The 128247-nt window shown below is 45.0% G+C and overlaps 3 protein-coding genes and 1 pseudogene across 4 annotated transcripts; 2 read left to right on the top strand and 2 right to left on the bottom strand.

Annotated features, from left to right (window-relative positions):
• Positions 1–31833: 31833 nt before the first annotated feature.
• On the bottom strand, positions 31834–40280 carry LOC311138701 (RNA-binding protein 38-like). The gene is made up of 4 exons (XM_084173490.1): positions 39806–40280; positions 37472–37610; positions 37058–37112; positions 31834–33533 (listed from the first exon to the last, which is right to left on the bottom strand). Exons 1-4 carry the CDS (start codon positions 40016–40018, stop codon positions 33215–33217), a joined length of 726 nt encoding a protein of 241 aa, XP_084029616.1. The 5' UTR covers positions 40019–40280; the 3' UTR covers positions 31834–33214.
• An 8204-nt stretch (positions 40281–48484) lies between these two features.
• LOC311138358 (mRNA export factor-like) lies at positions 48485–52268 on the bottom strand (annotated as a pseudogene). Its single transcript has 8 exons — positions 52198–52268; positions 51038–51122; positions 49781–49840; positions 49492–49578; positions 49303–49389; positions 49083–49151; positions 48686–48880; positions 48485–48562 (listed from the first exon to the last, which is right to left on the bottom strand). The product of its transcript is annotated as an mRNA export factor-like (transcript).
• Positions 52269–67874: 15606 nt separating this feature from the next.
• Positions 67875–83974, top strand: LOC311138005 (bone morphogenetic protein 7-like; the record flags this gene model as incomplete). Its single annotated transcript, XM_084172651.1, has 7 exons — positions 67875–68274; positions 79698–79887; positions 81801–81949; positions 82108–82314; positions 82501–82577; positions 82778–82888; positions 83152–83974. 7 exons carry the CDS (start codon positions 67875–67877, stop codon positions 83299–83301), a joined length of 1284 nt encoding a protein of 427 aa, XP_084028777.1. The 3' UTR covers positions 83302–83974.
• A 9807-nt stretch (positions 83975–93781) lies between these two features.
• On the top strand, positions 93782–127980 carry LOC311138932 (dysbindin). The gene is made up of 4 exons (XM_084173746.1): positions 93782–94114; positions 124562–124714; positions 126470–126619; positions 126789–127980. Exons 1-4 carry the CDS (start codon positions 94072–94074, stop codon positions 127046–127048), a joined length of 606 nt encoding a protein of 201 aa, XP_084029872.1. The 5' UTR covers positions 93782–94071; the 3' UTR covers positions 127049–127980.
• Positions 127981–128247: the final 267 nt, after the last annotated feature.

The following is a 128247-nucleotide window of genomic DNA, read 5'->3' as shown; positions in this document are numbered from 1 at the left end:
TTGAGCACTGGCCCAGTTCTAAATAGACTAGCTATAGGATATATGTGACATTCACAGAGCAACACAGCAGGAGGATACTTTAGCGAAGGGACTAACCAAAAATCATTAATGACAAAACATAACCTTGTCATTGACCAGACAAACACAAAAATAGACTACCTCTTTCTCATACCAACACTTCCGTATTCGTGATTTTGCTGTTCGTTTACAAGACACCCAAGATTCTAAAGACCCCAGAATCGCTGCACCGACTGCACTGACTGTGACGCCACAATGATCAAAGTGATTGCACGACTGCGCGAATACATTTCCCAAATCGCGCGCACGTTCTATGCGTATGGGGGGGAACTATTTGTCAGATAGCGATTTTTAGGGTATAGGTATACTTCACTCACCTCATCGGATGTGGTGCGTTCTCCAGTTTGCAGGGTCGCACCTGCACAATGTTCACATTGCCATTTCTCCCTGCTGCCTGTTTAGTGTCTCCATACCAACCGCGAATAGGACCAAGACATTTGAAGGGTTTTGACTAGAAGGGATACATCTTATGTCAGAAATTACCAGAATTTACTTTTAGTTGCAGGTTTGGAGAATTTAGGCAGCAGGCTAGGATAAGTAACGTACCAGGTTATGGTAATTAGATTAAGGTTAGGAAAAGGGTTAGGGTTAGCTAAAATGCACAAAAAAATGCAACTGTAGACGTCAATTTGACATAAACTGTATCCTTTCTAGCCATGATCCACGGGAAGGCACTGAGTTAATTAATCTATGGAAATCTAGAAAGTAAGAACTGATATTTGTGATGCGTAGCATTCTGCTCTTGAAAGGTTGTTGGATTGTCTATAGTGAACGAAAAAAACGCTCTCTTGTTACAATGTTGCAATATTTTAGGCTGTAAAAAAACGTGTCATATTTTGATGTATGTTTATGACCACCAGGTGGCGGTCAATGCCCGTATATGGAGAAAAGCGCAAAGGACTATAATCTGATTAAAAGAAACAAGCACTTCAACCATGTTATATTTCTGGCTTTTGTACGACGATGGATTGATATCTATCCATATCTCAATCATGTTTAACGGACATTTAAAGAGAAAATCAGGGGAATCCCACTCCACTCTCATGGCCAATTGCTCCCTGTGGGATATGTCATGACTGTGCAAGGTCATGGTTCTCTTCCTATGGCCATGACCCTCTGGGGCCAGGATCCAGGCCAGTCATTCATGCACCCCTTACCAGGGACATGTCAGGGCCTAACTCCCGTCATGCAGCTGGTGAAGTAATGAAAATGTCGTTTTTTGTTTTTTTGTTTTTTACCATAACATGAGATACTGCATAATACAAGCTATTTAAACTACAGAATTGGCAGTAGGCTTACTGTATCTACTGGTATATGAGGCTACCCTCATGGTAGCCTACCTGGAGACCAGTAGGGTAGAGAAACCTCAAATCTAGCTTTATGGCCTCTATTACCTAACCACCATCATGTAAAGCTTATAAAGGTGCTATCTGGGTAGTCCTGTGTCCTCTAAGCAAATTCATAATATGAACGAGGCTGAATAGATATTGGAGGCCCTAAGCACAGAGTTTCTAAACCCAGAGGCACGACACTTCCGGGAATGCTTGCGAAACAGACCAGGCCGGGGTTTGGGGTTTGAGAAGTCAATGAGAATTCTTCATTAGTTGTCCATTTTCTCTAAATCTAAAGGCACAAACTAGATTCGAGCCAATGTAATAAGTAGTTGAATCTGTTATTACTCCAACCTCATGAAAGTAACAAACTGACATGTTTTCATTTTTGTCAAAAACAACTTTATATCGAAGGAGTGCCTTTGATTTGACGGCCTGCACATTCGGCACGAGAGACGACCATTAGACCCGATTATGTGTTTCTATATATGAGCTTAGCTAGCCAACGTCACCATGACATCACCTACAGGGATTTCTATTAGAGAAGCAGTTTTAGCCTATGTTCATATGGTACTGTCTTTGCCCTAAGCCTGGGTGGATTGTACCATAGAAATAGAATGAATAGAAAGGGGATCGCCATTCAATTCAATGATGAATGGAGACTGGCAGCCATTTTGAGTGTAAAAACTGGTTGAATCAACATTATTTCCACGTCATTTCAACAACAAAAAAATCTATGTGATGACATAGATTTCACATTGATTTCACATCAGTTGACAACTCAACCACATTTTAATCAAAACTAGACGTTGAACTGATGTCTGTGCCCAGTGGGCTTCAATAATAATATAATAATATGCCATTTAGCAGACGCTTTTATCCATCTGTGCTGTTTTGTTGAGTCAACCAAAATACACTCTTAGAAAAAAGGGTTCCAAAATGGTTATTCGGCTGTCCCCATAGGATAACCCTTTTTGGTTCCAGGTAGAGCCCTTTTTGGTTTCATGTAGAACCTTCTGTGGAAAGGGTTTTACATGGAACCCAAAAGGGTTCTATCTGGAACCAAAAAGGGTTCTTCAAAGGGTTCTCCTATGGGGACAGCCGAAGAACACTTTTAGGTTCTAGTTAGCACCTTTTTTTCGAAGAGTGTACCATGGAAATTATTGCATCACATTACCAGGCAGCCATTGCGAGTGTACCTATGAGTTTACCAGTCAAATTTCCAGGGTTAGAGCTTCCAAGCCCGTTCTATTCATTCTATTTCCATGGATTGTACTATGTGCTTTTGTTCCCTTTGTTCTCATTAAACATGAACTGAAGGGCAGGTGGGCTTTGTGTTGATTCAGAGCTCAACTCATACACATTTAATGATGCTCATCCATTGTTTGCACAATCACTTATTGAGTTGCTGTAAATGCCAGTCAAACTCATTTTACTGCACAGGTGTTCTACCATGTTATGAATCTTCATGGCCATAACTTCACCCTCCCTCACACCAGAGCTCTACTCAGTCATAGATATCCCTTCTCCTTCTCAATGTGTTTGTGAAATTCAGATTAGTAGTGAGTGTATCCCCTCCTCTCTGTTATGACCAGTAAACCTTTATGGGTGTTTGAAGAGGATGGCACTCCATTTGGAGGGTAGGGTAAACACAGATCAGCTCCAGAGGTTTATATGGTAAGAAAGGGAAGGAGGTTTATATGGCAAGGAAGGGAAGGAAGCAAACAGTGGGTACAGTGTGTGAGGGTAGTGGGGGTGTCGAAGAGAGGATGAATATATTGTGTACAGTGTGTGTGTGTGTGTCAACATGTGTATGCATGTGTTTGTGTGCATGCCTGCATGTGTCTCTACAGAGAGAGGGGCTCTCTGTCCATTGGGCCTTTGTCTTTCATTCTGTGCAAGCCATCTCTTTCTCTCGGTCTCTCCTCCTTCTCCACCTCCATCCTTGCGTTCCAGCGTTTGAGGCAAACAGAGAGAGGGAGTGGGGCGAAGGCAGGGAGACACACAACGGTTCAGACAGCTGCTGTGGTCCTTCCAGTGTGAGGAGCCTCTGTCCAGCTATGCCACGCCCCCGCTCCTGTGCCTCACAGAGCTCCATTGTCCACACCATGACTGCCGCTACTATTGTGATGTCATAGTTTATCATTTCCATAGCTGTGCGGCTGCTGCTAGGGTAAACTGCAATTCACATTTTATTCTGGAGGGAATAATCACTATTACACATGTTGACACGACACGACACGACACGACACGACACACACACACACACACACACACACACACACACACACACACACACACACACACACACACACACACACACACACACACACACACACACACACACACACACACACACACACACACTTGTTTGTTTTCTTGTCTTTTTCTGTAACCAAGAGGAAGAGATCCAGGTTCTCATATTAACTAGTACTCTCTGGTTCAGAATCTTCTCATGTGGATGAAACTGTGTGTCATGTCTCCTCCCATTGTTCCCCTCCGGTGCTCTGATTCGCCGGTGTACTGAGCCACCGGTCTGAGCGCACCACCTCGGCAACACTGGAATGGAAACCCAACGCACCCTAATCACCTCCAGCGCACCTGCATCTCATCATCTCATCGCCACCCCTATTTAGCCCTGGACTGTTCTGAAATATGTTGTGTGTGATTGTTTTTGCATCGTGTCATGTACTCTCTCTTTGTTTATTCTCTTTGTCATTGTTTGAGTTGACCTTGTTAATTCCTGCGTCTGCGTCCTGCCTCTTCATATCCTCAGTACTCGTCACACTGTGACTCATATGACATGGCAGACATAAACATACTGTCTTTAACCCTCACCCTTTGACCCGCACTTTATCATCCCTCATTTGAATCCATTTGCATGGCAGTTGGAGCTTGCTATGTACCAATGCTGAGTTTGACAGCAGATGCAAATCAAACTTTTTCTTTCTCATCCAGCTCAGATGACTCATTAAAAAAATTAGTGGTCACGGTAGGGTGGGGATCTCCCCCACTTCCCCTCAGGGGCATTTCTAGGATTTGAAGACATTGGGGGCTCAAAGTCATTAGGGGGGTCTGGGGGCGTTCTCCCCGGCAAAAAAAAGAAGTAATTTCAACAGCTAAATGCATGAATTTGGTACACTTTGAGATGAACATTGAGAGATTAGAACATTGAGAGATTATATCTTTTTCAGGTAACTTACACCTTCCCACCTGCCACAGCAGACACTGCCAGTACTCAATTACAGTTGCTACTGTGGGTCTCTCTACTCTGGAACACTCTCTACTCTGGAACACATACATCTACAGTGTATTGCCAAAAACTCCCCAACAACTTCAAACAGACTCTGACCTGTCCAATGAGCCAAACTGATTAAAGAATCCCACAGTACCCAAACACCCTCTCTCTCTCTCTCTCTCTCTCTCTCTCTCTCTCTCTCTCTCTCTCTCTCTCTCTCTCTCTCTGTTTGTCTGTCTGTCTGTCTGTCTCTCGCTCACAAACACACACACACACACACTGTGCAGTAATTCGAATCCATAGAGCAGCTTTAAGTGATACAATTTTTTTTTGGGGGGGGGGGGGGGGTGCACTGAGCAAATGTCAGGTCTGCTGAGCGCAAACTTGGACATTGTGAAAATTCTGTGCAACTTCTGGTGCAATTTTACTTTGGACACTGAGGCTGTACCCGCTTTAAGATAGACTTTTAACAGTGGCCAAGTAGGCTACTGTGGCTAATTGATCATAATGTAGGCCTACCAGATTGGCCTACCATCAAAGCTGTTCTATCATTCAGCCTACAGTAGCAGCCAATATGTGGTGTTCAATGTAGGCTTACATTCCATGAGACTTTTGAAAAAAATATGCAGGAGTTGACATTAACCTGTGTATCCACTTGTCCTTCAGACAAGGAGGTGACTGAAAATGTTGTTGTTTGATGCAAGAAAACACTTTACAAAATAAAATGCATTATCATTCCCATACCATTATTACAGACAATCAGACTAATTATGCTACCATCTGTCTATTGGCTACTTAGCTTATTCAAGACTGTCTCAAAATACAACACTGCCCCTTTAAGACATAAAAAAGCTCTTTACCTGACTCGCTTTTCAAAGATAGCTAGAAATGCACACATTTTGTGCTCTTGTAGGAAGCAACCACTCCCCCATTGTTGACTAGAAATTAGCTATAACTGGGATAATAACTCACTAACTAGCAAAGAATATGAACAAATGTGCACAGGTGGCTACATGCAGCTCTCACTCTGATCTGAAAACAAGCCCACAACCGCTCATGCTGTAAACAAAGTCCAGTTCAAAGTGAATGGCACAGATCCAAATTTGGCAATTGCTATTTGCATATAGGCCTACTGCAGCTCTGATTGGTTACGGCGCACTGGTCTGTGTAGAGTAAGTTTCTGTCAATGCAATAGAATCCTAAACCAATGCGCTCTGCCTACAAGAAAATCTCTTGCACAGTTAGTTTTGTTTCGGTATGTTACATTGAAAGTGGCTAATATTGCGTTGATTCGATCACAATTCCCACAGAGCGAAACGTTGATAATGTTAACTAAAGGGGAAAACTCTAGAAAGTTAATTGATTATATTTATTCTGTGCAGCAGCTTAGAGGGAACATTGCTTACCCCTCCTCTGCCTCTCTCCATCGCTTTTTCTTTGTCATCTGTTGCTGACTCTTAGTATTCTATGTTGCTGTCAATTGTTTAAATAGTAATTTTACAGGATTTTTCACCTGACCTGCATAAACCATGTTTTACTTTTTGAGTGTCTGTATTTCACCTCTTATAATTTGTGCAAATAAATAAAACGAATTAGAATCTATAGAGCAGCTTGAAGTGATACAGTCTACTGTGTTCTCAACCCGGCTCTGTTCTCTCTCCATCTGCCCTCTTCAATCACTTTCTCTGTGTCTTGTCTGTTGCTGTTTCAGGTTCTTGTTTGTTACTGTCTCCTTTGTCTATCCTCTTCTGTTAAGGGCTGTCCTGTTCTTCAAGTGTCTCTCTCCATCATATCCTACTCTTGTGTGGTGTGTCTCTAGTTATGCATTCTAAAACTATCAAGGGGATATTGGGCTAGCCTACACCATGAGTCAGTAGATAAATAATAGGCTACACTTGATTTAGGCTACATTATAGCATGCTAAATGTTTCTGATCAGTGAAGGAATAAATTAGCTAGCACTTCCACTTGTCCAGCCAGAGATCAATTAACCAAATATACAGACAGAGATTCAGTGAAACAAAATCACATTGATTGATTATCAGACAAGTCACAGGCTTTTGGTCGGGAGTAGGCCAGGCTACTACGTGAGTGAAGAGCAAAATCCACTTATATAACATGCTAGCATGTCTGGGTCATCTAAATCATCCTCTTCCCTACCATTTGCCCCTGGCTGCTGCTGTTCTAAGTGCTCCACTGGCCTGCTGTTCTCATCTGTCCTTCTCCTTGGCTCATCTGAAAGGTAGCAAGGTAGAGGTGCAACATGTCATTAGTTCAGCTTTTCCCAAACTAGGGGTCGTGACCCCATGTGGGGTCGCTTGAATTGAACATGGGGTCACGAGAGAAACAAACAAAAAGTTAAATAATAATCACGCTTGGTTCATAGAACTGGGGTTACGTCAGTTCAGTGACGACCCGTCATTCAGAGCCCCACCTGTTTTAAGCCCCACATTTTTTTAGCTTGCCAGTTTTGCATGTTATTTTGGCATTAATACGTGTCACATGTCAGTTTGCAAACAATGTAAAAAAATAAATATATAATTGAGTTAATAAAGCTGCATACAAACATGGTCTCTCTTTTTTATTTTGAGTAAGGCAGCTCCAAAATGCAGGTGTTTCAAAATACGGAGCATTGCACCGTGATTGGCTCAGTGTTCTGTCACTCATTAGAAGTGCCCATCCAAGAAGGCTCAAGGTCATTGGCCACAGATAAAATTACGTCAAATCACGTTATATCTACAGTAGCTTTGATTGGACTGATCATGTCAACATCATATTTTTTCAATTTAAGCTAGCAGTCATCATCATGAATCAAGTCAACAATCTACTGGCAAATCCTTTTTAATCCTTGTTATATGAAGAGAAATAATGAAGAGAAATTATAGATAAAATGTATTGGTGCTCATCGGCCATTGGACATAAACATTACACAAGTTGGAAATCGCAAATTCAACAATGAGTGGTTTGGAAGGAATCAGTGGCTAACTGCAAGCATTGCAAAGCAATCACTAGCCTGCTATTCAGTGGAGTGGCTGTGTGGTCCCAAGTCTAGGATTAAGGGTCTCTTTTCCTAGCTTAAAATTATAAACATTCAACATTGGCCATGCTGTCAAGGAAGCATGATTTGTGCCGCGCTCAAAACAACTGTTAACTTGGAACAGCAAAATCAGACTTTAGTGAGTTCAAGTCCACTGGGAACTGGGGGAAAAACGAGCTCTGACTGGGAAAATACGTTTTGAAAGGTCATCCAACTGGGAATTGTAAATCCGGAACTCAGGCCTCTTTCTAGAGCTACGACCTGACGATCACTGACGTCATCATGATTCGACCTTGTTGTTTTCCAAGTTCCCAGTTGTCTTGAAAGCACCATAAATCCAGAGAATGACAGACTTTGATGACAAAGTTTGATGACAAAATTTGCCCACGAAGGACCGCCGCGCCACCTTCCTGTTCAAGTGAGCACAGCACAACATTTCAAAAGTTTCAAAAGCTCTGAACAAATAGTTATATTGACTATGGCCGTCCTAACTCACTCATTAATGTCTTAATCGAAATTACGGATTGGCTCTTATACGCTTGTTGTCCCCTTATGCCATAGTTTGTACATCTCAATTGTCAGTAGAAACCACTTTTGTTTAAGCAAGTCAGTCATATTAGCTATGTTTTTTAAGGCAGTAAATGAGGCTGAATGAACTGTTTCTGTCACGAGTGCTGTAGGTGGGTGTAGTGGTGGAATCAAACGCAGGACACCGAAGTATAGTCCAACAGACTTTAGTCAATCTCCAACAAGGAAAATACGACACGACTTGCCCGAAGGCAAACAAACAAAAGCGCACTAAACAGGTGCGTAAACACTCCAACGCAGTGGAGGGAAGCTCAACCGAGCGAAATAGCGAAATAAGCCCAACACACGACAGACCAAAATCAATAACACACAACACTAGACAAACACAACGAGAAACTTATAGGACACTAATTACGCTAAACGAGAACAGGTGTCACAACAAACAGACAAAAGCAAACGAACATGAAACATACAACGGTGGCAGCTAGTATTCCGGAGACAACGAACGCCGAAGCCTGCCCGAACAAGGAAGAGAGGCAGCCTCGGCCGAAACCGTGACAGTACCCCCCCCTTGACGCGCGGCTCCAGACGTGCGCCGACTCCGGACTCGGGGACGACCCGGAGGACGCGGAGCAGGGTGCGTCGGGTGCCCACGATGGAATTCCGTCAGGAGAGACGGGTCCAAAATGTCTCTCCTCGGCACCCAGCACCGCTCCTCCGGACCGTACCCCTCCCACTCCACTAGATATTGGAGACCCCCCATCCGACGTCTCGAATCCAAGATGGACCTCACGGAGTACGCCGGTGCCCCCTCGATGTCCAATGGGGGCGGAGGAGTCTCCCTGATCTCACTTTCTTGGAGTGGGCCAGCTACCACCGGCCTGAGAAGGGACACATGGAACGAGGGGTTAATACTTTTATATTCAACAGGTAGTTGTAATTTGTAACACACCTCGTTCAACCTTCCCAGGACTTTAAATGGCCCTACAAACCGCCGACCCAGTTTCCGACAGGGCAGGCGGAGGGGCAGGTTTCTGGTAGAGAGCCAGACTCGATCACCAGGTGCGTACACCGGTCCCTCACTGCGGTGGAGATCGGCGCTCGCCTTATGACGTCAGGGGGCCCGCTGCAGGTGGACGTGTGCAGCGTTCAATGTCTCCTCCGAGCGCCGCGCCCACTCATCCACCGCAGGAGCCTCGATCTGGCTCTGCTGCCAAGGTGCCAGAACCGGCTGGTAACCTAACACACATTGGAAAGGGGTTAGGTTAGTGGAGGAATGGCGTAGGGAATTCTGGGCCATTTCGGCCCAGGGAACGTACCTTGCCCACTCCTCCGGCCGGTCCTGGCAGTATGTTCTAAGAAACCTACCCACATCCTGGTTCACACGTTCCACCTGCCCATTACTCTCCGGGTGGTAACCCGAGGTGAGGCTCACCGAGACCCCCAACCGCTCCATAAAAGCTCTCCAGACTCTGGAGGTAAATTGGGGACCTCGATCAGACACAATATCCTCGGGTACCCCGTAGTGCCGGAACACATGGGTGAATAGGGCTTCGGCAGTTTGCAGGGCGGTAGGAAGGCCCGGCATGGGGAGCAAACGACAGGCCTTAGAAAACCGGTCCACAACGACCAGTATAGTGGTATTCCCCTGTGAAGGAGGAAGGTCAGTAAGGAAATCCACCGAGAGGTGGGACCATGGTCGTTGTGGAACGGGCAGGGGTAGTAACTTACCCCTAGGCAGATGTCTAGGCGCCTTACACTGGGCGCACACCGAGCAGGAGGAAACATAAACCCTCACATCCCTTGCCAACGTGGGCCACCAGTACTTGGCACTAAGACAGTGCACTGTCCGGCCGATACCCGGGTGTCCAGAGGAGGGTGACGTGTGAGCCCAATAGATCAATCGATCCCGAACCTCGAGCGGTACGTACTTCCGACCCTCCGGGCATTGCGGTGGACTAGGGTCGGTGCGTAACGCCCGCTCGAGCTCAGCATCGACCTCCCACACTACCGGTGCCACCAGACACGACTCCGGCAGTATGGGAGTGGGCTCCACGGACCTCTCCTCCGTGTCATACCGCCGAGACAGCGCATCTGCCTTACCGTTCTGTGACCCAGGGATGTACGTGATCTTAAATGTAAACCGGGTCAAAAACATATTCCATCTTGCCTGCCGAGGGTTTAGCCTCCTCGCTGCCCGGATGTACTCCAGGTTACGGTGGTCCGTCAAAATGAGGAAAGGGTGTTGAGCCCCCTCGAGCCAGTGCCTCCACACCTTTAGGGCCTGTACCACGGCTAACAGCTCCCTGTCCCCTACGTCATAGTTTCGCTCCGCCGGACTGAGCTTCTTGGAATAAAAGGCACAGGGGCGGAGTTTAGGTGGCGCGCCTGACCGTTGTGAAAGCACGGCTCCTATACCGGCCTCAGACGCGTCCACCTCTACCTGAAATGGTAAAGAGGGATCCGGATGCGCCAGCACTGGAGCCGAGGTAAACAGGTCCTTCAGCCTCCCAAACGCCCTGTCCGCCTCGGCAGACCACTGCAGACGCACCGGACCCCCCTTCAAAAGAGACGTGATGGGAGCTGCCACCTGTCCAAAACCCCGGATAAACCTCCGGTAGTAATTCGCAAACCCCAAAAACTGCTGCACCTCCTTCACAGTGGTTGGTGTTTGCCAATTACGCACGGCTGACACCCGGTCTACCTCCATCTTCACCCCTGACGCAGACAACTGATACCCCAAAAAGGAGACCGACTCCTAGAAAAACAGACACTTCTCTGCCTTAACATACAGGTCGTGCTCCACCAGCCTCCGCAACACTCTGCGCACCAGGGCCACATGCTCGACACGGGTAGGCGAGTACACGAGAATGTCATCTATGTACACAACGACCCCCTGCCCCTGCATGTCCCTGAAGATCTCATCCACGAATGATTGGAAAACTGACGGAGCGTTCATCAACCCGTATGGCATGACAAGATACTCGTAATGGCCCGAGGTGGTACTAAAGGCTGTCTTCCATTCATCGCCCTCCCTGATGCGCACCAAGTTGTACGCGCTCCTGAGATCTAATTTAGTGAAGAAACGCGCCCCATGCAAGGACTCAGTCATGGTCGCAATCAGCGGGAGTGGATAACTGTACTTCACCGTGATCTGATTGAGACCACGGTAATCGATGCACGGGCGTAAACCACCATCCTTCTTCTTCACAAAAAAGAAACTCGAGGACGCAGGGGAAGTGGAAGGCCGTATGTATCCTTGTCTCAGAGATTCGTCTATGTAAGTCTCCATAGCTTTCTTCTCCTCCTGAGACAGAGGATACACATGGCTCCGTGGGAGCGCAGCTCCTGCCTGGAAGTCTATCGCACAATCTCCCTGCCTATGGGGTGGCAACCGCGTCGCCCTCGACTTACTAAACGCGATAGCCAAATCCCCATACTCAGGGGGAACGTGCAATGCGGGCACCTGGTTTGGACTCTCCACCGAGGTAGCCCCTACGGAAACGCCCAAACATCGACCCACACACTGGGCAGACCACTCCATCAGAGCCCTCTCCTGCCACGAAATAGATGGGTTATGGGTACTCAACCAGGGCATGCCCAGCACCACCGGATACGCAGGCGAGTCAATCAGAAATAGCTGAATCATCTCCTGATGACCCCCCTGCGCACACATCCTAAGTGGCGCAGTGACTTCCCTGATCAAGCCCGCACCCAACGGACGGCTATCTAGGGCATGAACGGGGAAAGGGACATCAACAGGAAGAAGGGGAATCCCTAAGGCTAAACAAAACTTCTTATCAACAAAATTCCCAGCCGCGCCTGAATCTACCAGCGCCTTATGCTGGGAATGAGGTGCTACCTGTGGAAAACTCACAGGTATACAGAAATGTGCAACAGAGAGCTCTGGGTGAGTGGGGCGCCTACTCACCTGGCAGGAATCCCCAGTGCGGGACCTGTCGTCCTCTCCCCTAGGAGGCCATCCCCAGCACCTAGCCGCGGTGTGTCCTCCCCGACCACAGTTGGTGCAGGAGATGGACCCCCTAGTAAGCCGACCCCTCCTCTTTCTAGCGCCAGCGCCCCCGAGCTCCATGGGGCACGGCTCGGAGGCGCTGGAGGGTGAAATGGACGGACCCCCCTCGGGACGTCCTCGGGTAGCTAGCAGGTTATCCAGCCTGATGGACATGTCGACCAACTGGTCGAACGAGAGGCTGGTGTCCCTACAGGCCAGCTCCCGACGGACGTCCTCTCGTAGACTACATCTGTAGTGATCGACGAGAGCCCGATCATTCCACCCTGCATCTGCCGCTAGAGTACGGAATTCGAGGGCGAACTCCTGGGCACTCCTCCTCCCCTGCCGGAGGAAGACCAGACGCTCCCCCGCCGCTTTCCCCTCCGGGGGATGGTCAAACACCGCCCTGAAGCGGCGGGAGAACTCGTCGTAAGTGATGGTGTCCGCGTCGATCTTCCTCCACTCCGCGTTGGCCCATTCCAACGCCTTCCCGGAAAGGCAGGAGATCAGGGCGGACACGCTCTCATGTCCCGAGGGCGCCGGGTGCACGGTGGCCAGGTACAGCTCCACCTGGAGAAGGAACTCTGACACCCGGCCACGGTCCCATCGTAGGCCCTCGGGAGCGAGAGTCGGACTCCTCGGGGTTCCGGTGCGGGAATGGGCTGACTGGCCGATGGTGCTGGCAGGGAGGGTGGCGGTGGAGGTGTCCCCCAGCCTCGGATGGTGGTGATCACCTCCTGCAGTGCGGTCCCCATCTGCAGGATCTGGTCCCTTTGTTCCCGGACCTTGTCCTCCAGCGTCGCCTGGGCTGCTGCGGCTCCTGCTGATTCCATTCTTTAAGGTGTGTTATTCTGTCACGAGTGCTGTAGGTGGGTGTAGTGGTGGAATCAAACGCAGGACACCAAAGTATAGTCCAACAGACTTTAGTCAATCTCCAACAAGGAAAATACGACACGACTTGCCCGAAGGCGAAATTACGCACGAAGGCGAACAAACAAAAGCGCACTAAACAGGTGCGTAAACACTCCAACGCAGTGGAGGGAAGCTCAACCGAGCGAAATAGCGAAATAAGCCCAACACACGACAGACCAAAATCAATAACACACAACACTAGACAAACACAACGAGAAACTTATAGGACACTAATTACGCTAAACGAGAACAGGTGTCACAACAAACAGACAAAAGCAAACGAACATGAAACATACAACGGTGGCAGCTAGTATTCCGGAGACAACGAACGCCGAAGCCTGCCCGAACAAGGAAGAGAGGCAGCCTCGGCCGAAACCGTGACAGTTTCGCTGCCAGACAAGGCTCCGCTGATAGCCAGGTGTAGCAGTGGTAAGGTGTTGGGACTGCTGTTGGGATTCTGCTGTTGGGACAGCTTTATGTAGGCCCTAACAGTTTGTGGGCACTGTTTGTCACTGTTATAGTGCAATTCATGTATTGTTTAGTGTTGTGTTGTGTAGTGGCTTTGCTGGCATGCATCCCACATTTTTTGTTGTTGTTTGCCCCACCAATATTTACAGTTGAAGTCGGAAGTTTACATACACTTAGGTTGGAGTCATTAAAACTTGTTTTTCAACCACTCCACAAATTTCTTGTTAACAAACTATAGTTTTGGCATGTCGGTTAGGACATCTATTTTATGCACGACACAAGTAATTTTTCCAACAATTGTTTACAGACAGATTATTTCACTTATAATTCACCGTATCACAATTCCAGTGGGTCAGAAGTTTACATACACTTAGTTGACGGTGCCTTTAAAGAGCTTGGAAAATTCCAGAAAATGATGTCATGGCTTTAGAAGCTTCTGATAGGCTCATTGACATCATTTGAGTCAATTGGAGGTGTACCTGTGGATATATTTCAAGGCCTACCTTCAAACTCAGTGCATCTTTGCTTGACATCATGGGAAAATCAAAAGAAATGTCCAAACGCCTGAAGGTACCACGTTCATCTGTACAAACAATAGTACGCAAGTATAAACACCATGGGACCACGCAGCCGTCATACCGCTCAGGAAGGAGACGCGTTCTGTCTCCTAGAGATACTTGGTGCAAGAAGTGCAAATCAATCCCAGAAAAACAGAAAAGGACCTTGTGAAGATGCTGGAGGAAACAGGTACAAAAGTATCTATATCCACAGTAAAACGAGTCCTATATCGACATAACCTGAAAGGCCGCTCAGCAAGGAAGAAGCCACTGCTCCAAAACCGCCATAAAAAAGCCAGACTACGGTTTGCAACTGCACATGGGGACAAAGATCGTACTTTTTGGAGAAATGTCCTCTGGTCTGATGAAACAAAAATAGAACTGTTTGCCCATAATGACCATCGTTATGTTTGGAGGAAAAAGGGGGTGGCTTGCAAGCCGAAGAACACCATCAGAAACCGTGAAGCACGGGGGTGGCAGCATCATGCTGTTTGGGTGCTTTGCTGCAGGAGCGACTGGTGCACTTCACAAAATTATGTGGATATATTGAAACAACATCTCAAGACATCAGTCAGGAAGTTAAAGCTTGGTCGCAAATGGGTCTTCCAAATGGACAATGACCCCAAGCATACTTCCAAAGTTGTGCCAAAATGGCTTAAGGACAACAAAGTCAAGGTATTGGAGTGGCCATCACAAAGCCCTGACCTCAATCTTATAGAAAATGTGTGGGCAGAACTGAAAAAGTATGTGCGAGCAAGGAGGCCTACAAACCTGACTCAGTTGCACCAGCTCTGTCAGGAGGAATGGGCCAAAATTCACCCAACGTATTGAGGGAAGCTTGTGGAAGGCTACCCGAAACGTTTGACCCAAGTTAAACAATTTAAAGGCAATGCTACCAAATACTAATTGAGTGTATGTAAACTTCTGACCCACTGGGAATGTGATGAAATAAATAAAAGCTGGAATAAATCATTCTCTGTACTATTATTCTGATATTTCACATTCTTAAAATAAAGTGGTGATCCGAACTGACCTCTCAGGAACACGTATGTGTCTTCCGTTTCCCTCTACAATGTCCATAAGACGCATTAGAACAGAGTGGACAAAACCAGGCACTAAATCAGACTGGGGGATAAAGAACATCAATTAGATTCAGATGGATGGTGTGCGATCTGACTTTGGATAACCTATTTCTGGGGCTAGTTAGGGACTGTCAATAAATTACACAATGTAAATGAGACAATATTATCATGTTGCACACCTTTTAGTTTTCTCATTAAATGCTTTCAATGTTTGTACATGAATTTCTACAATTTATAGTTGGTTTGAGGTTTTATTAAGTAATTGAAATTTGGAGCTATTGGAATTGTACATTGTGTAATTTACCGATGGTCCCTAACTAGCCCTATAGGATTATCCAAAGTCAACCCAAATTTACCACAGGCGTTACGATCGGGTCGCATGCAGCTGCACTCCGAATTGATGATAACTTGTGTGTTACCAACTATGGGCATGTGGTTAGGATTGAAACAAACCCAACCTTAACATACGGTCAAGGCAACAAAGGAGTGGCTCAAGAAGAAGCACATTAAGGTCCTGGATTTGCCTAGCCATTCTCCAGACCTTAATCCCATAGAAAATCTGTGGATGGAGCTAAAGGTTCGAGTTGCCAAACGTCAGCATCGAAACCTTAATGACTTGGAGAAGATCTGCAAAGAGGAGTGGGACAAAATCCCTCCTGAGATGTGTGCAAACCTGGTGGCCAACTACAAGAAACGTCTGACCTCTGTGATTGCCAACAAGGGTTTTGCCACCAAGTACTAAGTCATTTTTTTGCATAGGGATCAAATTATTTCCCTCATTAAAATGCAAATCAATTGATAACATTTTTGAAATGCATTTTTCTGGATTTTTTGTTTGTTATTCTGTCTCTCACTGTTCAAATAAACCTACCATTAAAATTATAGACTAATCATGTCTTTGTCAGTGGGCAAACGTACAAAATCAGCAGGGGATCAAATACTTTTTTCCCTCACTGTGCCGTGAAAAAGTATTTGTCCCCTTTCTGATTTTCTCTATTTTTGCATATTTTTGAAACTGAATGTTATCAGATCTTCAACCAAAACCTAATATTAGATAAAGGGAACCTGAGTTTACAAATAACAAAACAAATATTGATACTTATTTTATTTATTTAATTAACAAAGTTATGCAACACCCAATTCCCCAGTGTGAAAAAGTAATTTGCCTCTTACACACAATAACTGGTTGTGCCACCTTTAGCTGCAATGACTGCAACCAAATGCTTCCTGTAGTTGTTAATCAGTCTCTCACATCGCTGTAGAGGAATTTTGTCCCACTCTTGCATGCAGAACTGCTTTAACTCAGCAACATTTGTGGGTTTTCGAGCATGAACTGCTCGTTTCAAGTCCTGCCACAACATCTCAATTGGGATTAGGTTTGGACTTTGACTAGGCCATTCCAAAACTTCAGATTTTTTGCTTTTAAACCATTTTCATGTAGACTTGATTGTGTGTTTTGGATCATTGTCTTGCTGTATGACCCAGCTGCGCTTCAGCTTCAGCTCACAGACAGATGGCCTGACGTTGTCCTGTAGAATTCTCTGAAACAGAGCAGAATTCATGGTTCCTTCTATTATGGCAAGTCATCCAGGTCCTGAGGCAGCAAAGCATCCCCAAGCCATCACACTACCACCACCATGCTTGACTGTTGGTATGAGGTTCTTACTGTGGAATATAGTGTTTGGCAGACATAATGGGACCCATCTCATCCAAAATGTTGACTCAAGTTTGCCAAAAAGCACCTGGAAGCACCTGGATGATCATCAAGACTCTTGGAAGAATGTTCTATGTCCAGATGATTCAAAAGTATAACTTTTTGGACGACTGTAGGATAAGAACCTGCATGCACTTAGCATCAATTAGCCTAGCTAGCTAACGTTAGCTAGCTTAACTAGCTTCTCCTGGTATGATGCAGTCAAGACAGGTACTATGTAATAATATTTGATGATAAATAACCTACACTACATGACCAAATGTATGTCGACACCTGCTCGTCGAACATCTGATTCCAAAATCATGGGCATTAATACGGAGTTGGTCCCCCCTTTGCTGCTATAATAGCCTCCACTCTTCTGGGAAGGTTTTCTACTAGATGTTGGAACATTGCTGCGGGGACTTGCTTCCATTCAGCCACAAGAGCATTAGTGAGGTCGGGCACTGATGTTGGGCAATTAGGCCTGGCTCGCAGTCAGCGTTCCAATTCATCCAATTAATCTGAAAGGTGTTCGATGGGGTTGAGGTCAGGGCTCTGTGCAGGCCAGTCAAGTTCTTCCACACCGATCTCGACAAACCATTTCTGTAAGGACCTCGCTTTGTGCACGGGAGCATTGTCATGCTGAAACAGCAAAGGGCCTTCCCCAAACTGTTGCCACAAAGTTGGAAGCACAGAATTATCTAGAATGTCATTGTATGCTGTAGCGTTAAGATTTCCCTTCACTGGAACTAAGGGGCCTGAACCATGAAAAACAGCCCCAGACCATTATTCCTCCTCCACCAAACTTTACAGTTGGCACTATGCATTGGGGCAGGTAGCGTTGTCATGGCATCCGCCAACCCAGATTCTTCAGTAAGAGCCATTCTACTGCCAATGTTTGTCTATGGAGATTGCATGGCTGTGTGCTTGATTTGATGTACTCCCGAGTGGCGCAGTGGTCTAAGGCACTGCATCGCAGTGCTAGCTGTGCCACTAGAGATCCTGGTTCGAATCCAGGCTCTGTTGTAGCCGGCCACGACCGGGAGACCCATGGGGCGGCGCACAATTGGCCCAGCGTCGTCCAGGGTAGGGGAGGGAATGGCCGGCAGGGGATGTAGCTCAGTTGGTAGAGCATGGCGTTTGCAACGCCAGGGTTGTGGGTTCGATAAAATAATGTATGCGCTAACTGTAAGTCGCTCTGGATAAGAGCGTCTGCTAAATGACTAAAATGTAAATGTAATACACCTGTCAGCAACGGGTGTGGCTGAAATAACCGAATCCACTCACTGCGCCACTTGGGATCCGCAGTGGTCTAAGGCACTGCATCTCAGTGCTTGAGGCGTCACTACAGACCCCCTGGTTCAATTCCAGGCTGTATCACAACCGGCCGTGATTGGGAGTCCCATAGGGCGGTGCACAATTGGCCCAGCATCGTCCGGGTTTGGCCGGTGTAGGCCGTCATTGTAAATAAGAATTTGTTCTTAACTGACTTGCCTAGTTAAATAAAATAACAATTGAAGGGGTGTCCACATACTTTTGTATAAAAAATATATATAGTGTAGCTATGGCAGCTACTAGTCTACTGTACCGCGAGTCAGCTTGGTTGGTTGCTGTCTCTCGTCTCTCCCTCCCTCCTCTTTGCTCCCCGTGTCACTCGGTGACAATACGGCCCTTCCCCCTGCCTGCTAAAGTGACACCTCCATCCTCTGAAGCTTTATCAGCTCCGGTTAATAAAGTAACTTTAAAAAATGACTTTTCTGCTGCTTCCCTCACTCGGATCGGACCGGGTCTGAACCCGACCAGATCTATACAAAACTGGTCTAGTTGTCCTTGGGTCATTTCAGAACGGGTCCACATTTTTGGTCCCGTGAAGACCTCTACCACCAACCCTGCACAAACCTGTGGCTAACTCTGCTGCTGTTGCACTTTGGCTTTCTGGCTGTTCTGCCCTCTCCACCTCATTCACTGATGCCTCAACCTGCTCAACCTTCTCACTTTTTTTGCCACTCTTTCAGAAGAAGTTCCAAATATCCATATTTGCTATGTGATATGCTGCAGACTCTGACTGAGTGACAGGTGTTTTGCTGAATGATGACATTGACATCTAACCGGTGCTGTTGTGGTGGGGTCAAGGGACGTGAGCGGTCCACTGCGTTGTGAAATCTCGACCAATCACAGCAGGCACCGCGTCACTCCAGGGGCTTCTTGCAGTGCCTGCTACTGCCTAGCGCAGTATATTGTATTTCTTATTTTTTTCATTAAAATGTGTCAGTACTTAAGTACTGCATAGCGCAAGTGATGTGTGGTTATGGAAACCCATATCAGACTGACCATCAAAAGGTTTGGGGCTGGATCAAAAACACCCAGGCCTAACGACACCACTGCATCCCCCTCATTTCCCCTCAGGGCCAGGTAGCACCAGAGGCTATTCACTCTTACAGGATCAGTAGAGGAAACAAGAGTTGAGATGTGAACAAGACAACACACTCCTGTTTACTTTGTAGGCTGTTGTTGGTGCTTTTATCAACAGCAACTAAGACTGGTTATTGAACTGTCTGCTTTAGATATGGATATAATCAACATTGGCTGGAACTTTTGCTGCACTATGCGTTCAATAGGGTTCTTACATCATTCCACACTTCATGGTGACACATTTGATGTTGGACACACCTTGAGAATACATGGAGGTTGCTCTGGCAACAGATACAAGAGATAGAATAATTTTGATCCAGAGATAATGACCAAACGCTGAATTATCAGTTCATATTTACTTTCTGTATCTTTTCATTGTTGTTCTTCATAAGTCTCACCCACTGTTTAAAATCTCCTATTCCACTAAATGTCCTTATCAGCACATGATCATCATTAACTCCCTCCCCCTTCTGCTCTGGACCTATGAGAGAGCCCCCTTAGCTGACAGGGTGTCCCTCGTTGGTTGGCTACCGTTTCCACCACACAAGAGTAGCAGTTCATTAGAATCACTATGGGAGTAAGAGCGATAGGTATCCTGAGGGTGCCACATTAGAGTGCGGTTTGTCTTTCACTGTATTTGGACAGCAGAGGTCAAAGGTCTTGAGAGAAGTCTTGAGTGACGATGGAGATAAGGCCTGATACGAGACGTACGTGGAGAGCAACTTTAAGTTTAGTGCACTCAGAAAAGCAGGCTAGGAAATTAATATACACACACACAGATGTGCGCACACACAAACAAAAACACACAACACAACAAGCACATTTTTGCATATAACTGAAACAAGTATAGTCACCCGAGGGTGCCTAAACAATCCAGGAGGTGGAACAGAGTGGAGATACCTGTCAAGGGGGCAGTAGAAGGACCCATGAGGGGCTGATAATACGTGCCCTTTACTGACTTTCTCCATCCCACCAGGCCACTGGCAGACACAGAACACTGATGGGGATTTTGATGACAACCATTGAAGAGCTCCAAATATCCCAGCTAACAACAAATATTCCCAAAACTTTAGTGAACGTTCCCTTAAGAGTCTCATTAGGTTATTAACTAACGTTTTCATAGGAATGTTCCTGTGATGTGCAAGGAATGAACAGTTGATGTTGAGATGTGTCTGTTACTTGAACTCTGTGAAGCATTTATTTGGGCTGCAATTTCTGGCAACTCTAATGAAATTATCCTCTACAGCAGAGGTACAGTTGAAGTCGGAAGTTTACATACACCTTAGCCAAATACATTTAAACTCAGTTTTTCACAATTCCGGACATTTAATCCTAGTAAAAATTCCATGTCTTAGGTCAGTTAGGATCACCACTTTATTTTAAGAATGTGAAATGTCAAAATAATAGTAGAGAGAATGATTTATTTCAGCTTGTATTTCTTTCATCACATTCCCAGTGGGTCAGAAGTGTACATACACTCAATTAGTATTTGGTAGCATTGCCTTTAAATTGTTTAACTTGGGTCAAACGTTTTGGATAGCCTTCCACAAGCTTCCCACAATAAGTTGGGTGAATTTTGGCCCATTCCTTTTGACAGAGCTGGTGTAACTGAGTCAGGTTTGAAGGCCTCCTTGCTCGCACACGCTTTTTCAGTTCTGCCCACCAATGTTCTATAGGATTGAGGTCAGGGCTTTGTGATGGCCACTCCATACCTTGACTTTGTTGTCCTTAAGCCATTTTGGCACAACTTTGGAAGTGTGCTTGGGGTCATTGTCCATTTGGAAGACCAATTTGCAACCAAGCTTTAACTTCCTGACTGATGTCTTGAGATGTTGCTTCAATATATCCACATAATTTTCCTTCCTCATGATGCCATCTATTTTGTGAAGTGCACCAGTCCCTCCTGCAGCAAAGTACCCCCACAGCATGATGCTGCCACCCCTGTGCTTCACGGTTTGGCTTGCAAGCCACCCCCTTTTTCCTCCAAACATAAAGATGGTCATTATGGCCAAACAGTTCTATTTTTGTTTCATCAGACCAGAGGACATTTCTCAAAAAAGTATGATCTTTGTCCCCATGTGCAGTTGCAAACCGTAGTCTGGCTTTTTTATGGCGGTTTTGGAGCAGAGGCTTCTTCCTTGCTGAGCGGCCATTCAGGTTATGTCGATATAGGACTTGTTTTACTGTGGATATACATACTTCTGTACCTGTTTCCTCCAGCATCTTCACAAGGTCCTTTGCTGTTGTTCTGGGATTGATTTGCACTTTTCGCACCAAAGTACGTTCATCTCTAGGAGACAGAACGCGTCTCCTTCCTCAGTGGTATGACGGCTGTGTGGTCCCATGGTGTTTATACTGGCGTACTATTGTTTGTACAGATGAACGTGGTACCTTCAGGCGTTTGGAAATTGCTCCCAAGGATGAACCAGACTTGTGGAGGTTTATCATTTATTTTCTGAGGTCTTGGCTGATATCTTTTGATTTTCCCATGATGTCAAGCAAAGAGGCACTGAGTTTGAAGGTAGGCCTTGAAATACATCCACAGGTACACCTCCAATTGACTCAAATGATGTCAATGAGCCTATCAGAAGCTTCTAAAGCCATGACATCATTTTCTGGAATTTTCCAAGCTGTTTAAAGGCACAGTCAACTTAGTGTATGTAAACCTCTGACCCACTGGAATTGTGATACAGTGAATTATAAGTGAAATAATCTGTCTGTAAACAATTGTTGGAAAAATTACTTGTGTCATGCACAAAGTAGATGTCCTAACCGACTTGCCAAAACTATAGTTTGTTAACAAGAAATTTGTGGAGTGGTTGAAAAACGAGTTTTAATGACTCCAACCTAAGTGTATGTAAACTTCCGACTTCAACTGTAACTCTAGGTCTTCCATTCCTGTGGCGGTGATTGTGAGAGCCAGTTTCATCATAGCGCTTGACGGTTTTTGCGACTGCACTTGAAGAAACTTAAAAAGTTATTGAAATGTTCCGTATTGACTGACCTTCATGTCTTAAAGTAATGATGGACTGTCGTTTCTCTTTGCTTATTTGAGCTGTTCCTGCCATAATATGGACTTGGTCTTTTACCAAATAGGGCTATCTTCTGTATACCACCCCTACCTTGTCACAACACAACTGATTGGCTCAAACGCATTAAGAAGGAAAGAAATTCCACAAATTAACTTTTGACAAGGCACACCTGTTAATTTAAATGCATTCCAGGTGACTACCTCATGAAGCTGGTTGAGAGAATGGCAAGAGTGTGCAAAGCTGTCATCAAGGCAAAGGGTGGCTACTCCAAAGAATATCAAATATAAAATATATTTTGATTTGTTTAACACTTTTTTGGTTACAACATGATTCCATATGTGTTATTTCATTGTTTTGATGTCTTCATTATTATTCTACAATGTGGAAAATTGTTTTTTTTACAGAAAAACCCTGGAATGAGTAGGTGTGTCCAAACTTTTGACTGGTACTGTAGATATAATGTTCCCCTAACTAACGGAGAACTGGACACTCAAACATTAGGGGAAAATTACGGGTAACATTACAAAAACGTTCTCTCTCCCTAGAAATGTTAGCTGGGGTGTGAGGCACAATGACACCCACCATGAGCCTCTCTCTCCTCCTCTTTCTCTCTCACACTGTCTGCCTTCTCTGTTATTATCAAGAACATTATTATTCTCCCTCTCCCCTCTGTTCTCTGGGAGAGAAAGACCTGCCTGCCCGCCCACATGGCTTTGGTGGGATTCCTGACAGCAGCAGAGGGGAAAAAGAGACAAGAGGCTCAATAACGTCTGTCTAAATATAGAGGCTGCAGGCCTTTTTTTCCATCTCTCCTTATAAAGAGCTGTGGTGAATCTATGTGGAGTATCCTCCTCACTCCGGAGAGAGCAGAGCAGAGCAGAGCAGAGTGCTCAACCTCGGACTGGGAACACTCCCACACTGCCGATGCACTGGGTATTTTCATGTTTTCTGTCAAAATAATATCTTAACAGAGTTTTTATCTTTACCCGAGAGAGGGCAAATAACTGCACTAAAATAGGAGAGGTTCAAGGGAGAAAAAGAATTAAGAAAAATCAGGGCGATAGGGAGTGTGAGGAGTTAGGCCTCACAGAGGAAGATACTGTGGCAGATTAGGAGGTGGCCTTCAGATGAACTTCTACCATGAATACTGCCCAAGTATCTTTGATTCTATAGTCATGTTCGATCATTTCTTATCTAATTTTTATGACCAAAAGACCTTTGTCACCTTTTCTCCTTATCGGTTTCTCCCTCCCTCCCTCAGTTGAGGTCACTTTGACTTTCCCCTAGTAGATTCTCTTGATATTGAATCTAAATGGACAAATCTCACTTAAAACACACCGAGTTATAGAGATAGTTGCACAAGACAGGTGAGGGTCTATGACCCCCCTTGCATCTCCAGACTGTTCCTGTCTATCTCTCAGTCACTTTTATCAGTAATTGAATGCCCTGTTTTCCTCAGCCAGCTGTAGCATGGTGCCACTTTCAGTGTTATCTCCATCATCATTAACAACACAAGCTCCTACCTCCTCGCATATCAGCAGGCTGAAATAAACACACACCCAAAGACACACCCACACACACCCAAAGACACACCCACACACACCCAAAGACACACCCACACACACCCAAAGACACACACTCACACACACCCAAAGACACACACAAACACACACACCCAAAGACACACCCACACACACCCAAAGAGACACCCACACACACCCAAAGACACACACACACCCAAAGACACACACACACACACCCAAAGACACACCCACACACACCCAAAGACACACACACACACACCCAAAGACACACACACACACCCAAAGACACACACACACACCCAAAGACACACCCACACACACCCAAAGACACACCCACACACACCCAAAGACACACCCACACACACCCAAAGACACACACACACACACCCAAAGACACACACACACACCCAAAGACACACACACATACCCAAAGACACACACACACACACCCAAAGACACACCCACACACACCCAAAGACACACACACACACACACACACACACACACACAAAGACACACCCACACACACCCAAAGACACACACACACACCCAAAGACACACACACACACACACCCAAAGACACAACCACACACACCCAAAGACACACACACACACACCAAAAGACACACACACACCCAAAGACACACACACACACACACCCAAAGACACACACACACACACCCAAAGACACACACACACACACAAAGACACACACACACACACCCAAAGACACACACACACACCCAAAGACACACCCACACACACCCAAAGACACACCCACACACACCCAAAGACACACACACACACACCCAAAGACACACACACACACCCAAAGACACACACACACACCCAAAGACACACACACACACACCCAAAGACACACCCACACACACCCAAAGACACACACACACACACACACACACACACACACACAAAGACACACCCACACACACCCAAAGACACACACACACACCCAAAGACACACACACACACACACCCAAAGACACAACCACACACACCCAAAGACACACACACACACACCAAAAGACACACACACACCAAAAGACACACACACACACACACCCAAAGACACACACACACACACACCCAAAGACACACACACACACACAAAGACACACCCACACACACCCAAAGACACACACACACACACCCAAAGACACACACACACACACCCAAAGCCACACACACACACACCCAAAGACACACACACACACACCCAAAGACACACACACACACACCCAAAGACACACACACACACACACACATAAAGACACACACACACACACACCCAAAGACACACCCACACACACCCAAAGACACACCCACACACACCCAAAGACACACACACACACATATTGACACTTACATAGTGAAACAGATATTCATACATGCCTTTACCCAATAACACAGACACAATATCGCTGATAGGTACCAAACTAACTCACAAACTACAACTCTTCATGCTGTTTCCAAGGGTGTTAGTTAACAACAGGCCATCTCTACAGCTGTCTCCATATGACAACAATGACAGCAAAGGGCCAAGGTTCAGAAGTCACTGACAGACAGAGGGAGAGAAAATGCGTCATTGTGTGTTTAACATCCCCCTTACACCTGTTGCCTGCTCTCTCCTGTGGTGTGTGGCCACACACTAAGGCCCTTATGAGAACACATACTGTAGAGCCTTCAAACATGGAGGGGAAGTCTGACTGTGAAGCCTCTCACACACACCCCACTGTGCAAAAACTGGTTGAATCATCTGTTTCCACGTCAATTCAACAAAAAAACTCAATGTGAATCAACTTGGAAAACTGATCGGATTTGAAAAAAGTCATCAATGTAAGGGTATTTAGTCTTTTTTTCACCCAACTTTTAACCTAAATCCAATGACATGGTGTTGATTTCACTTTGAATTTACGTCAGTTGACAAACCCAACCAAATGTAAATCAAAACTAGACGTTGAACTGACATCTGTGCCCAGTGGAACACGTCCGCACCCGCGAACACGCACACGCGTACACACACGCATGTACATGCACACACACACCCACCCACACACACACACATACACACACCTCATGCTGATATTGTACTGGCCGTCTGAAACGAGATCAGTTGAATGCTTCAAAGGCGGCCCTGGGAGGCTGAATAACATCCATGCAGAGCAGATAACAGAGACACACCGTTATATAATCAGCCATTCCATTCCACACTAACAACTCCACAGCACAGCCAGTCAGAGTCAATGTCAAAGTGTGTGTGAGACAGAGCAAGTGTGTATATGTCTGAGTGTATGTGCATTTTCTCTTTGTGTGTTTGTAGATGTGTTGGGGTGTCTGCCTGTATGAGTACTTTTATGCTTGTGAGTGTGTGTGTCGAGTGTGTGCGTGTGGGCACACATCCCTGTTTGCGGCTGTGAATGACACACTGAATGAGGAAGCTCAGCTGTCAGAAGGCATCAGGCTTTCAGGCTTCTCTGTCTCTGTAAGTCCTGCCACTCAGCCTCTCCTCTCTTCTCTCTTCTCCTCTCCCCCAAACAGTAAACTCTCTCTGGGGCGCTGCTGCGGGTTAGGGCAGGGGCCCAGCCCTGGGTAGTATGCATGCTGACTAGAGATAAGGAAATCTAGTTTAAAATCAAGGAAACCCCCCTGTGGAGAGAACACGTGAGTTCCCTCTCACATTGTGAGTGTGGGGCATGGTATGGTTTGATCCTTAGCAGTAGAGTGTCATGTTTGGGGTGGGAAACACGGATTAGGAGGAAGCAGAAAGACACGTGTTCCAGTTTGTTAAAAGCGAAACTAACAGTATCAGTGAATACCCCCTCACTCTAACCCTCCCCCTCCCCCCTCCCCCATCACTCTCTACTCTCACCCCTACTCACCCTAACCTTCCTCCCTCCCCCTCACTCTCTACTCTTACCCCTACTCACCCTAACCTTCCTCCCTCACCCTCACTCTCTACTCTTACCCCTACTCACCCTAACCTTCCTCCCTCCCCCTCACTCTCTACTCTTACCCCTACTCACCCTAACCTTCCTCCCTCCCCCTCACTCTCTACTCACCCTAACCCTTCCTCTTCCCCTCACTCTCTACTCTTACTCACCCTAACCTTCCTCCCTCCCTCCCCCCACTCTCTACTCTCACCCCTACTCACCCTAACTCTTCCTCCCTCCCCCTCACTCTATACTCACCCTAACCCTTCCTCCCCCCCCCCACTCTCTACTCTCACCCCTACTCACCCTAACTCTTCCTCCCTCCCCCTCACTCTCTACTCACCCTAACCCTTCCTCCTCCCCCTCACTCTCTACTCTTACCCCTACTCACCCTAACTCTTCCTCCCTCCCCCTCCTTACTCAAACCTATTACCCCCTCCTCATAAACTTCACACAACCACACACCCCACCTCACCTCACCCTTCTCTTCTGATCCCTCATCACGCTAACCTTTCCCCTCTTCTCACCTCGTCCCTATGTGACCTCACCCAGAGGAGTGTTAGCCATGCTACATTAGCCACTCATAATGCTCAATGACACACAGCCCTTGTGACTGCACAGAGAAAACCAAGGTCCATGTCCTGTATGTTAGCAGGCTGGCCCCAACCACACATCGCTGGGGAAAGTATGTGTGCTCAGTCCATTCTACTGAGGAGAGTCGTTGTGTGCATTGCTGAAGAGTGAGAGCGTGTATAGCAGAGAAGTGAGTGACTGAGTGTGCACCATGTAGGGCGTGTGAACAGTGCATATAGTCTGGTGTGTGGTAAACAGAGTAGTGGACAGGGGGAAGGATACGGAGATAGAAGGGGTCTGTCTTCTTCGCCTGGCCTGGTCTGTCTGTCTGTCTGTCTGTCTGTCTGTCTTCTGGAGACAATGATTACACACTGATCCTGCCTGCCCTCCCCAAGCTCTAACTGAGTGAGACAAACTCAGATCAAATTACAGGCCTGAAGACATGGAGGACGTGAAGGGAGAGAGAGTAAAACACACATCACAAGGGTGATGGAGAGCACCCACACACACACTATCTCTCTCTCTCTCTCTCTCTCTCTCTCTCTCTCTCTCTCTCACACACACACACACTCACACTATCTCTCTCTCACTCTCTCTCTCTCTCTCTCTATCACACACACACAGAAATATATTTCATTTCTCTCGCTCACGCTTCCTGTAAATTCGTACATATTCACACTCCCGGGGGCACAATCCGTGCAAGCAACAGTCTGTTATTAGCACCAAGAGACTGAATATGTCCCAGTACATCATGGCTCTAGAATAAAACAGGCATGACCTAGCAAACACCCTGCAAACACACACATTCCAATTAACCAACCTCCACTGCCATTTCGTTTTTTCAGCCTTTAATGCACATGACTGACAGTATCAGCCTGCTATAGATACTCTGAAGAGGGGCTGTCTTCATTATCACCACCCACCCATGCCTTTTAATGGCTCTGAGTGTGAGAATCACCCAGAGGTCCGTTAGACCAGCTGATAGGGAGCAAGCCTGTTTTTTGGGAACACACAATAACCCGCCACCTTCCCACTCAACGCTCTGCAGCCCCCTGTCCATAGCAACCTATCCTCTCCTTTCTAGATGATGTCCATAAAAGCAGGCTGTTCACAGGGACATCAAACCTCTCTGCCTTCACAACAACCCCTGCCTGGCTACCCCCTCCCTCTATGCCCCCCATCCCTATCCCGTTCCCAATACCGTATCACATATCAGCCCTCTACCCCGTCCGTATATTTGTATATTTTTATTTAACCTTTATTTAACCAGGTAAGCCAGTTGAGAACAAGTTCTCATTTACAACTGCGACCTGGCCAAGATAAAGCAAAGCAGTGCGATAAAAACAACAACACAGAGTTACATATGGGGTAAACAAAACATAAAGTCAAAAATACAACAGAAAATATATATACAGTGTGTACGAATGTAGTAAGTTATGGAGGTAAGGCAATAAATAAATAGGCCATAGTGCAAAAATAGTTACAATTTCGTAATTAACACTGGAATGATAGATGTGCAAAAGATGATGTGCAAATAGAGATACTGGGGTGCAAATTAGCAAAATAAATAACAATATGGGGATGAGGTAGTTATATGTTTCACATACCTATCCCCAACACTCTACCCCACTCCAGACATGTCCATGTAATCTCTCTGGGCCGGCGCGGGAAGATGACATGGGTCAGGGCTGGGCACTCAGCTCCCTCTGAGAGGGTGGGTAAATATAGAGTTGACCCTATCTGAAATTGCTTCTGATATTACCCAGGCCCCAGCGGGACCACTTCAGACTGTCACACAGGACCACAGATACAGCCAGGTGGAGAGATGGACAGAGAAGCTGAATTTTGGTTTGGGGGGGGGGGGGGGGGTGTTTACAGAGGAAACAGAATACAGAGTTGGAGTAGATGGGTCATTGTAATATTGCAACATTGCACAACATTCCAGTAATGGTACGCAATAGGATATACCAGAATGTCCACATTTTCCTGTTGGTGTTTTGCAAAGGAGTTTCCTTCAATCCATACTGTTCCATCAATGTATTTAACATAGAATACTGTACACTGAGTGTATAAAACATTATGAACACTTGCTCTTTCCATAACAGGTGAAAGCTATGATCCCTTATTGATGTCACCTGTTAAATCCGCTTCAATCAGTGTAGATGAAGGGAAGGAGACAAGTTAAAGAAGGATTTTTAAGCCTTGAGACAGTTGAGACATGGATTGTGTATGTGTTCCATTCAGAGGGTGAATTGGCAAGACAAAAGATGGAAGTGCCTTTGAATGGGGTATGGTAGTAGGTGCCAGGCGCACCGGTTTGTGTCAAGAACTGCAATGCTGCTGGGTTTTTCATGCTCAACAATTTCTTGTGTGTACCAACAATGGCCCACCACCCAAAGGACATCCAGCCAACTTGACACAACTGTGGGAAGCACTGGAGTCAACAAGGGCCAGCATCCCTGTGGAACGCTTTCGACACCTTGTAGAGTCCATTCCCCGACGAATTGAGGCGGTTCTGAGGGCAAAAGACTAATAAGAAAGAGAGTTCCAAACCTCTCTGGCGATAGCAGCTAGTTTTCAGTTTTCCCCTCCCCACTCAGGCCACTCCCAGACAGTCCTAGCAAAATTCTTGCTTGAGAAATTGATCTTTGCTAAGAAGCTATTTTTGTTTATTTTTGACAATTTTAATTGAAAACAATCATAGTAAGTTACTTAACAGCGAAGGAAAGTACATTACTGATATACAGTAGGCTCACCAAAGTAATTTAGATCTCTATATGGCTTTTAGAGCACCACTACATAACGTGACCATGACAGGCATTACCACATACAATTTTCCATAAACACATGAATATTATTGACAACAAAAATGTTTTGTCAATATTATAAAAATTGAAAGTGGCATCACAGAGAGTTATAAAAGGTGTCTGAGGGATGGTGTGGAAATCCACCTCAAAATGAAAGATCAACACATAGTGAAACCAAGAGGGATGGAGTGAGGGGGTAACTGAGCCAAGTGGAAAAAGTAATTTCATTCTGAGTCGTGATTAAAGTGTAGCTGGGGGCTGATAAGAAAGGACTGGGTACATGACAGTTCTGAGGAATCCCTTGACGTCAGAGGGGAGCACGACTCTGAGCAGAGCATGTGGAGAGTTAGATTTGAGTGTGCAGAGCAGCCTGCACTGTAGAATGTGTGTGTGTGTCTGTGTGTGAGGCCTGATGGTGACTCAGCAAAACATGGTCTGCTGGGCCTGTATGACCTCGTTCATCAAGCTGACACTCGGCTCTGTTCTCCCCTCTCATGATTCAGTGAGAGACAGTGAGAAGGTGAAAGAGAAAGGGGAAGAATGAGAGGGTAAGATAAGAACAACAGAGTGAGGAGGAGAAACAGAGGCACTAGCAAGGAGAGAGAGAGGGGAGGAAGAGAGAGAAAAGAGTGAGAATGAAAATGAGAAACTGTGAGGAGAGAGTGAGGGAGCCAGACAGGGAGAGTGGTGAAAACAATGAAATAGACATTGACAGCACTAACTCCGTACTCTCCAACTAGAACACAGTAACGTCACCTCATTGACCACACACTGGCCATAAACACCTAGGACATGATTCAACAATGTAATTGTAACCCCGGAGACAGCTATTCCATTACCGCACATTGCTTATTTAAACATTCTGTATGAACCAGTACTGTCAAAATGTCCAGCATACTGCAACAAAGCCATCTGGTGTCCCTCTGCACGCTTTAAATATACACATGGTCCTTCTTCCTCAGATAGAGCTTCATAATGAGCCATGTCAGTGCTGCTTCACAACCTTGTACTTTACATGGTCTGTGGGTAAAATAAAACACCTCTCAAAGTGTTAATATAAGGAGGCCTCATGATGTGTAGATACGAAAACCAAACAAGTAAACATTTCATTTGACAGCTGACTAGGGATGACAGTGCATTTCACCACATACCAACAACCTCCTCCCCTTCTGGTTCTACAGTTCCAAGTTTCTCATCTCCCCAGCAACAGCATGTGTGTTGGGTCAGGGAACACCCCGTGCCCCTGGCAGGTGGTAGTGTTGTGGGCTGATAAAGTGTGGGCGCCTGCTGCTGACCCCCACCAGAGCAGACGGCACAGACACAGAACTGTGATAACGACCATGTCTCACACACTAGCTACTGAACCCTCTCAACCCAACAGGAGCTAGTTTGAAGATCTAGTACACATTAGAAATGACTAATGGAGTCCACACTAGAGATGGTAAGAACCCCAATACTTTATAAATCTTTGGAGAGAATATGGCAAAGTGTAAATGTTACCTGCTCTTCATGAAGTTATGGAAGTATCACATTTGAAAATGTTGCAATTAAATCTCAGTAGATCAGGAAATGAGTCAAGCCCCCCCTTTTTTTTATTATACAAAATTCTTTATTTTTCAAGATTTTTTTGGTATGGCTTCTTTGAAGGGACTGGAAAATACATTTTGCTGAAATGGTCTACAGAGTCTGATCCCAGCCAGCAGCCTGTGAAACTAAAGCATCTAGAGTTGTGCATACAGGAAAATCCATTGGTTCCCAGGAAAAATGGAAAAGAAAAATATGTCCATCATCAAATTAATAAAAGACACATTTGTGGATCTGTACATACACTTACCAAGTTATAGGACTTCAGTGCTGCAACTATTTAGACCAAGTTACAAAAACCTTAACTTAGAATTTCCTATAAATACCTAAACATAAATATTGTAAATGTACTTGATAATTGAAACATTTAAAAATACTGTACATGAATGTCCTTTTTGAGAGATCAACATTTGACAATCTTAGATTAACAGTTACGAGACAAAACAAACAGGTACTGGTTATTGGTGTCAGCTACCTTGCACGTCAACGCCCAATGCTCTTTGACCCCTCCTCCCACTTACTGCATATGATTATCTACATCTGTCTCCAATAATCAAGACAAAGTGAGTCAATAGACTACAAGAGTGTCTGGTATAAATATGAAGAGCCCAGGCCATGTGAGTTAAGGAAGGGGGTAAAAGGAAGTGTTTGTAAAAACAGGAGTTTTATTAAGGCCTCTTTAATAAAAAATATTTTAAAATGTAGTCCTGACTTCTAACGATTTCACATCGTCTCAGAGAAGGGGATCCCAGAATCTCTTTGCTCTCCATTTAGTCCTTGATGACCTCTGAAAGGCCCAGAGGGAATCATGACCACCCATGGTGTTGGAGCAGTAACACTGGGGGTGTATAAGAGGGCAGAGTCCTCACCTCTGGTGTGGATGGAAACAGTTGGCACCGTGCCTCCCACCAAATGCCCAACCACTATGTATCCAAGCAGCAGTGCCTTCACTTAACCCATGCCCTGGCAAAGAGGAGGGGGATGAGGGGTCAATGTCCAGGTAAGAACACCCTTCGCTCTCTTCAAATACAAGTATGTAGCGTGGTTTTTTTGTTGATTGAAACAAAAATATATAATAATTACACTGATAATAAAAGGATACTAACATTGATACAATAAAAGATAGACAGTAATAATAAAAATGAAGTGTCTGCATCTGGAAGCCCTCAGTGACTACGTGTTTTATTCTAGCCTCCCACCCCACCATGACATCAAAACCCTCCCACTTCCTCTCCAGACCCACGAGGAGGGGGTTCATCCTGATGCTACAGTGCAATAGTCCCTCTCTCAGCCCATTCCCTGAAAGCCCTGGCTGTGGCATGGGCAGCCCAGGGTGACACCCCAGGCCTATAGGACTCCCTGCATCCTGCCTCTCCTCACTGCATGCGGTCTGGCTGGACGTGCTGCTGGGGGGCGTACTGCAGGAAGGCGGGCGCTGGGCCTGCCCCTGTGGGGAGGGTCTGGTGAACACTGGCGGAGGCCTGGGAGGGGGCGGCGGCAGGACTGGGGGCGTAGCCGTAGCCCAGGAACCCTGGGGAGGCGGCATAGGGGTACTGCTCGAAGGCGGCCTGCGCGTACTGGGCGTAAGCGGCACTGTAGTCCAGGTAGGGGGAGCTGACGGAGGAGGACACCTGAGAGGGGAGCACCAGGCTGGGCTGAAGGTAGGCCTGGGGGTACACATACTGCTGGGCCAACCTGGAGAACACAGACAACAGGACACAAGTTACATACTGGAAAATACAATGATGAACAGGAGCAAAGAAAACCAAGGCCTGGATTCTGTCATTTACGTTCTCCAGTAGGGTTAGCAGGTCTTGAATATACACTAGAGTTGTGCTGTGTATGTGTTGTGTATCCACAGTAGTGGTGGGCAAGAAACTAGCCAGATGCCACGCCACCCACTAAATGTGACAAAGAGCGAGGTAAGGAGAAGAGATCAACATCTCTCGTCAGTTGAAAACCTACAGAACCTGTTAGGTAGGGCCCCCCAGAGAGAAAGGGAGGGGGTGTGTGGTGGTGGGCGAGAGACAGCCGTTACTGGCAGGTTTTCAAGCCCAGACACCACAGTGTTTTAACAGCTGCTACTCTTCACTCACCGAGTACACACGGGAAGTGTGATGGCAGTAGCCGAGTTGTGGTTCCTGTTTTGTGCGCAAGTTACATTGGATATCAGCGCTTGAGAGGTGGGGAGTCAGGGCTTATCAAGGCAGGCTGTTAGCCAGTTGGGTCTGATGTGCTGTGCTCAAAGCTCTCTCGTACTAGTGATTAGTGTTATGGAGTCTGGGACAGCTCATTCTCCCCAGTCTGATGATGGCAGAGGAAGAGCTAGGGACCCCCCTGCAAAACTGGTGCCGTTTTTGAGACCCCCCCCCCATCCTTAATACTGCAGCTGGAGGGAAACAGAAAACCTCCACTCACTGCAAACAGCACACATGAACCAAAAACTGAGTGAGAGAGGAGGAACCTTTCTTCAACCCTCTCACACGGAGTGTCTGGTAGGAAAAGGCAGTATGTTCACGGTGAATGAACGTCAAGACCGTGAAGCCACAGCACACAACTCAACACTTCTCAGCTCGGTCTCAATACGCTGATGGCTTCCTTTCCTTGTCTCCAACTTCACGGCCACTGATGGGGCAAAGGACCAGATAGGTTACCACCATATTGTGTTTACCAGTTTCCATTCAGATCAATGGCCATGACAGAAGACAAGGAAATGAAGCGATGGAAGACTATTGGAGAGCTGTCAACTCAAACACTGCAAAAAGGGAGCGTGCAGGGGTAAGGGGTGACAAGTCCGACGCACAAAATCCAATTGCAACCTGCCTAACACACCACACCCCCAAACCCTTCAGCCCCACACTGGAACAGCAACAGAAGTCCCCACTGCAAACCCCAAACCATGCCATAATAGGAAAGAGAGGCACTCTAATCAGCATAACCTGGCACGCCAATCCATCGCTGCACTTTCAAGCCATTGCTGGCACCTTAGAGAGGGGCGGGAGCAGTCACAGCTGCCTGCTACCCTCCTCCTGGGAGCCTCCAAACAAGGCAGCACGAAGCCTGCACCTCGGGTATCTTCTCTCCCCCCTCCGGCATACTGTTCAGCTGGGAGCACAGAGCAACCATGATGGGGTTGGGGAGGATAGTGGGGGTTAACAATAACATGCATTCATCATCAGATTCCTCATTAATACTATTGTAGCGACGCAGCACGAGATGGCTCCGTCATATGGTGAAAGTGAAGCTAGTGGCTAAGCTTTTTCGCAACGTCAAAGACATTATGTTGATATGATACAGCAGTCTACACCACTGTTGCCTGGGTTCACTCACATAGCAAGTATTTATCTGTGTAGGTAGGCATTGAATAGTTAGGACACTGTAGCCTGCTGAGTGCTATACACTAACAATAAGAAAGTACATGATCGCTATAGAAGGAGGTAATCGGAATCAGGAGCCCGTGGCAGAGGGAGCACATTGTCCACCCCTCTAACGGTCAGCTCCTCACAAAGAACCATTCAGACACCCCCACAGACAGGCACTGACAGATGACCATGCAAGACAGTCAGGCATATGCACATTCACACACAGATGAGCCTCTCCTTTCTGTGGCCTTGTAATAGTGTGGCCACAGGCCTCTAGCTCTGACCTCTGGATGAACTTTCTGAGGCACATTATTAGGAAGTACAACAAAATATGGGTCAATGCTGCAATCTTGATAGAAAAGTTAACAAAAACGACTAAAAGAGGATGAGAAGTGCGTGCAGATAGAAAAGAGCGGAGGAGAGGAAACAGGGAAGCAGAACAGAGCAGTGAGCTCTAACCGAACCGTCTGACGTCACAGGGCCTGTGGGGGTCTGGGTGACAAGAGGGATCAGAGGTCAGCTGTCTTTTTTTTTTTGCTGACGGCCAGCGGGTGTGACACATGCCACTCGACGGATGACAGGGAGGTGGGGCTGGCAGAGCAGAAGGACTGACGAACCAAGCAGACAGACTGACTTCCTCTAGCCATTACGTTTAAGTCATGGTGAACAAATCAAAGGGCTTCATCAAGTCAAGCTAAAGGGATCTATAAGAGGGAACATTGCCCCGCCCCCCCACAAACATTAAACCCCTCACTCCAATCTACACACCCTATTCCCTCCCACAGTCTCACAGTTGTGTAAATTCAGTGTCGTTCCGACACCCAGCAGAAACGGTGTTCAGACAAGACAGAGCCCAGTTTCCTTTTCCTCCACAGGCAAGAGTGAGAGGGGAGGACAAGAGGGAAGTAGACTATGGGAAAGTGAAGGAGAGAAGTAGTCCCTGGCCTCGCTAAGGGCTCAGACACCAACAGCGTTTGCTGTACTTAGTACCTCTGAACGTAATTTGCAAACCGAGTGTGCACCAATTTTACATGTAGCAGTCAGGCATCTACAGCGGGTGGTCCCTAAAACACTGCGCGCTGAACGATCGACAGACGAACATTCACATTCAGTGTGATGTGTGCGAGCCCCAACCCTGCCAGCTCCCCAGTCAATCTGCTGACTAGGAGAGGAAGAGGAGCACTATGCTACAGTCCAGTCTGGTCTACACAAATGCTCAATCCCTCCCAACCATCCCACCACATGCTGTTTAAGGGTCTGAGCGGAAGAAAGGCTGAAAGAACACTTGTGTGCTCTCCATCTTAGAGCAGCCTGTGTCTGTCACCGGCCCATAGAGATCTGTGCTCTCGCCCTCTTGCTGGGGCTGCAGTCAGTCACAGGGGATTAGGGGTGTAAACGACTGTAATAAGAGCCAACACCTGTTAGACATGCCCACAGAGCACGCTCCCCTGGGGGGCTCCACCCTGCCCGTTACTAAGCAACAAGCACATGGACGGGGACGGGGACTCTAAGGACCCAAAGTCCATGGACATGATATTATATTATTACATGCATGTAAGGGCTTGGACCTCTGGCTTACAGTAATTAAATCAAAGCTAGGACTTTGGAGGAGGGAGGGGTGGCAACACACGGGGGGGGGGGGGGGGGGGGGGGGGGGGCAGTTGTGTCTATCCCATTTCAGTGACATGGCCATTAAATGCCCAGCGGAGTGAGCGTCCTGGACACCCGTCACAGACTGGCCTGGGTTCAACAAGATACCTTTATTTGGCAGAGCAGTAGTAGATGTGTAATTCAGAAGATGCAGTACTGTGCTATATAGAGGTCACAAAGAAGGAGTGCTAACTCCCATTCACTTACCCATACTGCCTCTGCATGAGCGCTGGGTGAATAGGCTGCACTCCAATGGATATGCCTGGAAGATCGAGAAAATGACCCGTCAGACATTTGCAATGCATAGAAGAGGCAGAGAGACTGAGCAAAGTTCACTGAAACATGTAGAGTAACTCAAGCAACATACTAATAATATTGAACACATGCAGATGGCAAATTACGTCGGTGTTAGTTTTTTCCCCTCACAATTACCCAGTCCCCTAATATATAAAGAGTAAGAAAGTTAATCCAGATGTATTTAAATGTTTGTACATTTCTGTCCGATGTGGCATGAGTAGCATATGTGATTTCTGAATGACCATTTACCAACAAATATGTCTAAAACATGCTGATATGGTGTGTGACAAGTGTAGTGTTGGTGCGTCCGGCGGTTGTACTCACCCCTGGTCGGCTCACCTATCTGCATACTGCGGGGCTTGGCGCCTATGTAAGCCAGGTTTACGTTGGCCTTGCGTCCGTCGATGATAGGGTTGGGGTCTTTACAGGCCCTCTCTGCTGCTCCCTGATCTAGCATCGTCACCTGACACGTAATCACACAGACGTTGACAATATTAGCAATACTAAAAAAAGACCAGTTCCCCCATTTTCACTAGTAATAAAATAGAAAGTAGAAGTCTACTCATCACCATATATGGCAGCCAAGCTATGAAAAAGTATTTCAAGGTTAGGGCCACCCCAACCCTCCAAGCAGAACAAAAGAAAACAAACCCTACTGGTCTGTCATCACAAATCTCCCTGTCCAGCTTCCACCGTTTAAATTCCCCTTTCTGAACAGAGGAGGAAACTGCACACAAAGCACAGTGATTATCACCAGAACACTTGGTCAACTGCCCAGCAGCTTGTCAGCAGCTCAGTCAGAGAGGTCTGCTGAAATATGGATCAGTAATGAATAACAAGGGCTTATCCAATTAGGCAATAGAGAATAAGGAGATTGTTAGAATCTACCCCTCCCTCCCCCTCCTTCCAAGGCATTAGACAGCATCACAGTCTGCTTTGATTGTTTTGTTCTTCTGCCAATTCAAGATCTCACATGACTACATATTTGGGTTTATCTGAGTTGTAGATCTATTCTAGCCTGTTGAGGGAAGCGTACCTCTTTAGACTAGAGGAGATGTTCTAAGCCCACTACAGGGCATGTGTTGTGAACACAAATGAGCATCGAGGCTGTGTTGACACTGGAACTCTATTGAAGGGGGTCTACTAATCCACCTTTGGAGTGTGTTTAAAGGTAAGCCTGGCTTTGGAGACATTTTTCTCCTCCTACTACTGAAGCGGTGAGCAACAGGATTATCGAGTTGGCCCTGTCAGTTAGTTACTGGGAAAACGCTGCTGGGCGTTTTTTGCCATCCGCTGCACGCAAGGTGGCGAACACCTCTTTCCCAGCCTGGAGCACCCTCATATGCCTGAGCCAGTCAGACCTGAAACACTAGACACACTCAGCAGCAGTAACCGTTTATGACTGAGCTCTACTGTTTTTTTTTTGTCAACGCTGATGTGTAAACACAGAGTGCCATTGTCTTACAGTTTTAAACTGGATGAGGAGTAAACACACAGCCTCTATTCGAGGCACCCGTTTTCCATTCCATCTTTGGCCTCTTAAAATGCTGATGCGCCTCTCCAAGTTTGTAGTAAATATTTGCATTTCTTCTGCTGTTCCTGCTCTTTGTAACTATGAGAAGGTGGGTTTATGTTTATCTGCATCATACATACTTTGTTAATATTTCCTGCTTGCAAAGGCTGATTACCAGAGGGTCATTAAGAACTCTGGCAGACAATCTGAATGAGCTGTATACAATGAGGAGCTGAAGATTTATAAAAAAGTTACTAGAACCATCTATGGTGATAAAACCCCTCTGTGGTGATTGGGAAAGCTGACACACAGGAGGGGGAAGTGCACCAAACTTCAATCTCTGACAAGGGGAGGTGTTTTGTGGGGTGGGGTGGTTCTGAGTCAGTCATGGTTCGCAATCTGTACTCTCATGTAGTGAGCAGCAGTCCATCTTGGGATACAAAATAATGACTCCCACTTTCACAGCAGTTATGATTCTATAAACACCACTTGTAAGGCCTGAGTGCTTCGGCTCTTTACAATGGGAGGAGGGTCTTGGAGCGTCCCTCGGCGCCAAAATTACCATATAAAGCAAAAGAGGACAGCAGCTCGCACTTCCGTGCGTGCCTTTGCCGCGCTCATAAGCGATGAAGGCACATTAGACATGTGGAGCTATAATCTTATCCGTCAACTCATGTGATCCCTCATCCTGATTAAAGCTGTGATACAGTTAATCAGCAAGGCAAAAAAATGATACTCTGCATTTGTGCGTTTAAGAAGCACATTATAGACAAGGATTAACTTTGGCATGCGTTTGAATGACCGCAATACGCAAGGTGCAACTTTGGCGAAAGCATTTTATTCTGCATGTAATATTTGTAATTAAACAGACATTTGGCGCAGCATCACGTATACTTGTTTACCTCTATGCAAGTAAATCAGTTACATGGAACAATAACTTGGTGGTGGAAGGAAACGTGGCGTGCATGTGCCCAGAGACAACAGCATTGAAAACAAAAGTAGGCTATACCAACCATTAACATTTTATAGGCAACTCAATTTCCAGGGCTGCCTATTGAGAATTCTTCTCAAATGTATTTATTGGTAAGGCGCACTGCAAGCTGTAGGCTAATTGCATGACCGACAAGTGTCAGAATGTTACTTACAAAGCCATATCCTCTGGATTTCCCCGTCTGTCTGTCCGTTATCACCACCGCCTCGTCGATATCTCCGAAGGCCTCAAAATACTTTCTCAAGGAAGCATCGTTAGTGTGGTAGGGCAAACCACCAACGAAAATTTTTGTAAAAGTAGTGTCTTTTTGAATTGCTGTAGAATGCATCACTTCCAGGCCTCCGTTCATGAACTGATGCAAAAGCATGGCGAGCCGGTAAGGATAATAGGCTAAAGACTAGTGAACAGTTAAAGGTAGTTGGTTAACCAACTATTGATATTTGTCCAGCATCAAATGACTACGCAGCTGCTCGGTTCAAGCGATGTCTTCAAATAGGCGACAGGGGTCTGTTCTCGCTTGCTTTTCAGTTTTTCCTTCCGTGATTCAGTCTTTGAACTTCTTGTTACATGTGTATTTCAGTACACCCCTGTTCTTCAACGCATTCAAACTGTTTGCTTTACTTGCCGCTATTGAAAATGTTCCGGGAGAGCCTTTATACTCGCCAAGCCTGATCACGCCCATTTTAGATGTCTGGCCTATAGGCAATGATTCAGGATGACATTTTTTTTCTCATGCAGTCAAGCGCTCCCATTCGCCCGACCCCACGCGTTCTTCTTGCACCTGCTTTTGTCCTTTACTACACAAAGACAAATCACTACTGTACAGGCAGAAAGCGCGCCTCGCGCACATGTTACATTGTATCACTCTCGTAGTAATAAAGAAACAACTAGGCCTTTAACTCGGTTGTAAGTTACATTCAATTTAAAACAAGGGTGACATTTTCTATAATTATGCGGCGCATGTGATAATGATTTTAAATGCTCAACAATAGGCTTGCTAAAACACACGTATTACATACACACAAGTATAACAGTTCATCGTGTCATTCTAGATACTTCTCATATTGTTATAAATGCCAAATTTTCACAGCAATTTTCTAAATCCCCAGAGACTTAGCCTACTACAATGGGGTCAGAAGATAACACCGGTTGGCAAACAGGTAATTCCAATATAGGCTACGAATTACATGGATTTCAAGGTTTGTATACAACAATAATAAAAGGCTTTAAGCCACATTTTACACCTCAGTAGGTTCAAGTTTGGCCCAAACATAGACCTCTGTTTCACAAGTTTGGATAGCACGGTACAGCACAGCAAAAACCAGTAGAGTATAGTACAGTACAGTACAATACAGTAGAGTACAGTAGACAGAGATGGGCAAAAATTACAAAATACAATTACAAAATACTACAAAGATCAATGTATCAGAATAAATGACAAAATACTTATATTTTGTAATGTATTTAATTAAAATATTTGTATAAAAAACAATTAAATACTAAAATACATTTGCAAGTAGCCAGCCCAAACAGCAACAACATTCTCATTAAAGGTTACCTAAACGTTTTACTTGATATGAATGTGATATGTTGTTGTTTATCTACCTTAGTTGAATGCACTGACTGTAAGATAAGAGTGTCTGCTAAATGACCAACAAAACGTATATGTGAAAATGAACATACCAAAATGAAATGCAAAGCACACTGGTTATTATTGTTGTCCTTATTTCGGGATGGAACTCATTAGAATAATCCTCAGCATGTTTTGGAATTGTTCATTTTTACATATAGGTTCAGTTCATTTAGCAGACACTCTTATTACACGAGAGTGCCATCAGACTTCTGATACCAATGTAGGGTGAAAGGTGGCTACAAAATTGTGAACCGCTATAAAAAAAAGGTATAGAAAAGTATTTTGTATTTTAAAAATACAAATTACAGCTCTTTAAAGTATCTTGTTACAAAATACATTGGACTGTAGTTCAGCCCAGTGTAAAACAATTATTATTATTATTATTATTATTATTTATTTAAAACAAAATAGTCAGAAGTAATTGAAATACATAGAGTGGGGAAAAAAAGTATTTGGTCAGCCACCAATTGTGCAAGTTCTCCCACTTAAAAAGATGAGAGAGGCCTGTAATTTTCATCATAGGTACATGTCAACTATGACAGACAAAATGAGAAAAACAATTCTCCAGAAAACCACATTGTAGGATTTTTTATGAATTTATTTGCAAATTATGGTGGAAAATAAGTATTTGGTCAATAACAAAAGTTTCTCAATACTTTGTTATATACCCTTTGTTGGCAATGACACAGGTCAAACGTTTTCTGTAAGTCTTCACAAGATTTTCACACACTGTTGCTGGTATTTTGGCCCATTCCTCCATGCAGATCTCCTCTAGAGCAGTGATGTTTTGGGGCTGTCGCTGGGCAACACAGACTTTCAACTCCCTCCAAAGATTTTCTATGGGGTTGAGATCTGGAGACTGGCTAGGCCACTCCAGGACGTTGAAATGCTTCTTACGAAGCCACTCCTTCGTTGCCCGGGCGGTGTGTTTGGGATCATTGTCATGCTGAAAGACCCAGCCACGTTTCATCTTCAATGCCCTTGCTGATGGAAGGAGGTTTTCACTCAAAATCTCACGATACATGGCCCCATTCATTCTTTCCTTTACACGGATCAGTCGTCCTGGTCCCTTTGCAGAAAAACAGCCCCAAAGCATGATGTTTCCACCCCCATGCTTCACAGTAGGTGTCAGGGCGTGTTGTAGGTGTAATGTAGGAATCAAACGCAGGACTCAGACTGAATGTTCCAAAGGCTGTATTACTGGCCAAACTAAGGCAACAGGACAACTAAGCCCGAAAGCGAAAATACACGCACGAAGGCGAACGGTAATTGCGCACAAACAGGTGCGACAAAATGTAACTGTGCACACACAGGTGCGAAAATGCTCCAGCACAGTGGAGAATAAGCTCAACCGAGCAAAACACAATACTGACGGAAATAATTACACACAACACTAGACAAACACAACGAGAAACTTATAGGACACTAATTACGCCAAAACAGAAACAGGTGTGGAAACAAACAGACAAAAGCAAACGAACATGAAACATATAGCGGTGGCAGCTAGAATTCCGGAGACGACGAACGCCGAAACCTGCCCGAACAAGGGAGAGAGGCAGCCTCGGCCGAAACCGTGACAGTAGGTATGGTGTTCTTTGGATGCAACTCAGCATTCTTTGTCCTCCAAACACGACGAGTTGAGTTTTTACCAAAAAGTTATATTTTGGTTTCATCTGACCATATGACATTCTCCCAATCCTCTTCTGGATCATCCAAATGCACTCTAGCAAACTTCAGATGGGCCTGGACATGTACTGGCTTAAGCAGGGGGACACGTCTGGCACTGCAGGATTTGAGTCCCTGGCGGCGTAGTGTGTTACTGATGGTAGGCTTTGTTACTTTGTTCCCAGCTCTCTGCAGGTCATTCACTAGGTCCCCCTGTGTGGTTCTGGGATTTTTGCTCACCGTTCTTGTGATCATTTTGACCCCACGGGGTGAGATCTTGCGTGGAGCCCCAGATCGAGGGAGATTATCAGTGGTCTTGTATGTCTTCCATTTCCTAATAATTGCTCCCACAGTTGATTTATTCAAACCAAGCTGCTTACCTATTGCAGATTCAGTCTTCCCAGCCTGGTGCAGGTCTACAATTTTGTTTCTGGTGTCCTTTGACAGCTCTTTGGTCTTGGCCATAGTGGAGTTTGGAGTGTGACTGTTTGAGGTTGTGGACAGGTGTCTTTTATACTGATAACAAGTTCAAACAGGTGCCATTAATACAGGTAACGATTGGAGGACAGAGGAGCCTCTTAAAGAAGAAGTTACAGGTCTGTGAGAGCCAGAAATCTTGCTTGTTTGTAGGTGACCAAATACTTATTTTCCACCATAATTTGCAAATAAATTCATTAAAAATCCTACAATGTGATTTTCTGGAGAGAAAAAAATCTCAATTTGTCTGTCATAGTTGAACATTACAGGCCTCTCTCATCTTTTTAAGTGGGAGAACTTGCACAATTGGTGGCTGACTAAATACTTTTTTCCCCCACTGTATTTCAAATACATGTAACATAAATACTTCCCATCTGTGACAGTAGAGCACAGTAAAGTACAGTATAATGTACTATATTGTACTGTACCCCACTGTACTGTGCTCTACTGTACTATCCAAACTTGTGAACTATAGACGTCTGATTGGTTCAGATTTGGTCCGGACCGTCCAAATTTGGTTTTGCTTGGGGGTGGAGCTTATTAGAATAATACCCAGCATGCTTTGCTAGTGTTCATTTTCACATTTACATTTTGGGCTTTTAGCAGACACTCTTATCCAGAGCTACTTAGTGCACAGTCATAGCAAGAACAACTTTTTTGTAACCTTTACTGAGTGTTCTGTTCTGAAAAATTTGAACATGATCACTGCCAGTTCTAAAGCTTTGGAAAAGCTAACATAAGTGCATGTGACAGATGGGAGCAATAATAACTATTCCATACTGCAATCTTCAGTTTGATTCATTTTCCCATTTTAATTGGAATACATATTTTTTATGTGATATAATGCTTTTTTCATTGACATGTAGACATAAGTGAATGTACACTACCGGTCAAAAGTTTTAGAACACCCACTCATTCAAGGGTTTTTCTTTATTTTTACTATTTTCTAAATTGTACAATAACAGTGAAGACATCAAAACCATGAAATAACACATATGGAATCATATAGTAACCAAAAAAGTGTTCAACAAATGAAAATATATTTTATATTTGAGATTCTTCAAATAGCCACCCTTTGCCTCGATGACAGCTTTGCACACTCTTGGCATTCTCTCAACCAGCTTCATGAGGTAGTCACCTGGAATGCATTTCAATTAACAGGTGTGCCTTGATAAAATTTGTGGAATTTCTTTCCTTCTAAATGCGTTTGAACCAATCAGTTGTGTTGTGACAAGGTAAGGGGGTATACAGAAGATAGCCCTATTTGGTAAAAGACCAAGTCCATATTATGGCAAGAACAGCTCAAATAAGCAAAGAGAAACGACAGTCCATCATTACTTTAAGACATGAAGGTCAGTCAATACGGAACATTTCAAGAACTTTTAAAGTTTCTTGAAGTGCAGTCGCAAAATCCATCAAGCGCTATGATGAAAATGGCTCTCTTGAGGATCGTCACAGGAAAGGAAGACCCAGAGTTACCTCTGCTGCAGAGGATAAGTTCATTAGAGTTACCAGCCTCAGAAATTGCAGCCCAAATAAATGCTTCACAGAGTTCAAGTAACAGACATATCTCAACATCAACTGTTCAGAGGAGACTGTGAGAATCTGGCCTTCATGGTCGAATTGCTGCAAAGAAACCACTACTAAAGAAGAAGAGACTTGCTTGGGCCAAGAAACACGAGCATTGGACATTAGACCGGTGGAAATGTGTCCTTTGTTCTGGAGTCCAAATTGGAGATTTTTGGTTCCAACTGCCGTGTCTTTGTGAGACGCAGTGTGGGTGAACGGATGGTCTCCGCATGTGTATTTCCCACCGTAAAGCATGGAGGAGGAGGTGTTATGGTGTGGGGGGACTTTGCTGGTGACACTGTCTGTGATTTATTTAGAATTCAAGGCACACTTAACCAGCATGGCTACCACAGCATTCTGCAGCGATACGCCATCCCATCTGGTTTGGGCTTAGTGGGACTATCATTTGTTTTTCAACAGGACAATGACCCAACACACCTCCAGGCTGTGTAAGGGTTATTTTACCAAGAAGGAGAGTGATGGAGTGCTGCATCAGATGACCTGGCCGCCACAATCCCCCGACCTCAACCAAATTGGGATGGTTTGGGATGAGTCGGACCGCAGTGTGAAGGATAAGCAGCCAACAAGTGCTCAGCATATGTGGGAACTCCTTCAAGACTGTTGGAAAAGCATTCCAGGTGAAGCTGGTTGAGAGAATGCCAAGAGTGTGCAAAGCTGTCATCAAGACAAAGGGTGGCTATTTGAAGAATCTCAAATATAAAATATATTTGGATTGTGTTTAACCTTTTTTTGGTTACTACATGATCCCATATGTGTTATTTCATTACAATGTAGAAAATACTAAAAATAAAAAACTTTTGACCGGTAGTGTATGTATGGTTAAAATGTGGCCATAGAAACAATGACCAAAAAAATACTTATTTTCAATGTCTGGAAATTAATTTTTTTCAACTGTCTGGAAAATATGGCTTTTCAACTTTCATTCAGACCCGAAAATGAACCTGATTTTAACATCTGGAAATATCTTTTAAACATATTTTCAAAGTCATTTTGCTCACTGGGATAGCATTATTATAGGCCCACCACTGCAGAGCGCCCTTTATTATATCAACAAGATGGTTTTGCCAAAGCAGCCCATCATAAAACAAATGCTTGGGTCACGTTTGATTACAACCATGATAACAGCATGCAAATACCTCATAACTCTGTTTACTTAAACGTTGCTGTTATATGCTTCAGGGGGAGTTCACGGACTCCTAAATGGTGTCAGAGTCAGACAAGGTTGTATAACCAGGTATAGGGAGGGGGAGTAGAGCTATCAAATCAAATAATATTTATCAAATTGTATTTATCCCATCCAAGTCCAGCGCACAGTGACAAAATAAAGGTTATTGGGGGTAAGTTATTGTTAAAAAACATCCAGGCTTCTATTTCTTGAATAACCTGCCCTCTGATTTCATCACCAACGGTTTAAGCCACTGCTGAATGTTGCCATGCTCACAGTGGTCTCCAGTATAATATAATTGTTTAATTGTCTGGAGAACATGCCAGGGCAAGTACAATTGGACTGAGTGTGGGTCACCACCATTACTCCTGAATAAGACATTACTTTTCCAGTATATTCATAGCACCTCTAATTACTACAGGAGCATAGTACAGCCTATGGACTATGAAAAGATGGCGTGGAGAGGGTACAGGTAATGAAACATTGGGTTGTAGTATTTTTGTTGTTGTATTTTATTAGGATCCCAATTAGCTGTTGCTGACACAGCAGCTACTCTTCCTGGGTTCAACCGTCCACACAAAACATACAACATAACATAATACAGAACATCAATAGACAAGAACAGCTCAAGGACTGAACTATACACAAATGTAAAATAAGAACAATAGAACCAAATAAGGTCCTACTTGACAACACACTGAGAGAAACAGAGACCCATTACTCTAGGCCTACATCCAAATATATTACATCCAAGCACACAACAGTTTGTGAGGAGCCAGTGGACAGTAACACTGTAACTTCCCACCCTCGGTGCCTTGGAGCACATCTGCTAAGTACCTAGGCCCTGGCTGGCAGTGAGGTGACATTCTAATAACCACAATAAAAGGCATTTCATTCACACCTTCTCCATGACCAGTCCATCTTTTCACACATGGCCTTTGTAGCTCCCCTCCACCCTTAATTCATATCCTACTGATAAATCCCAATCACAGGCTCCTTTACCACTCAACGCACTCTCCTGATTAATCAAACTGCACTGCTTTGATCCTCAACTGACCTCCCAACCTTTCTTTGTCTCTGTCTGGATCACAACAGGCGCAGAAAGGCAAAACACTCCACCTCGTGGCCACTTGGATTACAACACTGAGACATAAAAGAGCATCATGGTCATGTTGGTTCCAGTTTGAAGTTAATATATTCATGTTTTAATCATAGCTATACATATTTATTTACAGAGCACTGAAAAGTAAACAGTTCAACATTTTAAGAAATATGGTCTCACAGGAACCTAATTTCATAGTAATACATCCTGCATGTGTGAGAATCCAAACAATACTGATTCGCACACATTCAGTCAAACAGAATCAATGTTATTTTATGCAGAAGGTGTTCCTCAAAAATGGAAGAAAATGTGGGGCAAATTTGTTGAGTATCCAGTTTATATTTAGTCATTTCTCATTTGATATGTAGTAAACGTAAACGAGTTACACCACAAAGTGAGAGCAAATCAAATGACAACGTCATGTCTTTGGAAGGCGGTATAAAAACAAATAGCTGCACACATTAATGACATAAAACAACCCGTGAGTTCCTGCCTGACCAGATTGCAGACGCATGCCAGATCCTACAACGCCTGGATAGGATATCAGCTAACCACATCAGATGACATAGCAATCTGATGCCCGACTACAGAGTCGATGACGTGGCACACAACCATTGGGTGATGCAATGCAATGCCTGCGTATCCAGTCGGCCAGGAACTCAACCAAAAACATGACCGACAGTAACCCCTCCCCCATTACTATGACCCCATAAGACCAATAGTCACACAGCTGTCATCAATACTGGGCGAGTAGTCTCCTCTGATTGGTCCATGCACAAAATGCAAAACCACGCCAAGGCATAGGTCTCGATGTTTAGGAATGCACTGCAGGAATGCACTGAAAATCCTTATTTTTCCCACAAATTCAGAAGTTCTCAAATCTTCTCAAAGCGAGCCTTCTCCATTTCAGGAAATCACTGACCCTTCATGGCTAAGGGAGTCTATATGCACAGCATAGCTTGAACCAAAACTGACAGCCTGACTTCAAGTCAGTACACATGCAACTTCAAACTTAGCACTACACAGCAGCACTGAAAACCTCTATCACACTACTTTCAACAGAGCAAAACTAGAACCTGCATTCAAGGAACCATGGGATGCTGATGAAGGTCCCAGCTAGTGTCACAACGGCACTGAGGAAGGGGGGCAGCCCCATCAGGCGACATTGTCTCTGAGGTTACAGACAACAACTGTCCCTCTCTCACCATATCTTGTTCCAAAGCTTCAGCTCCTCAGCAGCATTCAGCAGGAAAATGTAGTTTTTTTAGTACTCATGCTCCTGGGTGTTCAGATATGACATGAGTTAGCAACTGACTGCATTAGAGTGCTAACACAAATGGGTTTAGGACAATACAATAGGCATACAGTAGATTTATGATTTTAGTGCAATCATAAATCTCACCTTTGACCAATCGTAGCTGGAGGCGTAGGCGAATATGTTGCCGTTGTTGTGGAAGCAGCAGGTGGTGATTGGCTGGTCCAGCTGCTCTGAGGTCTTTAACTTGGTGCGGGCATCTTTGTCCCAGAAGCTGAAGCGTCCGTCAGATCCCACAGTGGACAGTGTACCGTGGACAGGGTGAAAGGAGATAGCATTCACCTGAGAGAGTGAGGTAGAGGGGGAGGGACGGAGGGAGAGCAAGAGAGGGGGGGGGGGGGGGGGGGGGGGGTTAAGAGAGAGAAAGAGATATAAAATATGGTAAGGAGAGAGATAATGCTATGTTGTTTAGTTTGAAGACTAATTGACAACTACTCACATAAAGAAAAGGCACCATTACATTATTTAATAAAGACAAGGCAACATACAGCATACACAGCAGGTCTGGCATCTGCAGAGACATTATGGGACTAGGGGAGCATGTATCCAAGAACTGAGGAGGGGAGGGGGGGGGGGGACAAAGAGATGAGGGCAGGAGATCATCACATCTGACATCCTCCTTTTGTAATTAGAACCAATGACTTCGAAAGTGCATTTCATAACATTCTGAGAGATGACGATTCTCAAATGTTTAGAATGACAGTCTTCAGTGTTTTGTCCCAGCTGCCTGTCATATTACAGCTGTAGTTAGGAGCTTTTATCCAGTGGATTGTCCTGATAGGGCCATCATGCTAGGGGGTAAACATGGGTTTTCATCAAGATCATTTTATCATCATCCTTATGCTACTAGTCTGTTTGGGCAACATGGTTGAAAAGAAAGAGGAGGTCGTTACCTGTGCGATCCTCATTGCCTGGTTGCTGTTAAGGTCCCCCATCTTAGCTGTCTTGTCACAGGAAGACGTGAAGACTTTGCTTCCATCCTATATAAACAGAAAAGTATATCATCAGACCCTGGAATCCAGGTATTTGATATTCCCATTTCCAAGACACCGACATAGCATTGTTTCTCATTGCCCATCCAGCATCTTAAATGTATTGTAGTTATAAGGCAGTAGCTGTGTGAACAATAGTATGTTCATAATTCTCTGGGCTTGCAGTTCTAGTGTGTTATGCCAGGCTTACATCACTCCAGCAGGCCTTAGGGACGGTCTGCACATTGTCCTGCACCTCCCTGCGCTGCACCTTTGGTCAGGGGGCACACAGAGAACAATTCAGACCAGTCTGAGCTAGAACACGTCTCACATTCAATAGGCTTACCAGGGTTGCCTCAGCTACTCAAATGGGAATCACTGTCACTTTTGTATGGATCAGTGGAAATTCTAAACTGTGACAAAATAGACTACATCTTAGCTAAATGTAATAGTTATCATGTCTGACGGATGTGGGTGGGTGGGTGGTGGAGAGGTCATATGGAGTGTCAGAGATGGTCTGAGATAAATAAACATTAGGGGCATGTGCTAACCACATCGACAGGGCTGTAGTGGAGCAGGTCGAGAGCTTCAAGTTCCTTGGTGTCCACATCACTATCATGGTCCAAACACATCAACAGTCGTGAAGAGAGCACAAAAACGCCTCTTCCCCCTCAGGAGGTTGAAAGGATTTGGCATGTGCCCTCAGACCCTCAAAGTTCTACAGCTGCACCATTGACAGCATATTGACCGTGGCTGCATCACTGCTTGGTATGGCAACTGCTTGGCATCCAACCGTAAGGCGCTACAGAAGGTACTGAGTATTGCCAAGTACATCACTAGGGCCAAACTCCCTGCCATCCAGGACCTCTATACCATGCAATATCAGAGGATGGCCCTAAGAAGTGTCTTAGACTCCTGAACAGCTTCTACCCCAAGCCATAAGACTGTTGAACAGTTAATCAAATGGCTACACTGACTATTTGCATTGACCCCCTTTTTATTTGCATTGACTCTTTTGCACCGGCTCTATGCACACTCACTGGTCTCAACCCACACATACTACATTGACACTCCAACACACACACACACACACACATGCGCATATTGACGCCACACACACACTCACACACAGACACACATTCACTCTCTCTCACTCTTCACATACGCTGCTGCTACCCTGTTTGTTATCTATCCTGATTGCCTAGTCACTTTTAACCCTACCTACATGTACATATTACCTCAATTACCTCATACCCCTGCACATTGACTCGGTACAGGTACTACTTGTGTATATAGTCTCACTATTGTTATTTTATTGTGTTACTATTTCCTTTTAAATTCTTAGCACATTTTTCTTACTTTTTAACTCTGCATTATTGGGAAAGTGCTCTTAAGTAAGCATTTCACTGTAAAGTTAGTTTACCGTGTATTCAGCGCATGTGACGAATACAATTTGATTTGATTTAACCCTCATAGGATTGTGGCTGTCTGTCGTTGAGCTTCCAAAAACATTGCTTCCTCCAGTTCCAAAACCGGTGCCTGTCCCAAATAAACTAACTTAGAAGCCAAGTAGAGTTGTGCTAAATAGAGAATAACAAGACAGCAACATAACAGATAAACCATCTCTGAAATAGCATCCTGTTGTGCAATGCGTTGACAGGCCAAATATTGACTAAAACCTGCCCCCTTGCTGGCAACCCAGCACTAGCATAACAATAACACCAGAGATGGGGAGAATCTCAATTGGTTTGCTCGCCTCCTCTCCTCTGTCCTCCGTCCTCGCCTCTTTTTGAAAAAGGTCACAGAGGAGAGGAAGCAAAATGCACTTGTGTGAAATGACTCTCCTTCTTTCAGTTGAGAACACAACCTGTGTTTTTTTCTAGAAGGAAGGTTGGGGAGGAAATATGCTTGTATGGAAGGAATCTGGAGAGGGTGTGAGGGTTTAGTTTCCTGGGGGTCTGGTTTGACACTCGAATGACATGGGCGGAGCATATTAACAGAGTAGTTATCAAATGAAAATAAAATATTGAATGTGATGAGTTGCTTGTCTGGAAGTGTAGCATATGGCTCAGCAGCTCAGACATCTTTAAAAAAGCTAGATGTTATCCAGGCCCAAGCCCTAAGAATATGTTGTGGAGCACTCAGGACCTCCCAAGTGGCAGCGATGCAGGTAGAGTTGGGAGAGATGCCGTTAATGTTCAGAAGACAACAGCTAGCCATTGGGTAAATCTACAAGGACATAAGGTTACACATCCTACAAAAAAGGTGCTCCTAGAGCGCTGGGAACAGGAACACAATCTGAAAACAAGCTTTGGGTGGATAGGCAATGGTATGGCGAGAGAGATGGGGTTATTTGGGAGGGAGTTTAGTCCCTTTGTGGTTATTCCTGCTATCCCACCTTGGTTTCTCCCTCAGCCAGTGATAGATCTAGGGTTGCTTGAGAGGGTAAGAGATGTTGAGGAAGGAGTAGATTTGGTTGTAAGTGAACATTTAAGAACACAATACTATGCTTTCTTGAATATATTCACAGATGGATCTAAGGATCCTAGAAGACAGGCACAGTTTTTAGTGTTCCTGAGTTTAAGGTGACAGTGAAAAAAAAGGGCAATGGATCATTTATCTGTTTACACAATGGAGTTGTTGGCTATACTATTGGCTGCAGAGTGGGTGGAGGAGGTGTGGCCAGACAGGGAAGTCATCTGCTCTGACTCCTGTGCAGCACTGACGAGCTTGAATTAATTTATGTCTCAGAGCAGACAGGATGTATTGTATGAGGTTTTGCAGTGTTTGTATAGGGTGAGACAGATGGGGCTATTTGTGATGTTCCTCTGGGTAACAGCTCATGTGGCAGAAGACGTGAATGAGGAGGTGGATGTTATCGCCAAGCAGGTTCCTAAACATCCTAATGTTGAGATGGAATTTTCAATCAGTAAAGCAGAAGCCAAGGGGTTAACAAAAACAGTGGTTAAAAACAAATGGCAAGAGTGTGGAACAGGGAGAGAAAGGGAAGACTCCTGTATAAGATCCAGGAAAAGGCCGGGGCAGGGAGGTCCTCAGGTTGAGAGAGAAGGGAGGAAAGTGTAATCACAAGGATGAGACCGGGACACACAAGGCTCAATAGTACATTGAAATTGGTGGGGAAGCATCCGACTGGGAGGTGTGATCATTGTCAGGAGGAGATGGAGACAGTGGAACATGTTCTATTTCAGTGCCAGAAATATGGGAGGGAAAGGGAGCTATTGCTATTTTTATTTGAGGAGTAATTGGGCTGAAGAGCCAGGATTAACTGAACTGCTGGGGAAATCTTCATGGGATGTAGTATTTAATTATGTATTTTGTTTCCTTAGGGAGATATTGGGTAGGATTTAGACCATCACTGTCTCTGGTCCATACTTGAGTCCAGTTGGTGGCGGTAATGCACCTTAAAGTTGGTTGCCAACCGCCATATAAAATCCACAGAAGAAGAAGAAGAAGAAGCGACTCTCGAAAGAGCGAGGGAAGGGGTGAGAACTCAAAAATGGCTTCCCTTTAGAGGGCAAGAGCAAGATGTATGTCAGGAGAAGTGCAGTATTATCATAAGGAGATGTATACTTGGAATACTGAGGTGTGGCAGAGGAGGTCGAAGAGAGAGAGGGAGGAAGAGGGTGACCTTGAATCGGTTAAAAATTGTGGGAAAAAGGGTCATGGTTTGTTAAAGAAGAATGGTAGAAAGTGTGAGCAGAGTGAGCTGTACGCCGGATCGAAGAAAGGAGGAGAAATGGAAGTGAGTGAGGGCGAAGTATCGGAGGGGGTAGGTGTGGTGAAGTTCTCGGAGCCTGATGCTTGCACCGAGGGTCAGGATAAAGATGAGTCTGTGACGGTAGGTGTGACATTTTTGGAAAAAGTGGACCCTTGCCTTTTGGTTCATCCATTTGTGGTTTCAGGGTGGGTGAAAACAGAGTTGGGTGCTGTGGAATCGGTGAAGGTAACCAGAAGTAGTCTGGTGATAATTGTTTGTGTTTCTGCTGGTCAGAGGGAGCAGGCGCTCCGCGTTAAACGAATGGGGACAAGAGATGTGAATAGTTTTGCTCTCAAGAAAAGGGCACCATTGAAAGGAGTGATTACTGGGGTAGTGGTAAATGTGAAAGTTGACCAACTGAATGGGAAGATTCCCGGTGTTTGATGCTCATCGTTTGGTGCGATGCAGACAGGGTGGCGTGAGTGGTGAAACAGAAGAGTCGTCTGTTCTTTTGAGTTTTGATGTTGAGTCTTTACATTTACATTTACCTCATTTAGCAGACTTTGCCTGACAAAGTGATGTTAGGATACATAAGTTATCCCGTACGAGCTTTTGTGCCGAATACATTACGTTGTTACAGGTGTCAAGCTTATGGGCATGTGGCAGCAGTGTGTAGGAGGGAGGTTCCTAGGTGTGAGAAGTGTGCAGAACGGCATGAGACAAAGGAATGTGTAGCATTGGGGAAAGTAGTGGTATGTGTTAATTGTAGGGGTGCCCATTGGGCTGGGGATCAGAAATGTCCGGTGCGAGAAAGGCAGGTTGAGGTTTCAAGGGTTAGAGTAGTGCAGAAGTTGTCGTATGCTGAGGCAGTGAAGAAAGTAGAGGAAGATGGGTCAGGTTGAGGGATCCTGAAAGGAGTTGTGTGAGACATCATTTGACATAAAAAAAATCATTAGAGCCATAAGCCTAGTAGACTACCACAGTATGAGTCATAATACCCATAAAACCTAGCAGTCAAACAGGGAAATGGTTCCAGTAGTTTTTCCACCATTTTTTTTCCCTTAGGGAATTTTAGAAACACTTAAAATAAGGGCTGTGTTTCGTGTAGGCTTACCCTATCGTGATGTTTTGATAACCATGTAAATGTCTCTCGGACAAGATTACGTTTATCAATATATTCGGCTCTATTTACTCGCAGATTCGAAAATGCTAATTAGCATTAAAATAGACATCATGCAAGACTACAAATCCCTGCAAGCTCCTGCACGTCATCTGACACCTTTGCTAACAGGTATTGTGTCAATTTAAAACTTACATTTACGTAATTTAGCAGACGCTCTTATCCAGAGCGACTTACAGTTAGTGAGTGCATACATTTTTCATACTGGCCCCCCGTGGGAAACGAACCCACAACCCTGGCGTTGCAAGTGCCATGCTCTACCAACTGAGCTACAGGAGGCACAAGACAGTTCACAGAATTGTCCATTTAAATACATTTAGCCAATTTATTCATTACTAAATTTAGCTAACATTAGATAGTTAATCACGAGATTCTTACCTTTGCCTCGATTCGGCAGTCTCGTCCAGATCATCATGGCATTTGTAGTTCTTTATGATAGCCACATTAGCAGCTAATTAGCATTTCATTTTGGGGGGGTAAATACAGGTGAATGTATTGATAAAAGTCACCTTGTCCTAGAGAGATTTACACGGTTATTAAAATGTCACGCCAGGGTAAGCCTACGCGAAATACAGCACTTATTAAGTGTTTCAAAAATGAATGGTGGAAAAATGATTGGAACCATTTCCTTGTTTGACCGCTAGGTTTTATGGGTATTATGACTCATACTTATGGCTCTAATGATTTTTTAAAATGTAAAATGATGTCTCACCATTATTTCTCTCCTTTATTTCTTATGAGTGTTCACGTTTATCAATAGTTCAGCTATGCTGGCCTATTGTAAATGATCAAATAAATGTCTGATAAATACATACATTTCTGAACATATTGTCACCAATAAATGGTCCAGTACACTTATTGTATGCTGTTTTCATGTACATTCTTATGTCTAAGCTTCCAAGGTGACTCTGGATTTATTCATTCTTGTGAATAAGTGTATCAGTGAACTAACTGTATTATGTAATTAGTTACAAAGCAATAGAAATGCAATTGTGTATTGCTGCTGTTTGGCTGATGTCAATGATCAGCTCTGTTGAAAATGAGAGCACTTTGCAGAGAAAATGGGTGGAGGCATACTATTTAGGCTCAGAATGACATGTGGTCCATTGTTTACCTTGTCATCAATGACATTTTGCCCATTGTTTACCTTGTTACCTGGAAATGACCACATGGGCATTTCAAAGAGCCGTCTGTCAAGGTGAGCTGCCTGTTCTGTCAGGCTTCCTGATAGTTAGAGATGAAAGAAAAATGAGAGACGCATTACTTCAATTCTGAGCATTTTAATAGCATAAAAGTATTATGGGTGATGTTTTGGTAATTCAAAGGCTATTTTTACTTGGGAAATAGGATTACTGTGGGACCTTTAACAATACATTATGGGGGATTTTACAAGGGCAAATATTTGTTTTTTGAATTTTGTAAATATTATACTGTACATTTCCATGTCGGCTCTATGCCCGGAAATTTTATTGTCCAGACTAGAGCAAAGGATCCTAATTTCAAACTCTGCAAAAAAGTGATTCAAATTCTAAAAACTGGCAATATAGTAACTGAAAAAGAATATTATGTAGTTTGTTGCAATAACCCTCTGACATTAAATAATATTCATCTTAAAACTGTGAATCCTAAAAACAAATTCCTGAGATTTGGCCATACCATAAGGGTCAGCTATACAATAACGACCCCTTCTTCATGGTCTGTAAAGTTCTCTACTTTTGATAGATTTAAACAAACAATATATCACAATGGTCACAACCATAAACTGTAAACTCCATCTACCTGATAGATTAAGATGGAATATTAATTTTCAAATATGTTTATTTCAATTAGGTTTTAGTCATAAAGCAACTGAGGAAAAACTAAATTGCTACTTTTTATACCACTTCAATGAAGAAGAAAAAACATCACCTCAGATTTTTGTCTAACGTCAACTCCGTCAGAGTGCTGAAAGATGTGATAGAATGGTTATGTTTTTATTGGTGATTTTAAAATGAATAATTTTCAATATTTTACAAATGTTTGTGTTGAACTTTTATTTTTGGAGGCAAAGATGTCTATTTTTGATTAGGCCTATCTGTTGTCAACTCCGTCACTGATGCTAACCCCCTTAAAATCATTTTTTGGGTTAATATTTTAATCACTGTTCTGCAACATATGCTTAAACTATTGAAGTATTTGCTGTGCTAGATGTTTGTTTTATAAATGTTTTATGTTCTGAATCTAGAAACACATGGCAAAATGCTAATGAGTTAGTTGAATTTTATGAAGAAAAAATATATATATTTCAAAATATTTGTGAAAAAATAGTTTAAGAATCCCTGAGGGGTGGAATTTCAGAATAAATATGTAAAGTAATAAAAACAAATGTAGCTAGTTGTGCAATACAAGTAGCGTATTGTTTTTAAATGTGTGCATGCTTTTCTCCTTCGAGAAAACAACAGCTGATTCAAAGGGGGTGTGGCGGATTTTAAAATGCTTCCGTGCGAGGTTACCCTTGTGCATCCTCTGTCGAAGTAGGTAATAGGCTCTATGCACGCATCACTTCCGCATTGGCGTAAGGATGCTTGGGCATTTCCGGTTACCGGAAAAAAACATTAGACAGTGACAGTAGACCGTTATGATGGCAGAGATTAAGTTTACAAGGTGTTTGCTGGAGTTGCCTAAAGTATCTGTTAATGATATATGGAGGGTCGTCCGGACATCCAGTACGACACCACGTAGCAAACTGGATAAAGGCTTCAAATTTTACGTTTCTTATTTTCTTTGCAACTTTGAAGGTAATATGCTAACGCTAGCTAGCCTGAGCTAGAAGCCTTGCTTTGGTGTTTTAAGTCATGACTCCGTCCTGCTTCAGGTTAATCATGCTTTAAATAAAGTTTCACTTCATGTGTTTGTACTTTTATGAAAGTATCAGGTAAAAACAGGGCTACAAATGAGATCTCTGTGAGAGCCCACTGCTACCGCTCAATGAAGAAACTAAAGCCACCACACCAGCTGAGAGTAGGTCTAGATTAAGTGACACTTCAAAGTACTGTTGAACTTGTTCAAGGTTCCGTTCAACACATGTTTTACTCGTTTAATGTTACTACAGCTTTGATTGCCATTGCTAAGAGAACACTTTAGGACTCTAGTGGTTTTCACGATAGCTGAACAGTGGTAGCCTAATAAAAACCAGGGTAGCTGAGTGGGAATTGCCATGCTTTGTTGTTGGGTCTGTTGTAAACAAATTGGAGTTTGGTTTGAAATGTAAACAATAATGAGATTACTACTTTTTCCTGACTTGATGACTGCAATGACAGTAACATATTCCACTCAGCTATTCTTCAAACTGCTGATGTTCTACTCAAAACTGTCCTGTCATCTTTACTTCTTTCTTTATAAACATATGGCCCAACTTCCTTGCTTTTGTACTTGATGTTTCTACTTTTCAAGAGGAATTAGGAGCAAAACCTTCACTCTACTGTTGTTATTGGTACTAGGCTACAATGTTGCATCACTCACCTACTGCTCTGCCAATACTGTTTGAAGGTAGGTAAATGGCACAAGACAATAGGTAAGTGGTGGGAGACAGTATAGCCAAGTGGTGCAAGACAGTAGGAAAGTGATGAAGAAAGCACAAAAGTGACACGAGACAGTAGATAAGTTGCTTACACCAGTAAAAAGTAGAAAGAACAAGTTTTGCTCCTACTCCTGCTGCTGTAGACCCTCGTCTTTCAAAACCCATTAAATTATGCTTCTGTGTATTTCAGATGACATTGCGTGATTCACAGCCAGTTGTGCTTGTTAAAAGCTACTGTTCCTGTGTGGCTGGGTGTGGGATATGCAATCATTTGGTTGCATTACTATATCAGACTGCCCATTACTCTGAATGTGGCATGTCTGTTGTCCCTCCTGTACTTTAGTGCACTGAAACAGAGCAGAAGTGGCATAAACCACGAACAATGGTTCCATTGAAACAGCACTGGAACAGCTCCCTTCTTCAGACGTCTGCGCCCAGCTGGAGTCGGAGGCTCTATCACATCTTCACTTAGAAAGTGTCGGCTGCAGACTCGTGTGTTTGTTGTAAGTAAGTTGACTCGTCGAATGTTAATCACCCACCGTTTATGTAATTCACTGTCTTTGGGAAAAGTAAAAAAACTAACAGAAGAATTGCATCTGGCAGACACTGTACATTGCGGCACACAGCAGTGATGGCTGGAAGAGCTGTCATCCCGTTTTTGAAAGGACACTTTCGTACGTTTACACGTCATCGTGTTATAAGTCAAGACAAAGTATTACAAGTAAAAACATTAACATAAACATTAAGATAAACAACAACAACGACAAAAATTAACCGTTTCGGATGTTTTTGACGACAAGCATTCAATGCTAGCACAGCGTTCTACGATAACTGGAAGTGTACATCCATCCTGAGATTTAACCGGAAATACGTCATGCTCGCCTGTGCATATCGCCTATTGAGGAGAGCAGACTTCTTTGTTCGCCTACTAATGAATCGACACCTTCCTCGATCACGCAACCACTTAACAGTTTACGGGTCACGGAGGATGGAGGAGTTGAGATGACGGACTTCTGTCCAATTGAGAATCTTCCATGGTCTATTTGATCCTACTAACAAGGAATGTTACTGAATCAAAAGCGCTAGCACCAGCTACGGTGAACACCTTTCTTACGTAGCTACACCAAGAAGATTTTACCTGACACCCTATGATTTAACCAATTGACATACCCCAAAATATATATATTTCAGCAGAATAGATGGATGGCTAATAGCCAAACTATGGAAATGTGGCACCTGGGGTCATGGTTATAAGGGATGCAGCTAAGTCCAAGTGACGTCGAAAGCTGCCTGTCCGAGTCATGTCTGAGATAATTTTTGTATTTTAGCTTTTCTGAGCCTTAACCTAATTATACTAACCTGCTACGTTAATTCTCCTAACCTGCTACGAAAAGTCACTTCTGACATTAGCTGCATCCCATGTAGTCAAAACCCACCTGTGCCAGTAGTCAACTTCAACTGTCGCAGAGAGATGACGTAAGGTTTTGCATGTTGCGTAATTCATAGAAATTAAAAATAAATTTGTTTTGTAATGCCCCCATGCTATCAAATTATCAATATGATTTCCTATCATTTAAAATGGAAACTTCATGCAATGATACACACTTCTGATTTGAAATCTGACTGACAGTGTAGGCTACTTGGTGTTTTATATTTTAAGAATTTTCCCAAATAATTAAATAAGTAACCTGGTGTTGGGTTGAGGATTAAATTCTATTAATTTCAATTTAATATGACTATCATTTCAGTAGTATTACTGATATGGGTGGGTGTTGGGAAGCCTGCACACCCACAATATACTTTTTACAGAAGTAACATAGAATAACAACTCACTCTCAAGGTGCACATTTAAAGAGAAACTGAGGCGATAAACTTGCCCATTTCACATGTGAATCAAGGCTATGCCTATATGACCAAAAGGGAAATAATGTGCTTCAATTAACATTATAATGCAACATGTTTCCCACATACTGGCTCTTTTGCGGCGTTCACATGCAATCAGAGTTATCGCAAGCTCCTAGTTCCCAGTGGGAAATTTCACTTGAACGACCCTCCAAGTCTGAATTATTAGTGGGAAACTATGAGAAAATGTTGTTACCTCAGTTGCCGAGCTGTGACGTTTCACCCCTGATCTTTTACCTTTTCAACCAAAAGATGACAACAAATCAGTTTTTGACAATTACAACCTTATCAATATGGAGAATGTAGCTAGTTTGACATATGTCAATGTTAAGCAAGGTCGCTAACTTTATTATTAACAATGTTTGCTAGCTTATCAAGCTAACTAAAATCTAATTAGTTGAAGACTTCAAAGGCACATGAACACATTCACGTCGGACTTACGACTTCCCAGTTTCCCATTTCCCATGAGCACATGAAGCCACCCTTTGTCTTGAGGTATCACCCTCCTCAGCATACATGGCATGGATCAAGCAATGGTGTCACAACTTTCAATTACCTGCTTTGTTAGATGGCTTCATAAACTGACTGGCCCCAAAACATCACTGCTCTAGAGGAGATCTGCATGGAGGAATGGGCCAAAATACCAGCAACAGTGTGTGAAAACCTTGTGAAGACTTACAGAAAACGTTTGACCTGTGTCATTGCCAACAAAGGGTATATAACAAAGTATTGAGAAACTTTTGTTATTGACCAAATACTTATTTTCCACCATAATTTGCAAATAAATTCGTTAAAAATCCTACAATGTGATTTTCTGGATTTTTTTTTCTCATTTTGTCTGTCATAGTTGACGTATACCTATGATGAAAATTACAGGCCTCTCTCATCTTTTTAAGTGGGAGAACTTGCACAATTGGTGGCTGACTAAATACTTTTTTCCCCCACTGTATATTCTATCTTTATCTTTAACTCTGCATTGTTGGAAAAGGACCCGTAAGAAAACATTTCTCTGTTAGTCTACACCTGTTGTTTTACGAAGCATGTGACAAATAAAATGTGATTTGATTTGTAGTCAATTTCGTTCTGAACTTATCTGAGGTCACAGAGAGGCAGATAAACATATTGATTCTATCTTTAGCAGAGATATTCTGTGTCTAAAGTGACGCGGAAGGGCAAAACATTATGTAACGACGCACTTAACTGTTCTACGAGTGGTCTGAGGCAGTCGGTAAATAGCAAGGTTTTGAAGTGCAACTTTAGTAATGATGGTTTTGGGAAACAGCGTGGAGATTTAATGATGCTCCTATGAAGGTTTTTACGATAAACTTAGCCTTAATTAAGATGCTTTTGGGAAACCGGGCCCTGGTCCATGCGCATGCGTCGGATCTGCATATTCGCTATGAGCTACATGTGCGCTCATCCCTAATGGTGAATTATCAATTGAATAACTAGAATATTCAAGGAGCCGTGTTTTAAGTTTTATTCGCCAAATGTTAATTGTTGTAAATCAACCAATTCATTTGAATAGTCTATTGTCTAGTTTACTCTCGTAGGGAGTGCATTGCAAAAACCTATACAAGATTACAAAGTTGAACTTTTATTTGAAATCAAATTGTATTTGTCACATGCGCCGAATACAACAGGTGTAGACCTTACAGTGAAATGCTTACAAGCCCTTAACCGACAATGCAGTTTTAAGAAAAATAAGTGTTGAGTAAAAAATTGATAACTAAAAAATAATTAAAGAGCAGCAGTAAAATAACAGTAGCGAGGCTATATACAGGGGGTACCGGTACAGAGTCAATGTGCGGGGGCACAGGTTAGTCGAGGTAATTGAGGTAATATGTACAGTACCATTGAACATTTTGGACACATCTACTCATTCAAGGGTTTGTCTTTATTTTTACGATTTTCTACATTGTAGAATAATAGTGAAGACATCAAAACTATGAAATTACACATATAGAATCATGTAGTAACCAAAAACGTGTTAAATAAATCAAAATATATTTTAGATTCTTCAAAGTAACCACCCTTTGCCTTGATGACAGCTTTGCACACTCTTGGCATTCTCTCAACCAGCTTCATGAGGTAGTCACCTGGAATGCATTTCAATTAACAGGTGTGCCTTGTTAAATGTTAATTTATGGAATTTATTTCCTTCTTAATGCGTTTGAGCCAACCAGTTGTGTTGTGACAGGGTAGGGGGTTATACAGAAGATATCCCTATTTAACTCTACCCACATGTACATATTACCTCAACTACCTCAACTAGCCGGTGCCCCCGCACATTGACTCTGCAACGGTACCCCCCTGTATATATAGCCTCCCTACTGTCACTTTATTTTACTTCTGCTCTTTTTTTTCTCAACACTTTTTTTGTTGTTGTTTTATTTTTGCTTTTTTTGTTTAAAATAAATGCACTGTTGGTTAAGGGCTGTAAGTAAGCATTTCACTGTAATGTCTGCACCTGTTGTATTCGGCGCATGTGACCAATAAAATTTGATTTGATTTGATTTGATTTATTTGGTAGAAGACCAAGTCCATATTATGGCAAGAACAGCTCAAATAAGCAAAGAGAAAGGACAGTCCATCATTACTTGAAGACATGAAGGTCAGTCATTATGGAAAATTTCAAGAACTTTGAAAGTTTCTTCAAGAGCAGTCGCAAAAACCATCAAGCGCTATGATGAAACTGGCTCCCATGAGGACCGCCACAGGAAAGGAAGACCCAGAGTTACCTCTGCTGCAGAGGATAAATTCATTAGAGTTACCAGCCTCAAAAATCGGCAATTAACTGTGCCTCAGATTGCAGCCCAAATAAATGCTTCGCAGAGTTCAAGTAACAGACACATCTAAACATCAACTGTTCAGAGAAGACTGCATGATTCAGGCCTTCATGGTTGAATTGCTGCAAAGAAACCACTACTAAAGGACACCAATGAGAAGAAGAGACTTGCTTGGGCCAAGAAGCACGAGCAATGGACGAGCGGTGGAAATCTGTCCTTTGGTCTGATGAGTCCACATTTGAGATTTCTGGCTCCAACCGCTGTGTCTTTGTGAAATGCAGAGTAGGTGAACGGATCATCTCCACATGTGTGGTTTCCACCGTGAAGCATGGAGGAGGAGGTGTGATGGTGTGGGGGTGCTTTGCTGGAGACACTGTCTGTGATTTATTTAGAATTCAAGGCACACTTAAACAGCATGGCTACCACAGCATTCTGCAGCGAGACGCCATCCCATCTGGTTTGCGCTTAGTGGGACTATCATTTGTTTTTCAACAGGACAATGACCCAAAACACACCTCCAGGCTGTGTAAGGGCTATTTGACCAAGGATAGTGATGGAGTGCTGCATCAGATGACCTGGCCTCCACAATCACCCGACCTCAACCCAATTGAGATGGTTTGGGATGAGTTGATCCGGAGAGTGAAGGAAAAGCAGCTAACAAGTGCTCAGCATATGTGGGAACTCCTTCAAGACTGTTGGAAAAGCATTCTTCATGAAGCTGGTTGAGAGAATGCCAAGAGTGTGCAAAGCTGTCATCAAGGCAAAGGGTGGCTATTTGAAGAATCTAAAATCTAAAATATATTTTGATTTGCTTAACACTTTGTTGGTTACTACATGATTGCAAATGTGTTATTTCATAGTTTTTATGTCTTCACTATTATTCTACAATGTAGAAAATGGTTTTAGAAAATAAAGAAAAACCCTTGAATGAGTAGGTGTCCAAACTTTTGACTGGTACTGTACATGTAGTTAGAGTTAAAGTGACTATGCATAGATAATAAACAGAGAGTAAAAGAGGGGGTGGGTGGGGTGGGGGGACAATGCAAATAGCCTGGGTAGTCATTTGATTAGCTGTTCAGGAGTCTTACGGCTTGGGGGTAGAAGCTGTTAAGAAGCCTTTTGGACCTAGACATGGCACTCCGGTACTGCTTGCTGTGAAGTAGCAGAGAGAACAGTCTATGACTAGAGTGGCTGGAGTCTTTGACAATTTTTAGGGCCTTCCTTTGACACCGCCTGGTATAGAGGTCCTGGATGGCAGGAAGCTTGGCACCGGTGATGTACTGGGCTGTACGTGCTACCCTCTGTAGTGCCTTGCGGTCGGAGGCTGAGCAGTTGCCATACCAGGGGTGATGCAACCAGTCAGGATGCTCTCGATGGTGCAGCTATATAACTTTTTGAGGATCTGAGGACTCATGCCAAATATTTTCTGTCTCCTGAGGGGGAATAGACTTTGTCATGCCCTCTTCACGATTGTCTTGGTGTGTTTGGACCATGATAGTTTGTTGGTGATGTGGACACCTGACCTTTTTTTGAGCATATACAACTTTTTTATTAGGTCATTGTTGAGGAGGAAAGAAAGCTACTACTGTAGTCTAGGTTCACATGCCCAAGTACCACATTGATTCACAAGAGGGCAGCATGTGGCTGTGTATGTAACACAGATTCCATGAGTAGAATGCTGCAGATGCTGGAGTAAGAGTTTAGGGAATTTTGTTGTTCTCAACAGCTATAAAATATAAAACTTCCACAGCATCCTCTTCCCCAACATAAAGTGGTTGAATTATAACCCCAATGAAAACATCTCGATGTGTGATAGTTAGAACCCACTGGGCACAGACGTCAATTCAACGTCTATTTCACGTTAGTTCAACGTAATTTCATTGAAATTACGTGGAAACAGCATTTGATTGAACCAGTGTGTGGCCAGTGGGAAGTTGTTTTGTAATTATAACTCAGAAACTATTGGCTTGCAAGCAATGATACCCAATGAGAAGTTTTGTTTGTCATAGGGCAAGATATGAGGTTGGCAATGGGAAAACCATATTTTCCTTTAGATTAATCCAGTTTTGTGACTAAGGGATTATTTCCAACCCGAATCCATGAGACACAACTTCTGACTGGGACATGATTTTGACTGAGGCAGCTGGATGTGGGTAACAACTGGCTTTGTTCTTGGCATGAGGTCTCTCCACATACACTACACACGTACCTTTGCATAGTTATTTTTGCTATTTTGGGTGTGAAAGTATGTGCATGTGCATGTTACTTGAATAGAACTTCATTAGAGTAACACAATTTTTATAGCAGGGAGGTTATTTCAGTTTAGTGGCTCAAGGACTACAAATGAGGGTATTTCTTTCTCCGCTGAGGATTTTCAGAAGTTACGTACAGGCCCACTACATTCAAATCGATCTGCAGTCCCATCTATTAAAAACCTGAACAATAGAAAAAGGCTGTGTGTGTATGTGTTTGTGTGAATGGGTGTGTGAGTGTGGGTGTCTGTAGAACTATGTGCGTGCATTGTCGGTTGGGGTAATGCCATAGGTTCTCGGCCCCTCCCCACCCCCCTCCCACACACACAACCCCTGGCTGTGGGGTACTTCGCACCTTGTCCTGTTATTCAGTGGCAACATTAGCACCTCCCTTGTCATGTGTCTCCACAGTGCTGCTGTTGATCACTCACACACAGCAAGGGTGGACCCTGACTCATTGTTAAGGTTCAAAGGTGTCTACTGGCGTGAACGACGGATTAGGGGATTATCCCCCATTTACCTTTTGATTGACTACAGGGGAGTAATGGGAACACTCATGTGACAATGAGTAATGCAGAACGGGGCTGCTCAAGGCCCTAGAACAATACTATTGGAATTTGTGACTTATTGATGTCATAGGCTGAAAAGCATGCTCTTCAGACTGCTATTGTTGGAGGGATCTAAACTTTTCAGAGGGGTATTGAAGGAAAAAGAGATGTTGGTGGTCAGATCCCCATTTAACCGTAAAAAAAAAAAAGGATTTGTCACATGCGCCGAATATAACAGGTGTAGTAGACTGTACAGTGAAATGCTTACTTATAAGCCCTTAACCAACAATGCAGAGTAAGAAAATATTTACTAAATAAACTAAAGTAAAAAAAAGAAGTAACACTATTAATTAACAATAACGAGGCTATATACAGGGGGAACCGGTACCGAGTAAATGTACGGGTTAGTCAAGGTAATTGAGGTAATATGTACATATAGGTAGGGGTAAAGTGACTATGCATAGATAATAAACAGCGAGTAGCAGAGCAGCGTATAAAAGGGGATCAGTGTTTAGTCCACTGTAGTGTTTGAGATGGTTTTGAGCTCAGGAGCAGAGCAGTAGGGAATCCTGGGATGGCCCCACAACAGGGGGGATGCCACTGGATGCCAGGCCTGAGGCCTCTTGCAGTAAAGGGAAAGGGGGGCACAGACCCAGCAGGAGTCAATGTGGTGCCAAGAAGTCATCAACCATCCCTAACTGTCACATTACATTTAGTCATTTAGCAGACGCTCTTATCCAGAGCGACTTACAGTTAGTGAGTGCATACATATTTTTTTTTTCATACTGGCCCCCCGTGGGAATCGAACCCACAACCCTGGCGTTGCAAACGCCATGCTCTACCAACTGACTCCTGAGTGGCGCAGTGGTCTAAGGCACTGCATCGCAGTGCTAACTGTGCCACTAGAGATCCTGGTTCGAATCCAGGCTCTGTCGCAGCCGGCCGCGACCGGGAGACTCATGGGCGGCGCACAATTGGCCCAGCGTCGTCCAGGGTAGGGGAGGGAATGGCCGGCAGGGATGTAGCTCAGTTGATAGAGCATGGCGTTTGCAACGCCAGGGTTGTGGGTTCATTTCCCACGGGGGGCCAGTATAAAAAAATATGTATTCACTAACTGTAAGTCGCTCTGGATAAGAGCGTCTGCTAAATGACTAAAATGTAAAAATGTAAACTGAGCTACATCCCTGCTGGCCATTCCCTCCCCTACCCTGGACGACGCTGGGCCAATTGTGCGCCGCCCCATGGGTCTCCCGGTCACGGCCAGCTACGACAGAGCCTGGATACGAACCAGGATCTCTAGTGGCACAGCTAGCACTGCGATGCAGTGCCTTAGACCACTGAGCCACTCAGGAGATATGCTTCACTTGCTTTTCAAAATTATGCTGGAGTGGAATCTTTGACTCTGGATAGACCTATTGGAAACAGGTGCTTTCAGCTATTGTAACTTTTACTTATATTTGTGTCATTTTGTGTGTGTGGGTGTGTGTGAGTGCATAGGTGTGTGTGCCTGTGTGTTTATGCAGACCCTTACAAAAAAAGTTTGCATGTTTTGAAACTGCAGTTAAAGCGCAGTAACTGCAGTCGACTGTGGTATTTTGGATGCAGTAATTGCAGAATAACTGCAGTTATACTGCACTGTAACTGCAGTTACACTGCAAAATTACTGTAGTAAAAAAAACAGTTATTTTGGAAGCAGTATTTGCAATATACTGCAGTTAGACTGCACTCTAACTGCAGTTATAATGCACTCTGACTGCAATCGTTTTTCGAAGGGGAGCTATAAGACAATGTAAATATTGTCTATATGAAAGGCTTAAATTAGATAAACCTGTGGTGATAATGATACACTGCTTGCACACCAGCCTGCAAGTTTACCAGGTGCACAATTTAGCAAACGACTGACTTCTTGTCTTAGTTAGGCGACTAGTCATAATTCCACCAGTTTATCAACGGTTGCACGTGTTATAATCATGTCCAAACAAAGGTTTGATAGGACAATAAAGGTTTTAAACGGTTATCGCGGGTAACTTTGTCCCCAACCATTATATTAGCAAGATAGAGGTGCAAAAATGTCGTCGTCTGCCGCCGCCGCCATAGGGAAATCCCATGCCAAAGCCCACCGACCCCTCCCCTCAAATACTGCAACTCAGTAAAGTCCGGTGGCAAGAGGGGGGGCTTGCCTGACATTGCGGTGCGCACCAAAGCTGATGATGCTTGGCTGATGTTTGATTCAGCTTTTAAGGTAGGCAATCAGGGTCGAAGCTCGCTCTCCAATGCATGTGGACTTGGGACAGTCATTTTAGATAGCATTTCTCAATCTTTGTATCAATCAATTAAATACACGCATTCATTTGAAAATGGTGACTTTATTGCATCGACGTGCGTCGGCGCTGCTGCTTGCGTGGGGTTATTGTATTTTGGCTGAGACAACTTTTTCTAACATCACTCTGGATAACGAGGTACACTCCAGCTTCATCCAGCGCCGTCTGAGGAGCCAGGAGCGCCGGGAGATGCAGCGGGAAATCCTCTCCATCCTGGGGCTGCCCCACCGGCCCCGACCGCACATCTACACCAAACAAAACGCAGCCCCGATGTTCATGCTGGATTTGTACAACGCTATTTCCACCGACAGACAACAGCCCGCAGGCTTTTCATATTATAAACCCGTCTTCACGACCCAGGGGCCCCGGATGGTGACCCAGCAAGACAGCATTTTCCTCAATGACGCGGATATGGTGATGAGCTTTGTCAATCTTGGTACGTCCTCCCTATCACCCTATCCAGAGACGTATCCATTAATTTCGATGTATATTACTTGATAAGTTATTGTTTAGCCTACATGATATAAAACAGCTCAAGCGATTGCTCACTTTATTTTTAAAAGCTAAACGTTTTTTATTTCACCTTTGCGCAAGCGATGACGCAGTCTTGACAGAAGCGCTCTTATCTTACAATACCTTCTTTAAATCGTTTTTTACTCAACACATCTCACATGAACATGACCTAAACACAAAAATTAAACAGCTGTTTGTTTAGGTTTACTCTGATTCATCTGACACTGCACTGTAATGCTAATACACTCCTTATGCTTACTTTGACTCATTCAGTGTCTCAATGTCTCATACACTTAGAAAAAAGGGTTCTCTGGCCGTCCCCATAGGATAACCATTTTTGGTTCCTGGTAGAACCCTCTGTGGAAAGGGTTTTACATGGAACCCAAAAGGTTCTACCTGTAACCAAACTACTATGGGGACAGCCAAATAACCAAATGCCTTCTACTCAGTGGAAAACCGTTTTCCATTTTAACAACACTTCCTACCATGGTTGTCTCCTGAGTGGCGCAGTGGTCTAAGGCACTGCATCGCAGTGCTAGCTGTGCCACTAGAGATCCTGGTTCGAATCCAGGCTCTGTCGTAGCTGGCCGTGACCGGGAGACCCATGGGGCGGCGCGCAATTGGCCCAGCGTCGTCCAGGGTAGGGGAGGGAATAGCCTGCAGGGATATAGCTCAGTTGATAGAGCATGGCGTTTGCAACGCCAGGGTTGGGGGTATGAAAAAAAAATAATGTAAGTCGCTCTGGATAAGAGCGTCTGCTAAATGACGTAAATGTAAATGTAAATGATGGTTTCTCTTTGGACCTCTCTGGTCTGTAGGACTTTTAAATAAAAATAATAATATATATTTCACCTTTATTTAACCAGGTAAGCCAGTTGAGAACAAGTTCTCATTTACAACTGGCCAAGATAAAGCAAAGCAGTGCGATAAAAACAACAACACAGAGTTACATATGGGGTAAAACAAAACATAAAGCCAAAAATACAACAGAAAATATATATACAGTGTGTGCAAATGTAGCAAGTTATGGAGGTAAGGCAATAAATAGGCCATGGTACAACATAATTACAATCAGTATTAACACTGGAATGATAGATGTGCAAGAGATGATGTGCAAATAGAGATATTGGGGTGCAAATGAGCAAAATAAATAACACATGGGGATGAGGTAGTTGGGTGGGATAATTACAGATGGGCTGTGTACAGGTGCAGTGATCGGTAAGGTGCTCTGACAACTGATGCTTAAAGTTAGTGAGGGAGATAAGTCTCCAGCTTCAGAGATTTTTGCAGTTCGTTCCAGTCATGGCGGCCAAAGGAGGTGTTGGCTTTGGGGATGACCAGTGAGATATACCTGCTGGAGCACATACTACGGGTGGGTGTTGCTATGGTGACCAATGAGCTAAAATAAGGCGGGGATTTGCCTAGCAGTGATTTATAGATGGCCTGGAGCCAGTGGGTTTGGCGACTAATATGTAGTGAGGACCAGCCAACAAGAGCGTACAGGTCACAGTGGTGGGTAGTATATGGTGCTTTGGTGACAAAACGGATGGCACTGTGATAGACTACATCCAATTTGCTGAGTAGAGTGTTGGAGGCTATTTTGTAAATGACATCGCCGAAGTCAAGGATCGGTAGGAAAGTCAGTTTTACGAGGGCATGTTTGGCAGCATGAGTGAAGGAGGCTTTGTTGCGAAATAGGAAGCCGATTCTGGATTTAACTTTGGATTGGAGATGCTTAGTGTGAGTCTGGAAGGAGAGTTTATAGTCTAACCAGACACCTAGGTATTTGTAGTTGTCCACATACTCTAGGTCAGAACCGTCGAGAGTAGTGATTCTAGTCGGGTGGGCGGGTGCCAGCAGTGTTCGATTGAAGAGCATGCATTTAGTTTTACTTATGTTTAAGAGCAGTTGGAGGCTACGGAAGGAGTGTTGTATGGCATTGAAGCTCGTTTGGAGGTTTGTTAACACAGTATCCAATGAAGGGCCAGATGTATACAAAACGTTGTCTGCGTAGAGGTGGATCTGAGAATCACCAGTAGCAAGAGCGACATCATTGAGATACACAGAGAAAAGAGTCGGCCCAAGAATTGAACCCTGTGGCACCCCCATAGAGACTGCCATAGGTCCAGACAACAGGCCCTCCGATTTGACACATGGAACTCTATCTGAGAAGTAGTTGGTGAACCAGGCGAGGCAGTCATTTGAGAAACCAAGGCTATTTAGTCTGCCAATAAGAATGCGGTGGTTGACAGAGTCGAAAGCCTTGGCCAGGTCAATGAAGACGGCTGCACAGTACTGTCTATTATCGATCGTGGTTATAATATCGTTTAGGACCTTGAGCGTGGCTGAGGTGCACCCATGACCAGCTCGGAAACCGGATTGCATAGCGGAGAAGGTATGGTGTGATTCGAAATGGTCGGTGATCTGTTTGTTAACTTGGCTTTCAAAAACTTTCGAAGGGCAGGATGGATATAGGTCTGTAACAGTTTGGATCTAGAGTGTCACCCCCTTTGAAGAGGGGGATGACCGCGGCAGCTTTCCAATCTCTGGGGATCTCAGACGTTACGAAAGAGAGGTTGAACAGGATAGTAATAGGGGTTGCGACAATTCCGGCGGCTAATTTTAGAAAGAAAGGGTCCAGATTGTCTAGCCCAGATGATTTGTAGGGGTCCAGATTTTGCAGCTCTTTCAGAACATCAGCTGTCTGAATTTGTGTGAAGGAGAAGCGGGGGGGGGGGGGGCATGGGCAAGTTACAGCGGAGGGTGCAGAGCTGGTGGCCGGGGTAGTGGTAGCCAGGTGGAAAGCATGGCCAGCCGTAGCAAAATGCTTGTTGAAATTCTCGATTATTGTAGATTTATCGGTGGTGATAGTGTTTCCTAGCCTCAGTGCAGTGGGCAGCTGGGAGGAGGTGCTCTTATTCTCCATGGACTACTGACCAGGAGAGCAGAGGTCAGGCAAGGTGAAGGGTGGTTGTGTTTTATTGCTCAGACAGAGCACTGCTGAGGATCCAGTGATGCTCCCGTTAGGAGTCAGTCTCTCTGGCGTAACCTTGCCTTAAATCACAGGAGTTGACTGTAGAAAGCAGGCTTACTCCCAGTTTACCTGTTGGCATAAGTATTAAAGGGTGAAAGCTTTCTTCAATGCCTTTTTGTTGTTTGAAGGCACTTTGCAGAAATAGCTGTACTGTTGAACCGAGTGCATTAGCTAAGTTTTTGTGTGGTGAGTGAGGTTCCATTTGTGTGCAGCTTCTAAATGTGGAGGCTTTAAGGTAACGTTCACTTTAGATAGGACTGTTCAGCATTCTGAGTTGTAAATGTTATGACTACATGGCTGTATCTGATTTCACCTGAATCCCTTCAATGCTCTGGGAGACCGGCTTTAGCAAGGCTTTGTTTAGCATGATTTGTACAGGCATTTCAGTACCCTGGGGAGGGCAGGACAAATTAACAGGGAGATAAAGACTCAGGTACTGCATCTAAACTGGCTGTGTGTGTGGGCGTAAACCAGGGGGGGGGGGGGGGGGGGGAGGAGTAGGGGGGGGGCTTCCTTGGACATTATTATGTTTATAAAAACCCAAATCCTGCTTTTGTTTCCTTTGGAAATCTCACCACGGGTCTGATATCACTATGGTGAAACAGCAGACAGTGTGGTGCCTGTGGCTCCCATCCGGATGGGGCTTTTCATCCAAAGTCAACCCATTCCCCTTCGTTGTCCTGCCTCGAGGCTTACAGGAGGGATACAGGTTGGGCTTCATGGCTTATTGTGTGTGTAAGGATCTCAATTTATCATCAGGAATAGATTTGGCACTTTTAACCTTCTATTCCCATTCATGTGTCTGTGTGAGTATGTATGTTTTATTTTTAATCCCAGCCCCCGTCCCCGCAGGAGGCCTTTTGCCTTTTGGTAGGCCATCATTGTAAATAAGAATTTGTTCTTAACTGACTTGCCTAGTTAAATAAAGGTTAAAAGTATGTGAGGCAGGGTGGAGTGACCGGGATAGAGAGAAGGGGAAGAAGTAAGTGCAGAGAAAAGAGAAAGAATGAGGATACAGGGTCCCCATTCCTCTCATGAACCCATGGCCCCTCTCTTCGTTTGATTGACAGTCTGTTTCCAGCTGTGGGTTCCACCATTTTGTAAAGAGCCAGTCCCGGTGGTCCCTGGAGTGATAGCTTAAAGGCAAACTGGATTAAGGCATTTCCCCTCGATAGACCACAGCTTCCAGTGAGGGAAAGGGAGCTACTCTACCCCCTCTCTCAATGTGCAGGTATTTAGGTGGCCAATGTTGACACATCTCAGAAATGATGGAATCAGTTCAGTTTTATTAGTCTTGCTTCCTTCATTTCCTAAACAAATTAATGGTGGGAAAAGCTTTTGGCTTCATATGCCCTGTTCTTGTGGGATGGTAGACAGAGATTTTTTCTTCTTCCCCTAAGTGAATTTAATCCATTGAAATGAAACTGCTGTATGGTATCCTTTTTTACTCATTTGTTTTGTGTATAAATATATACAATTTCCCCATATGCGCACACACACATACTGCACACACCCACATATACTTTTATTTTTATTTTCTTTGTTTATTATTACTACTTTTTTTAGGGGGTAGATCAGCTTTAATATTGCAGATAGATTGTAACTTCCATCAATGTAATTGTCTGCATCACTTCCAATCCCCCATATATATATATATATATATATATATATATATATATATATATATATACAGTGGGGGAAAAAGTATTTAGTCAGCCACCAATTGTGCAAGTTCTCCCACTTAAAAAGATGAGAGAGGCCTGTAATTTTCATCATAGGTACAAGTCAACTATGACAGACAAATTGAGATTTTTTTCTCTCCAGAAAATCACATTGTAGGATTTTTAATGAATTTATTTGCAAATTATGGTGGAAAATAAGTATTTGGTCACCTACAAACAAGCAAGATTTCTGGCTCTCACAGACCTGTAACTTCTTCTTTAAGAGGCTCCTCTGTCCTCCACTCGTTACCTGTATTAATGGCACCTGTTTGAACTTGTTATCAGTATAAAAGACACCTGTCCACAACCTCAAACAGTCACACTCCAAACTCCACTATGGCCAAGACCAAAGAGCTGTCAAAGGACACCAGAAACAAAATTGTAGACCTGCACCAGGCTGGGAAGACTGAATCTGCAATAGGTAAGCAGCTTGGTTTGAATAAATCAACTGTGGGAGCAATTATTAGGAAATGGAAGACATAATCTCCCTCGATCTGGGGCTCCACGCAAGATCTCACCCCGTGGGGTCAAAATGATCACAAGAACGGTGAGCAAAAATCCCAGAACCACACGGGGGGACCTAGTAAATGACCTGCAGAGAGCTGGGACCAAAGTAACAAAGCCTACCATCAGTAACACACTACGCCGCCAGGGACTCAAATCCTGCAGTGCCAGACGTGTCCCCCTGCTTAAGCCAGTACATGTCCAGGCCCGTCTGAAGTTTGCTAGAGTGCATTTGGATGATCCAGAAGAGGATTGGGAGAATGTCATATGGTCAGATGAAACCAAAATATAACTTTTTGGTAAAATCTCAACTCGTTGTGTTTGGAGGACAAAGAATGCTGAGTTGCATCCAAAGAACACCATACCTACTGTGAAGCATGGGGGTGGAAACATCATGCTTTGGGGCTGTTTTTCTGCAAAGGGACCAGGACGACTGATCTGTGTAAAGGAAAGAATGAATGGGGCCATGTATCGTGAGATTTTGAGTGAAAACCTCCTTCCATCAGCAAGGGCATTGAAGATGAAACGTGGCTGGGTCTTTCAGCATGACAATGATCCCAAACACACCGCCCGGGCAACGAAGGAGTGGCTTCGTAAGAAGCATTTCAAGGTCCTGGAGTGGCCAAGCCAGTCTCCAGATTTTTCAACCCCATAGAAAATCTTTGGAGGGAGTTGAAAGTCCGTGTTGCCCAGCGACAGCCCCAAAACATCACTACTCTAGAGGAGATCTGCATGGAGGAATGGGCCAAAATACCAGCAACAGTGTGTGAAAACCTTGTGAAGACTTACAGAAAACGTTTGACCTGTGTCATTGCCAACAAAGGGTATATAACAAAGTATTGAGAAACGTTTGTTATTGACCAAATACTTATTTTCCACCATAATTTGCAAATACATTCATAAAAAATCCTACACTGTGATTTTCTGGATTTTTTTCTCTCATTTTGTCTGTCATAGTTGACGTGTACCTATGATGAAAATTACAGGCCTCTCTCATCTTTTTAAGTGGGAGAACTTGCACAATTGGTGGCTGAATAAATACTTTTCCCCCCCACTGAATATATATATACAGTGGAGAGAACAAGTATTTGATACACTGCCGATATTGCAGGTTTTCCTACTTACAAAGCATGTAGAGGTCTGTAATTTTTATCATAGGTACACTTCAACTGTGAGAGACGGAATCTAAAACCAAAAATCCAGAAAATCACATTGTATGATTTTTAAGTAATTCATTTGCATTTTATTGCATAACATAAGTATTTGATCACCTACCAACCAGTAAGAACTCCGGCTCTCACAGACCTGTTAGTTTTTCTTTAAGAAGCCCTCCTGTTCTCCACTCATTACCTGTATTAACTGCACCTGTTTGAACTCGTTACCTGTATAAAAGACACCTGTCCACACACTCAATCAAACAGACTCCAACCTCTCCACAATGGCAAAGACCAGAGAGCTGTGTAAGGACATCAGGGATACAATTGTAGACCTGCACAAGGCAGGGATGGGCTACAGGACAATAGGCAAGCAGCTTGGTGAGAAGGCAACAACTGTTGGCGCAATTATTAGAAAATGGAAGAAGTTCAAGATGACGGTCAATCACCCTCGGTCTGGGGCTCCATGCAAGATCTCACCTCGTGGGGCATCAATGATCATGAGGAAGGTGAGGGATCAGTCCAGAACTACACGGCAGGACCTGGTCAATGACCTGAAGAGAGCTGGGACCACAGTCTCAAAGAAAACCATTAGTAACACACTATGCCGTCATGGATTAAAATCCTGCAGCGCACGCAAGGTCCCCCTGCTCAAGCCAGCGCATGTCCAGGCCCGTCTGAAGTTTGCCAATGACCATCTGGATGATCCAGAGGAGGAATGGGAGAAGGTCATGTGGTCTGATGAGACAAAAATAGAGCTTTTTGGTCTAAACTACACTCGAAGTGTTTGGAGGAAGAAGAAGGATGAGTACAACCCCAAGAACACCATCCCAACCGTGTAGCATGGAGGTGGAAACATCATTCTTTGGGGATGCTTTTCTGCAAAGGGGACAGGACGACTGCACCATATTGAGAGGAGGATGGATGGGGCCATGTATCGCGAGATCTTGGCCAACAACCTCCTTCCCTCAGTAAGAGCATTGAAGATGGGTCGTGGCTGGGTCTTCCAGCATGACAACGACCCGAAACACACAGCCAGGGCAACTAAGGAGTGGCTCCGTAAGAAGCATCTCAAGGTCCTGGAGTGGCCTAGCCAGTCTCCAGACCTGAACCCAATAGAACATCTTTGGAGGGAGCTGAAAGTCCGTATTGCCCAGCGACAGCCCCGAAACCTGAAGGATCTGGAGGTCTGTATGGAGGAGTGGGCCAAAATCCCTGCTGCAGTGTGTGCAAACCTGGTCAAGACCTACAGGAAACGTATGATCTCTGTAATTGCAAACAAAGGTTTCTGTACCAAATATTAAGTTCTGCTTTTCTGATGTATCAAATACTTATGTCATGCAATAAAATGCAAATTAATTACTTAAAAATCATACAATGTGATTTTCTGGATTTTTGTTTTAGATTCCGTCTCTCACAGTTGAAGTGTACCTATGATAAAAATTACAGACCTCTACATGCTTTGTAAGTAGGAAAACCTGCAAAATCGGCAGTGTATCAAATACTTGTTCTCCCCACTGTATATATACGTACATTTACATCATTTAGCAGACGCTCTTATCCAGAGCGACTTACAAATTGGTGCATTCAACTTATGATAGCCAGTGGGACAACCACCTTTTTTTTCTCATTTTTTTTATGGGGGTGGAGGAAGAAGGATTACTTTATACTATTCCAGGTATTCCTTAAAGAGGTAGGGTTTCAAGTGTCTCCGGAAGGTGGTTAGTGACTCCGCTGTCCTGGTGTCGTGGGTGAGCTTGTTCCACCATTGGGGTGCCAGAGCAGCGAATAGCTTTGACTGGGCTGAGCGGGAACTGTGCTTTGTAGAGGTAGGGGAGCTAGCAGGCCAGAGGTGGATGAACGTAGTGCCCTCGTTTGGGTGTAGGGTCTGATCAGAGCCTGAAGGTAAGGAGGTGCCGTTCCCCTCACAGCTCCGTAGGCAAGCACCATGGTCTTGTAGTAGATGCAAGCCTCAACTGGAAGCCAGTGGAGTGTGCGGAGGAGCGGGGTGACATGAGAGAACTTGGGAAGGTTGAACACCAGACGGGCTACAGCGTTCTGGATAAGTTGTAGGGGTTTAATGGCATAGGCAGGGAGCCCAGCCAACAGCGAGTTGCAGTAATCCAGATAGAGATGACAAGTGCCTGGATTAGGACCTGTGCCGCTTTCTGTGTAAGGTAGGGTCGTACTCTGCAAATGTTGTAGAGCATGAACCTGCAGGATTGGGTCACCGCTTTGATGTTAGCGGAGAACGACAGGGTGTTGTCCAGGGTCACGCCAAGGTTCTTTGCACTCTGGGAGGAGGACACAATGGAGTTGTCAATCGTGATGGCGAGATCATGGAGCGGGCAGTCCTTCCCCGGGAGGAAGAGCAGCTCTGTCTTGCCGAGGTTCAGCTTGAGGTGGTGAGCCGACATCCACACTGATATGTCTGCCAGACATGCAGAGATGCGATTCACCACCTGGTTATCAGAAGGGGGAAAGGAGAAAATTAATTGTGTGTCGTCTGCGTAGCAATGATAGGAGAGACATACATACATATAAATACATACATATATATATATATATATATATATACATATCCTAGACTCAGGACTGTTAGAATCCTCAACCACCATCCAGTCTGTCCACTATCAATATGTACAGTATTCATTTCATGTCCATGACTATGCAGCACATCTGACTATACAGCTGCAGTTTGACCTCACACATCTGTAGCTTGCCTGCACATCTGTGTCGTTATAATAGAGTTATAGCCATACTGAGTGCAGAGCTCAGGTCTGACTTTACACTGCTGTAGCATTCTGACTATAGCCTGACTGCATGGTTCCTGGTTGGACGTAGTTGACCTGCATTCCTGCACTGCTAGTGCTTCTTGTTGGGACTCTGCCATAGGCAGACACAGATGTCTCTGGGATGTTCTTGCTTCCATGAGAACACACCTGCAGCATTTGGGAATAGGAGACAGGCTTATCGGTCATCTGTCACGTTGCTCCATGTGAAATGAAGAAGATGGTGCTGTATGGTCAAAGTTTGCCTTGTAACAGTTTTGTGAACCCAACAGGCTAAATTGAAAGCTGACTGTCACAGTAATCTGATTTGGGGGGAAATAAGCGGCTCATACTAAAAATTGTTTTCTTTTAAAGATTGTTTTCTTTTTTCCAAAGAGGCGGTTTCAACTGAAATGCCAAGGTGTAAGGTTTGTTTAACAAAGCCTGTTTTAGTGAATAAAACAATCTGATCCCAGAAATAGGGTCTTGGAACATAAGTCACTGAATGTTGTCATACTTCAATATAGACATTTGTAATGGAGCCTAAGACAGGGTAGTTGGAGAGGTTAATGTAGAATGTGCCTTTAGGCAGCTAATAAAAAATAACATGTTTTAATGTCACATACACCACCGGATAGGTGCAGTGAAATGGGTTGTTTTAGACATCTGATTTAAGCAAGTGTTTTTCATTAGGCATTTTCATTGTGTTCCAGCTTACTTTATTTTATACCAAGTAGATATTCTAGGTTTTAGTTTTGCCTCTGATGTAGGATATTCATAAACTTCACCCATATCTTTTGATTGGCAGCTGAAAATTATAAATTATAAATAAACAAACATAGGCTATCGATTGTGCCACGCCAGCGCCGTACGTTGAACCCTGTGTCATGAGCTAAGAAAAGTGTTGAAATGCCTCACAGAGAGAAGTTTGCATATCTGAGGGCTGATCTCTGGAGCTAATGGTCCCTAATGTAAACACACCAAGACCTTACGAGCAATTATTGCCTTCATAAAAACGCCCTGGTTTCTTTCCAACGTTTAACAAATGACTAGCAGGGTTCAGAATGCTCTTCTTTACAGTGTGTGTGTGGTTAAAAGTAGTTTTCTGGGCTTTAAGGCGTTGGGTGCATGTGTGCTGCATTACGTTTTGTGTGTGTATGTGTTATTCGGTCCTGAAACAATACCAAGGCACCAGTGAGACAGACGTATGATGTCATGGGGGCTGCTAGTGGGCAGGATGTGTTTAAGATGGGTAATCATCGCTCCACTCTGCACACCTCCAGTGTGGGAAGTCCCCCGTTGCTCCGGAGACTTCCACCAAGCTTTCCAAGGACAAACACATTGGGTAACGCTGTAAAAACACAGCGCTGGAAACCTCCAGGAAATCTTTGGCTCTGCCCCACCACCATTATTGTGGAAACTCTGAGAGTGGCTCAGCTGTTTCAGGGCAGGGTGGGACACCGTGGATCTCAGTGGTGGCCCTGCAAAAGGCTCATTTTAACTGTTTGGACTCCATTTTTACATCAGGCCTAGCCTACTCTCAGAAAACCCATTCACATAAATGCTCTATTATCATTCCCCCCCCCCCAGAGTATAGTACTTAATGTATAGTGGTTAAATGTATTCTCCTATAGTGAAGTGGATTATGGATAACATATTGAGGATTATGACATTTATGATCATAGTGTTTCTGCATAGTGTTGGCTGCTGTGGTTTTCCGGGCTGTGCTTTAACGGGGCTTTTCTTGTGGTCAGCACATGTGTGTAATTTAAACATGGAGCCAAATTGAGCCTTGAGTGTGGTTTCTCTTAACCCCCCCTCATGGAAGCAGGAGTTTCCTATTTTTGACACAGTGCTTCTGAGATGTGGGCGAAGCAATGTGAATCAGAAGACTTTGATTCAGCAACAGTTTTGGCAGAATTAAGCCACCACCTGGCTGCTGATCTGAGTGTATTCACAGCAGAGTGTATTGGTACACATACATCCCCACTGTTTCAAAAGACCAGGGGATATGGGGAGAAAAGGGATGTGCCTTTAACTCTCCAGGGTCAGTGTTAGTTGTGCAGCTCATAATGGGTGAGGTTAGCTGTTGGAAAAAGCTGATCCGGGATCAGTTGGTATGGGTAGTGAGTAACCCCTTTTCTCCCCCATCCTCTCTCTAGTTGAGCTGGATCAGGACGTCCTGTCTTCTCGGCACAACAGGGAATTCCGCTTTGACTTGTCCCGGATCCCAGAGGGAGAAGCTGTCTCCACTGCAGAGTTCAGAATCTACAAGGACTACATCAGAGAACACTATGAGAACGAGACCTTCCATGTGAGTGTGTACCAGGTGCTACAGGAGCTCCCTGACAGGTGACGCCTCTTCCATTCATCTTTGTGTGTGTGGCCTTATAAAACTGTAAACTACTCCCTAAAACTGCAGAGACCCACCTTGACCATATAGAACACCCTGTCAAACACCACCCTCACTCCCCACACCTCCATCATTCACTTAATCTCCCTTCTCTAATACCTAGCAACCCCCCCCCCCCCCCCCCCCCCTCCCTCCACCCAACCTCTCTCTTCTTGGCCACACTACACGTTTTGATTGTAGTGAACAATAGTTTGATTTGTCCACCTAGGAAAAACACCTCCTCCCTCCAACACACATACACACACACACAGCTTGTCCTGCTAGGTGACATCAGAGCCCAGTCATGTGTAGGCATGGCCTGTCCCACAGCGGTGACAGTGAGGCTATGTCGGTGCTAAGAACAACACCATTGTCATTCAGAGACACACATGCCTTCCATACAGACAACAAGGAGGCAAGACAAAGAGACAGTCTGAGTTGTGGGCCTGGGGGCCTGAAACTCAATCTGTAAATAAATCCATTGTCTGTGAGGTCTGCCCCAGAGCTGTGATATCTGCTTCAATCAGTCTGGGAATTTTCATCTGTGATAAAGATAGCTCTTTTAATAATGGCTATCGGTGGGGTTAGATCGACACTGCATGTCATCTCTTGTTTTGGATTTACTGTATCCTGGGTTCTCTCTGGGTGGCTAATCTCTACTGTCTCTGCTATTTATTGGAATACGTATCGGCTATCTAGATCAACTTTTATATACAGTTGAAGTCGGAAGTTTACATACACCTTAGCCAAATACATTTAAAATCAGTTTTTCACAATTCCTGACATTTAATACTAGCAAACATTCCTTGTCTTAGGTCAGTTAGGATCACCACTTTATTTTAAGAATGTGAAATGTCAGAATAACAGTAGAGAGAATGATTTATTTCAGCTTTTATTTCTTTCATCACATTCCCAGTGGGTCAGAAGTTTACATACACTCAATTAGTATTTGGTAGCATTGCCTTTAAATTGTTTAACTTGGGTCAAACGTTTCGGGTAGGCTTCCACAAGCTTCCCACAATAAGTTGGGTGAATTTTGGCCCATTCCTCCAGACAGAGCTGGTGTAACTGAGTCAGGTTTGAAGGCCTCCTTGCTCGCACACGCTTTTTCAGTTCTGCCCACAAATGTTCTATAAGATTGAGGTCAGGGCTTTGTGATGGCCACTCCAATACCTTGACATTGTTTTCCTTAAGCCATTTTGCCACAACGTTGGAAGTATGCTTGGGGTCATTGTCCATTTGGAAGACCCATTTGCGACCAAGCTTTAACTTCCTGACTGATGTCTTGAGATGTTGCTTCAATATATCCACATAATTTTCCTTCCTCATGATGCCATCTATTTTGTGAAGTGCACCAGTCCCTCCTGCAGCAAAGCACCCCCACAGCATGATGCTGCCACCTCCGTGCTTCACGGTTGGGATGGTGTTCTTCGGCTTGCAAGCCTTCTCCTTTTTCCTCCAAACATAACGATGGTCATTATGGCCAAACAGTTCTATTTTCACTGGAATTGTGATACAGTGAATTATAAGTTAAATAATCTCTCTGTAAACAATTGTTGGAAAAATTACTTGAGTCATGCACAAAGTAGATGTCCTAACCGACTTGCCAAAACTATAGTTTGTTAACAAGAAATGTGTGGAGTGGTTGAAAAACGAGTTTTAATGACTGCACTACATAGCAGCATCACAAACTGCCACTGAGGAGACTGGTTTGAAATTCAATGTGAAGTGTCAACGCTATACGTTTATCCAGATTTGAGGCAACTGATGTTAGAATTTAGAATAACACACTTCCTAGGTCTGTAACTCTTTGTTGTGTATCTGAGACTGTATGTGCTGTGTATCTAATGTTAGTAGTCAATCTGCCCCTCAGTGAGGAGGATCTGCTCCTGCTGGACACGCGGGTGGTGTGGGCTATAGAGGAAGGCTGGCTGGTGTTTGACATTACAGGCACCAGTAACCAGTGGGTGGTGAACCTGGACCAGAACCTGGGCCTGCTGCTGGCTCTGGAGAGCATGGACGGTGAGTCACTATCATAGAGTTATAAGAGTACTGTATGGCCGCTGGTCCAACAGAGATAGATCTCTAGGGCTGGTACACCAACCACATAACATTGAATTGAAAAATACCAATATGTACCCTGGACTGACATGTGCATGTCTTTCTGTCTCCCTCTACAGGCCAGAGTGTGAACCCCAGGCTAGTGGGGCTGGTGGGGGGCAGTGGGCCACAGGACAAGCAGCCCTTCATGGTGGCCTTCTTTAAGGCAACCGAGGTTCGCCTCCGCAGCATCCGCTCTGCCCACGGCCACAAGGGGCGCAACCCCAACCGCTCTAAAAACCCCAAGAATGCCCAGGACGCACTGAAGGTTGCTGAGGCTGCAGCAGGTACACAAATTACCCACTTGGAGGAGAATAAGTCAGTCAACATTTTATAAACTTGCAAACTTCATATTCAGTCTATGAATAATATTTAACAAGGAACACCTCTATTATACAGTGTTTAAGTGACAGTGATCACAGTTGATTGTGTTGATTAATCTGTATGTTGTTAATTTACCCCTTTGTCTTCAGAGAACCTCAGCACAGACCCGAAACAGGGCTGTAAGAAGCATGAGCTGTATGTCAGCTTCAGAGATCTGGGATGGCAGGTACAGTAATATGATGACTCCTATCACACAGGTCCTGATAGCTCTGTTCTGTACTGTAATGATCAGAGCACATCCTCCTCTTTCTCTATTCACCCACTTAGATATGAGTTTGACTTCAATAGATTCAATATGACATTATCTCCATCTCACATTTGTTGGATATTGTTATGAGTCATTTCTTTTTTCAATTGTCCCCTCAGGACTGGATCATTGCACCCGAGGGCTATGCAGCGTACTACTGCCAGGGCGAATGCGCCTTTCCCCTCAACTCCTACATGAACGCCACCAATCATGCCATTGTGCAGACTCTGGTAAGAATATTTATAGTTTTCATATTATCATATACATTTCTGAGGGGGTTGAATATGGCATTTTCTCAGGGTTTCACTGTAGGGTCTCTAACTTTAAATTGTACATTACTTTCAGAAAAAAAAAAAAAATCAAAACACTCTTTGATGTCCTGCATCCTGTAAAGAAAACGGCTAAAATATCAACGCACGTTTCCCCCCACTCTTGAATCTTTCTGATTGTGCATGATTTCCCTAATAACGGTGCTCTATTCTATCCCCCCCAGGTCCACTTCATAAACCCAGAGACAGTGCCCAAACCCTGCTGTGCCCCCACCCAGCTCCACGGCATCTCAGTCCTCTACTTTGACGACAGCTCCAATGTCATTCTGAAGAAGTACCGGAACATGGTGGTCAGAGCCTGCGGCTGTCACTGACCGCCATCAGACTTCCTCTTCTCAGGATACACTGGGGCTAGTGGAGGAAGATGAGGAAGAGGAGGAAATGGGGATTATGCAGGAAAACTCATTTATTGCCTGATCTATAGGGACCTGCTGCTTCAGGACTGGCAGGAAGACCAACTGCCTGTATTATTGGCTGCAAACTGACAAGTACTAGCAATATTGCCCTAGCAGTAGAGACATACTGCCCTAGCCCAACTGCAAAGAAGATCTTTGGCATCTGGATGGTCTCCACTACATGGTGCATTAAAGGTAGGGACAAGGCTGCTCGTCTAGAGACTGCAGAATAAGTCCCAGTCAGTACCATGGATGAATGAAACATCACAGACACTGAACTGTCATCCATTTATTTTTAAGCTAATTTTACTTAAGTGAACAAAGAAAGGAAAGTATTGATGAATACTAAAAGATAGCCCCCTGGACAGAGGCATGAGACTCAAATGAAATGCTAAAGATGCTCAAAAACGGAGCAAAATTGAGAATTGAGCAATTGCTTGTTTATCCATGAGTAGACATTTTAAGATGTGTCTTTGAACAAGATAAATCATGTTTGGACTTGAGTTCTGCTGTGTGCACTCAGCGCCTCTGTGTAAAACGATTGCTGAATACATTTTTTGCATCTGATAGCATTAAACGGTCTCTAAAAACGTGTTTACTTTGACATGTTTCTTTTTTTACAGCATAGTTAATTTTTTCAACAAACAGCTGGGTCTACTTAGATTTTGATGAGAACAAAATGGCTGTCTGTTTCTCCTTTGAACAGCATGTAGGTGATGGTGTATTTTGCGGAGCGGAGGTCAGGTGTAAGACATCTGGCTGTCTGTGTGCAGATTCAGAGGCTGCTGCTGTGAGGGATGGCAGAGCTGACGGTTAATACGAGACTGTGTGGGATTGATAGAGCATGCCCTGTTGGGTTGAGTTTCCTGGAGGAGGTGGCACAGACATATATCACCAAGCTCTGCACAGCACAAGAGAGGCATGTGGTCCCAGAGATGCCAATGGTTTTGCCCACAAGAGACAGAGAGAACTCTGAACTATCACTCTGTTTCAGCTTCCCTTTGATGTCCTTCCAGACCTGCAGGTGGGTGATCAAGGCCTTATTTTCTGCAAAAACTAAATGTCAGATTACAGCAACAAAATGCACAGAAACTCTCATAGACATAGCAGGTGCAATACATTTATATCACTTGGCCAGAAAAGCATTTTCTCACACACTGACAACCAAAACATGGTAACTGAAAACGTTGATGGTTTATGTATAATCTATCATAGGCTCTATAAGCATATGTATATAAATATTGTAAACATCAGCTGGTGAGGTAAAGCATAGTAAATGTAGCCTACTTTAGGGCTCTATTCAATCTGTATCGCTGAAGCGTTACAGATTGCGTGCTAGAAATGTCATACCCCCAAGACATGCTAACCATTTTTTTAAATGTAGAAGTGTTTAGAAAAATATTATATTCTTATTTACAATAAAAGTTACTCCAAAATGACACAAAACATTATTTACCATTCATGTCTATTGGGCACAAAATAATCTGAAACACAACCAAAACAAACAGCAAATGCATTCAACAAATGTGTAGAGTCACAAGCTTGATGTAGTCATTGTGTGCTATGAATATAGGACCAAATACTTAACTTTTTACTACTTTAGTACACATACTTTATAAGTGAATTTGTCCCCTAAAATGGGGGGACTATGTACAAAAAGCACTGTAATTTCTTAACGGTTCACCCGATATGGATGAAAATACCCTCAAATTAAAGCTGACAGTCTGCACTTCAACCTCATAGTCATTGTATCATTTCAAATCCAAAGTGCTGGAATACAGAGACAAAAAAAATGTCACTGTCTTAATACATTTGGAGCTCACTGTATGCAGCATTTACTGTGAATGCAGTCTCTGCTAACGCGGAACATTGCCTTTAAATTTTTATCACGCTGTAACGCTGAATTTCTGCCATACGGATTGAATAGAGCCCTTCAACATGTTTTATTTCTTAATCAACACAAATATTTCAATTAGAATTTCAGAACATAAATGATTGTCAAACCGTTGCAAGAGTTGAGGTAAAAGGACAGCCCGGACCCCAATGAAGGGCACCTAGTGCATAATGTAATGCCAACAACTGTCAACTATACAACACACAGGGAGCCATTCACACTCACTGGGGCATACTTCAACATTCACTGTTCTACATACAGAAATCAGTTATGTCAATTAAAGTGGCTAATATAGAGGTAGCAGAGAATAACATGTATTTCCCCTGAATGATCTTATTGATAAAATTAGGAATGTTAATGTTTTCAAGTTTTAATAATATTGGGTGACACCTTTAAAATTGCATTTCTAGAGTTGGCTAAAGGTAATATATTCTGCATGATATATTCTCTCTCACATCCCTGATAATCCATAGCTTTCAGACCAATACCGGCAATGGTCCTCTGCTTAGTGTCCAGAATCCTGAGAGTCAAATCTATATTTCTTTCCTCCTTGATCATAATTCATCTTTATATAAAACAGACAAGCGGAAACGAGCCAAAGACAGCCACGAAGACAGGGATGGAAAGAGTGTGAGGTTGAGATAAAGAAAAGAAAACTAAAGTTAGGCTTTGCTGGCTCCCTTTCCATATGGTAGCGGTGTTTATCAGTACGGGCAGTTGGTGCCTGGGCCACGCAGCTCAGGGGCTGACCAACGCCTCTTCCGTGCTGGGTCCAGCCCCCCTCTCTGCCCTGCTGTTGGCCTATCTGGAGCAGGGGGAAGGGGAGCCTGGGGGCAGGAAGTTTGCAGGGGCTTAGGCCCTCTAGCTGGGGTGCCAGGACCCTGGGGTTGGGTGGGTGGGGGTACGGAGGGTGATGTGGGTATGAGAGCCAAGCAGACGTCACCCACACTAAGCTGGTGGCAGCGGAGGCCACAAAGACGGGCTGTTCTCTGGGGACAGCAGGAGGACCAGCCACGCCCGCGCACAAAGAATGGGTACTCCACATACACATCCAGGAACTCCTGTGGGAAGAAATACTGTTAGTCACAGTGCAGTACCTCTGTTTGTCTACTAAAGTGGTGTTAGTGTTCTGCAATTGATGTGTGCATAGTGTCGTAATGAGGGATACTGTAGGAATGTTTTTCATTTGCATTTAGAGTTACTCCTCAAGAAGTATACTATTTGCAAATATGTATGATATCTTGTATATTTAATTCCATGTTATAAATTATGGAAATGTCAGTAGACAAACACACAATGACAAAAAACACATTGACCCTGTTATGAGCTTATGTGATGTAATGATGTAGTAGGATCAGGCCCAGCTCACCTGAGAGTGTTCCTCCTGTAGGAGGATGAGGAGGCGGGAGAGGGAGGGGGCTGTGGAGAGGGAAATGTGCTGCACAGTGCAGCAGCTCAGACGCAGCTCTGGACAAGCCTCCGCGCCGATTAGGAAGTCTTCTGTCTGCAAATCCTCCACCCTCCTCAGCCGCCCGTCTTTGAGCTCGATTAGAGAGCCTGCCGCAAAGTGAGAGAGCAACCAGGGCAGCTGGTCAGAAGAGGGGGAAGGGTAGGAAGAGTGATGGGAGGAGAGAGGTGGAGACACTCCTACTTTTTCTGTTACTCCCATGTTCCAATATTTCTCTGTTGATTGATCAATAAGTGATGGTCTTATGGGAGATTGTGCCTCAAACTCCAAAGGACTTTGCCCTGAAGCATGGTACTTGGAGGCTGTGGAGAGGTGTGTGTAGACCAGTTCAGGGTGGTGGTGTAGGTCCCTGTAGGCAGTAGGAGATAGAGCAGTGTTCAGGGGGGCAGAACCTGTCCCTGAGCTGGGTCGTGGCTTGTGGCCCCCCTGTTTCCTTCTTCTCATATACGGGCCCCTCTGTCTGCTTTGCTGTGCGGTGTGTGGACTTAACTTCTCTCTCACTTTTTTATTAAGGTGCCATCTGTACCGGGCTTCCACCCCACTGGGCTCCTCTGTAGGCTGGGCCATGTGTCTGCAGATAGAGGGGTGTTGTGGGTATTCTGAGGGGTGCGTGGAGGGGTGATGGGGAATGTAGGGAACATCCCACCCTGAGGGCCCTGCAGCCCAATCTCTGTAATAGTGCTCCCTCCACTCAGCCCAGCCATAGCTATCCCTGACAGGAGAGGGGAGAAAGGAGTTGACTCTGTTGGTGGAGGCTGTGGTGGGGGACTGGGTCCAGGGCTGGTATAGCGGGGGCACAGATGCAGGTGTAGGTGGGAGCAGGTCTGAGTAAGATGCATTGTAGGGCTTGGCTTCATTATGGCTCTTGTAGGGGAAGGGGACCTTGAATGTGACAGCAGAAGGCTGCTCTGAGAGGCCTGGTCTGGGGTCCCTCTTCTTGGGCGGGAGACTCTCTCTGCCTAGGCCTGTCTCTGGGGATGGTGTGGTGCTCATTGGTTCACCCAGCCGTCACATATACTGACACTTTTGTTCCCTGGCCTACAGGTTGTTGTGGAGAGGTTAAGTCACATAGGCCTCCTGTGAAAGAGGCAGGCTAAGGGATCCCGTCACTCTCTGGTGAAGCATCACTGACAGAGAGGTCAAAGGTGGTTTGAGTCTCAATGCTCCAGTCTGAAAAAAGACAGGAAGGTGTTTGTTTGACATAGATGATAATTTAACCCTCATCCTTATGTCAAAAGCACAAGAGGAAGGTACACCAAGATCATTTTGTACATTTCATAGCCTTATAATACAGGCTTTTCAGCTTCAAGTAATGTGACTTTTGATGATGCATTTCACAAACCATACTTCACTACGTACTCTCACGATGCCCTCTCTCTCTCATATCCCTCTTTCTCTCTCTATCTTTAACATCTGCTCCATAAGTGATAGACAGAACCTTTCTCTGCCAGTTATCCCTTTCTCTCTTAGACCCCTGTGGAGTTACAGATGGTGACTATGCCCTTGAAATCTCATCACTAATTTCTCCATCGCCTCCAAATTAGAGCCTTTCAAACCCCAGACTGCTGCATTGTGATTGACAGCTGAAGTCTGGCTCACTAGAACACTAAACTTTAACCAGATCTACTTCGGAAGAAGTTACTATGGTAACACAGTATAGTACTGTACATGTGCATACTGTGGGAAAAGGGGAGATGAGGGGAGGTGTTGCACAGGGGTGCTGTGCTGTGCTTTCCAACACTAACGACAAATATAATTTTCATGAAAACATGGGATGTCATTGATTTGAACATCAACAGGAGTTATTCATGTTGCTGTAGCTAACCTACTATGCAGCACAGCAACAAAATGCATAATGTATTCATGTGAATCTGAGCAAAATACATGCAGATAAAACTGTTATACTTCTCAATATTATATGCACTCTAAAATTACCTTATATAGAAATTTAGCTTAACCTTGCATTTCCTCTATATGGCCCATATCATAAAGATATTTCACAATGCACACGCTTGCCAGTAGTTTACCTATTCAAATCTACATGCTCTTTATTGAAATGATTTGACCGAGAGCCTGAAGGGAAGTTACAGAGCAAGACTTTACAGTGCAATCTTATGCAAAGCTAAAGCCAAGGCCTGAATGGTGTCATCACACCACCGCAGAGCAGTCACCAGCTCCCTTGATTGCTGAATGATGCTCTTTCACTCTGACTGACAGACGTGTCTCACAAGTATGAGGTATAGCTTGGATCACACCTTCCATTGTGTGTACAGACTAGATGACCTCATAAGACCGGGACAGAATACACCTTCAAATGGAGAAATATTCCTAACACAGAGGGCTGGACTGACAGAGGCCAATCATTGGGCAAAAACTCACAGCAGCAGACTGGTAGTATGGCCTACGAAGGATATCAATTCACCTCACCTTGCTGTGCATGTCAAACTACAACTATGTACAGTGGGGAAAAAAAGTATTTAGTCAGCCACCAATTGTGCAAGTTCTCACACTTAAAAAGATGAGAGAGGCCTGTAATTTTCATCATAGGTACACGTCAACTATGACAGACAAATTGAGATTTTTTTTCTCCAGAAAATCACATTGTAGGATTTTTAATGAATTTATTTGCAAATTATGGTGGAAAATAAGTATTTGGTCACCTACAAACAAGCAAGATTTCTGGCTCTCACAGACCTGTAACTTCTTCTTTAAGAGGCTCCTCTGTCCTCCACTCGTTACCTGTATTAATGGCACCTGTTTGAAGTTGTTATCAGTATAAAAGACACCTGTCCACAACCTAAAACAGTCACACTCCAAACTCCACTATGGCCAAGACCAAAGGACACCAGAAACAAAATTGTAGACCTGCACCAGGCTGGGAAGACTGAATCTGCAATAGTTAAGCAGCTTGGTTTGAATAAATCAACTGTGGGAGCAATTATTAGGAAATGGAAGACATACAAGACCACGGATAATCTCCCTCGATCTGGGGCTCCACGCAAGATCTCACCCCGTGGGGTCAAAATGATCACAAGAACGGTGAGCAAAAATCAGAGAACCACACGGGGGGACCTAGTGAATGACCTGCAGAGAGCTGGGACCAAAGTAACAAAGCCTACCATCAGTAACACACTACGCCGCCAGGGACTCAAATCCTGCAGTGCTAGACGTGTCTCCCTGCTTAAGGCAGTACATGTCCAGGCCCGTCTGAAGTTTGCTAGAGTGCATTTGGATGATCCAGAAGAGGATTGGGAGAATGTCATATGGTCAGATGAAACCAAAATATAACTTTTTGGTAAAATCTCAACTCGTCGTGTTTGGAGGACAAAGAATGCTGAGTTGCATCCAAAGAACACCATAACTACTGTGAAGCATGGGGGTGGAAACATCATGCTTTGGGGCTGTTTTTCTGCAAAGGGACCAGGACGACTGATCCGTGTAAAGGAAAGAATGAATGGGGCCATGTATCGTGAGATTTTGAGTGAAAACCTCCTTCCATCAGCAAGGGCATTGAAGATGAAACGTGGCTGGGTCTTTCAGCATGACAATGATCCCAAACACACTGCCCGGGCAACGAAGGAGTGGCTTCGTAAGAAGCATTTCAAGGTCCTGGAGTGGCCTAGCCAGTCTCCAGATCTCAACCCCATAGAAAATCTTTGGAGGGAGTCGAAAGTCCGTGTTGCCCAGTGACAGCCCCAAAACATCACCGCTCTAGAGGAGATCTGCATGGAGGAATGGGCCAAAATACCAGCAACAGTGTGTGAAAACCTTGTGAAGACTTACAGAAAACGTTTGACCTGTGTCATTGCCAACAATTGGTATATAACAAAGTATTGAGAAACTTTTGTTATTGACCAAATACTTATTTTCCACCATAATTTGCAAATAAATTCATAAAAAATCCTACAATGTGATTTTCTGGATTTTTTTTCCTCATTTTGTCTGTCATAGTTGACGTGTACCTATGATGAAAATTATAGGCCTCTCTCATCTTTTTAAGTGGGAGAACTTGCACAATTGATGGCTGACTAAATACTTTTTTGCCCCACTGTACATGCAATCTTCATACAGTGTGTGTAGGTGTGCTGTTGTATGTACTCAATTGTGTTACTTTTAGTGGAATAGTAATTGCTGTAAAAGTCCTGAAACATACTTTTATTTTTGTATCATTATCTATGTGCAGAGATCTTTTTCTCAAGCAACACATTTCCAAGTTACAAATTACACCCCACAATATAACTGGTCATATCACATTATGTAAGTTCTGACTGATGTGAAACCTAATGATCTAGATGGGTTAGATGCATTTTATCACTGATGCAATATTATTGCTATTGAGTTTTTACCACTTGGTGTAAATGTAACACCTCAACCGTAACATCAAATAAATTCCATACATATCTAATGACCACAAGGGAGATGTATACAGGCAATGAATACCTTCCTCCCACACACTTACACACATGTTATCACATTCACCAGATACATCTGAACACTTGACGCCTTACCTCTCTCTTCTGGTGAAGGTGTGAGTCTTTAGTACAGCATGCTGCAGAGTGAATGAGAACATCCAGACAGCCTCACTATGTCTATCAGACAGACGCACTCTCTCTTTTTCCTCCCACTCTCTTTTACACCCCCACTATCTCTAGCCCTCTCGACATATCTAACAGATTTGCTGTGCCCTCTCCTTCCCTCCTTCCCTCACTTCCTCTTTGTTTCTCTGTCTCTTTCTCTGTTTCTAGCTCAGTCTTGACTCCTTCTCCCTTCCTTTTTCTTTCCTTTTCACAACCCTCTCTCTCTCTCCCTTCTCTCTGGTTTCTGACTATCTCTCTTCCCGTCCCATTTCTCTCCCCGTCCCTCTCTCTCCTTCCCTCTCTCTCCTTCCCTCTCTCTGGGTGTATAATTAGACATGAGACCGCTGTGATACTCGTCAGCTGATAGTAGGCGTATGGCTGCCTGATGGGCTTGGCACTCTGCCCAGTTGGGGTGAGGGCGGGAAACTATAGCTTAGAATGTTCTGGGCATTACACATCTTTAGCTTTCATGCCTGTTCAACCAACTGGAATGCAAAACCTTCAAGGGGATATATAGGAAGACACATTCTGAAAATGAAATCCCATTCTGAAAATACATCCGTTGGCTTCACATTTATTGCAATTCTCTGTTGTTGAAAATTACTACAGTGAATTCTCACTACCCACTTCTCTATTACTCAATTTTACTCTATTACTTCTCTATTACTGTGAACACCAACAGTCGTCTCTTAATTTTCTCATTGCTGCCTATGTAGAATACATATCCGAGCCCCTGAACCAAATGCCAGACAGTGTGAATGTCAGTAAAGTTAGAAATTATCAGCCTTAATTGCTTTCTATTCAGCAGTTAAAAGGAGCAGTATCTAGACCTAGATACATTCAGAACAGACACCATTTTTTAACTCAGGACACAAAACATATGTTCCCTCTTTTACTATCCTTCTTTCTCTCCTCTCTTTGTATTTCTATTCAGCCCTACTCTCTCATTCTACAGAATAAAAAGTGATCATGGCCCTTGATTCAAGCATCTCCCATCAATAGGAAAGCAATCTGATTTACAGCTGGCTCCAGATGCCCCATGCTCTGCAGGGTGAAACCCCAGTCATGATGAAGCCCACACACACACATTAGAGATAGGTGAAAAGAGCTTCTCATTTTGAGTCACATCATTCTTCCTCTGCCCACACACACTCTCTCAGACAGTACAGGACATGTCAAGGGTTAAAGCTGGAGGAGTCACTACCACAACCAACACTTCTCTGACATTTAGGAAGATCACTGTTGATACAAATCAACGTATCTTCTTCTCACTCCCACGTCCTCCAGACAACCATTAGCATATACATGCATCTGCAGTCAGTAGCTTACATCTGCACCCATGCATGGATGCCAAGACTTGTTATTGTTAAGGTTTCCACTCATGTACAAAGACAGATAGTTATTCATACGTCCTTCCCCTCTCTCCATCTCTCTCTCTATGTATCTCTCTGGGTGTCAGCATGTGTGTGTGCTTTCAGTTGAAAGAACGCTACCTTACAGGAAAACATTCTATGCAATAAAACTCCATTGATATTACCATTTATTTACCATTTAATTCAAGGCCAATTCAAGGCCTATATAAGGCCTATTCACATCAAGCAAATAAAACATTTCATATTAGCTATTTAAATGCGGAATAATATCTAGTTACAACAGCTCAGGTTGCAATGAAAAGGAAACATATATTTTCACCACTAGATGGGGTCAATTACTTTGATATTCACACAATGCAGTTGTACTGAGTGATCATTATTTCTGTACTTGCAACATATACATTTGATGGGACTGAACTATCCTTCCATCTAAAATACCTACTGATACAATGCGGTATAAGTATAGTACGCTATCAAAACTTCACTGCAATTAAGCAGTTAAGTATAATTTTAAGCTTTTGTGTCTCTAAACATTTCTTTAAAGTAAAGGTATACATTTCTAGAAAAAAATCGTTTGCAGTCTAGCTAAACACAATAGGTTGTTTTGGAGGTGTTGGCTTCTAATGCTATTTTTGTGATGAATAATGGAATCTTTGCCATGAACTGAATTATGCATAAAGCCGCTGAAATCAACTGTTCCTCTGAAGAACAGTGTGTGCTCCTTCAAAGGGGCGAGCCTAAAAAAAGCTTTTGATTTGTTCAATAACATCAATACTATTCCATTAAAAGCAAGAAGATCTTGTATCCTGTCGCATTGCATTTTGTGCACATCAATTGACCCTGGAAGTGAGAGGGACACAGAGGAGAAAGGAGAAAGAGAGTGAGAGAGAGAGAGAGAGAGAGAGAGCTAGGATGACAAAAACAACAAAAGCAAGTGTCTGTCTACTGACTTGGTATCTTCCACTGTTACATAAAGGACACTGCACTCTCCCCTATCCACCTCTCTCACACCAAGCTCCTCCCCCTGTGAATGACCATTTGGTATGCTCCACAAAGCCCTAACCTGCTGTTCTCATCCAAATACTTTAGTTGACAGAGTAAGTTCACTGAGAGAGAAGGGTCCTGTATTGTTCCAGAGAGAAAGGAGAAAGTGTGTGTTTGAGAGAGCCAGTGAGTTTCTTGGGAGTGCTTTGACTCTGTCTCTGTCTGTCCAAGGAGAGAAGGAGGGAGATGAGCTGTCCTGCTGAGGCTCTGGAGGGCTGACTGTCCCCCATCCCATCTCATCTCTGTGCCTGACTGTGTGACCTGACCCTCCAGTCCTCCTCAACAGCACACCTCATCTGATTCTACAGCTCTCTCACCGAAGCTGCCAGCACCATGATCTCGTCTGGGGCAAACCTCCACAACAAGCGTCTACCCTGTGAGTAACTTTAAAGCTTCTTTACCTCTCTCAAAAACTACTCGAATGTGTAGGACTTGGAAAGACTACGTCACAATGTGAATATTCCATAAGTCATTACAGATCATTTTAGTCATTTATTCTGTACTGTACTGTTTTTATTAACTTTCTATATACAGATGTGGGATCTTAATTTGAGCCAGTTTTCTACAGCAGGAAAATAATCCTGCAGCAACAGGAAATGTAAATTATTATGTGGATTATAATTAATGAAAATTTTTGTAGGGGTTGATACATTTTTCGTAGGGGAAAATCAAGTCTGAAATTTCAAAGTTGAAATTACAAACTTCAGAAGCCTTTTTAAACCTCAAATACACTACAGGTTTTACATTTCCTGCATTGCAGGACAGTTCTCCTGCAACAGGGTGATCAAATTAAGATCCTACATCTGTAGTTTCAATCACTGTAATCCCCTAAATGCTGAGCAGAAAGCGACATAGAGAAAATTCCTGTCCATATTTGGGTATCTGCAGTAGCTTTTACAGACAGACAAACACATTAAATATTTAGAGAAACATAAACCAAGCCACAATCAACAGAACCTGTTCAAGTAATTATGGGTGATTACTGATTCCTGCTGTTGTTGTCGTTGATGGTAGTGTTGTTGGTGTGTGTATGTGTGTGTGTGTGTGTGTGTGTGTGTGTGTGTGTGTGCATTGAAAGCAAAGAATATGTGTGTTTGTGTGTGTGTGTGTGTGTGTGTGTATGTGTGTGTGTGTGCACTGAAAGCAAAGAATGTCTGTGTTTGTGTTTCTTTGTGTGTTTGTGTGTGTAGGTGTTGGCTGCTTTAACTGTTCAGCCGATGTGGTAAGGACCTGGTGTTTGTCGATATTACTAAGGCTGACATACTGTATGTGCTTTGTTGGCCAAATAAAGACAATAATGGTGAATGATCACCATGAGTAATGTACCATAATAACGCTGCAATCAGTGGGACTTTACTCAAGGCGTTGAGAGTTCTTAAAGGGATACAGTTTATTCTAATTTTGGATTGGGCCATAAAGACATCCAATGGTTTCACTGACAGAAATCTCTAACTCCTAATGAGATTGTGTGTCTACAGTTGAAGTCGGAAGTTTACATACACCTTAGCCAAATACATTTAAAATCAGTTTTTCACAATTCCTGACATTTAATACTAGTAAAATTTCCCTGTCTTAGGTCAGTTAGGGTCACCACTTTATTTTAATTATGTGAAATGTCAGAATAATAGTAGAGAGAATGATTTATTTCAGCTTTTATTTCTTTCATCACATTCCCAGTGGGTCAGAAGTTTACATACACTCAATTAGTATTTGGTAGCATTGCCTTTAAATTCTTTAACTTGGGTCAAACGTTTCGGGTAGCCTTCCACAAGCTTCCCACAATAAGTTGGGTGAATTTTGGTCCATTCCTCCTGATAGAGCTGGTTTAACTGAGTCAGGTTTGTAGGCCTCCTTGCTCGCACACACTTTTTCAGTTCTGCCCACACATTTTCTATAGGATTGAGGTCAGGGCTTTGTGATGGCCACTCCAATACCTTGACTTTGTTGTCCTTAAGCCATTTTGCCACAACTTTGGAAGTATGCTTGGGGTCATTGTCCATTTGGAAGACCAATTTGCGACCAAGCTTTAACTTCCTGACTGATGTCTTGAGATATTGCTTCAATATATCCACATAATTTTCCTTCCTGATGATGCCATCTATTTTGTGAAGTGCACCAGTCCCTCCTGCAGAAAAGCACCCCCACAGCATGATGCTGCCACCCCGTGCTTCACGGTTGGGATGGTGTTCTTCGGCTTGCAAGCCTTCCCCTTTTTCCTCCAAACATAACAATGGTCATTATGGCCAAACAGTTCTATTTTTGTTTCATCAGACAAGAGAACATTTCTCCAAAAAGTACGATCTTTATCCCCATGTGCAGTTGCAAACCGTAGTCTGGCTTTTTTATGGTGGTTTTGGAGCAGTGGCTTCTTCCTTGCTGAGCAGCCTTTCAGGTTATGTTGATATAGGACTAGTTTTACTGTGGATATAGATACTTTTGTACCTGTTTCCTCCAGCATCTTCACAAGTACCTTTGCTGTTGTTCTGGGATTGATTTGCACTTTTCGCACCAAAGTACGTTCATCTCTAGGAGACAGAACGCGTCTCCTTCCTGAGCGGTATGACAGCTGCGTGGTCCCATGGTGTTTATACTTGCATACTATTGTTTGTACAGATGAACGTGGTACCTTCAGGCGTTTGGAAATTGCTCCCAAGGATGAACCAGACTTGTGGAGGTCTACAATGTTTTTTCTGAGGTCTTGGCTGATTTCTTTTGATTTTCCCATGATGTCAAGCAAAGAGGCACTGAGTTTGAAGGTAGGCCTTGAAATACATCCACAGGTACACCTCCAATTGACTCAAATGATGTCAATTAGTGTCACGTTCGTTGAAGGACGGGTCAGACCAAGGCGCAGCGTGAAATGCATACATGTTTATTTAAACGATAGACACACGAACAAAACAACAAACCAACGTAACGTGAAGTCCTCAGGCTAAACACAAAACAAGCCTACACATGGAACAAGATCGCACAACAACTGATTGCCAACAGGCTACATAAGTATGATCCCCAATCAGAGACAACGAGCGACAGCTGCCTCTGATTGGGAATCACACCCGGCCAAACATAGAAACACACAACCTAGAATGAGAACATAGAAATAATAACATAGACCTCCACACCCTGACTCAACATACTAGAGTCCCATAAGTCAGGGCGTGACAGTACCCCCCCCCCAAAGGTGCGGACTCCGACCGCACAAACCTGACATAACAGGGTAGGGTTCGGGTGGGCATTCCGCCTCGGAGGCGGATCCGGCTTCGGGTGTGACGACCACATTCTCTCAGCCTCCCCGTTGCGCCCCTTGTCTGGTCTGGACCTCGGCGCGCTGCTTCCCCTCTCCTTCCTCCCACGATGTACCAAGCCCTGTCTGGACCCTGGTGTGGGAGACCCCGGACCTGGAGAAGGGCTGACGTCCGGGTCTGGACTGGAGCCGCTGACCGGAGCTGGACTAGGCACCGGTGGAGCGGACTGCTCTGGCTCCAGAGTGAAGCTGCTGACCGGAGCTGGACTGTGCACCGGTGGAGCGGACTACTCTGGCTCCGGAGTGGAGCTGCTGACCGGAGCTGGACTAAACCCCGGTGGAGCGGACTACTCTGGTTCCGGAGTGGATCCGCTGACCGGAGCTGGACTGGGCACCGGTGGAGCGGACTACTCTGGCTCCGGAGTGGAGCTGCTGACCGGAGCTGGACTAGGCACCGGTGGAGTGGGCTGCTCTAGCTCCGGAGTGGAGCAGCTGACCGGAGCTGGACTGGACCCCGGTGGAGCGGACTGCTCTGGCTCCAGAGTGGAGCAGCTGACCGGAGCTGGATCAGGCACCGGTGGAACGGGCACGGGCCGTGTCGGACTGGACACACGCACCACTGGTCTGGTGCGAGGAGCAGGCATGGGCCGGACCGGACTAGGAACACGCACCACTGGCTTGGTGCGAGGAGCAGGAAAGAGCCGGGCCGTACTGGCGACACGCACCACTGGCTTGGTGTGGGGAGAAGGCACGGGCCGTACCGCCTGGGAACACGCACCACTGGCTTGGTGCGAGGAACAGGAACGGGCCGGGCCGGACTGGGAACACGCACCACTAGTCTGGTGCGAGGAGCAGGAATGGGCCAGGCCGGACTGGCGACACGCACCACTGGTTTGGTGCGAGGAGCAGGCACGGGTCGGACCGGACTTGGAACACGCACCACTGGTCTGGTGCGAGGAGCAGGCACGGGCCGGGCCGGACTGGGAACACGCACCACTGGCTTGGTGCGGGGAGCAGGTACGGGGCGTACCGGCCTGGGAACCGGCGCTGAAGGTCTACGACTGTCTCCGTCCTTTACACTCCGCGCCCCGTCCTCCTCCAGTGAGGACTCCTCTTTGAGCCCCCATGAGTGCAGTGGTCGGGGCTCCTCTCTGTCGCTCCCCGACCACCCTTTTAGACCCCCCAAAATGTTTTCTTGGGGCTGTCTCTCCTTCTCCACCCTGATCCCTTTCAGGGCCTCCATCTGCTTGGCCAGATCCTCTCTTATCTCCCTCCAAGTCCATACTCTCTGCTCCTCCTGGGCACGCTGCTTGGTCCATTGGTGGTGGGATCTTCTGTCACGTTCGTTGAAGGACGGGTCAGACCAAGGCGCAGCGTGAAATGCATACATGTTTATTTAAACGATAAACACACAAACAAAACAACAAACCAACGTAACGTGAAGTCCTCAGGCTAAACACAAAACAAGCCTACACACGGGACAAGATCCCACAACAACTGATTGCCAACAGGCTACATAAGTATGATCCCCAATCAGAGACAACGAGCGACAGCTACCTCTGATTGGGAGTCACACCCGGCCAAACATAGAAACACACAACCTAGAATGAGAACATAGAAATAACAACATAGAACTCCACACCCTGACTCAACATACTAGAGTCCCATATGTCAGGGCGTGACAATTAGCCTATCAGAAGCTTCTAAAGCCATGACATCATTTTCTGGAATTTTCCAAGCTGTTTAAAGGCACAGTCAACTTAGTGTATGTAAACTTCTGACCCACTGGAATTGTGATACAGTGAATTATAAGTGAAATAATCTGTCTGTAAACAATTGTTGGAAAATTGACTTGTGTCATGCACAAAGTAGATGTCCTAACCGACTTGCCAAAACCATAGTTTGTTAACAAGAAATTTGTGGAGTGGTTGAAAAATGACTTTTAATGACTCCAACCTAAGTGGATGTAAACTTCCGACTTCAACTGTATATCTATAGATTGACTGCAGTAACATAGGGTTACAGACAGACTGTTCTACAGACTGTGCTCTCACAGAGAAACACAGAGAAATTGAATTTGTCACAGTAGGGTCAGTCAGTCAGTGGCTAAATTGGTTCAGACCATGACTGAGATAGAAGACATCCTCTATCTGTGGGTTGACCAGTCCTAGTGCCCAGTGCCCTGCCTGTATGGTCTGTATTGTGTGTGAATGTTCTGTTTGGAGGGGCACAGTGGTGTTTGTTGGCTTGGCGGACTGAACACTGTCACACTGTTGAAAAGTTACATGACAGGCTGGGAATTATTAATTGAATGCACAGTTTGTATTGAATGTACACCAGATAAAACATAACTGAATGCAAACACACAACTTATTCTCACATCTTTTCTATGTTGTCGCGGACATGGTTTTGTTGTAGTGCCAACCGTGCTTGGTGATCGAACATTATGTGTCCCAGGTATCCCATTCAGGTATTCTACTCTTCACCAACCATGGTAGATCCCTTCGTTTTTCTGATCGGACTAACTCCATTATATAGATAAGACTGGTATCTCTCCCTGCAGCATTGCATGGACCTCCAATCTGTTCCCCTGCATTCCCCTCCACTGTAGGATGGAGAGGTGGCCACAACAATAGCCTGTGGATTTATACCACCTGTACTAAAATTACTTCATGACTGCAACAGCTGCAGTATAGATACTGTCGTTTTCCCCCCATGCATGGCTGACCAACAACTTGATGAACACACAATATCCATGGATGCTGTGCACATGCAATCTCCCATGATGTGTGTATATGTGCATGTCTGTGTATGTATAGTATGTATGTGTACACACTACAGGCCTTGAATGACCGTCTGTTGATATCTATTTCCACTCAGATCCTTTAATCTATACAGCCCTTAGGCCTAAGACCAAGTCCTCCTAATTAGTTTGGAACAAATCTCCCATCCTCCCACTCTCTGCTTGGTGAAAAACAAGCCCTGGTTCAGACCAGGTATACGTATTAATGCCTACAGGCATATTGTAGTTCACGAAATACAACAACACAGTTATTATTCATTATTCATAAATCTGTCAGCATGTGCTGGACCCACAAAGCTCTTAAACCTCTCCCACATCAACACAGGTATCACAGGTATCATTAGTAATTGTATGGGAAATACAAAGTGGTTTGGTTTCTGGTCTTTGCTGTTCACCAGGATCCACAACGATAGTGCCAAACTAGTCAGGCTCATAACAGCACTAGATTTGAGAAATACCAACAACAATAGAATAGATCAGTTCAAGGCCAGAACTATTATAAACATTCCAGTGACGCTCTCCATTGATTTGAAAATAGCAATGTGGGCTATTCATCACAAAAGGAGGATGAGCATCAAATAGGTTCCAAGAACACCAGGGAAGATGAACAATGTGTTAGTTGATGTGATGCCAAAGGGCTGGTCATGATGGAGGGAATTCAGTTGACCAACAGTGTCACCCTATCGATGCTTGTAAGTACATCCGCTCCCTCACAACACTCCAGACAAATTCTGCTCATTCATGGAGAGTGAGTGTAGTCTAATGGAGATATCTCTCAGCTTTCAGCTTCTTGGGTTCATTGTGGACCAGTAGTCTGCTTATGGGCCACATAGAGGGCACTGGCATAGGAGACTGAGGCTGACTGACTGACCCATAAATGGCCCTATTGTCAGTCCGGGGTGTGAATGTTTGTGCTGGGGGAGGAGAGATGATGTCATTGTAGTGTTTACAGAGTGGGTATGTTGTGGTGCCAGTCTGTGATTCAACCCATTGCAAGCTCCCCAAACACACACACACACACACACACACGCAACAACCACACACACACACACACACACACGCACGCACGCACGCACGCACGCACACACACACACAGTCCAAACACACACACACACACACACACACACACACTGCTCAACTCTCACCATCAATAATTCACTCTCTTCGCAATTGGAACCAAGCCCAAATGAGAGGTTCAGGAGAGTGAGCAGGAGGATGAAAAAAGCCCAATAATAAACGGTGTAAACAAAAAACTACAAGAGGCATCTTCTACATAATTGTTAATGTTATTATCTGTTTTATGAAAGGAAGGCTACTGCCTGCCCCCCTGGTCAGTTTACATAGCCAGGGACAGTGCTTCACCTGCCAAGCTCTTTCAATAAACTAAGTAATTGCACAGGGCTTCATATAATCTGATGTTGTTCAGAAGCAGTTTCAATGTTGCCCCCTGATTCTCAGCAATTGATCCAGTGAACTTCCAGTTACCTAGAAGCAGTATTGGCCATCTCCATACTGCCAGCTTTTGCCAGCCACTAGACTGCTGAGAGTGGAATGTGATGATGAGAGAGCAGCGGAAAAGACATCCTGTTAAAACAGCAAGACATCCTCCTTAACTAATGAGCCCCAATCAGAGTCGACACGTTCATTCTCTCCGCTCTCCCTGTCTACACATTCTTTCTCTCAGCTCTCCCTGTCTACTCATTCTTTCTCTCAGCTCTCCCTGTCTACTCATTCTTTCTCTCCGCTCTCCCTGTCTACTCATTCTTTCTCTCCGCTCTCATTTTATTTAAATTTGTTAAATTTTAGTCATTTGCACTTCCATTGAACCTTTTACTCTTTGGTTGACCTTTCTTATCTCACTCATCTTTGTTTTTTATCCACTTTTCCTTCCGACTTCACCCCTCCTTCTCTCAAACACATCTCCAGAACAAGCTGTGAGATGGTCCATGTTGAAATACAATCCCTGCTGTCACCCTCCCACACCCTCAGCAACATGTCCTGTCGTAAAGGGCAGCCAGTCTCATCTCCCCCAGACCCAATGTGATGCGTGTGATAGAAGGAGTCAGGCTCAGGAGAGTAATACGCATCCAAAGAGTTTATACCGTCGATAAACAGTTGCGCAAGCATGCGACAACAAAACTCAGGCACAGGGGAAATATCTACCCTGGCAACAACAAGGTAAGGGTAGCTCAACCGAGCTACACACAGCTCACCATAAACAATCACCCACACAGACAAGGAAGCAGAGGGAACACTTATACAATGACTAATTGGGGATAATTGCCAGGTGTGTGTGATTAATTAGACAAGACAAGTGGAGTGATGATAAATAGATCGGCAGCAGCTAGTAAGCCGGTGACGACGAACGCCGAAACCTGCCCGAACAAGGAGGGGAGGAAGCTTCGGCAGAAGTCGTGACAGTAACCCCCCCTTGACGCGCGGCTCCAGCAGCGTGCTGACCCCGGCCTCGGGGACGGCCAGGAGGACGTGGAGCAGGGCGAGCCGGATGGTGACGGTGGAAATCCCGTAACATGGAGGAATCGAGGGTATCCCTCACCGGGACCCAGCACCGTTCCTCCGGACCGTACCCCTCCCACTCCACGAGGTACTGAAGGTCCCCCACCCGACGCCTCGAATCCAGGATGGAACGGACCGAGTACGCCGGGGCCCCCTCGATTTCCAGAGGAGTTGGAGGGACCTCCCGCACCTCAGACTCCTGGAGCGGACCAGCTACCACCGGCCTGAGGAGAGACACATGAAACGAGGGGTTAATACGGTAATCAGGGGGAAGTAATAACCTATATGTGACCTCATTGACTCTCCTCAGGACCCACAAACCGCGGGCTCAGCTTCCGGCAGGGTAGGCGGAGGGGCAGATTCCGGGTCGAGAGCCAGATCCCCCGGTACAAAGACGGGGACCTCACTGCGGTGGCGGTCAGCGTTGGCCTTCTGACGACGCACGGCGCGTTGGAGGTGAACGTGGGCAGCATCCCGCGTCTCCTCTGCACGCCGAAACCAGTCATCCACCGCAGGAGCTTGGTCTGGCTCTGGTGCCACGGTGTCAGAACCGATTGGTAACCTAGAACACACTGGAAAGGCGTTAGGTTTGTGGAGGAGTGGCGGAGAGAGTTCTGGGCATATTCTGCCCATGGCAAGAACACCGACCACTCCCTGGCAGTAGGACCGCAGGAACCTCCCCACGTCCTGATTTACCCGTTCCACCTGCCCATTACTCTCGGGGTGGAACCCAGAGGTCAGGCTGACCGAGACCCCCAGACGTTCCATGAACGCCTTCCAGACCTTGGACGTGAACTGGGGACCTCAGTCAGACTCTATATCCTCTGGTACCCCGTAGTGCCGGAAGACAGGGCCTCCGCAGTCTGCAGGGCCGTGGGGAGACCGGGCAGAGGAAGTAGGCGGCAGGACTTTGAGAAGCGGTCCACAACGACCAGGATGGTGGTGTTACCTTGGGAGAAGGGAAGATCAGTCAGAAAATCAATGCTAAGGTGAGACCATGGTTATTGTGGAACTGGTAACGGTTGTAGCTTACCCGCTGGGAGGTGCCTAGGTCCCTTACTCTGGGCGCACACCGAGCAGGAGGAGACGTACACTACTCACATCCTTAGCCAATGTAGGCCACCAGTACTTTCCGCTCAGGCAGCGCACTGTACGACCGATACCTGGGTGACCAGAGGAGTGTGATGTGTGTGCCCAGAAGATCAGACGATCACAGATAAGAGCAGACACGTACTGCAGCCCAGCTGGACACTGCGGTGCAGATGGATCTGTGCGTAATGCCTGCTCTATATCCGCGTCCATCGCCCATACTACCGGCTCCACAATGCAGGAGGCCGGCAGTATGGGGGTGTTGTCACTGGGCCTCTCCTCTGTGTCATACAGCCGGGACAGTGCATCTGCCTTCACGTTCTTCTTACCCGGGATGTATGATAGAGTGAAATCAAACCGGGTGAAGAATAGGGCCCACCTGGCCTGGCGAGTATTCAGCCTCCTCGCTGCCCGGATGTACTTCAGGCTACGGTGGTCCGTCCAGACGAGGAAAGGGTGTTTTGCCCCCTCGAGCCAATGCCTTCACACGGTCAAGGCTCGGACAACAGCAAACAGCTCCCGATCACCAACACCGTAGTTCTGCTCCACCGGCTGAGCTTATTCGAGAAGAACGCACAGGGGCGGAGCTTGGGTGGCGTACCCGAGCGTTGAGACAGGACAGCTCCTATCCCAACCTCGGATGCATCCACCTCCACTACGAACGGTAGTGATGAATCAGGCTGGGCCAGTACTGGGGCTGAGGTGAACAGACCCCGCAGATTGCTGAAGGCCAGGTCAGCCTCAGCAGACCAGCGGAGCCGGGACGGCCCACCCTTCAACAGGGAGGTAATGGGAACTGCGACCTTGCCAAAGCCCCAGATAAACCTCCGATAGTAGTTGGCAAAGCCAAGGAAGTGCTGCACCTCCTTAACCGTGGTTGGAGTCGGCCAATTACGCACGGCTGAAATGCGATCTCCCTCCATCTCCACACCTGAGGTGGAAATGCGGTATCCAAGGAAGGAGACGGACTGCTGGAAAAACATACACTTCTCTGCCTTAGCATAAAGGTCATTTTCCAACAGTCGGGCCAGCACCTTGTGAACCAGGGACACATGCTCGGCACGCGTAGCGGAATACACCAGGATGTCATTGATGTAGACCACTACACCGCGACCAAGCATGTCCCGAAACACCTCGTTCACAAAGGACTGGAAAACGGAGGGAGCATTCATCAAACTATATGACATCACCAGGTATTCATAATGCCCCGTGGTTGTGCTAAATACTGTCTTCCACTCATCTCCCTCTCGGATACGCACCGGGTTGTACGCACTCCTGAGATCTAATTTGGTGAAGAAGCGCGCCCCATGCAGTGATTCAATCACTGAAGGAATGAGGGGGAGAGGATGACTAAATCTTATCGTCTCCCTGTTCAGTGGTCGATAATCAATGCACGGGCGCAGACCTCCGTCCTTCTTCTTCACAAAGAAGAAAGTCGAGGAGGCGGGTGAAATGGAGGGACGTATATACCCCTGATGAAGGGACTCAGTGACATATGTCTCCATAGCCACCGTTTCCGCCTGTGACAGGGGGTATGTATGACTCCTGGGAGGTACAGCGTATACCCTGAGGTTTATTGCGCAATCCCCCGCCCGGTGAGGTGGTAACTTAGTCGCCTGCGTTTTAGAGAACGCTTGCACCAGATCACGGTATTCGGGGGGAATGCGCACGGTGGAGGTACTATCTGGACTTTCCACTGTGGTTGCACCAACGGAAACATCTAGACACCTACCCTGATACTCACACGACCACCCCGTGAGAGCCCTCTGTGGCCATGAGAAGGTGGGGTTGTGGAGCGCTAACCAAGGGATACCTAATACCACAGGGAAAGCAGGAGATTCAATAATCGAAAAAAATCACCTGCTCAAAATGATTCTCCTGGGTGATCATGTAGACTGGTATAGTGACTTCCGTAAACAAATCCGGACCCTAATGGTCAACTATCGAGTGCTCTGAGGGGACGTGGAATGGAGAGGGGAACCAATGAAATGCCTTGACGGCGTGTGAATGCCCTATCCATAAAGTTCCCAGCTGCGCCTGAATCGACTAGCGCCTTACACTGGGGAACTACCATGTGATCGGGAAAGTGAATAGGTAGGGTACAGTGCACAACAGAGGGCTCTGAACAAGTGTGGGTGTTCGATACCTGGGGTGATGCGTGAGTGCCCTGCCTGCCGCCTCCAGGCCCAAAAGAACATTGACTACGACGTGTGGTGGATTGTCCCTTCGTGCCACCAGAGTGGCACTGTCGCTGTCCTCCTCCGCTCTCTCGGCTGGCGGCTCCACCCAGCTCCATCGGCTCGAGGTCCGAGTCTTCCGGGGTGGAAACGGGCAGATCCCTACCAGGACGTCCTCTGGCTGCCAGCAGGTTGTCCAACTGAATGGCCATGTCCACCAGTTTATCGAAGGACAACATGGTGTCCCGGCAGGCTAGCTCCCGTCGGACGTCCTCCCGCAGATGGCACCGGAAATGGTCAATCAGGGTCCGCTCGTTCCACCCGGACCCCGCTGCCAGCGTCCGGAACTCCAATGCGAAGTCCTGCGCGGTCCTCGTCCCCTGCCTCAGGTGGACCAGTCGCTCACCCGCCTCTCGACCCTTGTGTATGTGGCTGTATCCGGTTGGCCAGCTGGTCTCGACAGATCGGGTCTGCTCCTCTCCAGGCATTGGACGACCTGAAGAACCCGATCCATTGCTTCCCCCAAGCTGGCCAGCATCGTGGAGTGCTCCTGGACCCGTGCCACGACTCCAGGCATGCGGTCTTCTCCCGCTGACTCCATAGCGGGTGGGTGATTCTGTGATGCGTGTGATAGAAGGAGTCAGGCGCAGGAGAGTAATATGCATCCAAAGAGTTTATACCATCGATAAACAGTTGCGCAAGCATGCGACAACAAAACTCAGGCACAGGGGAAATATCTACCCTGGCAACAACAAGGTAAGGGTAGCTCAACCGAGCTACACACAGCTCACTACAAACAATCACCCACACAGACAAGGAAGCAGAGGGAACACTTATACAATGACTAATTGGGGATAAGTACCAGTTGTGTGTGATTAATTAGACAAGACAAGTGGAGTGATGGTAAATGGATCGGCAGCAGCTAGTAAGCCGGTGACGACGAATTCCGAAACCTGCCCGAACAAGGAGGGGAGGCAGCCTCGGCGGAAGTTGTGACACCCAAACAGCATTATGTCACGTCTTGTTGGTCCTGATCACTCTGATCAGGAGTCACTGTCACTGCCTGCTGTCTCACTGCCTGCTGTCGTCTCACTGCCTGCTGTCGTCTCACTGCCTGGCGATGTGCCAGCAGGTGATTCATCTCTTATCCTTAACAACATCTAACACTGATCACTTGTGTCATGTTGTCATCCTGTCAAAGAGACAGAGAGAGCGAAAGATAGAGAGAGTACAGGCAGTGCTCACTCTGACCCCAGAGAGACGTATATATATAGAGAGAGCTGCATTTTGTCTTACACCGCAAGGAAACCTACATTTTCATGGCTGTGTCTTTGCGGTTTACTGTCAATTCCAAATGATAATTTAAGTAGGATTACTTCATTATTTTGGAAATGAAGTCTGTCACTTTTATGAAACCACTTAAGCTTGGTGGTAGAGAATTCCCTCAAAAGGAGTCCGGCAAACTAGTCTATAATCAGTGTTTGCACTAAATGAAGTGGCCATTCTCATAGGGTTTTTATGTTGAGCACTGCTCCACTGGGGAATGTAGGGAGGCCACAAACAAGCAGCCGCAGTGAAAGATCTAAAACTAAAAGCAACTGGATCATCTAGAAAGCTAATCGTCCACGTTTTGTTCCCAAACACTGTTTGTCGTTCTGAAGCCAGCTCTTCCGGTCACGAGGCCATCAGCCCCTCAGCTCTCACTATCTCGATATCTGACTAGCACTACGGTCTAATGTGAGTATGAATACAGAGAGGGAGAGAGGTCCCTGTTGACAAGAACAGTGTGCTGATGATGTCATGGTGTACCCCTTCCTAACCTTCCCGACATGCCCATGGAGTAAAATAACTTCCTCTCACTTGCGTCATTTCTTTAGAATCAGTCCCAGGCCCACACTTACAGCCCTGCTTTTGTGTTTGTCTGAAAGGGCTTTTTCTGTTTTTCCCGTCAGTGTGGAGGATCTGGGTTTGTCTTTGTGTGGGGAGGCAGAGTGGGAAAGCTGACACGTCCGGCTCTGTTCGAGTCCGACTCATTCCACACGCCCAGCTGGTACTGAGCCCTAATCCCACACTGTCCCACCCACAACTCCCACTGCATTCCCTGAGGGGGAGAGAGGGAGTGAGTAAAAACAGTGGAAAAACTTTTCTGTAAGAAAGTCAGGTCAAGCTTAAAGCCCTCTGACAATCTGCTTTCATCCGTTTTGTCCCAGTCTTCTCTCATCTGCGTCCCCCCTCTTCCTCCCTCCTGAATAGCCGCTCTGAGTTGCCCACTGGCTGTCACACTGGATGGCTTGTGGTGTGAAGAGGGGGTTTTGGGTAAAGAATGGAGAATGACTGACTGGAAAAGTGATCTCAGCAATCTTAGACATTGTGGCCCTGTTATTTTGTGACCCAGTTTTTTCCCTTGTGAAAAGGGAACTGATCGGAGGTCAAAAGGGTCAGCTGTGAGTTCCCCAGACCTTATTGATAAAGGTGATTAGATGGTAACAAAATGGGATAGGATAGGAAAATCAATGGGAAGATTTGCATCGTTAACTACTCTCCCTCATGTATAAGTCAGGTCCCAGACCTCTAAGAAAAATCCATCAAGCATAAATCAATCAATGTCAACCTTGTTGTAGGATCTATTGCACTAACATGAGGACAAGGAAAACACTGAGTGATCTGATGTATGACCAAACTGCTGTTCTCCCAAATTGCTACGACATACTGTACAGTTATCAGACTTTATTAGTGTGATACACGTTCAGACATCAGTCATGCAGCCAGTATTTTGAGATAGACCCTGGCATGTTTTGATATTCCTCATAAGCCTGGCCTCAATTTCAGCTGGCATCTTGCTTTGTCAGCATGGCTCTTGTAACAAAGTGAAAATGTAGAGTTTCCATCAACCTCGCGCGCAATGTAGACATCAAAGAACGCTGCAGTTCGCGGTAGAGTAGTGAGTGAAACCATTCACTTCAGGAAAAGGGGTGATATAAATAAAGTTTCCTTTAATTTTGTGTTACTGAATTCATAAAAATATTTGCTGCCATTGTAGTAAGGTTGGTAACGCGAGAGGTCTTCGGACTTACCATTTTTTGTACTATTTTCTTTTGAAAGAAAAACTAGTGGGTTTTGAGTGCTTCTCCCCTATTTGGGAAGTTGGTCTGTCTGCTCCTCAGTCTGAGAGAGATATTCTGAGAGCAGGTTCGTGTCTCCTTCCTCTGTATATAAAAAACGGTTTAAAACTGTATAACATAAGTGTTTTTGGAAAACTGGTTCATATATCCTAAAGTCAATAGCAAATGTGGCTATGTATATATTTATTTTGCCGTTAATGTACTGAAGACCTATTTCAGCAAGTTAACCAAGTTTTTGCTGGCTTAGCTAGCCATGTTAATGATGAGCTAACTAGCACAGTTGGTCACTGCACTACAACGTCACGCTAGCTATTGCCAGCAGGTGATTTGCTAGCAGGTGACTTATTGAAATTAAGTGAATGTTTATTTTCTTACTACCTTAAAAGGTTTATATAAAAGGGTTGTACTTGTGCTCTGTATTTATGGATTAATTTTACTTCACATTGAGTGTACAGTGAGGGAAAAAAGTATTTGATCCCCTGCTGATTTTGTACGTTTGCCCACTGACAAAGACATGATCAGTCTATAATTTTAATGGTAGGTTTATTTGAACAGTGAAAGACAGAATAACAACAAAAAAATCCAGAAAAACGCATGTCAAAAATTTTATAAATTGATTTGCATTTTAATGAGGGAAATAAGTATTTGACCCCTCTGCAAAACATGACTTAGTACTTGGTGGCAAAAACCCTTGTTGGCAATCACAGAGGTCAGACGTTTCTTGTAGTTGGCCACCAGGTTTGCACACATCTCAGGGGGGATTTTGTCCCACATCTCTTTGCAGATCTTCTCCAAGTCATTAAGGTTTCGAGGCTGACGTTTGGCAACTCAAACATTCAGCTCCCTCCACAGATTTTCTATGGGATTAAGGTCTGGAGACTGACTAGGCCACTCCAGGACCTTAATGTGCCTCTTCTTGAGCCACTCCTTTGTTGCCTTGGCCGTGTGTTTTGGGTCATTGTCATGGAATACCCATCCACGACCCATTTTCAATGCCCTGGCTGAGGGAAGGAGGTTCTCACCCAAGATTTGACGGTACATGGCCCCGTCCATCGTCCCTTTGATGCGGTGAAGTTGTCCTGTCCCCTTAGCAGAAAAACACCCCCAAAGCATAATGTTTCCACCTCCATGTTTGACGGTGGGTATGGTGTTCTTGGGGTCATAGGCAGCATTCCTCCTCCTCCAAACACGGCGAGTTGAGTTGATGCCAAAGAGCTCGACATCTGACCACAACACTTTCACCCAGTTCTCCTCTGAATCATTCAGATGTTAATTGGCAAACTTCAGACGGGCATGTATATGTGCTTTCTTGAGCAGGGGGGCCTTGCGGGTGCTGCAGGATTTCAGTCCTTCACGGCGTAGTGTGTTACCAATTGTTTTCTTGGTGACTATGGTCCCAGCTGCCTTGAGATCATTGACAGGATCCTCCCGTGTAGTTCTGGGCTGATTCCTCACCGTTCTCATGATCATTGCAACTCCACTAGGTGAGATCTTGCATGGAGCCCCAGGCCGAGGGAGATTGACAGTTCTTTTGTGTTTCTTCCATTTGGGAATAATCACACCAACTGTTGTCACCTTCTCACCAAGCTGCTTGGCGATGGTCTTGTAGCCCATTCTAGCCTTGTGTAGGTCTACAATCTTGTCCCTGACATCCTTGGAGAGCTCTTTGGTCTTGGCCATGGTGGAGTTTGGAATCTGATTGATTGATTGCTTCTGTGGACAGGTGTCTTTTATACAGGTAACAAGCTGAGATTAGGAGCACTCCCTTTAAGAGTGTGCTCCTAACCTCAGCTCGTTACCTGTATAAAAGCCACCTGGGAGCCAGAAATCTTTCTGATTGAGAGGGGGTCAAATACTTATTTCCCACATTAAAATGCAAATCAATTTATAACATTTTTGACATGCGTTTTTCTGGATTTTGTTGTTGTTATTCTGTCTCTCACTGTTCAAATAAACCTACCATTAAAATTATAGACTGATCATTTCTTTGTCAGTGGGAAAACGTGCAAAACCAGCAGGGGATCAAATACTTTTTTCCCTCACTGTATGTATCACTACTGTTGCTCCTATCTAAAATATATATTGTGTCCTACCTAACCAGTGAACGTGTGGCTGTGACCGTCCCGTCAATGCCTGTCATCACTGTGTTAGAAATTGCGTAATTCAAATCTGGTATTGGAATAAGAGAAAACATAATCAAGAGATATTCAATCCAAGCTAAATTGATTATATGCAAAATGTATGTATGATAAGTATGATGGTTCGTATACGGGCTCACTGAAATACCACGCAGGGCAGACAGAGAACTGATCCATTGTTACAGGTTCTTCTTCAAATACTCTGACAGAGATATTTCCCACTCCCTGCTGGCCAATCAGAGTAGAGACTGAGCGTGGTTTAGACTTACTCAGCCTATCCGTTGGCGCACCGGCTGGTCCCAGACCTTTGGCGCTCCACTGTTGCACACTGTTGCCAGGCATAAGTTGTTATCATAACAACCTGTAGAGTCATCACCCATAGACATCGTTCCACTGTACTCTAAGTACCTACGTTCAAGGACGGTTCACAGACAACGGTTCACAGACAACAAAGAGGCAGTGTTCGTATCTGTAAGAAATACAAGTCTTATCTGTAAGAAATACAAGTCTTATCTCATCCTAGCCCCTAACGTTCCTCACATGAATCACAGCTTGTTATGTGAAACAATTCATATCAGTACAGTATAAACCTTCTATGTTTAATCACCAATGCATTCCTTCTAAGCTATTCATCCCTCCAGTTATGAGAAAATAGAACCCTACAATCCCCCTTTTCACACCCACTGGGTGTGAACCCAAAATAAGAAAACACAGGGTGTCACTCATTAAAATACAATACAAACAAAAAAAAATCACACTTTTATTAATAGGCAGTAATCATACTAAAAAATAAAACCCTCAGTCCTTCCATCTAAACCCAACTTGCAAACGGTTGGTTACCAGTCACCCAGGAACTTCAAACCTTCACATAAGGAAAGACAAACATTCACAATGGTTAACTTCATTAATAAAGCATAAAACACAAACAGGGAAGTACATTTTGGCCCCCTTTAGACACCCACTAGGGTGTCACTCCACCAAGCCTGGTAGGTCATATCCTTCATTCCTTAGGTCAGAGTCCGGGATTGGGCCGTATCTCACCATCTGTTGGGAAACCACCTTCTCCATCTCCTTTCTCACCAACCCTCAGACACAGGGAATAAGACAACATCCACAAAGAACAAGTATACCCATAGAAGCTATAACTTCACCCAGAATAGTTACAACAATAGTTTTCCATTTACCAAATATGTTATCAAACCAACCGTTTAGGGAGCTATCAATACCAGAGTTCTCAGCCAGTTCGTTCGCCAGCGTGGTGAGTCCCTGAAGCGCTTTGGTCACGGACCCGTCCGGTGCTGTATTGTTTGGGGATGAAAGTACAGCACATAGATCCAAACAGAACACAAACTCCGCCCCGCTCAGCCAAAAGCATATCTAAAGCTATTCTATTCTGCCATGCCATTAAGCTAATTGCCGCTGTCTGCTCAGCCAATCCCTTTATTGCATCACGAGTGTGGTTTATAAATCTTTGCTTGTTATAGTAAATATAATTTATCCAATCTACGTTTTTATTAATTGTTGACCACCAGAAAAGACTTGATTCAAACCCAGCTGCGATCTGATTCCTAGCTTTGAATTCTTCTGGAACCCCTCGAGGTACTCCTATCCCATCAATATATATCCTTTCATCAAAGGATCCCGGGAGGAGGTCCCACTTTCTACGTGACAACTCACCAGTCTCTGACACGTTTGATTGTTTGCATATGTAGGTGACTTCACAATCAGTTATCACCACACAACCATCAGATGTCAGCACGGGCCTGGTTTTGGCTCCTAAAATCCTCTGGCTGCAACAAAGAGGAGAGATTAGTCATGGTCTCTTTAGTTGTGATATTCTCTGTGTGGGAGCAGGAGCTAAGATGCCCTACCATGTATCCTATCTTACTAGTCCTAGAAAAACAATAAGAATCCCCTGAGACTTCAAACGGAGGCAACCTAGGTCGGGGTGACTTTGTTATCGGGGGATACAGATAGTGCAAGTTACTACAAGACTCCTTCACCACATTCCCAGGTGGCTTGAACAATTTAATCATGGAGGATAAACCTGACAGAGAATTAAAGCCTGTCAAGGGGAACGGAGTAGTTGTTAACCTTGGTTTGGCTGTCCCACAGGCATAACAGTCCTCTTTAGACATAGTTCTTGCCGTATACTGAACCCATTCCAACCACAGGTCAAGATCTCCACACCCCGTCTCCACCTGTACTACTTCCTTCAGGTCTATAGTTTGCACTATCTTCACCACAGCCCCGGTCTCACTACCTCCCTCAGAGAGGTTTACTCTATAGGGTGCCCCAGTTGAAGAGGATATCTCACTTGTCAGGTCTGTAACCTGTTTTAGCGTAATTCAGACTTTCAGACAGTACCTACCCTTATATGGGTCGCACTGCCATTTCTGGTAATTCCCTACTTTCACAATACTACACCTGTCCTTAAACTGTGTATGGAGATTGACATATCCTCCTCCTCCCCCCCCCCCCCCCCCCCCCCCCCGAGCCGACCAGGCGAAAAATCTGCCGATGTGCCCTCGAGCAAGGCACTCAACCCCAATCGCTCCTGCAAGTCGCTCTGGACAAGAGCGTCTGCCAAATTACCAAAAATGCAAATGTAAATATTCTCTACTTTCTCACCCATGATGTACGTCTATGTTCGGGTGAGCAAGTTCATACGTATATATCGTCAGAAACCCACAGGCACCTCTCAAACAATCGCCCCGTGGTGTTCCCAGCCAACTCCCAGTCTTTCCTGGCTCCAAAAGCCACACTTTCGCTGTCACCAGCCCCTCCCCTCGCAACTCTCTCTTCTGTCCAGTGGGAACAGGCTTTTTGAGGAGCTGTTTTTCGTTTTAGCGTTTCCAATATTCTGCCGTTATTTAAAGTGCTTTAGTCTATTTATTTAAATCAAATTATTCCCACCTAATTAGGTAAAGTCGGTGCAAATTTATATTTCAACGATAAACCAAATCATTTTCAGTCTAATTGTTTAACCAGTATTTTGCAGGGTCAAACATCAAACGTTAAATCAAATAATTAACCAAAAAGCCTCAACCCAAGCACCTAAAACCAGTATTATGCTATGTCAAACATCAAACGCCACAGTTCAATCATATCAGCTCAAACGTTTCAGTTCAGTCACACTAGCCATTCATCACTTTAGCTTTATGTTCCCAATTGTTATTAACGGGTTATACGGTTTAAGCAACCACAAACCCAACAGTTATCCCCAAATTGTACAGTTTGGACAGCCACAGACGTCTTTGATTCCCAATTAGTTTTCTATCAAGGTATACAGGTTTATCATTCACACTCTCATGCATAGCGTCACCCCTGTCTTAAAGAATTGTAAGTGTCTCCTTTGAACCTAGTCATATCTAGTCTGAACTGATATGTGCCATAGCGTCGCACTGCCTATCTATTTAAAGTACCTCCTATGGGTGTCTTTTGTTAACGTTTGCACAATTTAAACTTTATTTCCTAATTGTAATTCTCATTATTTACTGTTTTAAAATATTGTTTATATTCACAGCCAAAATGGTACACAGTTATCACACAGTTAAACGTAGTATACAGTTATCACACAGCAAAAATAGTACACAGTTATCACACTCACTCACAATACACAGTCATAATCCTATCACACAGTCAAATATGTCACACAGTCATAAATGACACACTTACACTCGACACACAATCTATTTGGGCGCACAGCCTCTTCTATGGGCACACAGACGCTTCTATTGGGCACACAGCCGCTTCTATTGGGCACACAGCCTCCTCTATGGGCACACAGCCGCTTCTATTGGGCACACAGCCTCCTCTATGGGCACACAGCCGCTTCTATTGGGCACACAGCCTCTTCTATGGGCACACAGCCGCTTCTATTGGGCACACAGCCTCCTCTATGGGCACACAGCCGCTTCTATTGGGCACACAGCCGCTTCTATTGGGCACACAGCCTCTTCTATGGGCACACAGCCGCTTCTATTGGGCACACAGCCTCTTCTATGGGCACACAGCCGCTTCTATTGGGCACACAGCCGCTTCTATTGGGCACACAGCCTCTTCTATGGGCACACAGCCGCTTCTATTGGGCACACAGCCTCTTCTATGGGCACACAGCCGCTTCTATTTCCCATGGGTTTAACCATCAGAATTATCAAACATTTGCATGGTATTCTATAAAATTGAATTAGTATTCTATAATCGTTATTTATAGCGTAATATAGTTCACTTACATCAAACAGGTGCTTCACAAAATTAATATGGATAAAGCCAATGTGCAGAACTTTAGTTACATAACAATAGATGTCTGCTTACCTGTTTTTAGAAGCCCGGGCACTTTGTGAAACACACCGTTCGACGACAGCGATGTCCAATGGGCTGGGTGAATTCCAGCGAAGTTCCGCTACCAGATCAGAGTAGAGACTGAGCGTGGTTTAGACTTACTTAGCCTATCCGTTGGCGCACCGGCTGGTCCCAGCCCCTTGGCGCTCCACTGTTGCACACTGTTGCCAGGCATAAGTTGTTATCATAACAACCTGTAGAGTCATCACCCATAGACACCGTTCTACTGTACTCTAAATACCTACGTTCAAGGACGGTTCACAGACAACGGTTCACAGACAACAAAGAGGCAGTGTTCGTATCTGTAAGAAATACAAGTCTTATCTCATCCTAGCTCCTAACGTTCCTCACATGAATCACAGCTTGTTATGTGAAACAATTCATATCAGTACAGTATAAACCTTCTATGTTTAATCACCAATGCATTCCTTCTAAGCTATTCATCCCTCCAGTTATGAGAAAATAGATCCCCACAACTGTTTGATATCTTTTACTGCAGGTATGCTTTTCTGTATTTTTGTTATTTTCTAAACACAACGCATGTATACTATACGATCACTTTGTGGATTCAGTTTGAGAGAGATATTCTGAGAGCAGTGAACGTGTGGCTGTGACCGTCTTGTCAACTTCCTGTCAATGCCTGTCATCACTGTTTGATATCTTTTACTGCAGATAAAAACCGAGTCAACCTGAAGTGTGAGTGTCTGTGTGCCTTTCTTCTGGGGGGATATGTGAAGTTGGTTACACTCTCACACTGCCCATATAATAAGAGATGACAGTGGCATGTCTGATTGCATACGACTGTGAGAAGAGAAAAGGGAGTCACTCCCTCCCCGCATGCCAACTGTCAGCTCTGCTCTGAGCACACAGACCTCTCCAGTGACCTGGTTGAATGCCATCTATACCTGACTGGAGACATAGTAAAGAGACACTGCTCCATTGAGGTTCTTTTTCTTTTTGTCTTTTTTGGGGGGACAAATGTTAAGAGCTAACATACAGTTTGTATTGTTTAGCTGTTGTGTCACACGACAGCCTCTCTTATCTTACACTTATCTTACACTAATGCAGAATCACATCATCATTTTATGATGATATGCATTTATTAGTAAATTAGAAATATTAAAATGACTAGAAGTTATCTTCCACTCCTACATGTCTTCATATTGTTGTTAAGGCTGGTTGGTAGGTCAGTCGGTTGGTCGGTGGCTGGCTGTTTGGTTGATTGGTTGGTTGGTCAGTTGGTTAATCATCTGAGTTGTTCTGCATCATGAAGACAGCAAGTGCCTTCTTCCAGTCCCTCCTCCATGGACTCCTTGACCAGGAGATTGCCCAGGAGCTGCTCGTGGTCATATGTTGTGGTCCTGCTAGAGCTCTGATTGTCATCAGTGGCTGTGTCTTCCTGTCCATGCAGGCTTAAGGTGGTAGAGCTGGAATTTCCATAGTCAGCAGTGTCTCCATCAATTGCTTGTGCTGTGATATTGTCCTCTGACTTTTCCTCAGGTGTTCTGGTGTTCTGACAATCCCTGGTAGGGCTCTGGTCTCTGGTTGAGCTGTCTGGGTCATGCTTTGTCTCCCCCTCAGGAGTTCTAGCCTTAAAAGAGATGGGAATAGAGGCATCATGCCCATAAGGGGAACAGGGGCACGTGCCCCCTCAGATTTGTCATGTTGTAATTTAATTTGTATTCTTTATGTAAAATAAAAAAATGAATGTGTTGTTGTTTCTCGGTCATACTACTAGCCACCTAGCAATTTTATCTCTTAGCCTCATAACTAGCTACCAAGAAGCCATCACAGTGCAGTTATCACAAAACATATTATTTTCAGTGTTATAGCCTAACTAGACAATAGGCTATAAAGGCCTGGGGAAAGTTTAGCAATTTAAATAAAACCAGAGAGGAAGAGGCGAACTTTAGGCTCCTTTGGTAAATTTGCAAGGCATGCAGGACAAGACATTGCGAGATACAGATTATCAAGACATATGAGCACGTTTTTTTCTGCCTGCCTCCTCTCTCTCCCTCGCGTTGGATCACCTGCTCTTTCACTTCACTAATGATGCGTGTGTTCAGTCTTCGGTCTGTTGCGTGTATATCCTAGCATATTTATTGATGATAGGCCCTGCTTTACTAAAATTGCGAGACATTGCAAGCCAAGAAATTGCGAGATACAGCATTCCATTGCGAGATACAGCTTTTGATTGATGATAGATAGGCCTAGTGCACGGTTCTGACTGTCTGCCTGGTGGCCGACCTGCATATACTGTTCCCCTCCCCTCTCTCTTCGTCCCTCGCTAGCTCACTATGAAAGATGCAAGGGTTTGTGTTCTCGGAAGTACGGCAACTAATCAGTCTCCTCTGTTCCAAAAATACAGAATCTTAGAGTCGATTTCTAGTCGACACAGGGAGTCGATGTGCAAGGAGTCGAGTAATACCTTTTTGGGGAGTCGACTCCACCACTACGTCATCGTCGTTAACAGTTGGAAAAATGGCAGAGAAAGGCAAGCGACAACAGCAAAGTCCTGTATGGCAATACTTTGAGAACTTAAATGAGAAGGTGGTGAAATGCAAACTTTGCAAGGTGGAATTGAGGTACAGTAATGGTAGTACAGGTGCAATGCTTAACCATCTGAAAGGGAAGCACCGTGAGACCCAAACCGTTGCTGGCAGTAGTGCAGATCCGTTGTGAATTCACATGGAATTTTATGAATTTGTCTTGGAAGTTTTAACGGAAAACCGAGAAAATTGTCAATTTGTCACATCCCTACTATAAAGCAAGTTAGAGTAGCTAGCTTGCCTAACTACCTTAGCTGGCATGCCTGCTGGCAAGGTTGGTATACTTTAGAAAAGCAAGCAATAACTTCATGTACTGAATAAGACTCACATTCCTTTCAATCTTTTACCCAGATTTTAGCAGAGATGCAAAGAAACATATTTAGTTTATTTAAAAAAAGAACCACCAGTCGAGGATACAGACAGCAGATTGCAGGAAAAAGCTGTTTCAGGTGTTTGAAAAATGTACACCCCAGCAACCGGAGGGATCCAGATATCCCGACAACGGGAGTTCGACGGGACAGCGGCGCTGTGCCAAGGATTCCTTCTCCAACTGGAGCTCTACTTCTCCAGCATCCGGTCGGTCCCATCGGAGCGGGAGAGGGTGTCCGCCCTCATCTCCTGCCTCTCGGGGAAAGCCCTGGAGTGGGCCAACGCGGTGTGGAACGAAGGAGGAGCCGCGTTGGAGAAGTATGGGGAGTTCGCTCGCCTCTTCCGGGCGATCTTCGAGCGGTTGGTCCACCTGAGGCAGGGGACGAGGACTGCGCAGGACTTCGCATTGGAGTTTCAAACTCTGGCAGCTGGGTCCGGGTGGAACGAGCGGGCCCTGAGCAACCATTTTCGGTGCCATCTGCGAGAGGACGTCCGACGGGAGCTAGCCTGTTGTCCTTCTCGCAACTGGTGGACATGGCCATTCGTTTGGACAATCTGCTGGCAACCAGAGGACATCCTGGAGGAGGTCTTCCCGTTTCCATCCCGGCCGACTCGGATCCAGAACCGATGGAGATGGGTGGAACCGCTAGCCATGAGAGCGGAGGACGACAGCGCCAGTGCCACACTGGTGGCGCGAAGGGACATTTCACCACACGTTTTCATCAACGCTCTTCTGGGTTTGGAGGCGGCAAGCAGGGCACTCTCGCATCACCCCAGGTATCGAACACCCACACTCGTTCAGAGCCCTCTGCTGCGCACTGTAAAATACACATCTCCTTTCCTGAGCACATGGTAGTTCCCCAGTGTAAGGCGCTAGTCGATTCAGGCGCAGCTGGGAACTTTATGGACAGGGCATTTGCACACCGTATAGGCATTCCAGTGATTCCCCTATCCATTCCACGCCCCATCAGAGCACTTGATAGTCGACCATTAGGGTCCGGGTTGGTTAAGGAAGTTACTGCACCAGTCACCATGATTACCCAGGAGACTCATTGTGAGCAGGTAACTTTTTCCATTATTGAGTCTCCTGCTTTCCCTGTGGTTAGGTATCCCTTGGCTAGCACTTCACAACCCCACCTTCTCATGGCCGCAGAGGGTTCTCACGGGGTGGTCACGAGAGTGTCAGGGTAGGTGTCTAGGTGTTTCCGTTGGTGCAACCACAGTGGAAAGTCCAGACAGTACCTCCACCGTGCGCATTCCCCCTGAATACCTCGATCTGGCGCAAGCGTTCTCTAAAACGCAGGCGACTAAGTTACCACCTCATAGGGCGGGGGATTGCGCGATAAACCTCCGGGTAGACGCTGTACCTCCCAGGAGTCATATATACCCCCTGTCACAGGCTGAAACGGTGGCTATGGAAACATATGTCACCGAGTCCCTGCGCCAGGGGTATATACGTCCCTTTACTTCACCCGTCTCCTCGAGTTTCTTCTTTGTGAAGAAGAAGGACGGAGGTCTGCGCCCGTGCATTGATTATCGACCACTGAACAGGGAGACGATAAGATTTAGCTATCCTCTCCCCCTCATTCATTCAGTGATTGAATCAATGCATGGGGCACGCTTCTTCACCAAATTAGATCTCAGGAGTGTGTACAACCTGGTGCGTATCTGAGAGGGAGATGAGTGGAAGACAGCATTCAGCACAACCACGGGGCATTATGAATACCTGTGGTTTGATGAATGCTCCCTCAGTTTTCCAGTCCTTTGTGAACGAGGTCTTTCGGGACATGCTTGGTCGCGGTGTAGTGGTCTGCATCGATGACATCCTGGTGTATTCCGTTACGCGCGCCGAGCATGTGTCCCTGGTCCACAAGGTGCTGGACCGACTGTTGGAAAATGACCTTTATGCTAAGGCAGAGAAGTGTATGTTTTTCCAGCAGTCCGTCTCCTTCCTTGGATACCGCATTTCCACCTCAGGTGTGGAGATGGAGGGAGATCGCATTTCAGCCGTGCGTAATTGGCCGACTCCAACCACGTTTAAGGAGGTGCAGCACTTCCTTGGCTTTGCCAACTACTATCGGAGGTTTATCCGGGGCTTTGGCAAGGTCGCAGCTCCCATTAACTCCCTGTTGAAGGGTGGGCCGTCCCGGCCCCGCTGGTCTGCTGAGGCTGACCTGGCCTTCAGCAAACTGCGGGGTCTGTTCACCTCAGCCCCAGTACTGGCCCACTCCGATTAATCTCTACCATTCGTAGTGGAGGTGGATGCGTCCGAGGTTGGGATAGGAGCTGTCCTGTCTCAACGCTCGGGTACGCCACCCAAGCTCCGCCCCTGTGCGTTCTTCTCGAAGAGGCTCAGCCTGGCAGAGCAGAACTACGACGTTGATGATCAGGAGCTGTTGGCTGTTGTCCGAGCCTTGACCGTGTGGAGGCATTGGCTCGAGGGGGCAAAACACCCTTTCCTCGTCTGGAAGGACCACCGTAATCCGGGCAGCGAGGAGGCTGAATCCTCGCCAGGCCAGGTGGGCCCTATTCTTCACCCGGTTTGATTTCACTCTATCATACATCCCGGGTACGAAGAACGTGAAGGCAGACGCACTGTCCCGGCTGTATGACACAGAGGAGAGGCCCAGCAACAATACCCCCATACGGCCGGCCTCCTGCATTGTGGCGCCGGTAGTATGGGCGATGGACGCGGATATAGAGCAGGCATTACGCACAGATCCCTCTCCACCTGGGCTACAGTACGTGCCTGCTCTTATCCGTGATCTTCTGATCTACTGGGCACACACGTCACCCTCCTCTGGTCACCCAGGTATCGGCCGTACAGTGCACTGCCTGACCGGAAAATACTGGTGGCCTACCTTGGCTAAGGACGTGAGGGTGTATGTCTCCTCCTGCTCAGTGTGCACCCAGAATAAGGCACCTAGGCACCTCCCAGCTGGTAAGTTACAACCTTTACCAGTTCCACAATGACCATGGTCTCACCTAAGTGTTGATTTTCTAACTGATCTTCCCCTCTCCCAAGGTAACACCACCATCCTGGTTGTTGTGGACCACTTTTCTAAAGCCTGCCACCTCCTTCCTCTGCCCGGTCTCCCCACGGCTCTGCAAACTGCAGAGGCCCTGTTTACACACGTCTTCCGGCACTACGGGGTACCAGAGGATATAGTGTCTGACCGAGGTCCCCAGTTCACGTCCAAGGTCTGGAAGGCGTTCATGGAACCTCTGGGGGTCTCAGTCAGCCTGACCTCTGGGTTCCACCCCGAGAGTAATGGGCAGGTAGAACGGGTAAATCAGGACGTGGGTAGGTTCCTGCGGTCCTACTGCCAGGACCGGCCGGGGGAGTGGTCGGTGTTCTTGCCATGGGCAGAATATGCCCAGAACTCTCTCTGCCACTCCTCCACTAACCTAACACCTTTCCAGTGTGTTCTAGGTTACCAACCGGTTCTGGCACCGTGGCACCAGAGCCAGACAGAGGCTCCTGCGGTGGATGACTGGTTTTGGCGCGCGGAGGAGACGTGGGATGCTGCCCACGTTCACCTCCAATGCGCCGTGCGTCGTCAGAAGGCCAATGCTGACCGCCACCGCAGTGAGGCCCCCGTCTTTGTACCGGTAGAAGAACCCTTTTGGGTTCCATGTAGAACCCTCTGTGAAAAGGGTTCTACATGGAACTGTGATGAGGTGGTGTTGGAGTCAGGCACAGGAGGGTAAATCACAGAATAACAGGCTTTAATCCGCAAAATATAGGTTTACGCAGAAATGCGTCAAACACACTCCAGTGCACAAAACAGGCGCACTGGAAAATACAAGGCACACGGGAAAATACTCCCGTCGATACAACATACACGAGCTCCACCGAGCTGCACTAACCTCCACAATAAACAATCACCCACACAGACAAGGAAGCAGAGGGAACACTTATACAATGACTAATGAGGGAATAAGGACCAGGTGTGTGTGATTGAAGACAAGACAAATGGAGTGATGATAAATGGATTGGCAGTAGCTAGTAAGCCGGTGACGCCGAACGCCGAAACCTGCCCGAACAAGGAGGGGAGGCAGCCTCGGCGGAAGTCGTGACACTCTGTCATTATATGGCCTTATTACGTGCCTCAATTTAGCTTAGTTGGTCAGATAGCTGTTAGCCTACACCACTGCAAGTTATGTTCGAAAATAGATGTGACGGGGGATGAAATTATGTTGCTCATTGTACTGAGTTACATCATGTACATAGACAGAGCTGTTGTAATTGCTAATGAGATCTGATATGTTGTGGGTAAAGTCGGCTTCTTGAGGGTGGGTTCAAAGAAAGTGCAACTGAATCATCACAGTGAGTGAAGGCAATAGAATCCATGACGAAGCACAGTCACAGCCTAATTCCATCACTGCAAACGTGTAACTCATAGAGCAGACAGAATACCAATGTTATGAACAGACATTAATCATTGAATGTTTGGCAGGATGCAGCAGACTTCTCATCAGCTCTTTATTTTTGTCTGTGTCATTTTGGTTTTGTGCTTCTGGAGTTCTGAGAGTTTGCTTGGGCTGGTATCAGAGGCTGTCCCTCACATGGATCAGTGTCTTAATGTTTGCCCACAGACACCCAGTGATTCCCAGTGGTGCAGTCAGACAGACAGTCAGGCCCAGGGGGTGAGGTGAAGCCTCTCCTCTGCTGTCTCTCCTCCCCTTCCCAGACGGCCCCAGGACAGGGCTGTCAGACTGGGGGAGACAGGGAGTTGCTGTGACAGGCCTGCCTCCTTTTGTCACTAGACAGAGGGCTCCACAGGACCCACAGGGAGGTTGGGGCTGACACAGCAGACTGGACTGGGGGGGGGGGGGGGGGGGGCTGTTGCCCTTTTCAGACAGACTTAAATCATTCTGCATACAAAGGAAAACCAGGAACACCATTGGTATTATCATTATACCATTTGTCACTGTAATGTTAGAGAATTATGGGCCAAACAGAAGCAACATTGCTTTATGCGATTCCTTGTGCAAAAAATCCATCAATAAAGACATTGTCACAGTGACCATACTATCAAACACCCAGTTGGAGCTTGCAGGCCTGTGGTCGGAGGCCTAGTTCCTCTTCCCCTATTATTCTTTCTATCCTGATCCCTCTCTCTGTCCTCAGCTGCTTAGAGCCTCATTACTGTGCTGTTAATAGCACCACTGTCTGAGCATGATCAGTGATCACAGCACAGGCCACATAATCTTTACATTATTCCCAATTTAGACCACGATTAAAAGCCTCATCCAATTAGCACAATCCCTTCCTGTAGCTTCTCACTATGCCTAAATCCCCAGACACTTTTTTTGGATGTGGTGAGAGGAGCGAGAGAGAGGGCTATTAAGGTTTTAACACTTACAGAACTGTGCTGAAAGCCCCAATGTAGCCTATGTCAGTCTGCTGTGTGTAGGCTACCCATCACTTTATGATCTCACAGTCCTTATTCCATATTCCTTCGCTAATCCATTAGTGAGTGTGTTTACAGATTGAGTTATATGTTAACAGTGGAAGAAGACGTTTTGACATCTGTATACATGATGTGTTCAGGGAGCCCACCATAAAAAGGTGATGATAACTGGATGGTGGTTTACTCTGTGCCCAGAACACACTGGCATTCTTCAGGTCATTCTGGGTTCCTGCAGTTCTCTTTCCTCTCTCCCTGTGTATTACACTTCAGTGCTCTCCCCTCCCCTGGCTCTAGCAGCACTGCTTTATTACAATGGTGCTGATGAGGTGGAAAATGTGATTGCATTCTATCCTAAACAAAGTTAATCTAGTAGGGGAATTGACAGCTGGCCTTTGTGAAGCAATTGGTGGGTGTGGAGGGATTGAATATAGTACACTACGGTAAAGTGTGAATATCGTATATTTTGATCTACATCTCTCTGGCCATCCACACTGGTCAGGTAAGTTATGGGCCTGCAACAGTAAAAGCATTCGCTGTATCTGGATTGAATCAGAATACATGGAGCTGTGGAGTTTTGAATCCCAGTGGATTGTCAATTGCATATTCTTACATTTACATTTACATTTTAGTAATTTAGCAGACACTCTTATCCAGAGCGACTTTACAGTTAGTGAGTGCATACATTTTCATATTTTAATTTTTCATGAACAAAGGAGAGCATGATATGGTTTACATGATCAATCATCCAATCATATTTCAACGTAAGGCATCAGTATGAAATGTTGTACAGACATGCTCTATGATGCTAAAAGTGTCTGCTATACTTGGTGATACCAAGGAAACCAAGTCTGCAAGAGGATATGAAAAGCCTAAAATGCTCAGCCCCAGAATCTGATATTACAGTAAAGGTTTTTTCCTGTCATTTCTTGTTCCCATGGCTCATTGTTGCCCCCTTCTGGTTATTGTTTGTTACAGACATGGGGAGAAGTGTTGATTCTGCAGACCTGTTAGACTAGAGTTTCTGACTGATATGTTCTGTTGTTCTATGTGCCAGCGGAGACAGAGCATGCTCAGAGAGTCCCAGACATGGACTCAGCCCAGCAGCTGAAACTGAGAGAGAGACAGCGCTTCTTTGAGGAGGTCTTTCAGCACGATGTGGATGTCTACCTGTCCTCGGCCCACCTGCAGATTCATGACTATAAGAGACGTGAGTGCAGTCGGCATCACACACATGTATGCACACATGTACCCTAACCCTAATCTTAGCTTCATGTCCATACCCCAGCTCAACCCTTACCCAAGCCATTGCCCTAACCCTAGATTCAACTCCACAACCCTCTCTCTCTCACTCACTCACTCACACACCGGTGTGAACGTTTCTGGGTTGTTCTTTTGCATCCCTTTGATATTTTAAGTAGAAATTGTGCACAAATATTGAATTTTAAAAAGCCTGTAATATCAAATAAAGTGCCCGTTAATATAGACCACATGGAAAATTCAATAAATCTGATTTTTTATATGAATAAAGACTTGCTTAAGTGCCAAAATTCTGCATTTTGACATGCGTCCTCTGACTTCTAGGAAGATTCTAACCCACTTAACCCCAACATTTCTCCAGGTTTTCACCATCATAGTAAAGCCCTTGTTATTTTGTTGCTTTGACAAAGTGATTTCTGAAGATTATTATTTATTTCATGATATTAGTGATTCGTTTTAAGGTAAAAAAACTTTTCATAGTCAAATCATAGTGTAAAAGCAGGTGAGCTTGTTCTACTCCTTTTGGCCATTTTATGGTGTTTTGTGGTGGAAAACTGAGAGGGTTGAGCATAACACGTCAGCCCTGTTACCCATAGATAGAAGGCTAGAAATGTTTTAACAATATACTTTTTTTCTGTTTCAAACAATAAGCTTCCATTTCACCTGTCACAAGGGTATTTGGGGCTGATTTAAGATGAAGTCGTCTACTCTGTTACGGTCAACCCTGTAACTTTATTTGGCACTTATCAAATCAAATCAATGTTATTTGGCACATGAGCTGAATACAACAGGTACAACAGTGAAATGCTTACTTACAAGCCCTTAACCAACAATGCAGTTTTAAGAAAAATAAGTGTTAAGTAAAACATAGATAAGTACCAAAAAAAAGACTACACATAAAAATAGAAAAATAACAAATAATTAAAGAGCAGCAGTAAAATAACAGTAGCGAGGCTATATACTCAGGGTACCGGTACAGAGTCAATGTGTGGGGGCACAGGTTAGGAGAGTAGCAGCAGCGTAAAAAGGGGGGGGGGGCAATGCAAACAGTCCAGGTAGCCATTTGATTATCTGTTCAGGAGTCTTATGGCTTGGGGGTAGAAGCTGTTAAGAAGCGTTTTGGATCTAGACTTGGCGCTCCGGTACCGCTTGCTGTGCGGTAGCAGAGAGAACAGTCTATGACTAGGGTGGCTGGAGTATTTGGCAATTTTTTGGGTCTTCCTCTGACACCGCCTGCTATAGAGGTCCTAGATGGCAGGAAGCTTGGCCCCAGTGATGTACTGGGCCGTACGCACTACCCTCTGTAGTGCTTTGCGGTCGGAGGCCGAGCAGTTGCCATACCAGGCGGTGATGCAACCAGTCAGGATGCTCTCGATGGTGCAGCTGTAGAACATTTTGAGGATCTGAGGACCCATGCCAAATCCTTTCAGTCTCCTGAGGGCACTTACTATAGTATATAAAAAAATGTAACCTCTTGAGATGGGGAAAATGTTTTTCATTAAGTGAATATGTGCTGTTTATGACAGAATGTTAAAATTAGGTGAAATAAAACATTTCCTTACCACCAAGTTACACTACTCGAAAGGCACCGAATTGGTGGAACGACCCTTCTAAATGTTGCTAAACATTTCCTTTGAAAAGTGAAGCTGACATACAGTAAATGCCTCTAATTAACAATAATGTTTGTCTCTTGTGTTGTTGTTAGCTCCCATTGGCAGCGTCTCGTCCATGGAGGTGAACGTGGACATGCTGGAGCAGATGGACCTTATGGACATCTCTGACCAGGAGGCCCTGGATGTCTTCCTCAGCTCTGGGGGGGATGAGGGGGTGCTGGCCTCCCCTCTGCCAGGTAAAGGTGAGTGGAGGGGAAACTCCCATCCTGAGGCCGTCCCGTGTTGATAGAGTAGTATTTAGCAGAGAGTCAAGGCTTTGTCCCTCCCCTATACTAGCTGGCAACATTAACTGCAATACTGAGTGCAGCAATGAGAATCTGTGGCCTAACATCCCTTTCATTTCACCCACAGTAGTTCATGGCAACAACAACAACAATGAGGTCATCAGCCAGGGACGCTCTCCCCACAACACTGACGGTTGTGTGGGGAAGTCCCGCATGTCCTCCACCTCCTCCACTTCCTCCACCAACAGCCAGAACACCAATGAGGACGGAAGGGAAACCCCTGTAGTCCAATCAGATGATGAGGATGTGAATGTTGACACACTCTTGCTGATGGGATCACCCCCAGGGAAAGATGAGGAGAAGGATCGGCCCATCTTCTCTTCATAGAGGCCTTCTTTCACTTCCAATATTCACTAACATTTTGGACGTACTGGTGCTGACAAGTATCACTGAAACGGGACACTCACACACAGAGGTGTTCCATGGACTGGCAACTATCACTTACAACACCATTTTCTTTACTCTTCATTTAGTTTTGTCTGAACTGTACATACAAGGCCAAATCTTCTCAAAGCTTGCTTATGTCCATATATACTTCTGGCAAAAAGATCACAAGATACTTCTTTTTATTTCCTCATTAGAGATTCTAGTAGGGTTTGGCGATGTGTGGTACGGACATCTGGGGAAGGACATTTCTGTGTGTCCTCTACAGCCAGGATATGTACATAATAGAGTTGTGAAATATGCAACCATGTAAGCATCCTTTACTGTACCACAGACAGGGCCAGATGTTCAATTACACACACCAAAACATTATTTAGAGAGTAACTGCATTGCTGAGTAAATCTGGCCCTTAGTTCCTATATTCCCTAAAACGTTGAACCAATCCCAAAACACCTACCACAATTCTGCAATTATGTTTCCCGAGTGGCGCAGTGGTCTAAGGCACTGCATCGTAGTGCTAGCTGTGCCACTAGAGATCCTGGTTCGAATCCAGGCTCTGTTGTAGCCGGCCGTGACCGGGAGACCCATGGGGCGGCGCACAAGTTGTCCAGGGTAGGGGAGGGAATGGCCGGCAGGGATGTAGAGCATGGCGTTTGCAACGCCAGGGTTGTGGGTTTGATTCCCACGGGGGGCCAGTATGATAAAAATAAATAATGAATGCACTAACTGTAAGTAGCTCTGGATAAGAGCATATGCTAAATAAAAAATATTAAATAAAAATAACTAAGGACGTACTGTGCATAGTGTTGCTTTCATTTTGATATATACTTCTCATAGCCTCCTCTTATTCTCTGAATTGAAGGTTTATTTGTTTTAACAATAAAGAATAATAAAAAAAAAAACGTTGTTTCCCTACAAACATTTTTTGTGTGAAACAGTGTTTTGTGAAGGTATGTTTAGTGTTTGTTCCAGTGGCTCCCCTGTGAAGCTAGACATGAGACGGGCAAAGTCATTTACAAGCCCTGCTCCTGGGCTTGCCTGTAGGTTAGCTGTTCACTGTTCACAGGTCATTCTACCACCAGGACCGGTTAGACGTGATACTTCCACCTCCTTTTACACACAAAACCTAAATGTAAAACATT

This window comes from Coregonus lavaretus, assembly GCF_964263955.1.
Source record: "Coregonus lavaretus genome assembly, chromosome: 12".
In the NCBI taxonomy this organism is placed as follows: Eukaryota; Metazoa; Chordata; class Actinopteri; order Salmoniformes; family Salmonidae; genus Coregonus; species Coregonus lavaretus.
This window is presented reverse-complemented; position numbering and strand designations above follow the sequence as displayed.

Bases quoted from the DNA above. Each gene is read 5' to 3' on its own strand.
- LOC311138701 (XM_084173490.1), bottom strand. From the start codon at position 40,018: ATGCTTTTGCATCAGTTCATGAACGGAGGCCTGGAAGTGATGCATTCT. The intron at 37,611-39,805 runs GTAAGTAACATT...ATTACGTGTCAG, and splicing joins AATCCAGAGGATATGGCTTT to GTGACGATGCTAGATCAGGG. The intron at 37,113-37,471 runs GTGAGTACAACC...TCGATCTTCCAG, and splicing joins GATAGGTGAGCCGACCAGGG to GCATATCCATTGGAGTGCAG.
- LOC311138932 (XM_084173746.1), top strand. From the start codon at position 94,072: ATGATCTCGTCTGGGGCAAACCTCCACAACAAGCGTCTACCCT. The intron at 94,115-124,561 runs GTGAGTAACTTT...TCTATGTGCCAG, and splicing joins CCACAACAAGCGTCTACCCT to CGGAGACAGAGCATGCTCAG. The intron at 126,620-126,788 runs GTGAGTGGAGGG...TTTCACCCACAG, and splicing joins CTCCCCTCTGCCAGGTAAAG to TAGTTCATGGCAACAACAAC.